The sequence below is a fragment of the Erythrolamprus reginae genome, unplaced genomic scaffold, assembly GCF_031021105.1.
Source record: "Erythrolamprus reginae isolate rEryReg1 unplaced genomic scaffold, rEryReg1.hap1 H_63, whole genome shotgun sequence".
NCBI lineage: Eukaryota > Metazoa > Chordata > Lepidosauria > Squamata > Dipsadidae > Erythrolamprus > Erythrolamprus reginae.
The window spans coordinates 2,677-145,896 of NW_027248521.1; the positions used below are offsets into that span (position 1 = coordinate 2,677).

General features: G+C 44.3%; 1 protein-coding gene and 1 long non-coding RNA gene across 4 annotated transcripts; both read right to left on the reverse strand.

Annotated features, from left to right (window-relative positions):
• Window positions 1-39,083: 39,083 nt before the first annotated feature.
• On the reverse strand, window positions 39,084-41,783 carry LOC139155804 (uncharacterized). Its single transcript, XR_011557119.1, has 2 exons — window positions 41,693-41,783; window positions 39,084-39,286 (listed from the first exon to the last, which is right to left on the reverse strand). It is a non-coding gene; the product is annotated as an uncharacterized lncRNA (long non-coding RNA).
• A 3,674-nt stretch (window positions 41,784-45,457) lies between these two features.
• LOC139155805 (cyclic nucleotide-binding domain-containing protein 2-like) lies at window positions 45,458-119,171 on the reverse strand. 3 transcript variants are annotated; one of them, XM_070731087.1, is made up of 15 exons: window positions 118,939-119,171; window positions 115,476-115,581; window positions 104,560-104,637; window positions 98,713-98,801; window positions 95,437-95,599; window positions 94,455-94,538; window positions 87,456-87,520; window positions 71,931-72,008; window positions 70,653-70,713; window positions 69,848-69,902; window positions 68,675-68,724; window positions 65,022-65,081; window positions 63,293-63,340; window positions 62,086-62,298; window positions 45,458-46,229 (listed from the first exon to the last, which is right to left on the reverse strand). In XM_070731087.1, the coding sequence occupies exons 1-14, from the start codon at window positions 119,073-119,075 to the stop codon at window positions 62,095-62,097; spliced, it is 1,278 nt and encodes a 425-aa protein (XP_070587188.1). In that variant the 5' UTR covers window positions 119,076-119,171; the 3' UTR covers window positions 45,458-46,229; window positions 62,086-62,094. The 3 variants fall into 3 exon arrangements, with proteins under 3 accessions (XP_070587188.1, XP_070587190.1, XP_070587189.1); XM_070731089.1 differs by having other exon boundaries at window positions 45,458-46,123; window positions 118,939-119,147; XM_070731088.1 differs by having other exon boundaries at window positions 45,458-46,472; window positions 118,939-119,147.
• Between the last annotated feature and the right edge of the window lie 24,049 nt (window positions 119,172-143,220).

The window sequence follows — 143,220 nt, forward strand, 5'->3', positions numbered from 1 at the left end:
AGCATATTGCCTCCGCAATCCGGGTCCCCATTTTATCCACCTTAGAAAGATGGAAGGCTGAGTCAACCTGGAAGGTGAGATTTGAACCACAGACCTACAGATACATTTAGAAGGCATAATTTTAATAAATTAAAAAGAGAGAAATGGGATCCCTTAAGAAGGAGGACCAGGTCTGATGGTCACTTTTATCATTTTCTTTCCCCTCTTCTCCCCAAACAGGTGAAAAACTCTATTATTGCAACTGGGAAGGATGCGGATGGAAGTTTTCTTGCTTTGAGGAAATGACCTGCCATTATGAAAATCATACCAGCCATTTTCTACTTCTACGTGATTATCGACAACATACCAACCATTGTCGATTTCAGTGCCACCTGTGCGACCAGTCCTTCTCCCGCTCTGGTCACCTGGCATCACACATGAAGCAACACCAGTAGGCTCTGACACCTGTGGCTTGATGCCTGTCGATCAGAGTGGGGGCCGGCGGCGGGGAATCTACTAGCTGGTACTACTAGGTCTGTCCAGAAAAAAATACTTGGACTGAACCCTGACCCAAGGAACCAGCTGGCTATGGTGCTTCCTCGAGAGCCAATAACCTGTGTTGGACTTTACCCATGGGGCTTATTTATGGAGAAGAGCTGCAGAAAGACCACCAGAGCACTTGGAAGAACTGCAACAATTCCTTGACCGACCCTCATCCTCCAATAACAAAAAAACAAAATTCCTTGACCGACCCTCACTCTACAATATTGAAGTCAAAACCAAGACTGTCATACTTCAGTCTTATAATCAAAACCGACTCACTTGAATTGTGCCGAGAATGATTTATAGAGTGGAGAAAAGACTATTTATGACTGTGAAAATGACTTCCAAAAAAAAAAAAACCAGACAAAAGTGTGGGCAGGACGTTCTTTGAGAACATGCCAAAACTATGCTGTACACTCAAAGTGTGCCTTAAACTCTACTAGAAATACTGGAGTTGGACTATAAACAGGAGATAAAATATGTTTTTGCCCCCTCTCCCTATTCTTTTGTTTTAAATAAATATTTTCTGAAAACTGTTTTTTAAAAAAAGACTTTTCTAAAATAAAGCATTTGCATTTATGTGTCTTTCACCCTTATTTAAAAGCCATTTGCTGAGAGTCCATTGAGGAGGTGAACCAGATTTGCCTTAGACCTGCTTTGTGGTCCTACCAATGTCTCAGCTGCACCCAAGGACGGAGCTGAGTAGCAAAACTCTCAAGTCTATAATTTGAGTCTCATGTTTAGTTTACTTGATAGCTATTTTGGTAGCTCCCTCAAAACTCTTCCAGATGTAGATACAACTGCTAGCATTAAAACCATTGTACAATGCTTCAAGTTCTAGTATTAGAAGAAAGTGCAATATTTATGGACTTTTCTCAGAATTCTCTAAGCCTTCAATTTGCCCTCCTTTTCTACAGATTTTTTCCTAAAATAAAACCATTCATTGCAACAGCTGATCTCTGGTCATATCTCATCAAAAGTGGAATCTGTTATTTTGATCACTGGCTAAGAAGCTGATGGAGTACAGGAAAATCTCAGGAAGAAAGGAAAATCAGATCTCATACTCCAGGGGTAGGCAAAGGTGGCTCTTCTATGACTTGCGGGCTTCAACTCCCAGAATTCCTGGGCCAATCATGCTACCTCAGGAATTCTGGGGGTTGAAGTCCACATGTCACAGAAGAGCCAACTTTGCCTACCCCTGTCATAGTCCAACGTTAAGTATTCATAAAGTATGTCCTGGAGATGGCACTCAGGGTGTGAACACCTAAGATTTCTTTGGCCTAAAGCTGAAAGAAATTGAATACTACATCAGAGAGACCATTAGACATGGAGGAGGGGGAAATGTGATAAAACAAGGTCCAAAATACAGAAAAATAAATGATCCTAGGTCGAGGCAGGTGTAGGATCTCCTGATTGGGATGATCTGCAAGGTCCCTTCCAACTCTGTTAATCTGTTAAATATTTTAAATAGGAAAGCAATGGGGAGGAAGAGAGGAAAAGAGAAGTGAGATGGTTTGGGGATGGTTTGCATCCATCATACAGAGGTACCCAAGTGCTTGGTGAGGAGTTCAGAACTTTTTTGGACAGGTATTTAAACTAGGTAAAGGGAACAGAGATGTAACCGATGTGGATGATTTGTGTTCCTGGACAACGAGGATAAATCTGTTTCTTGAAATTTATGAAAAGGGAGCTGTAAATGAAATAGATGTAGTTGTTGAGGATAAGGGACAAACAAATAATGATAATAACGTTCTTCGGGTAATGTGCACAAATGCTTGAAGTGTCAACAAGAAGCTCTGTGAGTTAAGAGTCAATCCTGGGCCTAGAAAGTTTAGAACTAAGACGCCTTAAACAAGATCTAAGTATTGCCCACAAGATCATATGCTGCAATGTCCTGCCTGTCGGCGACTACTTCAGCTTCAACCACAACAACACAAGAGCACACAACAGATTTAAACTTAATATTAACTGCTCCAAACTTGACTGTAAAAAATATGACTTCAGTAACCGTGTTGTCGAAGCGTGGAACTCATTACCGGACTCCATAGTGTCATCCCCAAACCCCCAACACTTTACCCTTAGATTATCTATGGTTGACCTCTCCAGATTCCTAAGAGGTCAGTAAGGGGCGAGTACAAGTGCATTAGAGTGCCTTCCGTCCCCTGTCCTATTGCTCTCCTATATCTCCTATACCTTTCTTCTATTCCTATATCTCTTCTTCTATTCTTTCATTGATGTGTTCTATTACTTTATCTTCTTTTCTATTATTTCTTAGATATATTTTACTATGAGTATCTTCTCTATAAACTTCATCATGTATTTTACTATGTGTACATAGATATATACCCACTAAAACCCTCATTGTGTATTGGACAAAATAAATAAATAAATAAACAAACAAACAAACAAACAAATAAATAAATAAATAAAGAAAGAAAGAAAGAAAGAAAGAGAGAAAGAGAGAAAATTTGGATCTGGTTGCAATAATGGAGACATGGTTTAAGGACTTCAATGAATGGGAAATATCCATACCAGGATATGCATTGTATGGGAAGGGTAGAGTAGAGAGAAGGGAAGGTGGAGTAGCCATTTATGTTAAGGAAAGTCTAAAAGCAACACTCATTCAAAATACATGTTAAAGAGCTGGAGACTCTGCGTTTAGATTTGGGGTGATCTACAGGCCTCCTCCAGGGCAATATGAGGATTATGACAACAAGATGGTGGACGGAATTACCCAAATGGCAGTAAAGGGAGATATTGTGATTAGGGGTGATTTCAATACGCCTGATATTAACTGGAATATCCCTAGTGCTCTTACATGCAAAAGTAAGAATATAGTAGAGGCCTTTACAGGAGCAGCTCTGGCACAGCTGGTTAAGACACCAGCTAGAGGGGAGAATATTCTAGATTTAGTTTTTACGAATGGGAACTGGGTTTCAGAGGTTAAGGTGGGAGAAAATGTCAGTTGCAGTGATCACCTATGTTTGCGATTAAATGAGCAATTCTGTACTACAACCAAAGTATTGGATTTAAAAAAAAACAAATTTTAATAAAATGGGGGAATATTTAAATAATGAATTAAAGGGCAGAGATAAAACAACAGAAGCAAGTGCCCAATGGACTAATAAAAAGGCCATCTTAAAAGCCACTGGACTGTATTTAAGGCAAATAACTAAAGGTAAAAGGAAGATCTACTGAGCACTGGCACTGGTCATTGTCTTCCGCTGGCTTCCCGCAACACGATAGTAATACCAACTTCCCCCGCGAACATTCCCCTTGAGAGCTACGTGCCTTGTAACCTTATTTCTGGATAACCCTCGTAATATGACATAATCCCAATGGACTCCAGAGATTTCTCTTCATATTTCATATACACACACACAAAAATATTTCTAACTCTTATTTCTACCATAAATTAATAATTGCACATCTTACGCCAATGTGCACCCCCCTTAGATCTTTTAAAGATATTTTTACCAACATCTCCCAAACTGATATAATAGCACCAGTGAATAACAATCCATTTGCAATATAGAAAAGAAACTAAACTATGTTTTTTAAAAAAACATAGTTTGTTGTAAGGACTATCTTTCTGGATAGTCTATCCCCATGAGAACTATGTGCCCTTTAACCTTACTTTCCGGATAACCCTCGTAGAAGTATCGTAAAACACATCCACTCATACATGCATATCTTTCTGGGTTTGGTTCCAAGTGGGGAAAAAAGACATTGGAAGCATGGGGCCATTTGGAAGGATGGTTAAATAGAGGACAGCAGGGCAACATGGTCTGAAATTCAGTGAGGGAGCAGGTAGATCACTTGCCTCAAGTATGTTGAAGGAGAGAAAAAAAGGCAGAGATGCTGAGAGTTCTTTGTTTTATGTCCACTCTTGGGCCCTGCCCCTGGGGCCTGCTGCTCCTGTGCAGGAAAAGCAGTGATTGCCCATGTAGGGGTAACTCTGTAGGCTGAGCCTTGCTGGGTGATGATGTAATGAAAGGGCTTTGGGCAATTCCTAATATATGGCTAACTGAAGGAGGTAGATCTTTGTTATGTAGAATAGACTGGTCCAGCCTATTAACAAAGGTGTGGGGGATGAGTCAGCTGCACCATTCCTTAATGGCACATTGACAAAGGTGGGAGCTACTAAGAGTGAATCTTTTATCTGTTTAAACAGTGGTTCTCAAGCTTTCTAATGCCGCAACCCCTTAATACAGTTCCTCGTGTTGTGGTGATCCCCAACCATAAGTCTAGCACCAATTAACCGTACTGAAAAAAGCGGGTCCAGCAGTCACGTGGGTTGCTCGCTGTCCAATCCGCATAGGACAGAGCCTGTCTTTAAAAAGATTGCTGGATCCGCCCCTTCCTCAGAATTCGCTTGGTCCTCCTACCGGCAGGCCGCGTAGTGGCTCAGCTCCTCTCCAAACAAACAGCTTCCCTTTTAATTCTTCCCCCTAAAATCAACAGAAAAGATAAGTAATTAGTTCCTTCTTATCGGTAATCAAAGCAGTTTGGCTTCCAGCCAGCCCTCCTGGGCTCAACTCCGAGAGGAGAAGCCATGACGAGGCTTTTAGTTAATTGCGTAATTGCTTTGCCTCATCGCTGCAGCCGGCTGAGATTATCTATTGCTAAATCTGCTCTGCTGGGAGGTTTTTATTACTAATTGACTTGTGTTTGCTTCTGCTACCTCCTGAGGAGTGGGACATTTTACAAGGGTGCGTTTTTTGTCCCCTGGACTTAGTCTGATTCTTTATTGAATTTTCTTGGCGTGAAGGCCCTCAGCGTCCAGTAACACCGGCACCAGCGCCCACCCAGGCACAGGCCGTTTGGCACTTTACAGTCCACTGCATGGCCCAGAGTAGGCTGTGACAGTCTCATGATTTTACTCTTGTGCTAGGCTCCTCAACCAGAGGTACCCAGGATTGATCCAGATTGTCTTTGAGTGGCAGACGCTCCTGGGCCTAGGAGCTTGGCCCCCCTTCCTCTTGAGAATCAATTGGTTTAGACTATTGCTTCTCCCAAATTTTGGCTCTAGACCTTGTCCCTGTAATTTGTTCAATCCGTGGCTTCTTCTATTCCCAAGAGAGGCACTTTTTCCAGAAATACTCAGGACCTTAGGCCTACTGGTGATGAAATTGAAATCATTCCTCAGGCCTCGTCGTCCTCAGTTGCACCTCCCCCAATGGCCAGGCCCACCAAAGCTGATAAAAGAAGGGATAAAGCACTCTAAAAATTCATGAACAATCAGTTAAACGCTTAAGAGTGCAGGCCCAAGTACATGTTAGCTCACCTGAACCCCCAGATCCCCTTGATCTGTCTCCCTCAGGTGTATCTGTCTTGTCTCTGCATGAGCCAAACCTAAATAGACCCCAACCTAATTTATGGGGCTTAGGTCCAGAGGTACCAGTCCATTTGAATCAGGGTCCCTTAGAGCCTGAACCTTCCAGGGCCCACAGCATTCCCTCTGATTTACCTGCTTCTATTCCTAACCTTCCTGAGCTGCAATCTATGTTTTATGTGTTATCTCAAGCCATTGATACCAAATTCAAGGCCATCAATGTGCATCCCCATCCTCGTAGTCATTCTCTGAGGAGAATGAGGATGATGAAGATCTTGAAGACAGGGATGACCCCTTCCAAGGCCTGTCTGAGGATGAAGAATCACAAATCAAGACTCCCCCATCCTCTACTATTTTTCCCTTTCACTCTCTACTGCTCAAAGCCAGGGCAGCCACAGGCCAGGACAAACCTGCACCGACCTCTGCAGCTCCACAAGAGGAAAATCTCCTCTTCTTCCTGGAGGAGCAGGAAGATACAGAGGTCATCCCCATGCCTAAACTATTCAGGGAATGCTTCTGTGGTTACAACAACTTCAACAGCATATTCCTCCCGATAGGGGCCAGCAGGACCTCAACAAGGTCTTCGCAGTGGCCCAGTATGTAACGGGCGCCACCCTGCAATCCTCTAGATTTGTGGCAAAATCGGTGGCTGCCTCTGGCACCGCCCTTGGCAAGCGGGAGTGAGGCAGAAGTGGCAGCTCTCGTTGGGTCCTCTAAATTGTAAGCTATTATTTGGTGATTTACTTGATCCTCTACTTACAGAAACCACTGATAAGAAGAAAATCATGGGTACTACTACCAAGAAGGCTACTAAAATGCTTCAGACCTTTTGGCAGTCAAATTGCCAACAAAATCAGGGGTTCGCGTTTCAAAGGAACTCAGGTCAGTATAATTCCAGCTTTTGTCCTCAATCAGACAGGATTCCCAGGGGCAGAGAGTCTCGATATCAAAGAGGCTCCTCCTCCTCGAGGGCCTCAAAAAGGTCCAGGTGCTAATGACCACTCAATCCCCAATGGTTCGCATCCAGCTGGCGCCATACCTGTAAGGACCCCTGGGTTATTTCCACAGTTGAATGGGGGATTCAATTGTAGTTTACCTCCATTCCCCCAAAACATTTCATCTCTTGCCCTTCTCCTAGATCCCTTTCCTCCTGTTTCTGCATGGAGGAGGCGGCCAACATCTGCTTACTATCAGGGCTATCCAGCCAGTTCCATCCTCTAAGAGAGGACTTGGCTTCTACTCCATCCTCTTCATGGTCCCTAAGACCTCCGGAGAATGGAGAGCCATTTTGGATCTTAAAAGATTAAAACAGTACATTAAATACATAAAATTGAAGATGCATTCCTTATCTTCAATCCTGGCATCCATTCACCCGGGGGACTCCATATCTTCCTTGGACTTTACGGAGGCTTATTTCCATATTCCCAAGAGGTTCAAACCACACATCCTCAACCGACATATCCTGATCCTAACAGACAATATGGCTACGAAGAGCCACATCTGCAGACAAGGAGGCACCCGGTCTAAGGACCTGATGCAGGAAGCACTGAAACTGGGTCTTTGGGCAGAGAGACATCTGCAGTCTGTCGGCCAACCACATATTGGGAATCCTCAATGTGCAGGCCGACTGGCTCTCCCACTCAACTCTGGACCCAGGAGAGCGGAGTCTCCATCCGGACCTATTCCAGCAGATCTGCCTCCAATTCGGTCACCCGTCGCTAGACCTGTTCACGACCGCGACCAACGCTCAGGTCCCTCGGTTCTATTCCAGATTCCCATCCCCGGGAGCAGAAGTAACCAACGCACTCAGAACCCCTTGGCCTCCAGGTCTCTTATATGCCTTCCCACCAATTCCAATCCTGCCAGACGTGATCCACAAGATCCTCCTCGAGCAGGCTCAGGTGATATTGATACCCCCTCACTGGCCTCTCCGATCCTGGTTCACAGACTTCCAGCGGCTATCCGTCCAGGCCCCCTGGTGACTCCCCGCTTTGGAGGATATGTTGCAGCAGGGGGCCTCTCACCATCCAGACCCGGAGTGGTTCCACCTCACAGCTTGGCTGTTACCTGGCGTGACCTAGACCTCCGAGGTTATTACCCAGACGCCGTGGAAGTGATCCTAAAGTCTAGAAGAATATCTACCAATATGATCTACGACCATACCTGGTCTAAATTTCACCAGTGGTGTTCTTATGGAAGGCCTCTCCCCCTTGTGTATTCCCATGCAGATAATCGTTTCCTTCCTCATGAAAGGCTTTCACCTAGGTCTCTCAGCCAACACTATCCAGCGACACCTAGCAGCCTTATCCATAGTCCTGGCAGTTTCCCTGAAAGACAAGAACGGTTAAGAGGCATCTCGAACCTCATGCCCTCCACTGTTCACAGATATCCATCCTGGGATCTACCTCGAGTTCTACACTCTCTTACCCAAGCTCCATACGAACCGCTAAATTCTGCTTCCTTCAGACACCTGTCCTACAAGGTGGTGGCAATCACCTCCGTCAGGCACATTTCTGAGCTGGCGTTGCTCTCTATTCGCCAGGACTTATGCCAATTTCATCTGGACAAAGTAGTCCTTCAGTTGGACCCTACCTTTCTACCAAAGTTCAGCTCCATGTTTCACAGATCGCAGGATATTATATTTCTTCTTTCTGCTCTAACCAAAACCACTATCTCTCCGTCAGATGGCACACTTTAGACATTACTAGAGCTCTCTGAATTTATCTCTACCGTACTAGGACCTTTCGTAGGTCAGAAGCCCTATTCGTAGCTTTCCACCCCAGGTCTGTGGGGTCCAAGATCTCATCCACCGTATTAGGCCGTTGGATTCGAGGGACAATCTCCAAAGCTTATGAGTCAGCATCCCTCAATGTCCCACAAGGCATCACGGCACATTCTACAAGAAGTGCAGTCACATCAGCAGCCTGGGCAACTCAAGCGACCTTGGAGGAAGTTTGCAAGGCGGCTACATGGGCCTCTCCCGATTCTTTCATAAGGCACTATAAAATTGACTCTTACGCTTCAGTGGATGCTGCCTTCGGCAGGAGAGTCCTCCAATCCGTTATCACTCATGATAGCCAACTAATCCCTCCCTAGGGACACATCTATTGGATATGTCCCATGTGACTGTTGCACCTGCTCCTACAGTGCGGAGAATGGGCGTTGATTGCTTACCTGAACGCCTCTTCTCGTACGCTGACCGGGTACAGCAGTCACTTCCCTTCCTATGTCTTTCTGACTATGCTTGTACCTTTATTCCTTCGTTTATTATCTATGAGAGTAGAGCAGTATTCGAGGCACCACTTTTCGAGCCTAAGTCTATGGATTCGTGAATTCTGGGGAAGGGGCGGATCCAGCAATCTTTTTAAAGACAGGCTTGGTCTTATGCAGATTGCACAGTGAGCAACCCATGTGATTGCTGTACCCGTTCAGTGTATCAGAAGAGGCGTTCAGGTGAGCAATCAATGCCTATTCTCAATATCCTTGAATACTGTCAACATTATCACCACCCTCAGTTGCCTCGAGAAGGGCGGCTTAGAAATCTAATACAGTGATCCCTCGATTATCGCGAGGGTTCCGTTCCAGGATCCCTCGCGATAATCGATTTTTCGCGATGTAGGGTTCCGGAAGTAAAAACACCATCTGCGCATGCGCGCCATTTTTTTTTTTTTTTTGGCCCGCATACGTAGATGGTGGAGTTTGTGTTCCCCGCCGCCCACGCAAAGGGGAAACCTGATTCGGCTCCTCGCTGCTGCTACGCTACCCAGCAGATCAGCTGCTGGGCGGCCGAAGGAATCTTCCCTGGGTCTTCCCCCTCTTGCTGGCGGGCGGGCGAGCGAGCGGCGGGCATCAGCGAGGAGCCGGGGTTTCCCCTTTGCGTGGGCGGCCGGGAAGACCCAGGTTGGGGGTTGGGGGGGGGGTGCTAGACACCCCCTAGCCAAATGGCTTTTTTCCTGTTTAGCACGGCCGCGCCTCCTCGCCCCGCGCCTGCCGCCGGCCCGATCCTGCGTCTCTTGCTTCTGGGCTGGCAACGTCTCCGGCTGCTTAGCTTCTCCTGTCCAGCCCGAAGCCGAAAGAAAAACGTGGAACAAAGGGCAGAACTTGGTGAACAAAGGGCAGAACTTTCGGCTGGATGGGAGGAGCTAGGCGCCTGTCGGAGAGCTTCCTTGGCATGAAAGCTCTCGAATCCAACAAGGACGAAAACCAGGAAGCTCTCCGAGCTTGGGAAGCCGCGCACAATCAGTCGGCTGCGGGCGGGAGGAAAGCGAATGCCACGGGGCTGGGCTCGGCTCCCCCCCTTACCAGCTCAGCAGGCAGCCGCCGCGGAAGGCTCCATTCTGTTCCCTGCCGGCCCGATTGAGGGGGCAGCCGGAGGAAAGCGAATGCCTCTCTTTGCTCGAGCTGCCTGGCTGGCAGCGCAAGATGTAACCGGGCCCACGGGGCCGGGCTCCGTGGCTGCCAGGGAGCAGAACGGAGCTGGGCTGGTAAGAGGGGGAGCCGAGCCCAGCCCCGTGGCATTCGCTTTCCTCCCGCCCGCAGCCGACTGACCATGGGCTTCTTCCCGAGCCCGGAGAGCTTCCTGGGCATGAAAGCTCTCGAATCCAACAAGGACAAAAGCCAGGAAGCTCTCCCTGGCGGAGACCTTTGTATTTTTGGCTGGGGGGGGGAAACAGGAGGCGCAGGATCGGGCCGGCGACGGGCGCACTGCGAGGTAGCAGGTTAGCATCCTGGGCGGCTGGGCGGCGGGCGAGGAGGCGTGGCCGAGCGGACCTGGCTCCGGCTCCGGCTAAACCTCCAGCGAGGATGGGGCGGGCAGTGGGCGCGGCGGCAGCGGTAGCGGCGAGGGTGCATCCGATTCGGGGCTGGCGGCCCCCGACGCAGTGGGGAACATCGGCGCGGGAGGCAGGAGAGGACCGGGCGACTGGAGCAGCAGTGCGGCTTCTTTTTGCCTGGGAGGGAAAGTGAAATGCCGCTCGTAGCAGCTGCTAGAGCCGCCGGCATTTCACTTTCACTTCCACCCCCTAGCCAAACGGCTTTTTTCGTGTTTAGCGCTCGAACGCCGTGCTAAACAGGAAAAAAGCCATTTGGCTAGGGTGTGGATTCTTGCTTCTTAACCGGGAGCAGTTGCCCCCTCTCCCAAAGCGATGTTCCAAAGCGGTCTCCGGGAAGCAACCAAGGGAAAGGCAGTCGCCTGCTTTTCCTTCAGCTCTAAAGAAGCGGCAACTGCCCTGCCTCCCCCCAGCCGGTTAACTTGAAGTGCTCAGTTAACCGGCTGGGGGGAGGCAGGGCAGTTGCCACTTCTTTAGAGCTGAAGGAAAAGCAGGCGACTGCCTTTCCCTTGGTCGCTTCCCGGAGACCACTTTGGAACATTGCTTTGGTTGCTCCTGCCTCTCCTGCAGCGGAGAGAAGCGGCAAATAGCCCAGCCCTTCCCCCAGCGGCTTCACCGAGCGCTTCGGGAAGGTGCCGCCTGTCTTCGCTGTAAGAAAGGCAGGCGCATCCAAAGCATGCGGGGAAGCCGCTGGGGGAAGGGCTGGGCTATTTGCCGCTTCTCTCCGCTGCAGGAGAGGCAGGAGCAACCAAAGCAATGTTCCAAAGTGGTCTCCGGGAAGCGGGAAGAGGAAACGAGGCGCAAGGCAGCGCGTCTGCAGGAACGGGTGGTGGGGCGCCGTTGTTGTCTTCACGGCGCAAAGCCACACAGTCCCGGATCGCTTGCTTCCCCGGCCAGCTGGAAGCAAGCGATCCGGGACTGTGTGGCTTTGCGCCGTGAAGACAACAACGGCGCCCCACCACCCGTTCCTGCAGACGCGCTGCCTTGCGCCTCGTTTCCTCTTCCCGCTTCCCGGAGACCACTTTGGAACATTGCTTTGGTTGCTCCTGCCTCTCCTGCAGCGGAGAGAAGCGGCAAATGGCCAGCCCTTCCCCCAGCCGCTTCCCCACATGCTTTGGATGCGCCTGCCTTTCTTACAGCGAAGACAGGCGGCACCTTCCCGAAGCGCTCGGTGAAGCCGCTGGGGGAAGGGCTGGGCTATTTGCCGCTTCTCTCCGCTGCAGGAGAGGCAGGAGCAACCAAAGCAATGTTCCAAAGTGGTCTCCGGGAAGCGACCAAGGGAAAGGCAGTCGCCTGCTTTTCCTTCAGCTCTAAAGAAGTGGCAACTGCCCTGCCTCCCCCCAGCCGGTTAACTGAGCACTTCAAGTTAACCGGCTGGGGGGAGGCAGGGCAGTTGCCGCTTCTTTAGAGCTGAAGGAAAAGCAGGCGACTGCCTTTCCCTTGGTTGCTTCCCGGAGACCGCTTTGGAACATCGCTTTGGGAGAGGGGGCAACTGCTCCCGGTTAAGAAGCAAGAATCCACACCCTAGCCAAATGGCTTTTTTCCTGTTTAGCACGGCGTTCGAGCGCTAAACACGAAAAAAGCCGTTTGGCTAGGGGGTGGAAGTGAAAGTGAAATGCCGGCGGCTCTAGCAGCTGCTACGAGCGGCATTTCACTTTCCCTCCCAGGCAAAAAGAAGCCGCACTGCTGCTCCAGTCGCCCGGTCCTCTCCTGCCTCCCGCGCCGATGTTCCCCACTGCGTCGGGGGCCGCCAGCCCCGAATCGGATGCACCCTCGCCGCTACCGCTGCCGCCGCGCCCACTGCCCGCCCCATCCTCGCTGGAGGTTTAGCCGGAGCCGGAGCCAGGTCCGCTCGGCCACGCCTCCTCGCCCGCCGCCCAGCCGCCCAGGATGCTAACCTGCTACCTCGCAGTGCGCCCGCCGCCGGCCCGATCCTGCGCCGAGGCGGGCGAACGAGGGGAGTGGTGGGCGAACGAGGGGAGCGGCGGGCGAACGAGGCGAGCGGCGGGCGGGCATCAGCGGGATCCGAGGCGGCTGGGAAGACCCAGGGAAGGTTCCTTCGGCCGCCTAGCAGCTGATCTGCTTGGCAGCGCAGCACCAGCGAGGAGCCGAAGATCTTCGGCTCCTCGCTGCTGCTGCGCTGCCGAGCAGATCAGCTGCTAGGCGGCCACTCGAGAGCAAGAGGGGGAGAGAAAGAGAGAGAAGGAAAGAGAGATGAGAGAGGGAGGAAGAGAGTGTGAGAGAGGAAGAAGCAACATAGAGAAAGAGAGAGAGAAAGAAAGATAGAAAGGAAGGAAGAGAGTGACCTCATCGGGTGGGAAAAATCGCGATATAGCGTTCGCGAAGATCGAGATGGTCACAATTGCTGAAAAATCGCGATATAGCGTTTCGCGAAGATCGAGATCGCGAAACTCGAGGGATCACTGTAAATAAATAAATAAATAAATAAATAAATAATTTTATATATGTTACCCACATTTTTCCCCATTTCTCCAATTCTATATTGTATCTAAAATGTTTTTCCCATTTGATCATTGTTTCTTTAACAACCTCCTCTGCAATTTTGTATCTCAGTAGAAATTTATATACAGTGGCACCTCGTCTTACGAACACCTCCTCATACGAACTTCTCGAGATACGAACCGGGCGTTCAGGATTTTTTTGCCTCATCTCACGAACCATTTTCTTCTTGCGAAACCTCGCTTCTCTCCCAGCTACTGCTGCTGCGAGCAGCGGCCAAAACAAGCGCTTTTAAGTTTGGACACTCTGATGATGACAAGGGAACTGGAACCAGGCTTTGCCATGCAGGGTCTACACCCCCCATCCCTTCTGCTACGATCATGGCCAAGGCATTGGAGAAGAGAGAGAACAGGCAGTGAAGGTAGCAGCAACTGCGGGGCATTTTAGAAGAAAGTTGGGCCTGTAATTACCAGCTTCTTCTCTACTGCCCTTGTTCTGGATAGGCACAACACTGGCCACTCTTCAATCCTGAGGAACATCTCCTGTTAACAGGGATTGGATAAATAAATCAGTCAGGGGGTAGCAATCATATACAGTGATCCCTCGAGTTTCGCGATCTCACCTATTGCGAAACGCTATATCGCGAGTTTTGAACCCGGAAGTAAACTCCACCATCTGCGCATGCGTGCCCTTCCACGCATGCGTAGATGGTGGAGTTTCCCCGCCGGGCAGAGGCTTCCCTGGGTCTTCCCCCTCTTGCCCCATTAAGGCACGAGCAACGGCGTGGGCCGCTTCTCAGCTGGGAAGCGGCCCCAGCAACAGCGTGGGCGGGTGGGCGGCACGCGCGCACGCGGGGAAACCCCAGGGCCGCTTCTCAGCTGGGAAGCAGCCCCAGCAACAGCGTGGGCGGGCGGGAGGCACGCGCGCGGGGAAACCCCAGGGCCGCTTCTCAGCTGGGAAGCGGCCCCAGCAACAGCGTGGGCGGGCGGGCGGCACGCGCGCGGGGAAACCCCAGGGCCGCTTCTCAGCTGGGAAGCGGCCCCAGCAAGAGCGTGGGCGGGTGGGAGGCACGCGCGCGCGCGGAGAAACCCCACGGCCGCTTCTCAGCTGGGAAGCGGCCCCAGCAACAGCGTGGGCGGGTGGGAGGCACGCGCGCGCGCGGGGAAACCCCAGGGCCGCTTCTCAGCTGGGAAGCGGCCCCAGCAAAAGCGTGGGCGGGCGGGAGGCACGCGCGCGCGGGGAAACCCCAGGGCCGCTTCTCAGCTGGGAAGCGGCCCCAGCAACAGCGTGGGCGGGCGGGCGGCACGTGCGCGCGCGGGGAAACTCCAGGGCCGCTTCTCAGCTGGGAAGCGGCCCCAGCAACAGCGTGGGCGGGCGGGCAGCACGCGCGCGCACGGGGAAACCCCAGGGCTGCTTCCCAGCTGGGAAGCGGCCCCAGCAACGGCGTGGGCGGGCGAAGGGTGGGCGGCGCGCGCGCAGACAAGCAGCAGCAGTGAGGCGGCAGGGAAACCCAATCTTCGGCTCCTCGCTACTGCGGTGGAAATAAAAACACCATCTGCGCATGCGCAGATGGTGTTTTTACTTCCGCACCGCTACTTCGCGAAAAATCGATCATCGCGAGGGGTCCTGGAACGGAACCCTCGCGATGATCGAGGGATCACTGTATCTGAGTTCTTTAAAAACTCTGGGGTGGATGCCATCTGGACCCATTGCCTTATTTATCTTTAATCGTTCACGTTCTTCTAAGACATTGGCTTCTAAGATCACTGGAGCTGAATCCGTACTGCTGGAAGCAATGCTATATCCATCTATAGTATTATATTGTAAGGTGTCTTTTGAGAAAACTGAACAGAAGTAGCTATTCAAATGGTCAGCGATCTCCTTATTCCCATCAATGCATGTATTATTCCCGGTACCAAGCTTCGTGACGTTGCAGTTTTTCTTCTTCCTATCACTAATATATATCTCAAGGTTTTATCCCCCTTCTTTACAGATTTGGCAATTTCTTCCTCTTTTGAGGCTTTAGCAGCATATATTATCTGTTTCGCCTTCCGTCTCATTTTATACACCTCTCTATCAGCTATATTTCCAGACTCTTTACACCTCCTATAGGCAGCCTTTTTTTCATTGACTGTAGCCCTTACATCATTGCTAAACCATAGCGGTTTGTTCTTCCTTTTACCTTTAATTATTTGCCTTACATACAGTCCAGTAGCTTTTAAGATGGCCTTTTTTAATACAGTCCACTGGGTGCTCGCTCATGCCATTTTATTCCTCCTCTTTAATTCATTGTTTAAATATTCCCCTATTGCATTAAAATTAGTTTTTCTGAAATCCAATACTTTGGTTGCAGTATAGGATTGTTCACCATCAGTTTTTACATCAAAACACAAACATAGATGGTCCTTCTACGTTTAGTTATTTGCCTTATATACAATCCAGTGGCTTTTATGATGGCCTTTTTAATACAGTCCATTGGGCACTTGCTCCTGCCGTTTGATCCCTGCCCTTTAATTCATTATTTAAATATTCCCCCATTCTATTGAAATTTTTTTTGAAATTCAATACTTTGGTTGTAGAATAATGAGATATGACCAGAGATCAGCTGTTGCAATGAATAGTTTTATTTTAGGAAAAAATCTGTAGAAAAGGAGGGCAAATTGAAGTGAGTCGGTTTTGATGAAAAGATTGAAGTATGACAGCCTTGGTTTTGACTTCAAGTAATATTGTAGAGAGAGGGTGGGTCAAGGAGTTTTATTTTTTTGTTATTGCAGGGTGAGGGTCGGTCAAGGAATTGTTGCAGTTCTTCCAACTCCTCTGATGGTCTTTCTGCAGCTCTTCTCCATAAATAAGCCCCATGGGGAAAGTTCAAGTCAGGTTCTTGGCTCTCGAGGAAGCACCATAACCAGCTGGTTCCTCGGGTCAGTGTTCAGTCCAGGCATTCTTTTCTGGAGAGACCTAGTAGTACCAGCTACTAGATTCCCCATCCCCGACTTCCGCTCTGATCACCTGGCATCAAGCCACAGGCTATTGGTGATGTTTCATATGTGATGCCAGGTGATCAGAGCGGGAGAAGGACTGGTCGCACAGGTGGCAGTGTAATTGAAAATGGCCGGTGTGTTTTTCGTAATGTGCTCTCACTTCCTCAGGGGAGGAAAACTTTATTCCGCACCCTTGATAGTTGCAATAAAACATCTTCTCATCTGTTTGGGGAGAAGAGGGGAAAGAAAATGATATGAGTGACCACAAGACCTGGTCCTCCTTCTTAAGGGATCTCACATTTTAATTTGCTAAAACGAGGCCTTACCCTTGAGATGAGAGCTCTTCTTCAATGACCTGTGCGTTGCCGTCTCTTTCGGTGTTTCCACTGGGGAGGCAGGTGGGGTGATGGGGATCCTGGAGGAAGAGGCCTGACAGGGGAGGATCTGGTTAAAGAGTTTGTTAGGAGAGGGTCCGTGGGGGTACTGAGGCTGTGGAAAGAGCATCAGTGGGGTCAGGGTCCTCTCCCCCCCCCCAAAAAGAATTCACATCACAAAAATTCACCTCACAAAGGAGTGAGGGAGTGAGGGAGAGAGAGCAGAGGGCACCTTCCCATGAAACCCCCCCTCCCTCCCTCCTCTCGAGTTAAGCGGGGTCCCTCAGGTTTGAGTGGAGGACCCGCCCCCGAAGGCGAGGGGAATACAAAGCTTCCACGCCGCCCTTTTTCCCCGTCTCCTGAAGCAAGCGGCAGTTCCTCTGAGCACGTGCAGAGCGCGTGCCATTCCAGCCACCCACCCCACTCCCTACGGTCTGTGGGGCCCACTCACCTGGGAAGATGGGCGGCTGTCCACTTTCTGGAATGAACCGAGGGATGCCAAACAGGGGGCTAGGTCTTCCTCGGGGTCGCCCAATCCATACATACTTCCTGGGCGCGCTGTAGAAGGCCTGGCCTGCGGTGGAGACCATTTGTTGGGGCGAACCAATGGTTCTAGCTGCGCAGGCCTCAGGTTTTTAAGTCTCCAAAAAGACTCCCTGCCCGGTTTACCCGGGGGTGGCCTGGGTGGTAAGCCCCGGGAGTTTTCCATGTAGACAATAACAATGCAAGGAAACGTAAGTTTCTTTTGGTGCTCGCGATACCTCTCCTACTCGCCTCTAGGTATCAGATGGCCCAAACCCAGATCAGATGGGGCAGGACATTTATACACTCACCCCATTATCCCCCTCATCCCCCTGGCTCATTTTGATCTTGAGGGGACAAAAGGTGATGCCACAGGCGCGATTGTCTCCTCTTGGGTTACACGGGAGCCCAGCTAGTCCTGGGGAGGTTAAATCCTGGACCAAAAATGGTAGTAAAAGCTGCTTATTGGACATGGAGTTAATCAGGATTTGCAGACTGCTAAGATCTAATAAAGTCAACTCCAGGTTACTACAATATTAGTCGCAAGGTGAAAATGTCATAGAAGAAGTAACTTTATAAGCCAAATTATTATTTTCTCCCAAGCCCACAAAAGAGTCTCTTGAAGATTAAGCTTCAGGAGTTTATTACCTTTCTGATGTATATGTCCAAAAGCAATATATCCGTTGAGACTTCACACAATATTAAAATAAGCGCTTCCATTTAATACATGTGTATAACATATTGTTTCTTCCAATTTGTTTTGAAAAGGGTAGTTTTATTTTTAATGTACTGGAATATTTTGTTGTTGTTTGCTATATTTTAGTAGACATCATTGTAAAATATTGTTAACCATATTAGTTCTGTTGTTTTAATCAGTTTGAATATCTCGAGCAGCTTCTTAAATATGTTTATATTTTTATTTTTTATCATCGAGGGCTAATTAAAGAAAATGAATCCATTCACATCTAGATAGGGAAATTCAAAGACAATCACCAGAAATTGGGAAAATGTGATCCAGGAAGATACTGTCATCTCACACTAAGAGGACAACATGAAGCAACATTTTTAACAACGAGTCCTGTCGGGTGACATTTTTCCCTTCTAACTGAGGCCTTGGCAGACTCCCAACGCTTTTATCAAAATGATGGAAGCAATGTCATAGCACAAAACCTGCCTTTTTCCTACTTATATGTAAAGTCATGATGCTCATGCAAGGGCAGAACCTATCACATCAAGTCTCCCAAAGCCCTTTACAGATTTGCTGTATATGTAGCTTTCAGGATGGGCGCAGTCACTGAGGCGATTCCCATATAGAACAATATAATCTTTAATACTTGAAGGAATTAATTAATTCCTGCTACGTTCTGTGCCCAAACTCTCAACTCTGTTGAAGATCTATCTATGTCGCCAGGCATGGGGGGAATAACTATCTCTTCCCCACCACCACCAGTATATTCCTGGATCACATTTTCCCAATTTCTGGTGATTGTCTTTGAATTTCCCTATCTAGATGCGAATGGATTCATTTTCTTTAATTAGCCCTCGATGATAAAAAATAAAACTATAAACATATATTTAACTAAACAGCAAGAAGCTGCTCGAGATATTCAAACTGATTAAAACAACAGAACTAATATCAGTTCAGATCCCAAAGAAAGGTCTCCATCGCCTTCCCTATTTCCTACTGGCAGGAATCCAGAGGCATATTGAAGAGAGTTTGGGAACAGAACGTAGCAGGAATCCAGGGGCATGTTGAAGAGAGTTTGGGCACAGAACGCAGCAGGAATCCAGGGGCATGTTGAAGAGAGTTTGGGCACAGAACGTAGCAGGAATCCAGGGGCATGTTGAAGAGAGTTTGGGCACAGAACGTAGCAGGAATCCAGGAGCATGTTGAAGAGAGTTTGGGCACAGAACGTAGCAGGAATCCAGGGGCATGTTGAAGAGAGTTTGGGCACAGAACGTAGCAGGAATCCAGGGGCATGTTGAAGAGAGTTTGGGTACAGAACGTAGCAGGAATCCAGGGGCATGTTGAAGAGAGTTTGGGCACAGAACGTAGCAGGAATCCAGGGGCATGTTGAAGAAAGTTTGGGCACAGAACGTAGCAGGAATCCAGGGGCATGTTGAAGAGAGTTTGGGCACAGAACGTAGCAGGAATCCAGGGGCATATTCAAGAGAGCTTGGGCACAGAACGTAGCAGGAATCCAGGGGCATGTTGAAGAGAGTTTGGGCACAGAATGTAGCAGGAATCCAGGGGCATGTTGAAGAGAGTTTGGGCACAGAACGTAGCAGGAATCCAGGGGCATGTTGAAGAGAGTTTGGGCACAGAACGTAGCAGGAATCCAGGGGCATATTCAAGAGAGTTTGGGCACAGAACGTAGCAGGAATCCAGGGGCATGTTGAAGAGAGTTTGGGCACAGAACATAGCAGGAATCCAGGGGCATGTTGAAGAGAGTTTGGGCACAGAACGTAGCAGGAATCCAGGGGCATGTTGAAGAGAGTTTGGGCACAGAACGTAGCAGGAATCCAGGGGCATGTTGAAGAGAGTTTGGGCACAGAACGTAGCAGGAATCCAGGGGCATGTTGAAGAGAGTTTGGGCACAGCATGTAGCAGGAATCCAGGGGCATGTTGAAGAGAGTTTGGGCACAGAACGTAGCAGGAATCCAGGGGCATGTTGAAGAGAGTTTGGGCACAGAACGTAGCAGGAATCCAGGGGCATATTCAAGAGAGTTTGGGCACAGAACGTAGCAGGAATCCAGGGGCATGTTGAAGAGAGTTTGGGCACAGAACGTAGTAGGAATCCCTTCAGCGGCGTTTTTTGGGAGGCTCAAAGACATCACCTTTTGTCCCCCCAAGGTCAAAATGAGCCGGGGGGATAAGGGGGATAATGGTGTAAGTGTATAAGTGTCCCGCCCCACCCGGGTTTTGGCCATCCGATACCTAGAGGCGAGTGGGAGCGGTATTGCTTTACATGAGCTCAGAGAAACTTTGTGTTTCATTGAATCTACATGGAAATTTCCCGCCGATTAACACCTCAGCCCCACCCACCCCCCATAAACCCGGCGGGGAGGTTTTGCGGCGATTGAAAAACCCAAGGCCCGCACAGCTTGATCCTTTGATTTGTCCCCATAAGAGCTTGTGATTAGTTATGGGGGGTTTGCCTGCCACCTATATAAGCGAGATGTCAACAAGAATTGCCTCAGTTCATGTTATATGTATCAAAGTTACTGTTGTATTAACTTATTAAAGATTATATTGTTCTATATGGGAATCGCCTCAGTGACTGCGCCCATCCTGAAAGCTACATATACAGCAAATCTGTAAAGGGCTTTGGGAGACTTGATGTGATAGGTTCTGCCCTTGCATGAGCATCATGACTTTACATATAAGTAGGAAAAAGGCAGGTTTTGTGCTATGACATTGCTTCCATCATTTTGATAAAAGCGTTGGGAGTCTGCCAAGGCCTCAGTTAGAAGGGAAAAATGTCACCCGACAGGACTCGTTGTTAAAAATGTTGCTTCATGTTGTCCTCTTAGTGTGAGATGACAGTATCTTCCTGGATCACATTTTCCCAATTTCTGGTGATTGTCTTTGAATTTCCCTATCTAGATGTGAATGGATTCATTTTCTTTAATTAGCCCTCGATGATAAAAAATAAAAATATAAACATATTTAAGAAGCTGCTCGAGATATTCAAACTGATTAAAACAACAGAACTAATATGGTTAACAATATTTTACAATGATGTCTACTAAAATATAGGAAAACAACAACAAAATATTCCAGTACATTAAAAATAAAACTACCCTTTTCAAAACAAATTGGAAGAAACAATATGTTATACACATGTATTAAATGGAAGCGCTTATTTTAATATTGTGTGAAGTCTCAACGGATATATTGCTTTTGGACATATACATCAGAAAGGTAATAAACTCCTGAAGCTTAATCTTCAAGAGACTCTTTTGTGGGCTTGGGAGAAAATAATAATTTGGCTTATAAAGTTACTTCTTCTATGACATTTTCACCTTGCGACTAATATTGTAGTAACCTGGAGTTGACTTTATTAGATCTTAGCAGTCTGCAAATCCTGATTAACTCCATGTCCAATAAGCAGCTTTTACTACCATTTTTGGTCCAGGATTTAACCTCCCCAGGACTAGCTGGGCTCCCGTGTAACCCAAGAGGAGACAATCGCGCCTGTGGCATCACCTTTTGTCCCCTCAAGATCAAAATGAGCCAGGGGGATGAGGGGGATAATGGGGTGAGTGTATAAATGTCCTGCCCCATCTGATCTGGGTTTGGGCCATCTGATACCTAGAGGCGAGTAGGAGAGGTATCGCGAGCACCAAAAGAAACTTACGTTTCCTTGCATTGTTATTGTCTACATGGAAAACTCCCGGGGCTTACCACCCAGGCCACCCCCGGGTAAACCGGGCAGGGAGTCTTTTTGGAGACTTAAAAACCTGAGGCCTGCGCAGCTAGAACCATTGGTTCGCCCCAACAAATGGTCTCCACCGCAGGCCAGGCCTTCTACGGCGCGCCTAGGAAGTATGTATGGATTGGGCGACCCCGAGGAAGACCTAGCCCCCTGTTTGGCATCCCTCGGTTCATTCCAGAAAGTGGACAGCCGCCCATCTTCCCAGGTGAGTGGGCCCCACAGACCGTAGGGAGTGGGGTGGGTGGCTGGAATGGCACGCGCTCTGCACGTGCTCAGAGGAACTGCCGCTTGCTTCAGGAGACGGGGAAAAAGGGCGGCGTGGAAGCTTTGTATTCCCCTCGCCTTCGGGGGCGGGTCCTCCACTCAAACCTGAGGGACCCCGCTTAACTCGAGAGGAGGGAGGGAGGGGGGGTTTCATGGGAAGGTGCCCTCTGCTCTCTCTCCCTCACTCCCTCACTCCTTTGTGAGGTGAATTTTTGTGATGTGAATTCTTTTTGGGGGGGGGGAGAGGACCCTGACCCCACTGATGCTCTTTCCGCAGCCTCAGTACCCCCACGGACCCTCTCCTAACAAACTCTTTAACCAGATCCTCCCCTGTCAGGCCTCTTCCTCCAGGATCCCCATCACCCCACCTGCCTCCCCAGTGGAAACACCGAAAGAGACGGCAACGCACAGGTCATTGAAGAAGAGCTCTCATCTCAAGGGTAAGGCCTCGTTTTAGCAAATTAAAATGTGAGATCCCTTAAGAAGGAGGACCAGGTCTTGTGGTCACTCATATCATTTTCTTTCCCCTCTTCTCCCCAAACAGATGAGAAGATGTTTTATTGCAACTATCAAGGGTGCGGAATAAAGTTTTCCTCCCCTGAGGAAGTGAGAGCACATTACGAAAAACACACCGGCCATTTTCAATTACACTGCCACCTGTGCGACCAGTCCTTCTCCCGCTCTGATCACCTGGCATCACATATGAAACATCACCAATAGCCTGTGGCTTGATGCCTGGTGATCAGAGCGGAAGTCGGGGATGGGGAATCTAGTAGCTGGTACTACTAGGTCTCTCCAGAAAAGAATGCCTGGACTGAACACTGACCCGAGGAACCAGCTGGTTATGGTGCTTCCTCGAGAGCCAAGAACCTGACTTGAACTTTCCCCATGGGGCTTATTTATGGAGAAGAGCTGCAGAAAGACCACCAGAGGAGTTGGAAGAACTGCAACAATTCCTTGACCGACCCTCACCCTGCAATAACAAAAAAATAAAACTCCTTGACCCACCCTCTCTCTACAATATTACTTGAAGTCAAAACCAAGGCTGTCATACTTCAATCTTTTCATCAAAACCGACTCACTTGAATTGTTCCCTCAAAACTCTTCCAGGTGTACATACAACTGGTAGCAGTAAAAAATACACTGCTTCAAGTTCTAGTATTAGAAGAAAGTGCAATATTTATGGACTTTTCTCAAATTTTTCTAAGCCTTCAATTTGCCCTCCTTTTCTACAGATTTTTTCCTAAAATAAAACTATTCATTGCAACAGCTGATCTCTGGTCATATCTCATTATTCTACAACCAAAGTATTGAATTTAAAAAAAACAAATTTCAATAGAACGGGGGAATATTTAAATAATGAATTAAAGGGCAGGGATAAAATGGCAGGAGCGAGCACCCAGTGGACTGTATTAAAAAAGGCCATCTTAAAAGCTACTGGACTGTATGTAAGGCAAATAATTAAAGGTAAAAGGAAGAACAAACCGCTATGGTTTAGCAATGATGTAAGGGCTACAGTCAATGAAAAAAAGGCTGCCTATAGGAGGTGTAAAGAGTCTGGAAATATAGCTGATAGAGAGGTGTATAAAATGAGACAGAAAGCGAAACAGATAATATATGCTGCTAAAGCCTCAAAAGAGGAAGAAATTGCCAAATCTGTAAAGAAGGGGGATAAAACCTTCAGATATATATTAGTGATAGGAGGAAGAAAAACTGCAACGTCACGAAGCTTGGTACCGGGAATAATACATGCATTGATGGGAATAAGGAGATCGCTGACCATTTGAATAGCTACTTCTGTTCAGTTTTCTCAAAAGACACCTTACAATATAATACTATAGATGGATATAGCATTGCTTCCAGCAGTATGGATTCAGCTCCAGTGATCTTAGAAGCCAATGTCTTAGAAGAACGTGAACGATTAAAGATAAATAAGGCAATGGGTCCAGATGGCATCCACCCCAGAGTTTTTAAAGAACTCAGATTTTATTTATTTATTTATTATTTAGATATGTATGCCGCCCCTCTCCGCAGACTCGGGGCGGCTCACAGCACAACACAACAATTCATAACAAATCCAAATATAATTTAAAATATTTAAAAAGAACCCCATTTTGCTAACAAACACACACTCAAACATACCAAACATAAATTGTACATGCCCGGGGGAGGTGTTTCAGTTCCCCCATGCCTGACGACAAAGGTGGGTTTTAAGGAGTTTACGGAAGGCAGGGAGAGTAGGGGCAGTTCTAATCTCTGGGGGGAGTTGGTTCCTGAGGGTCGGGGCCGCCACAGAGAAGGCTCTTCCCCTGGGGCCCGCCAACCAACATTGTTTAGTTGACGGGACCTGGAGAAGGCCCACTCTGTGGGACCTAATCGGTCGCTGGGATTCGTGAGGCAGAAGGCGGTCTCGGAGATATTCTGGTCCAGTGCCATGAAGGGCTTTAAAGGTCATAACCAACACTTTGAATTGTGACCGGAAATAGATCGGCAGCCAATGCAGACTGCGGAGCGATGGTGAAACATGGGCATACCTAGGTAAGCCCATGACCGCTGTCGCAGCTGCATTCTGCATGATCTGAAGTTTCCGAACACTTTTCAAAGGTAGCCCCATGTAGAGAGCATTACAGTAGTCGAACCTCGAGGTGATGAGGGCATGAGTGACTGTGAGCAATGAGTCCCGGTCCAGATAGTGCCGCAACTGGTGCACCAGGCGAACCTGGGCAAACGCCCCCCTCGCCACAGCTGAAAGATGGTTCTCTAATGTGAGCTGTGGATCGAGGAGGACGCCCAAGTTGCGGACCCTCTCCGAGGGGGTCAATGATTCCCCCCCCCAGGGTAATGGACGGACAGATGGGATTGTCCTTGGGAGGCAAAACCCACAGCCACTCCGTCTTATCCAGGTTGAGTTTGAGTCTGTTGACACCCATCCAGGCCCCAACAGCCTCCAGACACTGGCACATCACTTCCACTGCTTCGTTGACTGGACATGGGGTGGAGATGTAAAGCTGGGTATCATCAGCGTACTGATGATACCTCACCCCATGCCCTTGGATGATCTCACCCAGCGGTTTCATGTAGATATTAAATAGCAGGGGGGAGAGGACCGACCCCTGAGGCACCCCACAAGGGAGAGACCTCGGAGTCGACCTATGACCCCCCACTAACACCGACTGCGACCGACCGGAGAGGTAGGAGGAGAACCACTGGAGAACAGTGCCTCCCACCAGTGTTCCCTCTAATTTTTTGGGGGGGTGGGCGGAAAAGTATAGTGTCTGAGCGGCAGTCCCTTTGGGACTGGGCGGCACAGAAATAATAAATAAATAAACAAACAAACAAATAAAAAACCCACCCTGTTTTGCCTCAGAGAATTTCAAAATAAAATACTGTACTATGTGTCTATAACAGTGAGCTCATAATAGGGCAACTCTATCAATATCAAAATGCCACTTAAATAGTTGAGCTAGTTTCAAACTAGATTTTGATTTTCTTTCTCTCTTCCTTACTCCCATTCTTTTTCTTTCTCTTTTCCTTCCTCTCTTTTTTCTATCTGTTTCTCTCTCTTCCTCTCCTCCTCTCTCTCTCCTTCCCTCTCGCTCTTTCCCTCTCAGCTTCTGGGCAGGTTTGGAAAACTCTGAGTTGATGATAATTTTTAAGTGAGCGATTGCTCACTGTTCAGCTTAGAGGGAACTATGCCTCCCACCCCCAACCCCTCCAGCCGGTGCAGAAGGATACCATGGCCGATGGTATCGAAAGCTGCTGAGAGGTCAAGAAGCACCAGGACAGAGGATAAACCCCTGTCCCGGGCCCGCCAGAGATCATCCATCAACGCGACCAAAGCAGTTTCCGTGCTGTAACCGGGCCTGAAACCCGACTGCTGGGGACCTAGATAATCGGCTTCTTCCAAGGACCGTTGGAGCTGGAGTGCCACCACCTTCTCAACAACCTTCCCCATAAAGGGAAGGTTGGAGACTGGACGATAGTTGTTAAGTACGGCTGGGTCCAGGGAAGTCTTCTTGAGGAGGGGGCGCATGAGCGCCTCTTTATAGTGTTGGAAAAACTCCCCTCCCCAAGGAAGCGTTGGTAATCTCCTGGACCCAGCTCCGTGTCACCTCCCTGCTGGCCAAGACCAGCCAGGAGGGACACGGATCCAGTAAACAGGTGGCGGAACTCACAGCTCCAATGGCCTTGTCCACTTCATCAGGTGTCACCAGATCAAATTCTTCCCAGACAGGTGGACAAGTACGTGCCCCAGTCACCTCGACTGACTCGTTGTCAGTCAACTCTGTTTTCCAATTGGAGTCGAGGTCGGCCTGGATCTGGGCGATTTTATCAGCGAAAAACGTGTTAAAATCCTCGGCACTGCTCTGCAAGGGCTCCCCAACTCCCCTCTGATTGAGAAGGGAGCGGGTCACCCTAAACAGAGCGGCCGGGCGGGATTCCGCTGATGCAATCAAGGCGGCATGGTATGCGCATCTTGCAGCCTTGAGCACCACTTTGTAAGTCTTAATAAAAGCTCTTACAAGTGTTCGGTCAGATTCAGACCTACTCTTCCTCCATCGCTTCTCTAGACGTCTCTTCTGGCGTTTCAACTCCCGGAGCTCCTCGTTGAACCATGGAGCTCTACGGGGTCTAGCGCCACGGAGAGGTCGCAAAGGCGCAATCCGGTCAAGAGCCTCCGCTGCAGCCTTGTTCCAGGCCTCCGCAAGAGACTCCGCCGTACTGTGGACGAGTGCCTCTGGAATAACCCCAAGCGCCGTCTGAAAGCCCTCTGGGTCCATCAGGCGTCTGGGGCGGAATATCTTAATTGGTTCCGCCTCCCTGCGGGGAAGGATTGGAGCCAGGAAGTCAAGCCGTAGTAGGAAATGGTCTGACCATGACAAGGGCAATGCTTCTAAGCCCCTTAGTCTCAGACCATTACTCAGTTGCTCGGAAAGGAATACCATGTCAGGTGCGTGCCCTCCCTCGTGAGTCGGACCCTGTACTACTTGAGTCAGGTCCATGGCTGTCATGGTGGCCATAAACTCCTGTGCCAACCCAGAGGTTTCGCCGAGCGACGGCAGGTTGAAGTCCCCCAGGACAATAAGTCTGGGGAACTCCACCGCCAGCCCGGCTACCTCCTCGAGCAGCACAGGCAGGGCTTTTGACACGCAGCTGGGAGGCAGGTACGTGAGAAACAAGCCCACCTGAACCCCTAAGTCCAACTTCACAAGGAGGGACTCGCAACCCGCAATCTCCCGAGCAACGAGCCTACGCAGGTAAAGGCTCTCCCTGGCTATAATAGCCACTCCTCCCCCCCTTCCCTGGGGTCGAGGTTGATGCCATATCTGAAACCCAGCTGGGCAGATTTCCGAGAAAGGAACTCCTCCCTCCGGGCCCAGCCAGGTATCAGTTACACATGCCAGGTCGGCCTCCTCATCCAGGATTAAATCCCGGATGAGGAGAGCTTTATTTACCACCGACCTGGCATTGAGCAGCAGCAACCTGAGCCCAGGACCAGAGTTACACTCAGCACCAGTGCCCTGGGTTGAGCTCACGGAGCCGGAACAAGGAATAGTTATTAGACAGCGATCCCTCGTTCCCCTGGAACGGCTAACTCCGTGGCTCCCGCCATATCTACCTCTCTCCAGCAACACCGGGATATTCCGACCCTCTGCCACCCCAAAGATCGGTGCCCCTTCCCCTCCCGCCTCTCCGGTGTCAGGTGGTCCAAATATATCATTCATACTATTCCCATTCATCCCATCCCTGGCATAACCCCACCCACTCCAGCCATCCCACTCATACCAATCACTCATCCCATACACATTATTGCACCCACCCCAGTTATGCATCAATTAAACCCCTCCAATTGATTAAAAGAGATTGATTAAGTTAATAAGTTAATATAAAAATATAAAAATATATTAGAAAATTAGAAATATTAATATTAAAACACCATTAAAACTGAATAAAAATAAAGATATATGATTGCTACCTCCCTGACTGATTTATTTAACCAATCCCTGTTAACAGGAGATGTTCCTGAGGATTGAAGAGTGGCCAGTGTTGTGCCTATCCACAACAAGGGCAGTAGAGAAGAAGCTGGTAACTACAGGCCAATTAGCTTGACATCAGTTGTAGTTAAAACGATGGAGACTCTACTCAAAAAGAGGATAAATCAGCACTTAAAAAACAATAACTTATTGGACCCAAATCATAATGGCTTTATTGAAGGCAAATCATGTCAGACTAATCTCATTGATTTCTTTGACTATGTCACAAAGGTGTTGGATGAAGGTGGTGCCGTGGATATTGCCTATCTGGACTTCAGCAAAGCTTTTGATACAGTTCCAGGTTTGGAAGGGAAGATTTGCCTATTTGCTGGTGACTCTAAAGCAGGGGTCAGGAACCTTTTTGGCTAAGAGAGCCGTAAACGCCACATATTTTGAAATATAATTCCGCGAGAGCCGTACAATATGTTTAAAGGGCCATTGACAGATCAATCGCTCCAATGTTCACTTTGTACAGCAAGGAATGCTCCTCCCTGCTGTATAAAGCCACAACTGGACTGAAACAATGGTAATTAGCAGTAAAAAAATTAAATAAATAACTTACATTGTGAGCTTGCGATGCATGACATCAGTCCAGCAGTCTGGCTTCTTCTTTTTCCTGCGCATGACTGGAAGCTGGCATTCTTCCCACCTGATGTTGAGAGAATGCCAGCTTTGAGGCATTCGCAGAAGAAAGAAGCTGGAATGTTGGACATGTCACACAACGCATTGTAAGTTATGTCACTGGCACTCTGCATAACCCATGCGGGGGCTTTGGCTTCCCCTCTGCAGAACAGAAGCTGGGGACCTCTCCCTCCACATACACTGGATCCCTATGGCCCATCCGAGGGCTGGCAAAATAGGTGTGCCCCCCCCCACCTGCTTTTCTATCTCTCTCTCTCTCTTTCTCTCTTTCTCTCCCTCTCTTTTTGTCTCTCTTTCTCTCTCTACTTTTCTTTCTTTTTCTCTTTTTCTCTCCCTTTCTCTCTCTTTTTCTCTTTTTATCTCCCTTTCTCTCTCTTTCTCTTTATATCTTTCTCTCTTTTTTCTCTCTCCCAACCTCTCTCTTTCTCTTTCTATCTCTTTCTCTCCCTCCCTCTCTCTTTCACTTTCTCTACCTTTCTCTCCCTCTCTCCCCTTCTCTCTTTCTTTCTCTTTCTCTTTCTCTCCCTCCCCCTCTCTCTTTCTCTTCCTCTTTTTATCTCTCTTTCTCTCTTTTTTCTCTTTTATCTCCCTTTCTCTCTTTCTCTCTCTCTTTCTCTCCCCCTCTCTTTGTCTCTTTCTATCTCTTTCTCTCCCTCCCTCTATCTTTCTCTTTTTATCTCTCTCTTTCTCTTTCTCTCTCTCTCTTTCTCCCCCTTCTCTCTGAAGTGGGGAGGGCCGGGTTGGCACCAAGGGAGCTCGAGACGGGGTGCAAAAGCAAACTACTCTGCTGGCCCAGGCCCACATCGGAAGGAAGGAAGGAAGGAATGGTAAAAGGGGCGATCAAGAGAGGAATGGGTGAATGAATGGACGGAGGGTGGGAAGGAAGGAAGGAAAGAGGGAAGGGACAGGAACAGAGGAAGAGTGCAAAGAAAGCAAGGAAAGGTGTGAAAGGGGAGAGTAAGAGAAGAAGGAGTGAAAGAAGGGAATGAGGGAGGAAACAAGGGAGGAAGGAGAAGGAAAGCAAGAAATGGAGGGAGGGAAGGAAGGAAAGAAAGAAAGAAAGAAAGAAAGAAAGGGGGAAGGGACAGGAACAGAGGAAGGAAGCAAGGAAACTTATGAAAGGGGAGAGTAAGAGAGCAAGGACTGAAGGAAGGGAGGGAGGGAAGGAGGTAGGAAGGAGAAAGAAAAGAAGAATAGAGGAAGGGAAGGTAAAAGAGAGAAAGAAAAAGAGCAAGAAAGAAAGCAAGAAAGAGAGAAAGAATGAAAGAGAAATAAAAATAGAGAGGGGGAATGAAAGAAATGGAAGGAGGGAAGGAAGGAAGGAGAGAAAGCAAGAGAAAGAAAGAAAGCAAGAGAAAGAAAAAAGAATGAAAGAGCAAGAGAGCAAGAGAGAAAGAAAGAAAGAAAGAAAGAAAGGCAACTTCAAAGAAAGGCTCACTGAGCATCTCTCACTCTCTCTCTCTTTCTATCCCTCTTTCTTTCTCTCCTCTCTCTCTCCCTCTCTTTCTACCCTCCTTTCTCTTCCTTCCTTCTCTCCCTCCCTCCCCTCCCTCCCTCCTTTCTTCTTCTCCATTTCTCTTTCCCTCCCTCTCTTTCCCTTTTCTTTCTTTTGGTCCACTTCTCTCTCTCTCCGCTTCTCCACTTGCCTCCCCCTCGCGCCTCGCCCTTCCCACCCGGCCACCCGCGCGCGCTTACCAGCAGCAGGAATTCAAGTAAGCCCAAAAGAAGCCATTGGCTCTGGGCGGTGTTCATGGCCCCCCCCGAACCCCCAGCCCAGCTGGAGCTCCCTCTCGCTGCCGCCATCTCCCTGCGACTGCCTGCGGCCGCTGCAGCCCCCCCCTCCCACCGGGCCACAAAGGACATTTGCCGCCGACGCCAGTGAAGCTTCAGCTGGGCGGGGCGCTGCCGGTACTTCCCTCCTGGGGCTCCCGCTCGCAGCTGTCCCCCGGCTTCTGCTCGATGCCGCGGTTTTCGGCGCTGTCCTGCTGTGCCCCAAAGACGGAAGGCGGGAAAAAGGCGAGAAGAATGGAGCTCTCCTTCTTCCTGCCTTCCGTCTTTGGGGCCCAGCAGGACAGCGCCGAAAACCGTGGCATCGAGCAGGAGCCAGGGGACAGCTGCGAGCGGGAGCTCAGTGCAAGGAGCCGCTGACTGCGGGCCCCAATTTGCCCGGGGCCCGGTAGCGCGCTCCCTGTAGTACCCGTCTATCGGCGGCCCTGTGTCTGCGAGCCAGATACGGCCATCAAAAGAGCCATATCTGGCTCGCAAGCCATAGGTTCCCGACCCCTGCTCTAAAGTGTGCAATATGGTTGATATTCCTGGAGGCGTCTGTAATATGGTAAATGATTTAGCTTTACTAGATAAATGGTCAAAGGAATGGAAACTGCAATTTAATGTTTCCAAATATAAAATAATGCACTTGGGGAAAAGGCAGTTCTATGTTAGCAAAAACTTCAGAAGAGAAGGATTTAGGGGTAGTGATTTCTGACAATCTCAAAATGGGTGAGCAGTGTGGTCGGGTCGTAGGAAAAGCAAGTAGGATGCTTGGCTGCATAGCTAGAGGTATAACAAGCAGGAAGAGAGAGATTGTGATCCCGCTATATAGAGCGCTGGTCAGACCACATTTGGAAAACTGTGTTCAGTTCTGGAGACTGCACCTACAAAAAGATATTGACAAAATCGATCGACTTCCTCAGAAACCCGCGATGAAGTGAAGCCGCAGTAGGTGAAGCCGCAGTATAGCGAGGGACTACTGTAGTGTAAGGGCAGATTAGATGGACCATGAGTTCTTTTTCTACCCTCACAGTCTTCTATGTTTCTAAACCGCTATGGTTAAAAATGATGTAAGGTCAATGAAAAAAAGTCTGCCTATAGGAGGTATAAAGAGTCTGGAAGTAGAGCTGACAGACTCTGACAATGTATTAAATGAGACAGAAGGAGGCGAAACAGATAATATATGCTGCTAAAGCCTCAAAAGAGGAAGAAATTGCCAAATCTGTGAAGAAGGGAGATAAAACCTTTTTCAGATATATTAGTGATAGGAAGAAGAAAAACTGCAGCATGACAAAGCTTAGTAGTGGAAATAATACATACATTGATGGGAATTGATGTGAATACTTCATCTCTAACCTCCACCACAACACTAGTCGATGATCTACTGACCACTGGCACTGCTCGTTCTCTTCTGCTGGCTTCCCGCAACACGATAGTAATACCAACTTCCCCCGCAAACATTCCCTGCGAGAGCTATATACCTTGTAACCTTACTTTCTGGATAACCCTCGTAATATGACATAATCCCAATGGATTCCAGAGATTTCTCTTTATATTTCATATACACAGAAAAAAAATATTTCTAACTCTTATTTCTACCATAAATTAATAATTGCACATCTTACGCCAATGTGCACCCCTTAGATCTTTTAAAGATATTTTTACCAAGATCTCAAAAACTGATATAATAACACCAGTGAATAACAACCCATTTACAATATAGAAAAGAAACTAAAATATGTTTTTTAATAAAAACATAGTTTGTTGTAAGGACTATCTTTCTGGATAGTCTATCCCCATGAGAACTATGTGCCTTGTAACCTTACTTTCCAGATAACCCTCGTAGAAGTATCGTAAAACACATCCACTCATACATGCATATCTTTCTGGATTTGGTTCCAAGTGGCAATAAAAGACACTGGAAGCATGGGTCCGTTTGGAAGGATGGTTAAATAGAGGACAGCAGGGCAACATGGTCTGAAGTCCGGGGAAGGACAAGATAGATCACCTGCTTCAAGTATGTTGAAGGAGAGAAAGAAGGGAAGAGATGCTGAGAGTTCTTTGTTTTATGCCCATTCTTGGGCCCTGCTGCTCCTGGGCAAGAAAAGCAGTGATTGACTGTCAGACTCCCATGTGGTAGTCTGGTAGGGGTAACTCTGTAGGCTGAGCCTTGCTGGGTGATGATGTAATGAAAGGGCTTTGGGCAATTCCTAATATATGGCTAACTGAAGGAGGTAGATCTTTGTTATGTAGAATAGACTGGTCCAGCCTATTAACAAAGGTGTGGGGAATGAGTGAGCTGCACCATTCCTTAATGGCACATTGACAAAGGTGGGAGCTACTAAGAGTGAGTCTTTTTTTCTGTTTAAACAGTGGTTCTCAAGCATTCTTTTTAAACTTTTTAAAATATTTAAATTTATTTGGATTTGTTACGATTTGTTGTGTCTTGTTGTGAGCCGCCCCGAGTCCGCGGAGAGGGGTGGCATACAAATCTAAATAACTAATAAATAAATAAATTCTAATGCCGCAACCCCTTAATACAGTTCCTCATGTTGTGGTGATCCCCAACCACAAGTCTAGCACCAATTCTCCGTACTGAAAGAGCGGGTCCAGCAATCATGTGGGTTGCTCGCTGTCCAATCCGCATAGGACCGAGCCTGTCTTTAAAAAGATTGCTGGATCCGCCCCTTCCCCAGAATTCGCTTGGTCCTCCTACCGGCAGGCCGCGTGGTGGCTCAGCTCCTCTCCAAACAAACAGCTTCCCTTTTTCTTCTTCCCCCTAAAATCAACAGAAAAGATAAGTAATTAGTTCGTTCTTATCGGTAATCAAAGCAGTTTGGCTTCCAGCCAGCCCTCCTGGGCTCGACTCCGAGAGGAGAAGCCATGACGAGGCTTTTAGTTAATTGCGCAATTGCTTTGCCTCATCGCTGCAGCCGGCTGAGTTTATCTATTGCTAAATCTGCCCGGCTGGGAGGTTTTTATTACTAATTGACTTGTGTTTGCTTCTGCTTTTTTTGTCCCCTAGACTTAGTCTGACTCTTTATTGAGTTTTCTTGGCGTGAAGGCCCTCAGCGTCCAGTAACACCGGCACCAGCAGCCCACTCACACACAGGCCGTTTGGCACCTTACAGTCCACCGTGCGACCCAGAGTAGGCTGTGACAGTCTCATGATTTTACTCTTGTGCTAGGCTCCTCAACCAGAGGTACCCAGGATTGATCCAGATTGTCTTTGAGTGGCAGACGCTCTTTGGCCTAGGAGCTTGGGTCCCCTTCCTCTTGAGAATCAATTGGTTTAGACTATTGCTTCTCCCAAATTTTGGTTCTAGACCAACGGTCCCCAAACTACGGCCCGTGGGCCTGATGCGGCCTGCTGAGGCCATTTGCCCGGCCCGCGGCAGCATACGAGATTTTACCATCTATATACTAAGTTCCCGAATCTCCCCTCCACTCTGCTGCTGAGCGTCTGGCGGCGGCAAGGAAGAGGAAAGCCAGGGGGCGGGGAGGAAAGCACCCTATGGCAGAGCAGCAACAGTTCCTTTCCCTAAAGGCAAGAAAGAATTTGGCCAATTGCTTCCCTCCCCGCCCCCTGGCTTTCTGCCTCCTCCTCCTCCTCCCGATGCTCAGCTGCAGACCGTCTTGGTCCCTCCAGTGCCGCTTTTTTGCTCCCCCCCCCCCCGGTGAGGTTTGCGCACATTTGGGCACTTTTGGCATGGGGGGGGGTCTGCAGCGGAGAGGGAGAGAGAGAGAGAGAAAGAGGGAGAGATAGAAAGGGGTGAGAGAGAGAGAAATAAAGCAAGAAAGAGAGGGAGAGAGAGAGCGGGAGAGTGCTGTTTTTTTGCTTCTTCGCTGCCCCGCGGGAAGCCTGGAAGCCCTGCAAGAGCGTCTGGAGGGGACAGTAAACAAGCCATCAGCCCCCCCCCCCCCCCCCGCGCACTAACTTGTTAACGGCCACGCCGTCCCAGATCGCAGGGAGGGGAACTTTCCCCCGGCTAGGCAACGGTGAGGCCCTCCCGATGCTTGCCCGCCGTCCAGGCCCCGCGCTTGGATGAGCCAAACCTAAATAGACCCCAACCTAATTTATGGGGCTTAGGTCCAGAGGTACCAGTCCATTTGAATCAGGGTCCCTTAGAGCCTGAACCTTCCAGGGCCCACAGGGTTCCCTCTGATTTACCTGCTTCTATTCCTAACCTTCCTGAGCTGCAATCTATGTTTTATGTCTTATCTCAAGCTATTGATACCAAATTCAAGGCCATCAATGTGCATCCCCATCCTCGTAGTCACTCTTGTTTCAGACCCATGACTTCCTTCTCAACCTACAGTGTCCCACAAGAACCAGACTCTGAATCCTCCAAGGAGAATGAGGATGATGACGGTCCTGAAGACAGGGATGACCCCTTCCAAGGCCTGTCTGAGGATGAAGAATCACAAATCAAGACTCCCCCATCCTCTACTATTTTTCCCTTTCAGTCTCTACTGCTCAAAGCCAGGGCAGCCACAGGCCAGGACAAACCTGCACCGACCTCTGCAGCTCAACAAGAGGAAAATCTCCTCTTCTTCCTGGAGGAGCAGGAAGATACTGAGGTCATCCCCATGCCTAAACTATTCAGGGAATGCTTCTGTGGTTACAACAACTTCAATAGCATATTCCTCCCGATGACTTGAGGGGCCAGTAGGACCTCAACAAGGTCTTCGCAGTGGCCCAGTATGTAGCGGACGCCACCCTGCAATCCTCTAGATTTGCGGCAAAATCGGTGGCTGCCTCTGGCACTGCCCTTGGCAAGCGGGAGTGAGGCAGAAGTGGCAGCTCTCGTTGGGTCCTCTAAATCGTAAGCTATTATTTGGTGATTTACTTGATCCTCTACTTACAGAAACCACTGATAAGAAGAAAATCATGGGTACTACTACCAAGAAGGCTACTAAAATGCTTCAGCCCTTTTGGCAGTCAAATTGCCAACAAAATCAGGGGTTCGCATTTCAAAGGAACTCAGGTCAGTATAATTCCAGCTTTTGTCCCCAATCAGACAGGATTCCCAGGGGCAGAGAGTCTCGATATCAAAAAGGCTCCTCCTCCTCGAGGGCCTCAAAAAGGTCCAGGTGCTAATGACCACTCAATCCCCATTGGGGGGCGCTTGACCTGGTTCGCTTCCAGCTGGCGCCATACCTGTAAGGACCCCTGGGTTATTTCCACAGTTGAATGGGGAATTGAATTGGAGTTTATCTCCATTCCCCCCAAACATTTCATCTCTTGCTCTTCTCCTAGATCCCTTTCCTCCCGTTTCCGCATGGAGGAAGCGATCCAACATCTGCTTACTATCAGAGCTGACCAGCCGGTTCTATCCTCTCAGAGAGGACATGGCTTCTACTCCATCCTCTTCATGGTCCGTAAGACCCCCGGAAGATGGAGAGCCATTTTGGATCATAAAAGATTGAACCACTACATTAAATAGATAAAATTCAAGATGCATTCCTTATCTTCTATCCTGGCATCCATTCACCCAGGGGACTTCATGTCTTCCTTGGACTTTACGGAGGCTTATTTCCATATACCCATTTTAAAGGGCCACAGACAATTCCTCTGCTTTGCCTTTCAGGGAAAACACTATCAGTTCAGGGCCATGTCTTTCGGCCTGTCCTCGGCCCCTCGAGTCTTTATTAAGCTCTTGGGCTCCTTAGCGGCTCATATCCGGGCTACCCCCATTCATATTTTGTGTTATTTAGATGACATTTTAGTTCACGGTGCCTACAAGGAAGGCACTCATACAGATCTTCAGTTATCCATGTCTATCCTACAGGAGCACGGTTTCTCCATCAATATCAAAAAAAGTCAGCTTCATCCTTCCAGTTCCCTTCAGCACCTGAGGCCAGTCATAGATTCCCACCTATCTCAGGTTTTCCTTTCTACTGAAAGGAAGATCAGAATCAAAGAGCTTATCTCTCAAATTAGGCACCAAAGAAAGGTCTCAATCGCCTCCCTGTCTTCCCTACTGGGAAAGATGGTGTCCTGTATTGGCATCATTCCCTGGGCACGTCTTCATGCCAGGGAACTCCTCCGCCCTGGACAAAGGATCCCTATTCAGGATTCCAGACCAGTTTACAATCACCACGGATGCCAGTCTGGTGGGCTGGGGAGCTCACGCTCCGGGCCTGATAGCCCAAGGCACGTGGTCAACGGAGGAGTCAACCAAGCCAATCAATTGGCTGGAACTGAAAGCAGTGTTGCTAGCCCTCAAGAGGTTCAAACCACACATCCTCAACCGACATGTCCTGATCCTAATGGACAATATGGCTATAAAGAGCCACATGTGCAGCAAGGAGGCACCCGGTCCAAGGGCCTGATGCAGGAAGCACTGAAACTGGGTCTTTGGGCAGAGAGACATCTGCACTCTCTGTCGGCCAACCACATATCGGGAATCCTCAATATGCAGGCCGACTGGCTCTCCCACTCAACTCTGGACCCAGGAGAGTGGAGTCTCCATGTGGGCCTATTCCAGCAGATCTGCCTTAAATTCCATCACCCGTCACTAGACCTGTTCGCGACTGCGACCAACGCTCAGGTCCCTCTGTTCTATTCCAGATTCCTGTCCCCGGGAGCAGAAGCAACCAATGCACTCAGAACTTCTTGGCCTCCAGGTCTCCTATACGCCTTCCCACTAATTCCAATCCTGCTAGACCTAATCCACAAGATTCTCCTCCAGCAGGCTCAGGTGATAGTGATAGCCTCTCTGGCCTCGCTGGCCCTGGTTCGCAGACCTTCAGTGGCTATCCATCCAGGCCCCCGGTGACTCCCCGTTTCGGGGAGCAGGAGGTCTCTCACCATCCAGACCTGGAGTGGTTCCACCTCACCGCCTGGCTGTTATCAGGCTTGACCTAGACCTTCCAGATTATGACCCAGATGCCGTGGAAGTGATCCTAAAATATAGAAGAATATCTACCAACAGGATCTACAACCATACCTGGTCTAAATTCCACCATTGTTGTACACAGGAAGGCCTCTCTCTCTTCTGTATCCCCATTCACAGGATCGTGTCCTTCCTCATGAAAGGCTTTCATCTAGGTCTCTCAGCCAACACTATCCGGCGGCACCTAGCAGCCTTATCCTCAATCCTGGCAGGACCCCGAAGACAACCGCTATGTAGTTTCCCTGAAATACAAGAGCTGTTAAGAGGCATCTCAAATCTCAGGCCTACCACTGTCCACAGATATCCATCCTGGGACTTACTTCGAGTACTGCACTCTCTTACTCAAGCACCATACAAAACGCTAAGTTCCGATTCCTTCAGACACCTGTCCTACAAGGTAGCATTCCTGGCGGCAATCACCTCCACCAAACGCATCTCTGAGTTATCGGCTCTTTCCATTTGCCAGGACTTATGCCAGTTTCATCCGGACAAAGTAGTCCATTGATTCGACCCCACCTTTCTACCAAAGGTCAGTTCCTTGTTCCACAGATCCCAGGACATTGTATTGCCTTCCTTCTGCTACAAACAAAACCACCATCTCTCCGTCAAATGGCACACTTTGGATCTCACTAGAGCTCTGCGGATTTATATCCAATGAGCCTGGACGTTTCGTAGGTCAGAAGCCTTATTCGTAGCCTTCCAGCCCAGATCTCTGGGGGCCAAGGTCTCGTCCACTGTATTAGGCCGTTGGATCCAAGGGACAATCTCCAAAGCTTATAAGTCAGCATCCCTCAATGTTCCACAAGGTATCATGGCACATTCTACAAGAAGTGCAGCTACAACAGCAGCTTGCAACTCAAGCACCCTTGGAAAATGTCTGCAAGGTGGCCAAATGGGCCTCTCCCAACTCCTTCATAAGAACTGTAAAATTGACTCTTACGCTTCAGCGGATGCTGCCTTTGGCAGAAAAGTCCTCCAGTCCGTTATCTCTCATGATAGCCTCCCTAGGGACACATCTATTGGGTATGTCCCACGTGATTGCTGGACCCGCTCTTTCAGTACGGAGAATAGGCGTTGATTGCTTACCTGAACACCTCTTCTCCTACGCTGAGCGGGAACAGCAGTCACTTCCCTCCCTATGTACTTCTGACTATGGTTGTGCCTTTTTTTCCTTATTTTCTTATCTGTGAGAGTAGAGCACTATTTGAGCCACCACTTTTTGAGCCTAAGTTTATGGATTCGCAAATTCTGGGGAAGGGGCGGATCCAGCAATCTTTTTAAAGACAGGCTCGGTCCTATGTGGATTGGACAGTGAGCAACCCACGTGACTGCTGTACCGGTTCAGCATACAAGAAGTGGCGTTCAGGTAAGCAATCAACACCTATTCTACAAACAGAGCTTTAAGGTCAGAGGGACAACCCCACTGTAAACGCCTGATTGGTCGAATTGTAAAACTATGTTCCAAGATGCCAGAATAGAAGCTTTAATTCCTAACACTATGGGACCCCAAAAAGGGGTCCCAACCCTCAGGTTGAGAACCACTGGCCTAAAAGCATGTTTCCAGGGATATTCTATATAATATCCTTCCTTTTTAATATTTCCTAGGATATTTCATTTTTCCAGGAGGGTGTTAACTTCCCACAAGTTATATTTTCACAAACAATTATTTTCTTATCAGGAGAAACGGTTGGCTTGTAACATGTATACACATATATATATATATCAGAGCCGGGGTGGGGCAGCAGGTAGAGTGCTGTACTGCAGGCCACTGAAGCTGACTGTAGAGCTGTAGGTCAGTGGTTCAAATCTCATCACCAAGTCAAGGTTGACTCAGCGTTTCATCCTTCGGAGGTGGGTAAAACGAGGACCCGGATTGTGGGGGCAATATGCTGGCTCTGTTAAAATGTGCTATTGCTAACATGTTGTAAGCCGCCCTGAGTCTAAGGAGGAGGGCGGCATAAAAATAGAATAAATAAATAAAATAAATAAATAAATATTTACCAGCCATTGCTACTTTTGATGCCATTTAAGGCGCTTTTTAATAAGTTTCCTCTTGTAACTGTTCCATGTTTGCTGTAAATTGTAACTCTTCTGGATCATACTCTCTGTGGGGTAACTGCTGAACAACGGTAATGCTGTCTGCCAGGATTTAGCAGTTGCTTTTTCCAGAAATAGCCGTTTTGGAATAAATATGCACTCTGCGCCTTCACTGATCTGTGGAAAGAGGAAAATAGTAATAACAATCTCTTTTGCTAAGTAAAATAAATAATCCATATTTTAAGGCTACACTCTATTGTGTTATGTATAAAATAATTCTGAGATTACCAAAAAAAGATGTCAAGATATTTAAAGTGTTAATTGGTAGACATAGATCCTTGCCAAATAATGTGAACATGTATGAAAGTACTTTACCAGTTATTCTAAATATTTATTGCTTTTCATTTCTGGGGGGTTTTTTTGCAATAAATTGTAGCAATGACTAGAAATTGAAACACAAGTTATTCCACAGAAGTTTTATCCAGAATGCAGATAAGTATGCCTCTGTTGAAGCTCTCATTTTGTATTTCTTGTTTGAATTTACTATTCAAAATTAAGTGGATAAGTAGCACTTTAATATTAAAGCCCCAGAATTGTATCATACCCTACATAATTTCTTGCTTATTAATTTTATAAAGTCACTAGACTCTGGAGAAACAGATGTATGTAGGATTTTTAAATGGCATCTTAATGTTATTTAAATAAAGTCAAATAAAGAAACAAGAAAAAAAGATACCTACTCATAACAACTACTGTATATTGTTCTGATAGTCAATTAAGCTACCATGAAAAGAATTTAATTCAAAAAATAATTATATTGTTATGCCCCAACAAGAAATATTCAGGCATAAGGAGACCAAATAAGTACTTCTAGAATTATCTATGTTTTCAAGACCAGAAGTAAACTTACGATTGGCCCATTGGCCTTTTTTTGCCATCCCAAGTGTACAGGAAGCTTTCATGAACTCTGGGAGAGCGAAAAACAGCCCAATGGGCCTAGCAGAAGTCCGGAGGCTTCAGTGAGGCCTGGGCGCATATGTGTGGCTCAGCATGGAGGGGGTGTTGTGCGCAAGCAAGGGGTGGACATTGCATAATTTTTGTAAGCCGCCCTGAGTCCTACGGGATTGGGCAGCATAGAAGTCAAATAAATTCAATTAAATTCAATTATGGGTGTAGGCCAAAAAAGGTTCGACATCACTGTTCCAGTCCAAACACCAGCTCAGGCAGGAAACCTTATTCTAATCCAGACAAATGGTTGTCCAATCTCTTCTTTAAAATCCCCACAACTTCTGGAGGCAAGTCATCCCACTGACTAATTGTTCTAATTGTCAGGAAATTTCTCCTTATTTCTAGGTTGCTTTTCTCCTTGATTAGTTTCCACCCATTGCTTCTTGTCCTGCCTTCAAGTGCTTTGGAGAATAGATTGACTCTCTCTTCTTTGTGGCAGCCCCTTAAGTATTGGAACATCTATCATGTCACATCTAGTCCTTCTTTTCACTAGATGAGACATCACCCAATTCCAGCAACCATTCTTCATATGTTTTAGCCTCCAGTCCACCCTTAATCATTGTTGATCTTCTCTGTGTTCTTTTTAGAGTCTAAAGATCATTTTTTTGTATCATGTCCATCACAATTCGATGCAGTATTCCAAATGTGGTCTTACCAAGGCATGATAAAGTGGTACTAACTCTTCATGCGATCTTTAGTTATTTGCTTATTTTTGTCAACCAATTATTAGCTACCACATGAGTATAAACATGAATTGAATACATGAAATGTATCTGAAGAAAAATAAATGGGGGGATTGCGCGCATGCGCAAGGGCAGCATGAAGGAAAGGGGTGTGGGTATGTGTGCGTGCGTGCTAGCGCACACACAAACACATATACAGTACATATGAACCAAAAAAGGTTCACCATCACTGCCCTAGACCAACTGAGGTAGATAATCACCCATAGGCAACCTCACATTTATTTATTTATTTGTTTATTTTTATTTGTTTGTTTTTTCACATACGTATTGGTGGTATACCGAGATATAATAATATTATATACCTGATTCTAGTAAAAGAGAAACATTAGGACAGGGGATAGAAGGCACTCTGGTGCACTTATGCACACCCTTTATTCACCTCTTAGGAATCAGGAGAGGTCAAGAGTGAATAGTCTAAGGGTAAAGTTTTTGGGGTTAGGTGATGATATTAGAGAGTCTGGTAGTAAGTTCCATGCATCAACTACTCAGTTACTAACATCGTATTTCTTGCAGTGGAGTTTAGAGCGGTTTATTTTAAGCTGCAATTATATAGCTTATATAGCTGCAATGGCACAAAAATCTTTGCCTAATTTAATTTATTAACTGGAGGTGGCCTTGCCATTCAACTCATTGGTCAGATGTTTCCCAATTTTTTCCAAAAATTTTACAATTTTAGGGACTATTACAGTGCTAGATATTTTTGTCATTTATTGGGTGAGGGGAATTAATATACTGTACATTAATAGGGCAACTGTTGAAGACACTAGCCAAATATAGTAGTAGAGGACTGAAATGAGGGGGGAAACATTTCATCTTTTTTATGATGTTTTACCTGTAGAAATAGAATTTATATTGCTTTTTAAAACTCTGGATATTCTCAGTCACGGTTGTCCCAAGGTGCTTTTTCTTTTTCTTTGAAGACATTTTGCTTCTCATCCAAGAATCTTCTCCAGTTCTGAAGGAATGTTCAGTTTTTTGATATGCTCTCATTTTTCACAAAGATATTGAATAATGAAGGCTAATCTTAACATTATTTTTAAAATAAAACTTTTTTCTAAAATAATGATTTACCAAACTGAGCTGAAGAACACACGGCTTGTCCATTAAATTGGCCAGCCCCTGTAATGATAAACAATTTAAGAAAATGAATGAGTTAATGCTAATAATAGTTTCCATTTTTTAAGAAGTTTCTTTATTTTATACAATCCTGATGCAGATCGCAATGAAATTGAGTTTGACACACACACACACACACACACACACACACACACACACACACGATCTAAAGAAACATTTAACCAGAAAGTAAAACTTACTGCTCCTAGTTTCCATAATGGTGACCATATTTTCTGGTTACTATGGGTGAAGTCGAAGTTTACAGTTATTTCTATCAATCTTTCTTTAAGCTTGTTGTTAATATTGTGTTTCTTCTCCCAGATTAGGGTCACTATTATTTTCTTTGGCATCCTATTCATGTTAAGTCAATCATAAATATATACTGTATTGCATTGTGGTGTAAATTGAGACTTGATGGTTGGCTTAAAGTTATTGATTTCTTCAAGCCAAACTCATTTTATTAAAAACAGCCTTGGAAAACTTCTATATTTACGAATATTATAAACTACATAGATGTTAACATAGAGTTATTGCTCTGAAGATCTTTGTGTTAAAAAGTTGACAGAGCCTCTACCAGGTCCCTATTTTGGATCAAAACTTTTTAAAACAAAGGAATTTTGTTTTCAAAATTCAGGCCAAATTTAGTTTGCTTTAAGAAAAAGAATGAAATTGAACCATATAAAATAAATGCAGAGGAGTGAGAAATCATGGACAAGAGGAGATTCTACTGTTCCCCTGAAGAGTCTTCACTGATGAACAAACATACAAATACAACAAAAGTTCATCTTATTGTTTTAGCTGGCTACCAAGACTGGAAATAAATCTGACTTCAAAAATAACTGAGGCGGTTTGTAGGAATGTATTAGTATATGTAGAAAGGATGAGGCATTGCTTTATGTAGTTCCCGCCTATTAATTATTGCCTCCTGCGTTCTGATCAAATTTGGGAAATGGGTATTTATTAAATCAACATATAACTTTGTCTAAGTCTGTTGAATCTGCTGTGGAAGCTGCCCCTAGGAATTTATTATTTGTGTGTTTGTTTAATTACTATATAGTCCATTCAGAAAGTTCTAATCAGGGAATATCATGTATTCCAACCGACCAATTCCTGATTTTTAGGCTTTCCTGCTACCTCCCTCCCCCCTTTCCTTCCTCCAAGCATGTCTCTATGGATCAAAGGAGGGAGAGAAGGGAGAGAATATTTAGAAAAGAAAATACCAATTGCTTGACCCACTTGGTATCTCAAAGCTATACTCCCTACGTTATGTGAAGAAATCCTATATCCTAGTTCTATTGAAGATTTATTTCTGCTGCGGCTTCTGTTTAAAATGAATTTCCAGGGACTCTGTCCCCCCTCCCCCCTCACTTACCTCTGCAGGAGCTCACCCCAAAACAAGCCAGCAGCGCGAGCAGCAACCGCCAAGGCGTCCCAGGACCGGCTTTCCTCCCACTGAGGTGACGGGCTTTGCCGCTGCTGTGGCCGTTCGCGGGCCAAGGGAGCTGCTCCGGCCGGGTCCGGCAAGCGCTGGGCCCCCTCCTGGCGCCTCTCGTCTCCTCGACCCGCCGCTCTGCCGCTCGTTCGCGATGGTTTGGAAGCGGCGGGGGGGGGGGGGACGGGACTTAGAACGCTCCCACTTTTTAAATCTCCCGGAGCTGAGGAAGGCGCCGATGGGCAGCTCCGCCTCCCGCCCGCCGCCCCGCCCTCCAACCGCTGTGGGAGCCACGCGCGTGTGGAAAAAATAAGGCGTGGGAGGCTATTATGTACGTCAGGTAATAAAATTCTTTTGAATTATTTCCTCATAGAATTCTTCTATTGGCCAAGTGTGATTGGACACACAAGGAATTTGTCATTGGTGTAGAGGCTCTCAGTGTGCACAAAAGAAAAAGATACATTTGTCAAGAATCATGTGGTACAACACTTAATCATTGTCACAGAGTCAAATAGGCAATGAAGAAACAATCAATGTTCATAAAAATATTAGGATACAAGCAACAAGTTACATACAGTCCTAAGGGGGAGGAAAAGGATGATAGGAATGATGAGAAGAAACTAGAACTGCAGACTTAGTAAAAAGTTTGACAGTGTTGAGGGAATTGTTTAGCAGAATAATGGTGTTGGGTGGGGGAAAGCAACTGTTCTTGTGTCTAGTTGTCTTGGTGTGCAGTGCTCTGTAGCCACGTTTTGAGGGCAGGAGTTGAAACAATTTGTGTCCAGGATGTGAGGGGTCAGTAAATATTTTCACTGCCCTCTTTTTGAATAATAATAATAATAATAATAATTATTATTATTATTATTATTATTTAATTCCCTGCAGGCCTGGAATTAAGACTGATTGTTGCAAGTATGGTTTTATAATGCATGTGATTTTAGTGATTTTTAATTGGTTTTTTACTTATATTGTATTTATTACGTGTTGTACCACATGATTCTTGACAAATGTATATTTTATTTTATGTACGTTGAGAGCATATGCACCAAGACAAATTCCTTGTGTGTCCAATCACACTTGGCCAATAAAATTCTATTCTATTCTATTCTATTACCTGTTCTTAGGCGCTCAGAGTCCGTTTGGAATGAGTGGCATATAAATGCAATAGATAGATGGATGGATGGGTAGATGGATGGATAGATGAGAGATAGATAGGGAGGGAGGGAGGGAGGGAGGAGGAGGCTAAATATGAGATGAAAAATCCCACAGCATCTCATCTTATGCTGGGAAGAAAAAATATAGAATAATAACAGTGTAAATTCAACATAATCTCATTGATGATATTTAATATTTGTGGTTAGAAGAGGCCTCCTTTGTCTACAGGTAGTCCCTGATTTATGAGAACAATTGAATCCAAAATTTATTTGGCCTGCAGTGCTGGAGAATTCCTTGTTAGGATAGGATAGGACGGAATAACTGAGTTGGAAGGGACCTTGGAGGTCTTCTAGTCCAACCCCCTGCTTATGCAGGGGGACACCCTACACTATTTCAGACAAATGGTTGTCCAACATCTTCTTTAAAACTTCCAATGTTGGAGAAGTCACAAGTTCTGGAGACAAACTGTTCCACGAATTAATTGTTCTGTCAGGAAATTTCTCCTTCGTTCTAAGTTGTTTCTTTCCTTGTTTAGCTTCCACCCATTGCTTCTTGTTCTCCCCTCAGGTGCTTTGGATAACAGCCTGACTCCCTCTTCTTTGTGGCAACCCCTGAGATATTGGAACACTGCTGTCATGTCTCCTCTAGTCCTTTTCATTAAACTAGCTATGCCCAGTTCTTGCAACCATTCTTCATAGAGAAGGGTCTTATCCTTCTCCTCTTTTTTTGCTCGACAGGCAGAAGAAGCAGAGGCCAAATATATGAGGCTTTGAAAAGGAAAATGGGCTCTCTCCCCTCCCCAATATAATGATTGCTCCCCCTCCCCCAGTCCTTGACTTACAAAAGTTCAGTGAGGGACCATTCAAAGTTTAAAAGGTGCTGAAGAAAGTGGGGTTTTTTTAGATTTTATTTTTTATTTTTCTCCACCATAAGTCAAATAACATTGGTCAACACACACAAAAATGATCATCAAAGGTAATATGTCTGTTTTATGGAGATAGAATAGAATAGAATAGAATTCTTTATTGGTCAAGTGTGATTGAACACACAAGGAATTTGTCTTTGGTGCATATGCTTTCAGTGTACATAAAAAAAAATACACATTTATCAAGACTTATGAAATACAATAATGAATGATTGTCATAGGGGTCAAATAAGCAATAAGGAAACAATATTAATAAAAATCTTAAAGATACAAACAGTCATACAGTCATAAGTTGGAGGAAATGGGTGATAGGAATGACAAAAAACTAGTAGTAATAGTAGTGCAGGCTTAGTAAATACAGTAGTTTGACAGTGTTGAGGGAATTATTTGTTTAGCAGAGCGATGGCGTTAAGGAAAAAACTGTCCTTGTGTCTAGTTAGCTTGGTGTGCAGTGTTCTGTAGTGACATTTTGAGAATAGGACTTGAAATAGTTTATGTCCAGGTTGTGAGAGGTCAGTAAATATTTTCCCTGCCCTCTTTTTGACTCGTGCAGTATATAGGTCCTCAATGGAAGGCAGGTTGGCAGCCATTGTTTTTTCTGCAGTTCTGATTATCCTCTGAAGTCTGTGTCGGTCCTGTTGGGTTGCAGAATCACACCAGACAGTTAAAGAGATGCAGATGACAGACTCAGTGATTCCTCTGTAGAACTGTATCAGCAGTTCCTTGGACAGTTTGAGGTTCCTGAGTTGGCACAGAAAGAACATTCTTTGTTTGTGTTTTTCTGATGACGTGCTGATTCCAAAATTATGCTTAGTTTTGCTCTATTGCATAGAAATGTCTGATATAGACGCATTTTTGTTATTAACGTTATTTCTACATTTTCCATGTATATGTATATACTGCCTTCTCTAATGTTGCCAGTATATTTCAAATAGAAATATATATATTCCTATTCTTTGTAATAATGATGCTGCTCCGTGGAAACTATAAATTTTTGAAATCAAAACAAAAAATGATTCAGAAAAGTACAAGATCAACTGCGATGATTACAAACAATATTTTTGGGTAGACCTGTATAATTACATCCATATAAACCAAACATATTAATTAAAAAAATACCAAAAATATCTTGCTTTGACTTCAATCCAAATACAGTGGTACCTCTACCTACAAACGCCTCTACTTAAGAACTTTTCTAGATAAGAACCAGATGTTCAAGATTTTTTTGCCTCTTCTTAAGACCCATTTTCTACTTAAGAACTCGAGCCCGGAAAAATTTCCCAGGAAATTTAAGAGCAGCACGAAGGCCCGGCCAGTTCCTGCCATTCCCCCGGGTTTCTCTTTCTGGCGCAGTGCATGGGAGGCAGCCTTGCGCTGGGTGTATGAGAAGTGCATGCTCCTCCTTGCCACATCAGTCCCTCTTTCTTTTTTATTAAGCCTTAAAGTTTTGGATTTTTTTGATTCACCTCACCTTCCTTTGGCAGTGACTGTCCTCCTCCTCTTCCTCCTCCTCCTCTTCCTGCTCCCACCCAAATCCCGAGCTTTTATTTCTTTCCTAATGGGTTTGCACACATTATTTGCTTTTACATTGATTCCTATAGGAAAAATTGCTTACGAACTTTTCTAGATAAGAACTGGGTGTTCAAGATTTTTTTGCCTCTTCTCAATAAATATTTTCTACTTACAAACCCAAGCCTCCTGGGAGGAAACAGGGCCAGAAAAGGCAGGGAGAAGCCTCCATGGGGTCTCTCTAGGAATCTCCTGGGAGAAAACAGGGCTGGAAAAGGCAGGGAGAAGCCTACGTGGGGCCTCTCTAGGAATCTCCTGGGATGAAACAGGGCCTCCACCCTCCCTGTGCTTTCCCTAATCGCACACATTATTTGCTTTTACATTAATTCCTATGGGAAAAATGCTTCTACTTACAAACTTTTCTACTTAAGAACCTGGTCACGGAACAAATTAAGTTCTTAAGTAGACATACCACTGTACTATCAATATCTGCCTGTCTGAACTTCCATTTTCTATTCACCCAACCTTCCTTTCGTTTTTTCTTCTCCTTACCCTTCTACTTTCTTTGACTTTCTCTCCACCTTCCTTCTTCAATCTCTCCAGCCTCGATCTCCTACCTTTCTACTTCTTCTTCTCCTTTCTTTACTTCAAAGAAAGTGATTGTTGACCCTTTTTCACACCTAGGACCCTTGCAGCATCCTCATGGGTTACATGATCAAAATTTGCTAAGTGAGGTAATTATTAAGTGATTGCACCCAATTTTATGACCCCCCCCTGGGCAAAGTTAAGTGAATCATGTGATTATTAAGCAGATCCATTTATTTTGCCTGTCAGAAGCTGTCTAGGAAGATTACAAATGGTGACCACATGAACCCGAGAATCTGCAACCATCATAAATATCTGCCAATGAGAGGTGAGTTCCTCCTGGTTTGGATTGGATGGCCTAAACTGGTAGTGACCGACTGGTGACATCACTGAACTGGATCGGCTGGAGCTGGTCTGTGCACACCGCCATCTTTGAATTTTTTGCAAATTTCATTCCTGTTTGGGAGGTTTCCCCTGTTCTGCTGCTTGGAAAAGGGCCTTCCCGTGTTAATATAACCTTTATTCCTTTGCCTAAAGCACAGCTGATCAGCTCCTCAGTCAGGGATGGGCAGCAGGCAGGACGGGGTGGAACACAGTTCCACTAGCGGAAATGAAGATGCGTGCACAGCTCCAGCTGATCAGTGGCCACCTGAATTACTGGTCTCGGCTCTCCTTGTTCCCCCTGCTGCTGCATCTGCATTCCTTGCTTTTTTCCTCTTTCCTCCTTCCTGGCCCCAGACGAGCTTCCCTCTCTCCTGCCCGGCTCCCCTCCAGCCTCATGCGGCCACCTCCCACCTGAAGGTCAGGCAGAAGACGTGGGTGGAAGCGGCGCTGGCAGCATTTATGCTTGTGGCAGTACCGGTTCGCCTAGCTTCCCAGCCTGAAGGGGGGTGTGTGACCTAGGAAGAAGAGCGCAGGAAACACGAAGCAAATTGTTACCCCAGCGAGTGACACTGGTAAGGTTGTAAATCGAGGACTCAACAGTTCACTTGTACAATGATGATCGTTCAAGCCACTCCCACCTAGTCACATGGCTGGCAAGCCACTCCTACCCAGTCACATGACCATTAAGCCACACCCAGAAAATAGGCCACACCCACAGTGTGGCAGTAAAAATGTTGACTGCCCACTAGTGTCCTCAGCTGTGTTTCCGGCTGATTCCAGTTACTGACTATGGTCGGGTGGCATAAGGGTGGCGCAAAATGTTGCAATGCGAACCGGTGGGGAAGGTAAATAGAATCCACCCCTGCTGCCAGTTGCCAAGTGTCCAAAGTTTGATCAATTGACTGTATGAATGCTTTAATGGTTATTAAGTGAAAGGAACCAATCGTATGTCACTTTTTCAAGTTGTATCTTTGGATGGTCACTAAAAAAATGGTTATAAGTTGAGGACTCATTGCATTCAGCGTTTTCCACAAATCTATCAATTTGTGACATTTGCACTAATGTTCCAATATAAATATATTCCCACCAGCAGTGGGTTGCTCCCCGTTCGACAAAGTGGTAGCGGTGGTGAGAGGCTCTACCCACCTACCCGGGATGGCAAGCACACACACAACAGGATTTAAAACCCACTACTGATTCCTGTGCTGAATAGTCTTTCAGTAGTCTTTGATTCTGTCTGTCTGTCTGTTTTTCTGTCGAGTCAGCTAGTATACCCAAATACGGGAGGGTGCATACTGCTTCCTTTTGCCTTTCAGCCCTACTCCAGGGGCCAAGCAAGCAGCCCAGGTTTGAATCGTAGAAGGGTATGACTAGCTGATGAGAGCTAAATAGCTCAAAATAGATCTATAGTAGTCTCCCTTTATTTCTTTTTCAGTTCTTTGTAAGTTTGATGTGTGTGTGTGTGTCTGTGTCTGAGTGTGTCGTTCTTGGCAGATTCGTGTTTTCCCCGCATGTAAGATTCTTACCAATCTTACACAGGAAAAGACCCGAATATACCAAGACCTACATAGCTATAACCATGAAAATCTACGAAAACATAAACAGTATATAAACAGTGGTACCTCTACTTAAGAACGCCTCTACTTAAGAACTTTTCGAGATAAGAACCTGCTCAAGATTTTTTTTGCCTCTTTTCAAGAACCATTTTCCATTTACAAACCTGAGCCTCTGAAACTGTAACCAGAAAAGGTGGGGTCTCTTTAGGAATCTCCTGGGAGGAAATAGGGCTGGAAAAGGCGGGGAGAAGCCTCTGTGGGGCCTGTCTAGGAATCTCCTGGGAGGAAACAGGGCCTCCACCCTCCCTGTGGTTTCTCCAATCACATGCATTATTTGCTTTTTCGTTGATTTTTTTTGCCTCTTCTTAAGAACCATTTTCTACTTAAGAACCGGAACCCAGAAAATTTCCCAGGAGATTTGAGAGCGGCACGAACGCCTGGCTAGTTTCCTGCCATTCCCCCTGGATTTCTCTCTCTAGCACCATGTATAGGAGGCAGCCTCGCACCGGGTGTATGGGAGGTGTATGCTCCTCCTCGCCACCTCAGAATCCCTCTTTTTTTTTATGCCTTAAAGTTTTGGATTTTTTTGATTCCTCTCACCCAGTGATGGGCTACCAAGATGTTTATGTTTACTACCACATTGCGGGCGTGCCTTATGCATTTTATTTCAACATCTTTCACTGCAAATTGGGTGCTCTGGAGTGAAGTTCCATTTTCGCTACCCCACTGTGTTCCCTTCCCCCGTCCAGGCAGTAGCCCACCCCGATTATCTACTATATAAAGTGTATGTACACAAACAAATACACTCCACTTCTAAAATTATACACATTCAACTTCATTTACTGTAATAGGAAAAACATACCCAGAGCCCAGAAGGAAAAAAAAGGAAAAAAACCTGGTCGATTTACTAACCGCGGACCACTTCTCTCCTCTCCTCTCCCAGCAATGCTCCTGCGGCTTGGGCATGCCTCATCCGAAGTGGACGCCTATAAGGCTCTGCCTGACCTGGGCTAGTCCCGGAATTGTATGAACATCAAGTGTAAGACCCCACCGACCCCCTTTCCGCAGCCTCAGTACCCCCATGGACCCTCTCCTAACGGACTCTTTGACCAGAGCCTCCCCTGTCAGGCCTCCGCCTCCAGGATCCTCATCACCCCACCTGCCTCCCCAATGAAAATGTGAGAAACCAAATCGAGAGGACAGCGCTCTTCATCCCACAAACGGACCACGACACAAACCCCGTCCGGGTTTTGGCCATCTGACACCGAGAGGCGAGTAGGAGAGGTATCGCGGTATCGCTTCAGACGAGCACCAAAAGAAACTTTTACGTTTCCTTGTATCTTCTACATGGAAAACTCCTGTGGCTTAACACCTAGGCCACCCTCAGGTAAACCGGGCGGGGAGTCTTTCCGGAGACTAAAAAACCTGAGGCCTGCGCAGCTAGAGCCTTTGGTTCGCCCCACCATGGGCAACATGGAAAACTCCCGTGGCTTAACACCTAGGCCACCCTCAGGTAAACCAGGCGGGGAGTCTTTCCGGAGACTAAAAAACCTGAGGCCTGCGCAGCTTGAGCCTTTGGTTCGCCCCACCATGGCGGGCAGGGATTTACCAGGGCCCGAAGACCAGGGCCATCCCAACTCTGGCGCTTCTCCCCCGAGCGACACTGCCCCGCGTCGGAGACATATCTCATCTGGTCACGCTGTTGGTCTGCGCGCTAGCTTGGCGCGATTTAAATGGTCTCCACCGCCGGCCAGGCCTTCTACGGCGCGCCCAGGAAGCCTCTTTGGATTGGGCGACCCCGAGGCAGACATAGCCCCGTTTGGCATCCCTCGCCTCTTTCCAGAAGGTGGACAGCCGCCCATCTTCCCAGGTGAGTTGGCCCCACAGACCGTAGGGAGGGGGGTGGGTGGCTGGAACGGCACGCGCTCTGCACGTGCTCAGAGGCACTGCCGCTTGCTTCAGGAGACGGGGGGAAAAGGGGCAGCGTGGAAGCTTTGTATTCCCCTCGCCTTTGGGGTGGGGTCCTACACTCAAACCTGAGGGACCCCGCTTAACTTGAGAGGAGGGAGGGAGGGGGGTTTCATGGGAAGGCGCCCTCTGTTCTCCCTCACTCCTTTGTGAGGTGAATTTTTGTGATGTGAATTCTTTTTTTGGGGGGGGGGAGAAGAGGACCGTGACCCTTCCCGGGTCAGGCCAGTGTCTCAGGTCAATCCACTAACTGCGGGCCACTTCTCCTCTCCTCGCAATGGTCCTGTGGCTTAGAAGGCTATTATTACTTCATGGGCATTGCCTCGCCCGAAGTGGATGCCTATGAGGCTCTGCCTGACCTGGGCCAGTCCCAGAACTGTATGAACATCAAGTGGGAGACCCCACCGATGCTCTTTCCGCAGCCTCAGTACCCCCACGGACCCTCTCCTAACAGCTCTTTAACCAGATCCTCCCCTGTCAGGCCTCTCCCTCCAGGATCCCCATCACCCCACCTGCCTCCCCAATGGAAATCTGGGAATCCGAATCCAGAGGACAGCGCACTTCAACACACAAACAGACGGCGACACACAGGTGCAATTACAATGGCTGCAGGAAAACATATGAAGAGCTCCCATCTCAAGGCGCACCTTAAAACACACAAGGGTAAGGCCTCGTTTTATTGCGTCATAGGAGGGAAGGTTTCAGAGGAGTCTGCTAAACACACTCCATCATCCCATCCGCCCCCTGAGGTTTGCACACAATTCTGGAGAGGTGAACTCAGAAGGAGGGATAGTTATGCTGGTACAGCTGAGAGTTCAAAAGGGGTATTTCACCTGCCCTGTGGGAGTACATGGCAGGAGTGAGCACATCAGATGGACAGGTGTGAGGTATACAGCAGTCAAAAAGCCACAGTGATTTTTGACCTGTACAGAAACAATGCTTTGGCTGCCTTTCCTACTTAGGATTAAAGAGCAAGGTATATTTAGTTTTTCAATTTATTTATTCAAGTTTTTAATGCCTCCCTTCTCCTTAGACTCAGGGCGGCTTACAACATGTTAGCAATAGCACTTTTTATCAGAGCCAGCATATTGCCTCCACAATCCGGGTCCTCATTTTACCCACCTTAGAAAGATGGAAGGCCGAAGGTGAGATTTCAACCACTGACCTACAGATCTAGCAGTCAGCTTCAGTGGCCTGCAGTACTGCACTCTACTCGTGCTACCTTGGCTCACTTACAGATACATTTAGAAGGCATAATTTTAATAAATTAAAATGAGAGATCCCTTAAGAAGGAGGACCAGGTCTTGTGGTCACTCATATCATTTTCTTTCCCCTCTTCTCCCCAAACAGATGAAAAGCAACTGGGAAGGGTGTGGATGGAAGTTTGCTGGTTGTGAGGAAATCACCCGCCATTACCAAACACACACCGGCCATTTTCTACTTCAGTGCCACCTGTGCCACCAGTCCTTCTCCTGCTCTGATCGCCTAGCATCACACATGAGGGAACACCAATAGCCTCTGACACCTGTGGCTTGATGCCTGGTGATCAGAGTGGAAGTCGTGGACGGGGGGAATCTAGTAGCTGGTACTACTAGGTCTGTCCAGAAAAGAATACTTGGACTGAACACTGACCTGAGGAACTGGCTGGTTATGGTGCTTCCTCGAGAGCCAAGAACCTGACTTGAACTTTCCCCATGGGGCTTATTTATGGAGAAGAGCTGCAGAAAGACCACCAGAGGAGTTAGAAGAACTGCAACATTTCCTTGACCAACCCTCACCATGTAAAAGCAAAAAAACAAAACTCCTTGACCCACCCTCTCTCTACAATATTACTTGAAGTCAAAACCGACTCACTTGAATTGTTCCCTCAAAACTCTTCCAGGTGTACATACAACTGGTAGCAGTAAAAAATACACTGCTTCAAGTTCTACTATTAGAAGAAAGTGCAATATTTATGGACTTTTCTCAAAATTTTCTAAGCCTTCCATTTGCCCTTCTTTTCTAAAGATTTTTTCCTAAAATAAAACCATTCATTGCAACAATTGATCTCTGGTCATATCTCATTATGTTACAACCAAAGTATTGGATTTCAAAAAAACAAATTTCAATAGAATGGGGGAATATTTAAATAATAAATTAAAGGGCAGGGATCAAACGGCAGGAGCAAGTGCCCAATGGACTGTATTAAAAAGGCCATCTTAAAAGCCACTGGACTGTATATAAGGCAAATAACTAAACGTAAAAGAACCATCTATGTTTGTGTTTTGATGTAAAAACTGATTGTGAACAATCCTATACTGCAACCAAAGTATTGGATTTCAGAAAAACTAATTTTAATGCAATGGGGGAATATTTAGATAATGAATTAAAGAGGAGGGATAAAATGGCAGGAGCGAGCACCCAGTGGACTGTATTAAAAAAGGCCATCTTAAAAGCTACTGGACTGTATGTAAGGCAAATAATTAAAGGTAAAAGGAAGAACAAACCGCTATGGTTTAGCAATGATGTAAGGGCTACAGTCAATGAAAAAAAGGCTGCCTATAGGAGGCATAAAGAGTCTGCAAATATAGCTGATAGAGAGGTGTATAAAATGAGACAGAAGGCGAAACAGATAATATATGCTGCTAAAGCCTCAAAAGAGGAAGAAATTGCCAAATCTGTAAAGAAGGGGGATAAAACCTTCAGATGTATATTAGTGATAGGAAGAAGAAAAACTGCAGCATCACGAAGCTTAGTACCGGGAATAATACATGCATTGATGGGAATAAGGAGGTCGCTGACCATTTGAATAGCTACTTCTGTTCAGTTTTCTCAAAAGACACTTTACAATATAATACTATAGATGGATATAGCATTGCTTCCAGCTGTAAAGATTCAGCTCCAGTGATCTTAGAAGCCAATGTCTTAGAAGAACGTGAACGATTAAAGATAAATAAGGCAATGGGTCCAGATGGCATCCACCCCAGAGTTTTTAAAGAACTCAGATATATGATTGCTACCTCCCTGACTGATTTATTTAACCAATCCCTGTTAACAGGAGATGTTCCTGAGGATTGAAGAGTGGCCAGTGTTGTGCCTATCCACAACAAGGGCAGTAGAGAAGAAGCTGGTAACTACAGGCCAATTAGCTTGACATCAGTTGTAGTTAAAACGATGGAGACTCTACTCAAAAAGAGGATAAATCAGCACTTAAAAAACAATAACTTATTGGACCCAAATCAGCATGGCTTTATTGAAGGCAAATCATGTCAGACTAATCTCATTGATTTCTTTGACTATGTCACAAAGGTGTTGGATGAAGGTGGTGCCGTGGATATTGCCTATCTGGACTTCAGCAAAGCTTTTGATACAGTTCCAGGTTTGGAAGGGAAGTTTTGCCTATTTGCTGATGACTCTAAAGTGTGCAATAGGGTTGATATTCCTGGAGGTATCTGTAATATGGTAAATTATTTAGCTTTACTAGATAAATGGTCAAAGGAATGGAAACTGCAATTTAATGTTTCCAAATGTAAAATAATGCACTTGGGGCGTCTTTCCGGAGATTAAGAAACCTGAGGCCCGCGCAGCTAGAGCCTTTGGTTCGCCTCACCCTGGGCAACAAGACCCCACTGATGGCGGGCAGAGATTCACCAGGGCCCGAAAACCAGGGCCGTCCCAACTCTGGCGCTCCTCCTTTTCTAGGAGAGCTGAATTTACGCCTCCTCGAAGAGGCAGGCATCATCGCTTTACATCCCCCGAGTGACACTGCCCCGCCTCGGAGACATATCTCATCTGGTCGCGCTGTTGGTCTGCGCGCTAGCTCGGTACGATTTAAATGCTCTCCACCGCCGGCCAGGCCTTCTACGGTGCGGCCGGGAAATCTATTTGGATTGGGCGACCCCGAGGTAGACATAGCCCCCTGTTTGGCATCCCTCGCCTCTTTCCAGAAGGTGGACAGCCGCCCATCATCCCAGGTGAGTTGGCCCCACAGACCGTAGAGAGCGTGGTGGGTGGCTGGAACGGCACGCGCTCTGCACGTGCTCAGAGGCACTGCCGCTTGCTTCAGGAGACGGGGAGAAAAGAGGCGGCATGGAAGCTTTGCATTCCCCTCACCTTCGGGGGGGGGGGGTGTCCTACACTCAAACCTGAGGGACCCCGCTTAATTCGAGAGGAGGGAGGGGGGTTTCATGGGAAGGCGCCCTCTGTTCTCCCTCACTCCTTTGTGAGGTGAATTTTTGTGATGTGAATTCTTTTTTGGGGGGGGAGAGGAGGACCGTGACCCCTTCCCGGGTCAGGCCAGTGTCTCAGGTCAATCCACTAACCGCGGGCCACTTCTCCTCGCAATGGTCCTGTGGCTTAGAAGGCTATTACTTCATGAGCATTTTCTCGCCCAAAGTGGATGCCTATGAGGCTCTGCCTGACCTGGGCCAGTCCCGGAATTGCATGAACATCAAGTGTGGGACCCCACCAACCCCCTTTCCGCAGCCTCAGTACCCCCATGGACCCTCTCCTAACGGACTCTTTGACCAGATCCTCCCCTGTCAGGCCTCCGCCTCCAGGATCCTCATCACCCCATCTGCCTCCCCAACGGAAATGTGGGAAACCAAATAGAGAGGACAGCGCTCTTCATCCCACAAACGGACTGCGACATATAGGTGCACTTATGATGGCTGCGGGAAAACGTACAGGAAGAGCTCTCATCTCAAGGCGCACCTTCAAACACACAAGGGTAAGGCATCGCTTTATTGCGTCATAGGAGGTAGTTTCAGAGGAGTCTGCTAAACACACTCCATCACCCCATCCGCCCTCTGAGGTTTGCACACAATTTTGGAGAGGTGAACACAGAAGGAGAGATAGTTATGCTGGTACAGCTGAGTTCAAAAGGGGTATTTCACCTGCCCTGTGGGAGTACATGGCAGGAGTGAGGACATCACAGGTGTGAGGTATACAGCTGTCAAAAAGCCACAGGAATTTTTGACCTTTACAGAAATAATTTATTTATTTATTTATTTTATTACTTGGATTTGTATGCCGCCCCTCTCCGAAGACTCGGGGCGGCTCACAGCATGTAAAACAAATCATAGTAATCAGACAGATTTAAGATATTTAAATATTTAAAAAACCCAGATACTAACAGACACACACACAGACACACCATGCATAAATTAAACATGCCCAGGGGGAGATGTTTCAGTTCCCCCATGCCTGACGGCAGAGGTGGGTTTTAAGGAGTTTACGGAAGGCAGGAAGAGTAGGGGCAGTTCTAATCTCCGGGGGGAGTTGGTTCCAGAGGGCCGGTGCCGCCACAGAGAAGGCTCTTCCCCTGGGGCCCGCCAACCGACATTGTTTAGTTGACGGGACCCGGAGAAGGCCCACTCTGTGGGACCTAATCGGTCGCTGGGATTCGTGCGGCAGGAGGCGGTCTCGGAGATATTCTGGTCCAATGCCATGAAGGGCTTTAAAGGTCATAACCAACACTTTGAATTGTGACCGGAAACTGATCGGCAGCCAATGCAGACTGCGGAGTGATGGTGAAACATGGGCATACCTAGGTAAGCCCATGACTGCTCTCGCAGCTGCATTTTGCACGATCTGAAGTTTCCGAACACTTTTCAAAGGTAGCCCCATGTAGAGAGCATTACAGTAGTCGAACCTCGAGGTGATGAGGGCATGAGTGACTGTGAGTAGTGAGTCCCGGTCCAAATAGGGCCGCAACTGGTGCACCAGGCGAACCTGGGCAAACGCCCCCCTCGCCACAGCTGAGAGATGTTGTTCTAAAGTGAGCTGTGGATCGAGGAGGACGCCCAAGTTGAGGACCCTCTCTGAGGGGGTCAATAACTCCCCCCCCAGGGTAATGGACGGACAGATGGGATTGTCCTTGGGAGGCAAAACCCACAGCCACTCCGTCTTATCCGGGTTGAGCTTGAGTCTGTTGACACCCATCCAGGCCCCAACAGCGTCCAGGCACCGGCACATCACTTCCACCGCTTCGTTGACTGGGCATGGGGTGGAGATGTAAAGCTGGGTATCATCCGCATATTGATGATACCTCACCCCATGTCCTTGGATGATCTCGCCCAGCGGTTTCAAGTAGATATTAAATAGCAGGGGGGAGAGGACCGACCCCTGAGGCACCCCACAAGGGAGAAACCTAGGAGTCGACCTCTGACCCCCCACCAACACCGACTGCGACCGACCAGAGAGGTAGGAGGAGAACCACTGAAGGACAGTGCCTCCCACCCCCAACCCCTCCAGCCGGCGCAGAAGGATACCATGGTCGATGGTATCGAAAGCCGCTGAGAGGTCAAGGAGCACCAGGACAGAGGATAAACCCCTGTCCCGGGCCCGCCAGAGATCATCCATCAACGCGACCAAAGCGGTTTCCGTGCTGTAACCGGGCCTGAAACCCGACTGCTGGGGACCTAGATAATCGGCTTCTTCCAAGGACCGCTGGAGCTGGAGTGCCACCACCTTCTCAACAACCTTCCCCATAAAGGGAAGGTTGGAGACTGGACGATAGTTGTTAAGCACAGCTGGGTCCAGGGAGGGCTTCTTGAGGAGGGGGCGCACAAGCGCTTCTTTATAGAGTGATGGAAAAACTCCCCTCCCCAAGGAAGCGTTGGTAATCTCCTGGGCCCAGCTCCGTGTCACCTCCCTGCTGGCCGAAACCAACCAGGAGGGACACGGATCCAGTAAACAGGTGGCGGAACTCACAGCTCCAATGGCCTTGTCCACTTCATCAGGTGTCACCAGATCAAACTCTCCCCAGACAGGTGGACAAGTACGTGCCCCAGTCACCTCGACTGACTCGTTGTCAGTCGACTCTGTTTTACAATTGGAGTCGAGGTCGGCTCGAATCCGAGCGACTTTATCAGCGAAAAACGTGTTAAAGTCCTCGGCACTACTCTGCAAGGGCTCCCCAACTCCCCCCTGATTAAGAAGGGAGCGGGTCACCCTAAACAGAGCGGCCGGGCGGGATTCCGCTGATGCAATCAAGGCGGCATGGTACGCGCATCTTGCCGCCTTGAGCGCCACTTTGTAAGTCTTAATAAAAGCTCTTACAAGTGTTCGGTCGGATTCAGACCTACTCTTCCTCCATCGCTTCTCTAGACGTCTCTTTTGGCGCTTCAACTCCCGGAGCTCCTCGTTGAACCATGGGGCTCTACGGGGTCTAACGCCTCGGAGAGGTCGCAAAGGCGCAATCCGGTCTAGAGCCTCCGCAGCAGCCGTATTCCAGGCCTCCGCGAGAGACTCTGCCGAACTGTGGACGAGTGCCTCTGGAATAACCCCAAGCGCCGTCTGAAAGCCCTCTGGGTCCATCAGGCGTCTGGGGCGGAACATCTTCATTGGTTCCGCCTCCCTGCGGGGGGAGGATTGGAGCCAGGAAGTCAAGCCATAGTAGAAAATGGTCTGACCATGACAAAGGCAATGCTTCTAAGCCCCTTAGTCTCAGACCATTACTCAATTGCTCGGAAAGGAATACCATGTCAGGTGCGTGCCCTCTCTCGTGAGTCGGACCCTGTACTACTTGAGTCAGGTCCACGGCTGTCATGGTGGCCATGAACTCCTGTGCCAACCCAGAGGTTTCGCCGAGCGACGGCAGATTGAAGTCCCCCAGGACTATAAGTCCGGGGAACTCCACCGCCAGCCCGGCTACCTCCTCGAGTAGCACAGGCAGGGCTTTAGACACGCAGCTGGGAGGCAGGTACGTGAGAAATAAGCCCACCTGAACCCCTAAGTCCAATTTCATCAAGAGAGACTCGCAACCCGCAATTTCCGGAGCAATGAGTCTACGCAGGCAAAGGCTCTCCCTGGCTACAATAGCCACTCCTCCCCCCCTTCCCTGGGGTCGAGGTTGCTGCCATATCTGAAACCCGGCTGGGCAAATTTCGGAGAGAGGGACACCTCCCTCCGGGCCCAGCCAGGTTTCAGTAATACATGCCAGGTCGGCCTCCTCATCCAGGATCAAATCCCGGATGAGGAGAGCTTTATTTACCACCGACCTGGCATTAAGCAGCAGCAACCTGAGTCCAGGGCCAGAGTTACACCCATCATCAAATGCTTTGGTTGCCTTTCCTACTTAGGATTAAAGAGCAAGGTAGATTTATTTATTCAATTTTTTAATGCCTCCCTTCTCCTTAGACTCAGGGCGGCTTACAAAATGTTAGCAATAGCACTTTTTATCAGAGCCAGCATATTGCCTCCACAATCCGGGTCCTCATTTTACCCACCTTAGAAGGATGGAAGGCGGAGTCAACCTGGAAGGTTAGATTTGAACTGCTCACCTACAGATCTAGCAGTCAGCTTTAGTGGCCTGCAGTACTGCACTCTAATCTTTCTGCCACCTTGGCTCATTTACAAATACATTTAGAAGGCATAATTTTAATAAATTAAAAAGAGAGAGATGAGATCCCTTAAGAAGGAGGACCAGGTCTGGTGGTCACTCTTATCATTTTCTTTCCCCTCTTTTCCCCAAACAGGTGAAAAACTCTTATTATTGCAACTGGGAAGGATGCGGATGGAAGTTTTCTTGCTGTGAGGAAATGACCTGCCATTATCGAAAACATACTGGCCATTGTCGATTTCAGTGCCACCTGTGCAACCAGTCCTCCTCCCGCTCTGATCACCTGGCATCACACATGAAGCAACACCAGTAGCTTCTAACACCTGTCGCTTGATGCCTGTCGATCAGAGTGGGGGTCCGGAGGGGGGATCTAATAGGTGGTTCTACTAGGTTTGTCCAGAAAAAAATACTTGGACTGAACACTGACCCCGGGAACCAGCTGGTTCTGTTGCTTCCTCAAGAGCCAAGAACCTGACTTGGACTTTACCCATGGGGCTTATTTATGGAGAAGAACTGCAGAAAGACCACCATAGCACTTGGAAGAACTGCAACAATTCCTTGACCGATCCTCACCCTCCAATAACAAAAAACCAAAATTCTTTGACCGACCCTCACTCTACAATATTATTTGAAGTCAAAACCAAGACTGTCATATTTCGGTCTTATCATCAAAACCAACTCACTTGAATTGTGCCGAGAATGATTTATAGGGTGGAGAAAAGAATATTTATGACTGTGAAAAATGGACTTCCAAAAAACACCCAAAAACCAGACAAAAGTGTGAACAGGACTTTCTTTCTGAGAACATGCCAAAACTATGCTGTACACTCAAAATGTGCCTTAAACTCTACTAGAACTACTACTGGATTACAGATTCTGTAAATAAACTTGTCTTTGGACCGGAATTGTAAATAGTTCTATACTGAAGTTGGACTATAAACAGGAGATAAAATAGGTTTTTGCCCCCTCTACCTATTCTTTTGTTTTAAATAAATATTTTCTGAAAACTGTTTTTTTTAAAAAGACTTTTCTAAAATAAAGCATTTGCATTGATGTGTCTTTCACCCTTATTTAAAAGCCATTTGCTGAGAGTCCATTGAGGAGGTGAACCAGATTTGCCTTAGAGCTGCTTTGTGGTCCTACCAATGTCTCAGCTGCACCGTAGAACAGAGCTCGGTAGCAAAACTCTCAAGGCTATAATTTGAGTCTCATGTTTAGTTTATTTGATAGCTATTTTGGTAGCTCCCTCAAAACTCTTCCAGATGTAGATACAACTGCTAGCAGTAAAACCATTGTACAATGCTTCAAGTTCTAGTATTAGAAGAAAGTGCAATATTTATGGACTTTTCTCAGAATTCTCTAAGCCTTCAATTTGCCCTCCTTTTCTACAGATTTTTTCCTAAAATAAAACCAATTATTGCAACAGCTGATCTCTGGTCATATCTCATCAAAAGTGGAATCTGTTATTTTGATCACTAGCTAAGAAGCTGATGGAGTACAGGAAAAGCTCAGGAAGAAAGGAAAATCAGATCTCATACTCCAGGGGTAGGCAAAGGTGGCTCTTCTATGACTTGCGGGTTTCAACTCCCAGAATTCCTGGGCCAATCATGCTATCTCAGGAATTCTGGGAGTTGAAGTCCACATGTCATAGAAGAGCCAACTTTGCCTACCCCTGTCATAGTCCAATGTTAAGTATTCATAAAGTATGTCCTAGAGATGGCACTCAGGGTGTGAACACCTAAGATTTCTTTGGCCTAAAGCTGAAAGAAATTGAATACTACATCAGAGAGACCATTAGACATGGAGGAGGGGGAAATGAGATAAAACAAGGTCCAAAATACAGAAAAATAAATGATCCTAGGTCGAGGCAGGTGTAGGATCTCCTGATTCGGATGATCTGCAAGGTCCCTTCCAACTCTGTTAATCTGTTAAATATTTTAAATAGGAAAGCAGTGGGGAGGAAGAGAGGAAAAGAGAAGTGAGATGGTTTGGGGATGGTTTGCATCCATCATACAGAGGTACCCAAGTGCTTGGTGAGGAGTTCAGAACTTTTTTGGACAGATATTTAAACTAGGTAAAGGGAACAGAGATGTAACCGATGTGGATGATTTCTGTTCCTGGACAACGAGGATAAATCTGTTTCTTGAAATTTATGAAAAGGGAGCTGTAAATGAAATAGATGTAGTTGTTGAGGATAAGGGACAAACAAATAATGATAATTTTCTTATCAGGAGAAATGGTTGGCTTGCAACATATATACATATATATTTACCAGCCATCACTACTTTTGATGCCATTTAAGGTGCTTTTTAATAAGTTTCCTCTTGTATCTGTTCCATATATCCTGTAAGTTGTAACTCTCCTGGATCATACTCTCTGTGGGGTAACTGCTGAACAACTGTAATGCTGTCTGCCTGGATTTAGCAGTTGCTTTTTCCAGAAATAGCCGTTTTGGAATAAATATGCACTCTGCGCCTTCACTGATCTGTGGAAAGAGGAAAATAGTAATAACAATCTCTTTTGCTAAGTAAGATAAATAATCCATATTTTAAGGCTACACTCTATTGTGTTATGTATAAAATAAATCTGAGATTACCAAAAAAAGATGTCAAGATAGTTAAAGTATTAATTGGTACACATAGATGCTTGCCAAAAGAAGAATACTTATTTAAATTTAGCCTACAATGAAAGAGGTTTTTTTAACTATTAAGATGAAGAGTAATCTTATCCAAATATGAGAATTTTTATTAAGATAATGGTTTGTCTAAAGAACACTATATTCTAATTTCCAAATAAAATGAAGAGACTATCAGAGGAAATGTTATTGTCCAATAAATGACTTAGCAGACATGCACTCGCAATTAAAATTAAAATTTATTTAGGGCTGATATTAATTAGGGAATAACACAAATATACATATGTGAACCAATGTTGTTTCATAGCAACAGTTCCAATTTACGGTAATTGATTTGTACATTATGTGTTTCTGAAGACACATTTTAGATGGCAAATAAGAAAAGAAGAAAAACTAGCACTGCTCTGTGATCTCATAATCTATTATTAATATAATTAATTTTTGTCATTTACTGGGTGATGGGAATTAATATACATTAATAGGGCAACTGTTGAAGACACTAGCCAAATATAGTAGTAGAAGAGAGGACTGAAATGAAGGGGGGAAATATTTCAACTTTTTTAATGATGTTTTACCTATAGAAATAAATTTACATTGCTTTTTAAAACTCTGGAGATTCTCAGTCATGGTTGTCCCAAAGGTGCTTTTTCAAAAGGCAATTAGATTTTCTTTTTCTTTGAAGCCATTTTGCTTCTCATCCAAGAATCTTCTTCAGTTCTGGAGGCACGTTCAGTTTATTTATATGCTCTCATTTTTCTCAAAGAACATTGAATAATGAAGGCTAATCTTAACATTGCTTTTAAAGTAAGATAAAACAATTTTTTTCCCCAAAATAATGATTTACCAAACTGAGCTGAAGACCACACGACTTGTCCATTAAATTGGCCAGGCCCTGTAATGACAAACAATTTAAGAAAATGAATGCATTAGTGCTAATAATATTGTTTCCATTTTTTAAGAATAGTTTCTTTATTTTACACAATCCTCAATGAAAGCTGGCTACCAAGACTGGAAATAAATCTGACTTCAAAAATAACTGAGGGGGTTTGTAGGAATGTATTAGTATATGTAGAAAGGATGAGGCATTGCTTTATCTAATTCCCGTCTATTAATTATTGCCTCCTGCGTTCTGGTCAAATTTGGGAAATGGGTATTTATTAAATCAATATGTAATTTTGTCTAAGTCTGTTGAATCTGCTGTGGAAGCTGCCCCTAAGAATTTATTATTTGTGTGTTTGTTTAATTACTATATAGTCCATTCAGAAAGTTCTAATCAGGGAATATCATATATTCCAACCGACCAATTCCTAAAAGTCAGTTTTAGAATAGTAGAGTACAGACTATAGATTCTATACTATTCTAAACTATACCACTAGGAATTGGTTCTCAAGCTGCGGGTCAGGACCCTTTGTGGGTTGAACAACCATTTCAAAGGGGCCACCTAAGAGCATGAGAAAAGACAAATAGAATTAAAACTTCTATTCTGGTGCCTTGGAACATATTTTTACAATCCAACCAATCCAGCATTTACAGTGGGTGTGTGCCTCTAACCTTCCTGCCAATCAGCTTAAAGTTCTGTTGGTGCTAGACTTATGGTTGGGGGTCACCACAACAGGAGGAACTGTATTAAGGGGTCGTGGCATTAGAAAGGTTGAGAACCACTATAGAATAACAGAGTTGGAAGGGTCCTTAGAGATCTTCTAGTCCAACCCCTTGCTTAGGCAGGAAACCCTACACTACTTCAGACAGATGGTTATCCAACATCTTCTTAAAAACTTCCAGCATTGAAGCATTCACAACATCTGGTGGCAAGCTGTTCCACGGATTAATTGTTCTAACTTTCAGGAAGTTTCTCCTTTAGCATAGTTAAATAGGCTGGTTACCTTCAACTTAACTATTGAAGACTGCATTAAAAAATTGTTTCCTTGCCTTTTGAAATGCCAAAGGAAAAGCAGCCAAATAAATATCTAACCTGCTCCATGAGGTCAGATCATCCAAAAGAAATCTTGAAGACAGCAGAAGCCCGGTTCGGATTTTTATTTTCTATACAAGTAGTCCTCAACTTACAACAGTTCGCATTAAAAATGTGACTTATGACCATTAGTCACACATGACCATTGTAGCATGCATATGCTCATGTTATTTACATTCAGCAACTAACAATGTTAGTTGGCAACTAACTTGGCAACTAACTCACATTTGTGACTGTTGCAGTGTCCTGGAGTCACGTGATCTCTTTTTGTGACCTTCTGACAAGCAAAGTCAATGGGGAAGTCAGATTCACTTAACAACCATGTTACTAATTTTACAGCTCTACTGATTCACTTAACAAATCTGGCAAAACAGTTGTAAAATGGGGCAAAGCTCACTTAACGAATTTCTCACTTAACAACACAAATTTTGGGCTCATTTGTTGTCCTAAGTTGAGGACTACCTGTAACAACTTTTGGACTGGATGTTAATTTCTAACTACATGCATGTTACATAATTAGATTTTCTTTACATCTGCACTATTTTAAAAAACATATCCCTATGTTTCTAGTTCAACCAGCTTGTACATTTCTAATACTCACAAAAATATCACCTTGCTGAAGAGTTCTTATCTTTAGCAGCCGGAAAACTAAGGAAGCTACCTGCATTGGGGAAAAAAAGGGTATTAAATGGAACATTTTTCCCTATTATAGTTTGCAGCCTTATTTTCTATACTTATAGCTCTTTATTTTAGGTATACAGTGGTACCTCGAGATACGAGTTTAATTCGTTCCGGACCTGGGCTCTTAAGTCGAGCAGCTCTTATCTCGAACGACTTTTCCCCATAGGAATTAATGTAAATAATTTTAATTGGTTCCAGCCCTCAAAAAACTCATAAAGTTAGTCTAAATTATGCAAAAAGACATGTTTTTAATGAAGAAATGTACATGTACATATAAATGAATAATGAAGTTTCTTTCACTTAACTTGTAAACTTTCTTAAACTTTTAAATTTACATATGTTCAACTTCTCTGCCACCCAATCCTGTAGGACAGAGGTCCCCAACCCTTTTTGCACCAGGGACTGGCTTTAAGCGATCAAGAGAGGAATGGGTGAATGAATGGACGGAGGGTGGGAAGGAAGGAAAGAGGGAAGGGACAGGAACAGAGCAAGGAAGCAAGGAAACTTATGAAAGGGGAGAGTAAGAGAGGAATGAGTGAAGGGAGGGAGGGAGGGAAGAAGGTGGGAAGGAGAAAGAAAAGAAGAAATAGAGGAAGGGAAGGTAAAAGAGAGAAAGAAAAAGAGCAAGAAAGAAAGAAAGAAAGAAAGAAAGAAAGAAAGAAAGAAAGAAAGAAAGAAAGAAAGAAAGGGGTGAGGGACAGGAAAAGAGGAAGGAAGCAAGGAAACTTATGAAAGGGGAGAGTAAGAGAGGAATGAGTGAAGGGAGGGAGGGAGGGAAGAAGGTGGGAAGGAGAAAGAAAAGAAGAAATAGAGGAAGGGAAGGTAAAAGAGAGAAAGAAAAAGAGCAAGAAAGAAAGAAAGAAAGGGGTGAGGGACAGGAAAAGAGGAAGGAAGCAAGGAAACTTATGAAAGGGGAGAGTAAGAGAGGAATGAGTGAAGGGAGGGAGGGAGGGAAGAAGGTGGGAAGGAGAAAGAAAAGAAGAAATAGAGGAAGGGAAGGTAAAAGAGAGAAAGAAAAAGAGCAAGAAAGAAAGAAAGAAAGAAAGAAAGAAAGAAAGAAAGAAAGAAAGAAAGAAAGGGGTGAGGGACAGGAAACGAGGAAGGAAGCAAAGAAACTTATGAAAGGGGAGAGTAAGAGAGGAATGAGTGAAGGGAGGGAGGGAGGGAAGAAGGTGGGAAGGAGAAAGAAAAGAAGAAATAGAGGAAGGGAAGGTAAAAGAGAGAAAGAAAAAGAGCAAGAAAGAAAGAAAGAAAGAAAGGGGTGAGGGACAGGAAACGAGGAAGGAAGCAAGGAAACTTATGAAAGGGGAGAGTAAGAGAGGAATGAGTGAAGGGAGGGAGGGAGGGTAGAAGGTGGGAAGGAGAAAGAAAAGAAGAAATAGAGGAAGGGAAGGTAAAAGAGAGAAAGAAAAAGAGCAAGAAAGAAAGAAAGAAAGAAAGAAAGAAAGAAAGAAAGAAAGGCAACTTCAAAGAAAGGCTCACTGAGCATCTCTCTCTCTCTCTCTCTTTCTATCCCTCTCTTTCTCTCTCTCCCCCCTCTCTCTTTCTCTTTCTCTCCCCCTCCTGGACTCCCGGATCGCTCGCGTGTGGCACGAACATTCTTTGGGGGTTTAGCTGGGGAGGAGAAGTAGCACCTTCCAAACCCCCAAAGCATGTTCGCTGCCACACGATTTAGCTAGGAAAGGAGCGAAGGAACGTGGAGGATTGGGGAGCTGAAAACGCCCCGTTTCAGCTTTCCAATCCTTCACGTTACTTCGCCCGTTTAACCTGGGGGACTTGCCAGCACCCACCCACCACCCCAGAACCGCGGCGGCGGAGGAAGGCGAATGCGGCTTGGAAGCTGGGAGGGGGCGGAAGAGCTAAGTGGCCAAAGAAGTTTCGCCCCCCTCCCAGCTTCCAAGCCGCATTCGCCTTCCTCCGCCGCCGTGGTTCCGAGTTGTGGGGTGGGGGGGGGGGCTGGCAAGTCCCCCAGGTCGGCTGCAGTCTTTTAAAACAGCCCCGCCACTTCTCAGCTGACTCCTGAAGCGCGGAAGTTCGCTTTTGGCTTCAGGAGTCAGCGGAGAAGCGGCGGGGCTGTTTTAAAAGACTGCAGCCGACCTGGGGGCTTGCCAGCACCCACGAAACCGCTGCTTATGCCGGGCGGCTCGCCTGGAATGCCAGCAATGCCGTCCGGCCGATTGCCGAGCGGGGGCGGGAGGAGGCAGCGCCGCACCGGACCCTTCAGGCCGCTCCACCCGGGTCGAGCCCCATCCCGGGCAGAGCGGCCTGAGGGGTCCGGGGGGGCGCTGCCTCCTCCCGCGCCCCGCCCCCGCTCGGCAATCGGCCCGGTGGCATTGCTGGCATTCCAGGCGAGCTGCCCGGCATAAACAGTGGTTTCGTGCCTCGGGCCGGGCAGACAAGAGGTCTGGCGCTCCCACGCGGAAGGGAAAAGGCGGCGGCTTAAGCCCTTCCCTGTGCTTTGGAAGCCGCCGAATGCCGTCAGAGGGGCGCGTCAGCGGCGGGAGCCGGACCCGGCCGCCGCCCCCCCCTAGCAGAAGCCAAGCCCCCCCCAGCCGAGCCTGGTGGCAAGCTCGCCCCCAACCCCCGAGATCGAGCGCACGAAGAGGCATCTCTCGCCTTCTGCCGCTGGCCGCCCGCTCTCTTTCGCCCAGCGCTGCTTTGGAAGGTGCGACGGGAAGAAGGAAAGCGGCACGGCGGGCGGCCAGCGGCAGAAGGCGAGAGGTGCCTCTTCGATGTGCGCGGACCCCCCCACCCCCAGCAGAAGCCAAGGACCCCCAGAGTGGGGCAGCAGGGGAGGCGACCGCCTCTCCACTCACCAACTGCTGGGATACGAGCCGAGAAGAGCCGGGCTGGTTTACTTTCCTTCCTTTCTGGAGTGAGCCACTCGAACAAAGCGTCATGCCCCCCTGACGCTTTTGGCGGCAAAAGAGCCCAGCGTCGCTTCGGAAGCCGCCGAAAGCGTCAGGGGGGCGTGACGCTTTATTTGGCTCTGCATCAGCTCGGGAAGGAAGCAAACCAAGCCAACCCGGCTCTTCTCGGCTCGTATCCCGGATTTGAGCTCGGGAGTCGAGCAAAAATTTCTCTCCTCTCCCAGCTCGTATCTCGAGTAGCTCGTAAGTAGAGCTGCTCGTATGTCGAGGTTCCACTGTATGCACATGCAAGGATTTTCAATCACTATAACCATATATAAAAGTGAATTGATAAATCTCTAGTGATTTTGCTTTTAGTAGCAGGAGACCATTGTCTTACTGTAACTTCCCAGCTTTCCTAACATTATCATTAAATACTGTCTGTTGTGTTTTTACTTTTTCCACTACAAGATAACAAACTATGATTGCCGAACATCCTAGTAACATTAAGGGGCGTACATAAGCGCACTAGAGTGCCTTCCGTCCCCTGTCCTATAGTCTCTCCTATATCTCGTATTTCTTCTCTACTATATTCTCTCTAACCTTCATTGTGTATTATTGTATATTGGACAAAATAAATAAATAAATAAATAAATAAATAAATAAATAAATAAATAAATAAATAAATAAAATATACACATCCATCCATAACGTATTGTCCTACCTGTGTTCCTTGTTTCTCAGGCTTGGATTTAGGTGTCATTTCCCTTGTAGCTTTATTGGATGACCAAAAAGATGGAGATCACAATTAAACAATTATGAACAGCTTCTAAGAACAGGCGTAGTAGTCTTTTGAAAATGTGTACGTTGAAATTAACTACTTTTTATATTTAAATATTTAAAAATTATTATTTATCTAAAATTGTGTACACACCCATTCGCATGGACATGTATATAGTCTTTTAAAGTATACATCTAAAAACATACAATTTTTGAATTAAATTTTAATGCTTGTAATTCTTTTTATCTTTTTTCTATTTCTTTTTTTCTTTCTTTCTTTCTTTCTTTCTTTCTTCTATAAACACTAAAAGATTTTAATATGACGCCTCCAAGAGTCAGTTCACAACACCTGTAGATTTTGGCTAAATATGATTTAATAAGAAAAAAGAAGAAAAGAAACACAGGAAACACAGTTGATCCATTCAAGGTGCATTGTTGTGCCAAATTGAAAGCGCTGTAAAATCTGCTTCATGTTGGCTAACAAAAATACTGATTACTAAGCTATAAATTGTAACTATGGTCGCAAGTCTGTGTAAATGCATTTGAAATTATTCGTTATCTTTGTAGTTTATCAACATAGTTTCAAATTATAGGGCAAAATACATTTCAAAAGTTCAATGCTAGGAAATAACAATAGCAAATTGCATGTACAAAGCAATGTTTGACCTAGAAAATCGTTCCAAAGATTATAAAGATAAAAATGTTCCCCTCGCGCATATGTGCTAGTCATTCCTGACTCTAGGGGGCAGTGCTCATCTCCGTTTCAAAGCCAAAGAGCCAGCGTTGTCCAAAGACGTCTCCGTGATCATGTGGCTGGCATGACTAAAAGCTGAAGGCGCATGGAATGTTGTTACCTTCCTACCAAAGTAATCCCTATTTTTCTACTTGCATTTCTTATGTGCTTTTGAACTGCTAGGTTGGCAGAAACTGGGATAAGTAATGAGAGGTCACCCCGTTATGCAGTGCTAGGGATTTGAAATGCTGAACTGCCGACCTTTCAATCGACTAGCTAAGTGTCTTAGCCACTGAGCCAGCGCATGAATTTGATTGTGCATAATTCAACATATCATCTGTTTCAAGAATGTCATTCAGGAAGTGATTAAATTAAAATAGTTACCATTTTGTGTATTAATTATCCTTGGGTCCAGCCTTGCTGCCTCTGTGCAATGGCCCTATAAACTCATAGAAAAGGTTTATTATTTATTTTGTTTCTTTATCTTTAACCTTTATTCTTTTTTATTAGCTAAAATACAAATTTAATAGTTAAGATATCTCATTAACTGAGGACCCGGATTGTGGGGGCAATATGCTGACTCTGTTAAGGGCAGCATAAAAATCAATCAATCAAACAAATAAACAAATAAATAAATAAATTCCAGCGGAAATACGGTGAGCATGTGTTTTAAATATACTGGACCAAAAAACAGAATTTGAATAGTTTGATTACCCTAGTTATGTTCCATAATGTGAGAAAAACTGATTTTGAATTCAAATATTATATGTATCCAGTTTCACTTTTCTACCAAACAAAATCACCACAACATTCCACTGGTTTTCTAGTTAACTTTCTAAACTTGTTAATTTTAATATTTATGGTTTTATTCTAAGCTGCCCAGAGTTACTTTAGATAGTAAGGTGAGCAGAATATAAATTTAATAAATAAAATAAGAAATCATTCAGCCTCTTCCAATTAGCTGAACTATAACGCCAATCTTCTGATCCAACCTGCATCCTATACAAGTTGGGTTAAAATTTCTCATTGTAATAAAAATTTCTATCAAGCATATTTAAGATATATGGATTTCAACTCCCCAGCCAAGCAGCTTAAAGTATCCAAGGTCAATAAATTGCTCTAGTCAATTTTAGGAAATAAAGTAATCCATTAATAACACTGTTCTTGTTTTCTTTTTTAAGATATTTACTGATTTTACAATAACAATGAAGCAAGAATTCAGGCTGTCCATTATAATAGTTGTTCCTGCTCTATAAATACAGAGGAAAAAGAGAGTATCAGAGCTTTTTTGGTAAGTAGGCATTTACTCAAAATGCTCATTAACTCATGCCGTGATCTGAAAGTTATTTGAAATACTGTATGCTAAAAACAATGTTGAATTTCAATTGCTGTTTCATTTAGAATACTGATGTTTTTATTTTAATGCTTACTGCCTTTTCCTTAGAAATTTTAATGGTAAACCATGATGAAGTCTTCTCATAGAATACAGTGGTACCTCTACTTACAAACTTAATTTCGTGACCAGGTTCTTAAGTAGAAAAGTTGTAAGAAGAAGAAGCAATTTTTCCCATAGGAATCAGTGTAAAAGCAAATAATGTGTGCGATTGGGGAAACCACAGGAAGAGTGGAGGCCCTGTTTCCTCCCGGGAGATTCCTAGAGAGGCCCCATTGAGTCATCTCCCCACCTTTTCCGGCCCTGTTTACTCCCAGGAGATTCCTAGAGAGGCCCCACGCAGGCTTCTCCCTGCCTTGTAAGTAGAGGTGTTTGTAGGTAGAGGTACCACTGTACATGATATTCATTCCTCCAGTAAATTACAACAATATTTTGCTTAAGATTGGTAGGTATTTTGATCATTTTAGAGGTTTGCCATTAGTACTGGCTGTAACAGCTATTCTATCCAAAGTCTACATAATACGTAATTGGTTAGTTTCTTCAAAATCTCCTGAATAGTATAGATTTATTAAAAATCTGAACTTTATCAGATTTTTGGGGGGAAATTTTTTTTTTTAACTCTTAATGAAATTGAAGTAACAATGGCAGTCTTTCCCCTTCATAACCTATTGCACGCACTTAATCTTCCATATAGAGAGAGCAGCATGGTGGCCTAATCAGTGGTGGGTTGCTACCGGTTCACATAAACCAGTGGTGAAAATTTGGCCACAGTTGCCAAACCGGTAGTGAAGGCCGGCTTTCTACGTCCCCGAACCTGTTCCCCGGACGTCACTGCATGAAAGCATCTGGCAAATAACCCTTTGTGCATGTGCAAAGGCTTCTGTGCATGCGCAGAGGGAATGGAGATTTTGCAGTATCTGTCGCCTGCCGCGCACACCAAGCCATTCCCGCTAAGCCACGCCACGCCCACAAAATCGCTAGTAAGCATTTTTGAATCCCACCACTGTTGAACCTGTAGAAAATCTGCCATTTATTACTAATGGTTCTAGCAAGATATATGTTATTAATAACAACCTGTATAATTTCTGCAGAGAACAATGAATGAGAAAATCTATTTTTTCTGATGGCCAAGTAGAGAACAGTGGGAGTTTCCTGCAGAAAAACAAGGCAAATATATATTAGAATTGCTAATGAAATATTTGTAAAACAAATCTACATTTGGCAGCAGGAAGCTTTGATGACTCTCTAGTTCAGAGGTCCCCAACCGCCGGTCCGCGGACCGGGACCGGGCCGTTGGGGTTTTCCAGCCGGTCCGCGGCGGCGCTGCCCTCCCGGCAGAGGACATTATGCAGGACAGGGTGGGGCGTCGGGCAGGGCGGGGAGAATCAGGAGGCTCGTTTGGCGGCTGGGGGCTGCCTGGCTTTGTGATTTTGGCTGGGGGGGAGTTAGGAAGGTCCTACTTCTCACCCCCCCAGCCAAAAACTCAAAGCCTATCTGCTGGATACGGGCGATGAGCGGGACGAGCGGTGCCGAAGCCGGTGGCTGTGGCAGCTGCTGCAAGAGGCTTCCGCGCCGCTCTGTCCCACTCATCGCCCGTATCCAGCAGATAGGCTTTGAGTTTTTGGCTGGGGGGGGACTTAGGAAGGTCCTACTTCTCCCCCCCCCCCAGCCAAAAACTCAAAGCCTATCTGCTGGATACGGGCGATGAGTGGGACAGAGCGGCACGGAAGCCTCTTGCAGCAGCTGCCACAGCCACCGGCTTCGGCGCCGCTCGTCCCGCTCATCGCCCGTATCCAGCAGATAGGCTTTGTGATTTTGGCTGGGGGGGAGTTAGGAAGGTCCTACTTCTCCGCCCCCCAACCAAAAACTCAAAGCCTATCTGCTGGATATGGTTGATGAGCGGGATGAGCGGTGCCGAAGCCAGTGGCTGTGGCAGCTGCTGCAAGAGGCTTCCGCGCCGCTCTGTCCCACTCATCGCCCGTATCCAGCAGATAGGCTTTGAGTTTTTGGCTGGGGGGGGGGACTTAGGAAGGTCCTACTTCTCCCTCCCCAGCCAAAAACTCAAAGCCTATCTGCTGGATACGGGCGATGAGCGGGACGAGCGGCGCCGAAGCCGGTGGCTGTGGCAGCTGCTGCAAGAGGCTTCCGCACCGCTCTGTCCCACTCATCGCCCGTATCCAGCAGATAGGCTTTGAGTTTTTGGCTTAGGGGGGGAGAAGTAGGACCTTCCTAACTCCCCCCCCCAGCCAAAATCACAAAGCCAGGCAGCCCCCAGCCGCCAAAGGAGCCTCCTGATTCTCCCCGCCCTGTGGACAAGTGTGGAGGGCTGCGTCACTAAGCTCCACCCCTCCATAACCCCACCCCCATATGACCAAAGCCCCCCCCCCCCACCGGGCCATGGAAAACTGATCTAGCTTAAAGCCGGTCCCTGGTGCAAAAAAGGTTGGGGACCTCTGCTCTAGTTAGTCAAATCTTAGTTCTTGGTGAGATCACTGATTCATCTGAGAGTGTTTTGCTTCAGGATACTTTTTTTATCTAATCTGAAATTTTTAATTGGGCTGAGGGCTACATTAGCTTTAATCATCCTAGACTGCCCCACTGCATTTTAGCTATTATCAATGGATTACGCAACTCAATTTAATTAATTTTAAATAAAAAGATACTGCTATACATTGACACCTGCTGGTTAAGAATGTACATTGATATGGTGATAAATGCAGAATTATAGGAAGATGAAGAGTAAGTATCAGAAATTATTGTATTAAATGCTTTGCTATCACATTTTTCCAAGATGTATTTGTTAATATTTGAGTCTGCGGAGAGGGGCGGCATACAAATCTAATAAATAATAATAATAATAAAAAATTAGTATTAATAATACTGCTGGGCGCAGTACCAAAGGATCTCAGCGGACATTTGAAAACCATTGGAATTGACAAAATCTCCATCTGTCAATTGCAAAAGGCCGCTTCACTGGGATCGGCAAACATAATTCGCCGCTACATCATGCAGTCCTAGGTGCTTGGGAAGCGCCCGACTGGTGATGAAATACGAAATCAAGCATAGTGATCTCATTTGCTGTGTTGTACTGACATAATAATAATAATAATAATAATAATAATAATAATAATAATAATAATAATAAATATATAAGTGTCTCTACACACTAAGCCTTCATAAAATTAAAAATCAAGACAGCTATACTGTATAACGGGTGAAACTCAATTTTATAAAGGGCGGCATCAAGGTTGTGTTTGATCTTGGGGGCTGGGGAGGGAGTGGCAAGGATGGGCATGGCCAGCTCAACCTAACTTGTGTTGGGGGCGCATCTGGTGGCCTGAGTGCTCTGCCATCAAAAACAGGCTCCTGAGCTCCATTTGTGGCTGCGACAGCTTCCTGCAAGCCTCTGCCAGCAAAAATGAAGCTTGCGACGGCCGGCTACAACCCTCTCGAGCTTTGTTTTCAGCCGCAATGGCTTCCTGCAACCTTCTGCCAATGATAATGGCATCCTGGAACCCTCTGGTATTGAAAATGGAGCCCAGGGGAGGTGTCACAGAAATATTTCACAAGAAGAGACCTCCACTCCTCTACTCACAACAGAATAGCTTATTCCAGCAGACTTGAAATTCTGGGCTTAGATGGCTTAGAGCTACGTCATCTTCGATCTGATCTAAATACAGTATAGTTCATAAAATCATCTACCACAATGTCCTACTTGTCAATGAACACTTCAGCTTCAACCGCAACAATACACAAGCACACAATAGATTCAAACTCAATGTAAACCGCTTGAAACCTGACTGCAGAAAATACGATTTCAGCAACAGAGTGCTCAATGCCTGGAATACACTACCCGAATCTGTGATTTCTTCCCCAAACCCCAAAAACTTTAACCTTAGGTTGTCTACAGTTGACTTCACCCCATTCCTAAGAGGTCTGTAAGGGGTGTGCATAAGCGCACCATTGTCCTAATTTACCTGTTCCTACTTTGCTAATGTTTATGTTCATACCAATACCTGTTATCTTGTACATGTTTTGTTAAATAAATAATAAAATAAAATAAATAAGAATAAATAAATTCATAGCATTCACAAACAGAAAAGTAAATTGACGTAGAGACCTGATCAGCTCCTTGAATAATTGACAGGCTGGGAACTGCCAGTCACAAGACTAAAGTCTAACAGTCTCTGGGACACGAAACACAATGAACAAATCTTCCAAAACAAATCCAAACAGCCACACTGCGTACAGGTAGTGAAAATGGAGCTGGGTCACCGGAGTGCATTTGGCTTCTGCACACGTGCAGGAAGAGAAATCTCACAAGATGACAAACATGAGTGTGAGATTTCGGCAGTTTTTTTGCTTCTGCGCATGTGCAGAAGCAAAAAATCCTCAAAAATCTCGTGTGGCTGCACAGCCTCTCACACGATTTCGCTTCCTGTGCATGCGCAGAAGCCAAATCTCACTTGGATGTGCCTGCCCACCCGTCAATCATCCAGAGCTGCGCGCGCATTGCACCAAAAGCAGGGGTAAGTAGAAACCCCTGCCCAGAGCGCAGGCAGAAGCAAAAATCCACAGCGAAACACTGGCACATCTGCATCTCTGCGTGCAATTCTGCTATTTGCACAGCTGCAGTAGCAGAATTGTGCTCGAGTTTGCTAGCACTCAGAGCCACGGGGGCAAGCACATATCACCGTTCCACCATAGCAGCCCACCGCTGCCACCTGACTGTTCTGAAAACATCTTGCTTGAACCCGATTCATCATGGAGAGGTGGTCAGTAATTGGGAGGCAGTTTAGAAGTTGCCTTTTGCAGCTTCTGAGAAGCAAAGTCAATAGGCAAATCCAATTCACTTAACAACTCTGTCTCAGTGGTGCAGTGGTTAGAGTGCAGTACTGCAAGCTATTTCTGCTGATCACCGGCTGCCAGCAGTTTGGCAGATCCAATCTCAGCAGGTTCAAGGTTGACTCAGCCTTCCATCCTTCCAAGGTTGGTAAAATGAGGACCCAGATTGTTGGGGGCAATATGTTTACTCTCTGTAAACCACTTAGAGAGAACTGTAAAGCACTGTGAAGCGGTATATACACACATTTTTCCTCCCAAAAAGAGGCTGATAATTTGGGTGTCTCTTATATTCTGAATGTAGCTTTTTCTTTTTAGCCCTAACCAGATGCTAACAATCTTCCCAGCTCTTGCAGGCTCTTTCATTGTTACTCTCTGCCAAGAAGAATGTTTTCCAAGCCCTAAATCTTTGCAGGTTTTTTTTTATTTCTGTACTTGCTCTGGCTGTTTCTTTCCAGGTGCTAATGATGTTCCCAGCTCTTACTGGCTTGCAAGCTCTTTCATTGTTACTCTCTCAAAATAAAGCTTTTTTAAGCCCTAACCAGGGGAGAAAATAATGTGCTGGAGCTGACCAGACTAAGGATACTAGCCAGATGAATACCCGGTAAGCAGATTCTTTTCCATATTTTCCTCCCCCAAAATTAAGATGCGTCTTATACTCCAGTGCATCTTAGACTCCGAAAAATACGGTAAGTCTAAATGCTATTGCTATTAACAACTGCAGTAATTCTCTTAACAATTGTGGCAAGAAAGGCTATTAAATGATGTAAGACGCACTTAACAACTGTCTCACTTAGCAACAGGAATTTTGGGCTCCCTTGTAGTCATATGTTGTGGATTATTTAGATCCTTTGCCTCTAGTCTTTCCTCTTCTAGCAGAAATATTTTTTATAATCTGGTATCTAGTGCCCTCTAGTGGACAGCTATCTAATGAAGAGAACAGTTAGACCTCGGAAAGTTAAAAAAAACCATTACATTCCTGAAGGGTTTCTGTCTTTAGGAAGCTGTAAGGCTTTCAGTAGTATAACATGAAACAAAATAATTTTCTGGTAGTTTTCCATGTAGATAGTAATCAGGCCAGACTGTGCTTAGGTTTTTGCAATTAATGATCTACTAAACTTCAAATACAGATTTATGTTGTCAGAAAACACAGTAGAAACATAGAAACATCGAAACATAGAAGACTGACGGCAGAAAAAGACTTCATGCTCCATCTAGTCTGCCCTTATACTATTTCCTGCATTTTATCTACAATAGATATATGTTTATCCCAGGCATGTTTAAATTCAGTTACTGTGGATTTACCAACCATGTCTGTTGGAAGTTTCTTCCAAGGATCTACTACTCTTTCAGTAAAATAATATTTTCTCACGTTGCTATTGATCTTTCCCCCAACTAACTTCAGATTGTGTCCCCTTGTTCTTGTGTTCACTTTCCTATTAAAAACACTTCCCTCCTGAACCTTATTTAACCCTTTAACATATTTAAATGTATCAATCATGTCCCCCCTTTTCCTTCTGTCCTCCAGACTATGCAGATTGAGTTCATGAAGTCTTTCCTGATAGGTTTTATGCTTAAGACCTTCCACCATTCTTGTAGCCCGTCTTTGGACCCTAAAGCCCCAGATTCAGTTTCTTTAGCATAGGGATGTCAAACTCAAGGCCCAGTGCCCGTATCCAGCTCACGGTGTACCTAGATCTAGCCCGTGGTTCCTCTGCAAATAGAGGGCTCCCAAGCTCCTTTTTCACTGATAGAGGATTTCAGGAAGCCATCACAGCGGAAAATGGAGCTCGGGAGCCTGTTTTCGTTGGCAGAGAACTTGGGATGCTACTGGCGCCCACGAGTGACATTGAGCAAGCCACGCCCACCCTGGCCACACCCACCCAGCTCCCCAAGGTCAAACACAACTCTGATGTAGCCCTCAATGAAATTAGGTTTGACACCCTTGCTCTAACAGTAATGGCAAACCTATGGCACAGGTGACACGTGGAGCCATACCTGCTGGCATATGAGCCGTTGCCCTAGCTCAGCTCCAACGTGCATCTGTGTGCCAGCCAGCTGATTTTTGGCTCACACAGAGGCTCTGGGAGGGCGTTTTTGGCTTCTAGAGAGTCTCCAGGAGGACAGGGGAGTGCGAGGGTGAAACACAAGCCTACTGGGCCCACCAGAAGTTGATATTTCTGACCTCGAGGGTCTCCTGGGGAAGGGGGAAGCTGTTCTTGTGCACCCCAGGCATTGAATTATGGGCGTGGGCACTCACACATGCACAATAGTGCATGCACGTGCTCTTTCGGCACCCAAGGAAAAAAACTTGGCTATCACTGCTCTAGCATCTTCAGAAATTCCCAGCCTAAAAAGATAAAATCAGACTAAAATTTTGGGAGAGTTGCTGCCAATTAGTATCGATAATACAGTTCAATAATTTGGACCAATGGTCTGAACTGTTTCACTCCAATGGAAGAATTGTGGCCAATATTGTGGAAGGTGCAGATTATGGGATGTAATCTGCGGACAATAAAAGACACATTAGTCTGTTGTATTTAGTAACAATGATCAAATAAGGACAAGTAATGGAAATAACACCCCACTAGCTGTCATCTTTCTGGCTTTCTGTTGGGCCCCACCTATCTCTGATGAAAATCACAGCTTGGCCATCTTTTTATTTCACTGGTATACCAGCCTAAATAAAGCAGGAAGGTTTCAATAGATATTGCCCTTATTAATATGTGGAACTATATGAAGGACTTTGGATACAGACTTATGAAGTACAGTGGTACCTCTAGCTACGAACCTGTATACTTACGAACTTTTCTAAATACGAACCGGATGTTCAAGATTTTTTTGCCTCTTCTCACGAACCATTTCCTACCTACGAACCCAAGCCTCCGAAACTGTAACCAGAAAAGGCAGGGAGAAGCCTCCGTGGGCTTCTCTAGGAATCTCCTGGGAGGAAACAGGCCCGGAAAAGGCGGGGAGAAGCCTCCATGGGCTTCTCTAGGAATCTCCTGGGAGGAAACAGGGCCTCCACCCTACCTGTGGTTTCCCCAATTGCACGCATTATTTGCTTTTACATTGATTCCTATGGGAAAAATTGCTTCTTCTTACGAACTTTTGTACTTAAGAACCCAGTCACAGACAAAGGCAGGGGTCGACAAAGTTGTTCAGAATCTAGGAGCCAGCCAAAAAATTTAGGAGCCAGAATTTTTTTTAAGCAAACTTGGTTTTTAATTTAACAAAAAAAACATTACAAACGTTATAAACAACATTTTACTTTTAAAGATAATAAATATTATATTTTGATATTTTAGATTTTAGGCAACATTCTAGTGTTTTTCACTTTGCGTTTTGTGGCCATGAACATGCCTTGTGATTTTAGAGCTGAAGTACCAGTGGTCCACAGCCTTGGCAGGATCAAACGCCTTCACAGATGGCCCATTCATGGTGATCATAAACAAGTCACTTAAACTTTCTTCTTGCATCCTTGATCTGAATTTATTTTTGACCATGTTCATCAAACTAAATCCTCTTTCACAACATGAGGTTGAGACAGGGAGCACCGCTACAATCGACAACAGGTTTCCCAGAACTGGAAATCTCTCGGTGTTGGAGAGTGCCAAATCCAGAAGCTCACACAGTTTCTTTCCTTTTCCAAGGACCTTAAACTCATACCACTCATTGAGGAGTGAGTGAATGCATTGGTCATCACTTTCAGGTGGATAGCTGTTTACGAAAATGATGAGCCAATGCAGTAATCTCAACCACACCGTAGTCTTGCAATGTTGTTCCTGCTGGCCAGGCAAAGGTGTCAAACACTGCGGTGGATCTTTCAATATTTATATCACTTAGAAATCGCACTGTCAAGTATTTAACTGCATGATTAATTAAATTAGCTTTTTCCTGCTGAATTGATGCAGCTACAGTGTTGCTCAGTCCATGTAGCTGTACATTTTGAAACAGTCCTTGAAGAGATGTTCCTGAGACAAATCTGGCCTCATGTTGTTTTGGTGCATCTCTAAGTGAATTGATTGTTGAAATTGTGCTTTTCACATGCAACTCAATTGTGCTTAAAAAAAGCTCTTCCCTTTGAAATATAAGTGACAAGTTTTTAAGAATTTCCAGATAGTCCAGTAGAAAATGGAGCATGTGAACAAATTTAAAATCTGTGAGCTTTCTCAGTAAACCATGGGCAGCTGCAGAGGCACTGTCTTTTTCCGCAGCCACACTTTCTAGGTGGATTGTCACGCATTTCCAGTCTTTGACAAGTGCAGACAGAGCACCGACTTTGCTTGCTACCCATCTGACATTATGCAAGTATTGGAATTTCAGAATTGTAAGCTGCAGGTTTTCTGCTACTTGCTTCAGCTGTCGCATTCTCTTAGGTGAGTATTGATAAAATTGGTAGAGTTTCTTTAAAATAGAGTCAAGGTCATCAATTAATTTAGCTTGTTTTACTGAACTTAATACACTTAAGTTCAATCGGTGTGCAACACAGTGAATGCCAATTAAATGACTGATGTTTTGGCGTATTTTCTGCACCAAGCCATTTTCGGTCCCAATCATGCTGGCAGCACCATCTGTACCAATGGCAATCAAGTGACTTGAAGAAAGCCAGCCTACAAGACCAAGTGTTCTAAGTTCTTCTGTGAGCGCTTCTAAATATCCATCTGCAGTAGCCATTTCAAGAGGAGAAACAGAAAGAAATACTTCTTTGACCCTGTTGTCCTTGATGTACCTGACATACAGAATCAGTTGTTCAACCCCTGCTTTGTCAGTTGAGCCATCTAGCATCAAGCTGACATATTTTGCCTCTTTGAGCTCACTGATTAGGTTTTTCCTGATTATTTCTGCAATATGGGAAATTAATTCTTTGCATCTTTTATCGTTTGCATATTCCTGTCGCACAGCACTCCCTAATTTCTCCGTCAACTCTAGCAACCCTTCAAAATCTGTGAAAGGTCTGTTGTTTTTGGCAATATAATAGGCCACATTAAATAGAATGGTCATATGTTTAAACATGTCTTCATCCATTTTCCTTATACAAGCAGCCAATGGAGTAGCTTCTGGAGCCAACGCTGCATGTGTAGCCTCCACACAATTTAGATGCTGGAGAGACTTTGCGTGCTTTTTGAAGGTTTCAAGTTTAAAGGGTCCTGAAAATCCTTTTACGATCCTAGATGCTTGGTCAGCAATGCCAGGGAAGGAAGCACAAATCTCGCATATAGCTATACCAGTTGTATGGTCAAATTTAAGCCATGCGAGTTCTTTACACCACTCTTGCCTAAATCTCCTGGGTCCAGCAGTTTGACAACGGCTTGTTGATGGGGACTCCTCTGCTGGTGGGTCTTCTCTTGTTTCTTCAGTTACCTGTTGCCCGGCACTTTCTACCTGTTGCACTGCGCTTTCAAGAGAGGTCTTTGTAAAGAACTGTGTCATTTTCAGTTGCTTTTCATTTTCTGGTATTCTCTCTGTTGCTCTGCGCTTCATTTTTTTCCTGAACCCAGAAAAGAAAAAAAAATGTGCACTTTGCTCTGCTATGCCAATTATAACTTACACATGAACTCTTTACCCTTCTTTGTCCGAGTGGACGAGGCAGTACTCCGGCTTCGTTCTCCTGGCGGCACCCGACTTTGTTCTTCCAGCAGCACTCCGCAGTCCGCCATATAGTACTGGTAATGGGATACACTGTGAATATACTGCCATATAGTAACCATATAATTACAGCATATACTGTGTATATACTGCTATACCCTACTTACAAAAAGATTTAGCAATGTAGGAAACTCCATTCAGTGGTGGTCCAGCAGGATAGGGTCTCTCAGCACTTCTAGAGAAGATTAAAAATCAATCTGCCTTATTATCCATGTATTTTATTTTCTAACCATAAGAAGTTTCAAATCCTTTTTTGTAGGAACAACACTTTTCTAAATCAATGAAACAACATACTCACCTACTCAGCGGTGAGCTGCGATGTCCAGCGACGTCTTGCAAGATTCCCTGCACGTCCTGGTTCAGCTCCGGGAGGTGAATGAATGAACTGCCTGCGATGCGCGCTCACAGAAGCCGCGCATGCGCAGTAGGGTGCAGAGGCTGCGGTCGCAATCTTTCCGGCGCTTATCTGCTCTGGAAAGATGACGTCAGTGCAGGGGGCAGGGAACAGCTGCGGTCATGCGCGCTAGGCGCGCATGACCGTTCCACACAGTGCTTAAAGGGAACCTGTCACCTGCAAAAATCATGTTAAAGTGGGTGCAGTAGCGTGTTAGTGATGCGCTATGCATCACTAACACGCTAGTCCTAGGAAAATCCGTGCAGTAGATCCCCCCAAAACAGTACTGCGGCCTCATTGAACGCGGCCGGGGAGGGGGGATGGTGGGGCACACACTGTATGTACATATAGACCCCCTCACACACGGCGTCTCCCCGGGGAGCACGGCCTTTGTATGTACTTACACAAGTAGCGGGAGATGAGAACGGGCCCCCGGCCACAGCGATCCTTCCCCCGTAACCCAACTCTCCCTGTCCAGTCCCGGAGCATAAGGGGGGCGGAGCAAAGTGGGGAAGGCGGCCTGAGCGATACTGTCCCTGCTTCCTCCGATTGGATGACTCCGTGCAGGAGGTGGGATTGGATTGAGAGTAATATTTTTTCTTCTCAACTCCTCAAGCACCAGGCAACATTTTCTAGGCGCCAGACAACATTTTCTAGGCGCCACTGGCGACCAGGCGCCTGGGTTTGTCGATCCCAGGACAAAGGAAAATTCTCTGATTGAACACTCAAAAAAGAAGTGGGAAAACTTTTGTTTCCCAAATGTTATATGCATATCCCAGCGACCAGTTAGGTCCCACAGAGTGGATATTCTCCGGGTCCCGTCAACTAAAGAATGTCGCTTGGCGGGACCCAAGGGAAGAGCCTTCTCTGTGGCGGCCCCGGCCCTCTGGAACCAGCTCCCCCCAGAGATTAGAATTGCCCCCACCTCCTTGCCTTTCGTAAGCTGCTTAAAACCCACCTCTGCCGTCAGGCATGGGGGAATTGAGACCCTCTTCCCCCTAGGCCTTTACAATTCTATGCATAGTATGTATGTATGTATGTTTGGTTTTTTATATTAATGGCTTTTTAATTGTTCATAACATCAGACTACTATTGTACACTGCTTTATTGTTGCTGTTAGCCGCCCCGAGTCTCCGGAGAGGGGCGGCATACAAATCAAATCAAATCAAATCAAATCAAATCAAATCAAATCAAATAAATAAATAAATAAATAAATAAATATGTTTTGTTTATAATTTACTGTTATGTCATATTTATTGTATTGTGTTATTTTCCCTCTTTTCTGTTTATTTGTTGTTTGCTTTATTATCTATGTAAAAAAAATTTTTTTTTTAAAAAGAACCCAGTCACAGAACAAATTAAATTCGTAAGTAGAGGTATCACTGTATGTATCTTTAGTAAACATTTAAATAACATTGATCTCATTATGCATTTGTCGATATCCACTGTTGGATGTAAGGACATCTGAGGTACTTTACAGCTAAATGCATATATTAATTATGGACTTTAAGTCTTGAAGCAAAAATAATCTAGATACGTATGAAATATTAAACAGAGCTGAAGAGTATAGCCTGATCTACAAAAGGGCTTAAGTTTGACATGGTTGCAAAAACCCAAGGCAGAATGACTGATCACTGCTAGGTGAAGCCAAAGATCTGTTTTCCTTTTTAAAAATCACTTAACACCTATTATGTTTAGAACAGACATACAGAATCAAATTTTATCCCTTTTAATTTTTTCTCCCTCTTAATATAGCCCTTTTCTCCTGCCGAAATAATTTTAATAAAAGTGGCAGTAAACAATCTCTATAACTCATAAGCAAACTAACAAGAGATACTGTATGCAGTACAGCAAGTGCCACGTTTAGTGACCCTTTGCATTTGAATTGTGATGAAAAAGTAACTTAGTGACCTTGCAGGTCTACAAAACAAAGGAAAACTGAAGTAAGATCATAAGCACAATTGCGATTACACTTAGTGGCAGAACCAAACTGAACCAAACTGAATAGGATAGGAAGAGACCTTAGAAGTCATCTAATCTTGCTCAAGAAGGAGAATAAAGTGCTCACTTTGTTTAACCTACAGAATCGCTGGTCTCAACTGCAGTTCCTAAATTAGGACTTTATATTGGTTTGGTAGTATTTTCTATCCATCTTTCTTTCTGCACCAACTCAAGAAGGTCAAATCTGCTAATACCGTTCTACAGAGGAATCATTGAGCCTGCACCCCTATAACTGCCTGGTTTGGTTCTGCAGCCCAACAAGACCAACACAGATTTCAGGGGATAATCAGAACTGCAGAAAAAACAATTGCTGCCAACCTGCCTTCCATCGAGGACCTGTATAGTGCACGAGTCAAAAAGAGGGCTGTGACAATATTTACTGACCTGGACATAAACTATTTCAACTGCTACCCTCAAAACGTTGCTATAAAGCACTGCACACCAAGACAACTAGACACAAGAACAGTTTTTTCCTAAATGCCATCACTCTGCTAAACAAATAATGCTCTCAACATTGGCAAACTATTTATTAAGTCTGCACTACTATTATTACTAGTTTTTTCTCATCATTCCTATCACCCATCTCCTCCCACTTATGACTGTTGGACTGTAACTTGTTGCTTGTATCCTAAGATTTTTATTAATATTGATTGTTTCCTGATTGCTTATTTAACCCCTGTGACAAACATTAAGTGTTGTACCTCATGATTCTTGACAAATGTATGGGGTGGACATAAAAATGGAAACACCTTGAAAAATCATCAAAATACTTTTTAATATGGCGTTGATCCACCTTTTGCGGCAAATACAGCCTCAATTCTCCAAGGTATTGATTCATACAAATTGTGAATTGTTTCCAAAGGAATTTTACCCCATTCTTCAGTTAAAGCACCCTCCAGTTCTTTTAGAGACGGTGGTGGTGGAAATCGACTTCTTACTTGAATCTCTAAAATCGACCATAAATGCTCAATAATGTTGAGGTCTTGTGATTGTGGTGGCCAGATGAGATGCTGAACTTCATTAGAATGTTCCTCGTGCCATTCTTTAACACTTCTTGCTCTATGGATTGGTGCATTATCATCTTGAAAGATGGCATCCCCCTCTGGAAACAGTTCTTGAACCATAGGATGAATTTGGTCGGCCAAAAGTCCTAAATAGTGATGGCTGATAATTCTTCCATGAAGGGAAATCATTGGCCCAGTGGATTTCCAAGAAATAGCACCCCAGAACATCGCTGAACCCCCGCCATGTTTGACAGTTGGGAGAAGGCAGTCTGGATGAAATGATTCTTTTGGCTGTCTCCAAACATACATCTGGAGGTCGGAAAAATGGTAAACGATGATTCGTCAGAGAAAATCACATTTTGCCACTGCTCGAGGGACCATTTCTGGTGGTTTCTACACCACTCTAAACACTTTGAAACATTTGTCTTTGAGAGCAGAGGTTTTCTAATTGCAGCTCTTCCGTGGAATCCAGATTTGTGACGCTCCCTTTGAACAGTTTTTATGGAAACTGGGTTCTGTACGTGTCTATTGAGCTCTGCAATGATTTTAGGAGCTGTGGTCTTGCGATCCGCTCTAACAATTCGCTTTAGAGTCTGACGGTCTCTCTCAGACAACTTTGACATTCGACCAGACCTGTGCTTGGATGAGGACGTTTTCCCTTCACTTTCAAAAGCAGTCATTACTTTTGAGACATTACCTCTTGAAACGCCAAACATTCGGGCACTTTCTGTTACACTAGTGCCTGCCATTTGAGCACCAACAAGTTGGCCTCTTTGAAAGTCTGAGAGGTTTGCCATTTCTAGAAGGTTATAACCAATTTCCTTAAACTTCTGTTTAAAAAAAGGTAGTTTAAAAAAACATATCAAATAACAGAATTTAAAAAAACATTAAAATATGTCAAGTTTTGATTGATTTGAACATGTTCAAACATGATGCCAAAAAGTCAAGTGTTTCCAATTTTTTGTCCACCCGCTGTATATTTTCTTTTATGTACACTGAGAGCATCTGCACCAAAGGAAAATTCCTTGTCTGTCCAATCGCACTTGGCCAATAAAGAATTCTATTCTATCTGCACTCCCCTATCCAGTTGCCAAATTTTTACCACCTGGTATTATTTGATCTTATTATTCAACCAGCATTTCTTAGAGAGCGGGTCTCAATTTCCAGAATGAACATAAGGGAAGGATTGTGAATAATAATAATAATAATAATAATAATAATAATAATAATAATTATTATTATTATTATTATTATTATTATTATTATTATTATTATTATTACTACAACTACTATTATTATTATAATTTAGATTTTTATGCCGCCCCATGAATGCCATGAAGGGCTTTATAGGTCATAACCAACACTTTGAATTGTGACCAGAAACTGATCGGCAACCAACGCAGACTGCAGAGTGTTGGTGGGCATATCTGGGAAAGCCCATGATTGCTCTCGTAGCTGCATTCTGCACAATCTGAAGTTTCCGAACACTCTTCAAAGGTAGCCCCATGTACAGAGCATTACAGTAGTCGAACCTCAAGGTGATGATGGCATGAGTGTCTGTGAGCTGTGAATACTTTCAACTGAGTCTTTTTCCTTAAAGTGAATTCATACAGAAAGCACACTAAATGCAATTCGTGTAAATATCTATGAATCCTAATGATCTTGAGATCTTGAGAATACACGCACCCTTTTTGTCAATTTGTTGCAGCACATACAACAAGCACACACAAGTAAATGAACTCAGCAGGATCCAATTAACTTCTCTTTATAAATATTATAACCCATTAAGTAAATATACAATACTGTAAAGCAGAATCCACAAGTACAGAATCAATATTTACAGAAGTAATATTCACAGAAGCAATATAATACGGAGACTAGAGAATCACAGAAGCATATATTTACTAAGTCTGCACTACTGTTTCTACTAGTTTTTTCTCATCTTTCCTACCACCCATTTCCTCCCACTTATGACTGTATGACTGTAACTTGCTGCTTGTATCCTTAAGATTTTTATTAATATTAATATTGTACCTCATTATTCTTGACAAATGTATCTTTTTTTTGTGTACACTGAGAGAATACACACCAAAGACAAATTCCTTTTGTGTCCAATCACGCTTGGCCAATAAGAATTATCTTCTGTTCTATTTCTAAACAATTTTTTCTTTTAAGAAAAAGGCCAATTATTATGGGGGAGGGAAATAGATTTCTATCCAGTCATTGGCGTGATGTTTACTCCACAGAAGTGAAAATTAAAGGTGATTATTGTTATTTCCCCTCAGTACCCAAAATAACCATCAATCTGCCAGTGTTTTGCAAGGTGATTTATGGCAAGAAAGACATTTTCAAGGTTTTTTAAATTTCATTTTGCTCAGTGTGTCTTCCAAATACAACTAATATCAGAAATTGTACTAAAGTAAGCAAGCTTATGTTTCCCATTATTATGGTTCAGGTTTTTTTACTGTCTTTCCTTTATTTTCAATGATTTTTTTTAATTTTATAGCATTTGAAGTGCTGTGGCTGATATATTACTGAAATTAAGATTTGTGCCTATCAAATGCACATATTTCGTACACAAGACTCACAGATACTATAATCTAGTCTGAATGCTTAATCTCAACAATTTGGAAAATAATAAAGTTACTTTTAGAAATCTGGGGCTGCTCGTCTCTTATCTAAAACATGCACTTAAAAAAAAGCAGTTACCTTAAAAACCGGCAAGTTGCATGGTATTGTTCATACCTTATACTGGCAAGAGCACTTTCAAAAACCTGTTAAATGAAGAAGAAACAACAAATCTGTTTACAATCAGCTATATTGTGCTTCACAATAGTCTCCCTCGCTATAGCATAGATCAGTGATGGGGAATCTTTTTTTTCCTCAGGTGCCGAAAGTGTGTGCACATACTATTGCGTGTGCATGTGTGTTCACACACATAATTCAATGCCCCCACATGCATGCACGACCTGCCCACGCTGCCCCACGCATGCATGCACAACCTGCCCACTCCCCCCTTTCCCAACTCCCGGTGCATCCTGGAGCCTGAGAAGGGCAAAAATGGCCTCCCTCACCTCCCGAAGGCCAGAAACGCCCTCCCAGAGCATCCATGTGACCCGAAAATCAGCTGGCTAGCGCACTCATGCGCACTGGAGCTGAGCTAGGGCAATGGCTTGTGTGCTGGTAGATACACCTCTGCATGCCACCTGCGGCAAGAAAGTTTGAGGAAAGATTAATCCTCAATAACAGAGTTGATTTAATCAACATTTGGAGAAGCAGGAAGATACCTTTTGATAAGGAGATTGGGATATAGGGAGACAACAGGAAGAATTGGCAGCACAGGATTGTACTGGGAGAAATGTTTAGATTGAACAAAAGAATTGAAGCACTAAAAAGGCGAAGAGATGATGGGTAGAAAAACTGCCCTTTAAATATTAAAGTATATAAACTAAATATTATGGTAGCTTGATTATAAGCTAAGGTTGCAGAAATAAAGCTAAGTAAGTTAAGGAGGTAGATAGGGGAAATATTAGAACATATTTTTTAATAGAATGAATAAAAATAATAGAAAGATTATAGGTTTATAGATGTCAGGCATTTCTCTTTTATGGTCAAATAATATAATGAGGATTACATACATTTGATTAATGTGATATAAATTATTAACATTAGTGCGAATTATGAATGATACCTAGTTAAACTTCTTCATATATAATAGATAAAAGTTTAAATTGAGCAAGAAAGATATAGATGAAGATAGATGCATTTTTTGTTCATGTAGGTTTGAACAATATGAGAATTACTTAAATTTGATAAATCTGATAGAGATTATTAATACTGTTATTGTGAATTGGATTAATAAGTATGATACCCATAATCAACTCTGTTCACACCCAATATGGATGTATATTTTAATAGTAATAAATATATATATATATTAAAAATAACAGAGTTGACTGGTTTCACAGTTGAATTTAAAGGTGTACATTAATGTTTATATGGACATATCTGAAAACAAGGGAAGAGGTTATAATGCCATGGAAGAGTAGTCAGCCTAGAATTTAAAGGAGGACATTATCTCAAAAACTGCTTAATATGTCTGTTTCAAAGATGTAAAACATAAACAAAAATTAGGATTTTAAACTTACTCATCAGAAATTAACCACAAGACACCAAACTAAACAAGATTATACTTATTGCAATAATTGTAACCATTATTCTTAAAACTTCTCTGTATTCATTTCACAATCTTTAGGGAAATCTGTACACCCCTTTTGGCCAATTTATTTCTGTTACTCTCCGCAATCTCTTAGTATTATTATTATTATTATTATTATTATTATTAATTAGATTTGTATGCCGCCCCTCTCCGAAGACTTGGGGCGGCTCACAGCAGCGATAAAAACAATATAACAGTGGAACAAATCTAATATTAAAAACATATAAAACCCTATCATTATTTAAAAAAACAAACAGCAACATTCATACCAAACATAAAACAAAATATAAAAAAAGCCTGGGGGAAAGGTGTCTCAACTCCCCCATGCCTGGCGGTATAAGTGAGTCCTAAGTAGTTTACGAAAGTATTGGTGAAAAGGTCAAGCAAACTGCCAAACTACAATTAACACTCTGAATTTGGAAACCACTGTAGAAAGAATATTTCCACCTCTATCAATTTCTGCCACAATGCCAGGTGATAAAGTCTTGAACAGGGAGAATCTGCTCCATCCTTTAAAGTGCATGTCACAACTTTTATCATGGAAAAAAACATAAATATTTAAAGTTAATGTCTGATGCTGGCAGGATTATCAGCCTGATGACTCATCCCCTTGTATCTTCATTTATTACATATTCAGCAACCAAAGCTAGAACGTATTAAAAATGTAAGAGAAATTCTAAACTATTTCATTCTGTAGGTATTTATTTCAACACAGGCCGTGTCCTAAAAGTGTGATTTCTTTTTTTTTTTTTGTTCACCTGCTTAAAGGGATTGTTTCCTCTGAGAATTAAACATTTAAAATTCAATGATACCTTGTCTTACAAACTTAATTGGTTCCGGGACGAGGCTCTTAAGGTGAAAGGTTTGTAAGACGAAACAATGTTTCCCATAGGAATCAATGGAAAAGCGATTAATGCGTGCAATCCCAAAATTCAAAATCTTAAACCCCGGGTTTGTATCTCGAAAAGTTTGTATGACGAGGCGTTTGTAAGACGAGGTATCACTGTACATTAAATTTACATGATTTCCTCACATTCCAGAATGTGAAACAAAAATAAAAAACTTTTTTTTCTGAAGCGCCAATTTTATAGCACACAGTGTTTGACATTTAAAAAGGGAGCTGTTTCTGTTTTTCTGTTTATAAAAACTTTTGGGTTTTCCTTTTATCGTGTGGTGTGTGTCTTCCTGGACTAATTACCCTGTAATTACGGGTGGTTGAGACACGCCGGCAGAACACTATCTATCATCTATTATTTTTGCAAATAACTCAAACACATCTTCCCTTCAACAACAACCCTATGAGGTAGGATGGGCATAGAGAGAACGATGCAGAGTTGGCTTTCAAGGCTAAAGCAGGACTAGAACTCCTAGCCTGTTGTCTTAATCAGTAGACAAAAGTGGCTCTCATAGAGAACTCATCAGCATCTTCTTCCTTTAAAGACCCCATAATCCCTTGCAGGATGAAGTCTGGGCAAATGAATGGAAAGAACTGAGTGTTTTAAGGGCCGGATGCCCTTCCTGTCACCAATGCACAGTTTGGTATATTTCTGACAAAGTAACTATCGATAAACTATTTGTAGCCTCAAGGTTGAAAGGAGGGCTCCTTGGTGCTCTCTGAGTTGGTTGTTTCCTTGTAGACATTTCATTGCCAAGCTAGGTAACATCATCGGTTCAGGTTAGGAATGGGATTTCTTCTCCTTCTGGGGAAATTGATCGAGAGGGACCACACATGTTCCCCGGGGTCACATACACCTCCCCTGGCATTGCCCCACCTGCACCCCATTATTTGAGAATCATAGAATCATAGAGTTGGAAGGGACCCCCAGGGTCATCTGGTCCAACCCCCTGCTCAATGCAGGATTCACTAAACCACCCCAGAAAGATGACTGTCTTAACCAAATGCACGAAGATCAAAACACTCAGCATCACGGATCTGATAAATTCTGTCTAACCACTTACTTTCAATTTTATGGACAAATTTATTAACAAACATATAACTGCCTGAAACATATGGCCATCGCCTGATTATCAGTCAGGAAAGCATATCAGCAAAAATGACTACGAAGATTCTTGCAAAGTTTATCTCAGCTTCTATGCTGTTATTCTCACAAGAAAATTCTTCTGCAAATGCTGAGATCGAATGATAAATATTTGTGTTGTTTTAAGGATTAAAGAACTAAAGAGCAATGTTATTTCGCCATTCCCATTTGCACTTCTGTACAACCTTCTCTAATGAGAGTCATTACAGAAATATATGAACAATATGGCAAGCTAATGGATTATAAATGTACCCACATGCAAAATAGGAACCATCAACTTTCACTTCTAGTATATTAAAATGCCTTTTGGATCTAGACCAGAATAGAATTAAAGACTAGAGGAACAAAATACGACTCTTATTTTCTCAGAATGAGGTTTTTCACTGTCTTATTGCAACATAACACACATAAAATTATATTACAGTATTACACAGATCCATAATTTAGCCCTTGGAGATAACTAGAAGAATATTTTTATTGCCATGTTAAGAAATCTTTAATATACCAACAGCTCAATATAACTTCGGCAAAAGTGTTGTTTAATTAAATTGAATTTGCACGTGTCAAATTCTTCCCTAATGTGTCAACAACCAGCCCACAACTGCTGAATAAAAGCACATTAGCTATATAAAAGCTTTGTGGATTAGTGTAACAGAATACAGTATCAACATCTGGTATGCTGGTTATGCAATGAAATAAATTATCAATTTCATTGTTATTTTAAAATCTGTTCTTCAAAAATAAATTAATAAAGTGGTTGCTAAATTATTCCAGTTCAGGTCTTCGTGTTGATAGGAATGACCAAAAGTGAAGTCTATATTGATTATGCTAAGCAAAACAGTACAGATGAAAAAAAAATCCAGGAGATTTCCTATCATATGCTTTACTCTTTTACTATGATTGTAAAATAAGATACAGTAGTACCTCTAGATACGAGTTTAATTTGTTCCAGAAGGGAGCTTGTATGTCGAACAACTCGTATCTGGAACAAATGGCTTTAGACTTTGTTTTTCCCCTCCGAGATAACTAGAAGCAAGGATTCTTGCGCCATCTAGTGGACGCTCGGCTCGTATCCTGAATTTGAGCTCGGGTCTGGAACAGAAATTTCTCTCCCCTCGTGGCTCGTAACTTGGAATACTTGCATGTGGAGCAGCTCGTATCTAGAGGTACCACTGTATTATAAAATCTACACAGTTAATGAATTAGAAATATATTTTGATTACAGCAGTTAATGTTAAACTTCCAACTGAGAGGAAAAACTTGAAGTTAATTGCTGAAGATTATAGTGTAAAATACCACAAAGATCTTTTCTATCTTACACCTAAAATCTTACATGAGCCTATTCTTTAGTTTTGCTGCTCAAGGAGAATTATGATTGATAATTGATTTAGCTGTAACAGGCATGGCTGTTATTGTCATGAATATTCATACCAGTGATGTAGTGAAGGACCACTCATCTTCAATGCTAGCAGTGCACCCTCCATGGCCGTTGCAGACACACATTCATCTGTCGGGTGCACACACATCTGTCGGGTGTACACGCAGGCACAGCAAGCAAAATCTTGTGTGAGGATGCACACGCAAGCGAGATTTCGGTGGTTTTTACTGATATATTTGCTTCCGCGCATGCAAAAAAATCAGTGAGAATCGCTGAAATCTCGCTTCCGCGAGCATCCTCACACAAGATTTTGCTTGCTATGAATGTGGAGAAGCCAAATCTCACGTGGGTGCATGTGTTAGGAATGCACAGCTGTGCGTGCAGCTCCCATTTTTCCAATTGGAGCTGCGCACCAGGCCGCGTAACCAGCAGCCCATTATTGCAATGATGTGTTGCTGCCGGTCCGAACTGGTTTACCCAAACCAGTGGCGGAAATTTGCCCCCACGCAACGAACTGGCAGCGATGGCTAGCTGCCCATGCTCCCGAACTGATCCTCCACTCCTTCAAAGCAGCTGGCAAAAAACCCTCTGCACATGCACAAAGGCTTCTGCACATGCACCAAAGGTCGTTTCCCCGATGCGATACAAAACACGCACTTTTGACGCAATGCGAACTGGTAGGGAAGTTAAGTGGAACCCACTGATTCACACGAGAGAAAAACGTTGATCTGATGTACTGTTACGGGGAAAGTCTATTAGTGCAATAGTACCTTCCACATGTAAATTTTAATTTATGCCATACCACCTTGAATTTAACACCTAGGAATCAGGAGAGGCCCACTGGATGGACACTTTGAACACAAAGAACCTAAAGGCTAAACTAGATGGGCAAGTCTGAAAGAGGAACCAGCAACGATGCAGATGTTTTGGCTCATACATTACTCCTTTTGCAGTGAAAGCATAAATGAGGACAGCATTTTCAATAATTAATTAATGTAATTAATCTCACACATTCTGCCTTTTTGCTTTGGGCACTTATGCAAGGATTATCTGTAAAGTAAGGTTACAAGGCATGTAGCTCTCGTAGGAAATGTTCGCGGGGGAAGTTGGTATTACTATCGTATAAATGGAAGCCAGCAGAAAAGAACAAGCAGTGCCAGTGGTCAGTAGATCATCGACTGGCGTTGTGGTGAAGGTTAGAGATGAGCGTCCTCATTCCGTTTCCCTCCAAGTGCGAAGTACGCGCTGTAATACGCTACCTGAATGCTAAGGGCACAAATGCTTCTGTGATGGGTACCCAAGATGTTTACTGAAGCACAAAAAATTGACAGAGTCAGTGCCACCCGAGAATTTCTTGACCATTTTGAGGTTGAAGGTGAGGCTTTTCTCAGCTGTAAAGTGACAGGAGATGAAACTTTGGCTTATCACCATACTCCAGAAGCAAATGTCAATCAATGCAGTGGCACCATACCCATTCTCCTCCAGCCAAAAAATTCAAACCTCAGCAATCGGCGAGCAAATTCTTGGGCAGCCATTGCGCACAAATCTTGGGCAGCCATCGCAGCAGCGTTCATGCCCTTTTTCTTTAAAAAATAAAAATAAAAATCCTACAATGAGCATTATCACAAACAGATGTCTTACTCATCATTATTCACCTCTGAATTTTCTTTCCTTTCCATATAATCTGCCCTCCAGTTAAACTAGGGTTAGGGAACGTTGGCTCTTCTATGACTTGTGGACTTCAACTCCCAGAATTCCTGACCCAATCATGCTAGCTCGGGAATTCTGGAATTGAAGTCCACATGTCATAGAAGAGCCAATGTTCCCTACTCCTGAGTTAAACTATTACATGAAAAGGGCCTGCAAAAATTTGTGATTTAACTCATGCATGATACGAAACAACTTTTTGTTGTTGCTCTTGCAAGAAACCAACTTTTCAGAAATAGAAAAACAAACTTTAGATAGTGATATTGTGTACATCAGTGTCACAGCTAGAATGAAGCTCTCCAACCAAATGTTACCACTGCCAAATCCAAAATATTTGGTGAGGAAAAGAAGTCTATATCCCGTACCTTTTTGTCAATCACAAGAAGTTCGGCGTCAGATTTACAAATAACCGAAGCAGGACGTCTCATGTTCGTCAACAGACAGGTTTCCTTGAAAAACAAGAGTAGTTTTAACCTGCCTTTTTGTCAATTTACTAAGAAAAATATACAAAAGCATATTAGTCAGTTACATCAAAATTATTCTTAGCATTTTGCATCCAATGTCTCCTCTTTGGAGAAGGGACCTGAGATTGGTGAGGCTAATCAGCTGCACAGTTCTATATAAATGAATGTTTTAGATGACGAACCTTTTCCCTGGATGCCAAAAGCGTGTGCGCATGCACTATCACACATGTGCAAATGCCCACACACCCATAATTCAATGCCTGGGGAGGGCGCAAATGGCCACCCTAACCCCTGCAGAGGCCCTCTGGAGACCCGAAACGGCCCATTTCCAAACTTCTGGTGGGCCCAGTACACCCATTTTTCAAACAACCCCCTGGCCCTCCTGGAAGCCTAAAATGCCCTCCCAGAGCCTCTGCACGAGCCGAATATCAACTAGCCAGCGCACACATGCACACTGGAGCTGCGCTAGGGCAAATGGCTCATGTGCCGGCAGACATGGCTCCACGTACCACCTGTGGCACACATGCCATAGGTTTGCCATCACTGATTTAGATCTTTTCCCAGTGAAGGGAAACTTGGCAACTTTTGATACTATTGGCCATGGAATCTTATTGGCCTGCCTAAGTGGGTTGGGAATTCATTTTGCCAGCCGTTCCCAATGGGTGCCTTCTTTCGTTCATGAAAATGATTTACACTGCCATAGAAATGGGATTATTTATTGGAAACATTAAAAAACCCTAGTAATCAATTGCCCTGCACATACTTTCTTAATGTAAGTTTAAAATTATTCTTGACACATTTCTCTTTCATCTTTTTTAACTCTGTACGCTAAGAATTGGCATCTGTGCAAATTATTTTATTTTATAAACAGGACAATGGTTACCCCTATGAAATCTTCTCCTTCCAGTTCATACAGTACTTCGGAGGCTAAAATCCCATTTTTACATTTTTCATCAGTTATAATAAATTTCAGCTTGCCAGACAATAGTAAGTAACATTCAGTTGCCTCGTGTCCTTGTTTCATAATGACTGTTCCAGTTATGAACCTATAAGAATAAATATTTTAGAAGTCATTTCTACAATACTTAGAATGTAATCAACATCTGATTTTTAAGAAAGGATATTCTTGTATGGAGTATATGATAATATTTTAGGTATATGTAAATATGAATCATTTTTAAATATTTTAAATATTCAGTACTTTTGTACCTTCTTTATATGATCATAGAAGAATCATACAATCCTGTTCTAAATGTTATGTAGCTTCCTTAGGTTTACTCAATAGAAATTGAGTATTGTACCTTACAAATATGTCCTGACCTGCGATACAAGCAATGGAATAAAATATTATGGTTCTTATCATCAAAGTGTGGTTGGGCGGTAGGAACAGCAAGTAGGATGCTTGGCTGCATAGCTAGAGGTAAAACAAGCAGGAAGAGGGAGATTGTGATCCCGCTACATAGAGCTCTGTTTAGACCACATTTGGAATACTGTCTTCAGTTCTGGAGACCTCACCTACAAAAAGATATTGACAAAATTGAATGGGTCCAAAGACGGGTTACAAGAATGGTGGAAGGTCTTAAGCATAAAACATATCAGGAAAGACTCAATGAACTCAATCTGTATAGTCTGGAGGACAGAAGGAAAAGGAATATGTTAAAGGGTTAAATAAGGTTCAGGCGGGAAGTGTTTTTAATAGGAAAGTGAACACAAGAACAAGGGGACACAATCTGAAGTTAGTTGGGGGAAAGATCAAAAGCAACATGAGAAAATATTATTTTACTGAAAGAGTAATAGATCCTTGGAACAAACTTCCAGCAGGCGTGGTTGGTAAATCCACAGTAACTGAATTTAAACATGCCTGGGATAAACATATATCAATTGTCAGATAAAATACAGGAAATAGTATAAGAGCAGACTAGATGGACCATGAGATCTTTTTCTGCCGTCAGTCTTCTATGTTTCTAAGAACTAAAGTACTTAATTCTACTGCTTCATGAATTTCAGTATATGTTTAGAAGCAGACGTTTTTAAGTATGCGTGCAATCTGGAAGAACTTCCTGATTGCTTAATTGTATACCCTATGACAATCATGCAGTGCTGTACCTCATGATTCTTGACAAATGTATCTTTTCTTTTATGTACACTGACAGCATTTGAATCAAAGACAAGCTCCTTGTGTGTCCAATCACACTTGGCCAATAAATAATTCTTATTTTCTGCAGATGATTTACTAATTTGCATGTAGAACCTTATCAGATTCATTTAGTCTGCTTGATTTTTAGAGGACAATAAGTACGCTTGTAAAAAGCCATAAAGAATGCATAGATATGTTAAAGGCATCCCTTTTTGGCATCCCTCTGTAAAGATACAATGCAAGGAATCCTAGCAAAATAATTGCTCCGATATTATTTATTTATTTTTATTTATTTATTTTGTCCAATACACAATGAGGGTTTTAGTGGGTATGTATCTATATACACATAGTAAAATACATGATGAAGGTTATAGAGGAGATACTCATAGTAAAATATATCTAAGAAATAATAGAAAAGAAGATATAGTAATAGAACATATCAATGAAAGAATAGAAGAAGAGATATAGGAATAGAAGAAAGGTATAGGAGATATAGGAGAGCAATAGGACAGGCGACGTCCTATTTGTATTAAGGCATTATTACAGTAATATTTAGAAGGGCTTTTCCTTTATTAAGTGGAAAATCATATTTTTTTGCAATTTTAAAAATGGCACAATCTTGATATGAAATATTCATGAACTTCATTGCTTTGCCGCGAAGATCTGTGGTGGCACAATAGTTAGAATAGAGTATTGCAGGCTAGTTCTGCTGACTTCCAACTGCCACCAGGTCGGGAGTTTGATTCTGACCAGCTCAAGGTTAACTTAGCTTTCCATCCTTCCGAGTTTGGTAAAATGAGGATCCAGATTGTTGGGGTCAATAGGCCGACTCTGCCTTAAGAGAGGGCTGTAAAGCACTGTGAAGTGGTATATAAGTCTAAGTGTTATTGCTATTGTCCCATATCTGATTTCAGCAAGGTTACTTCCATCTGTTCAAATATATTTCAGCACAGCTTCTTTCAGGAAGTGCCAACACTGCTTCCAAATTATATTTTCTACTTCTAATCTGAAAAAGTATCAATTTATCATATTAATCAAGAGGATCCATCTTTGGAAAAAACGTATTTCCTTACACTTAGAAAAGCAATGTCCTGCCATAAAGCTAAAATATTTCTGAACATTTTTTTTTAAAATCCACTTAAAAATAGTAAAGGCCAAATTTTAAAAAGTGCTTGAATTCATTTATTTTTTAAAGGGTATATGAAGTATCCATTGACTAGGCCAACAGATACAACTGTGGATTATGCAAACAAAATTTGATACCATAGCTTAGTGATGGCTAACCTTTACTGGACCGAGTGTCCAACCATACGCGTGGCCCCAATGTATGCGCTCCACCTCATGCATGTGTGCATGCCTCCACATGCACTTTGCCCCGTGCATGTGTGCCCCCCCCACATACATGCCCCTCCGTGCGCCCCCCACATGTGCGGCAAATATTTGACAACCAGCTGACCGGCAAGAGGCATGCACACATGCGCACCAGAGCTGAACAGGGGCGACAACTTGTGTGCCCCCAGAGAGGGCGCTGCATGCCACCTCCGGCACGCGTGCCATAGGTTCGTCATCGCAGCCATAGCTAAAGAGTCTCCTCTAATTTTTGTCCTCAGCTTGAAAATGTTCACTCTACTAAATGAAGATTTGTTGGAAACTTTATAGACAAGCTGCAAAGTGCCAGCTAGGAAAAAACAATACACACCTTTAATGAGCTTTATACATTATCTTTCAAAGTAAAGCCATCTATCTATACATTTGTATTTTTCTTAGTCACCAAAGGTCTAGAAGCTCTCCATTAGAAGGCGGCTGTTGAATCGTGGAATACCAAAGTAATATTATGCAGCTTGCATCCGTCAATATTTTATTTTAATGGGGCAGGTCATTCCTAAAGAATGATAAATATTTAATCAGGGGGAAAATTCAGCTTTCTTGAAAAACGTTCACCTTCTGACCTAGCATTCTGAAGAGAGTTCATGGAGTGGATCTCATTCGCTTCCAATAGTATCACCCAGGCTCCTTACTTACTTTTGATAGATGAAAGCTTGGCAGAGCTTCTGTTGTACATTGCTGGGGAAGCTGTAAAAGGTTCTGTTTGTCTCCAAACACAATTGAATCTGCAGAGGCAGGGGGAGAAGGTAGTTTATAGCAATCCGGGTATCGAAGGCAAGGCACTATCAATGTATCACTATTTATTTGTTTGTTTGTTTGTTTGTTTGTTTGTTCATTCATTTATTTTATTTTGTCCCAAGCACAATGAGGTTACAGGGGATATACACATAGTACATCAATCAATGGATAATATAAAACATAGGAAGAGTATTAGAAGAGATAGAGATACTGTAGAGTGATAGAAGAAAAAGATAGAGAATTATAGAAGAGACATTAGGACAGGGGACAGGAGGCACGCTTGGGCACTTATGTACGCCCCTTACTGATCTCTTAGGAATCTGGAGAGGTCAACCGTGGATAATCTAAGGGTAAAATGTTGGGGGTTAGGAGATGACACTACGGAGTCCGGTAATGAGTTCCATACTTCGACAACTCAATTGCTAAAATCCTATTTTTTAGTCAAATTTGGAGCAGTTAATATTGAACCTGTATCTGTTGTGAGCTCTCGTATTGATGTCATTGAAGCTGAAGCAGTCGTTGGCAGGTAGGACGTTGCAGCATATGATCTTGTGAGCAATACTAAGATCACGTTTAAGGTGTCGGAGTTCAAGGCTTTCAAGGTTCAGGATTGAAAGTCTAGTTTCGTAGGGTATTCTGTTATGGGTGGAGGAGTGAAAGGCTCTTCTGGTGAAGTATCTGGACATTTTCAAGAGTGTTGATGTCCGATATGCGGTATGGGTTCCAAGCAGATGAGCTGTATTCAAGGATGGGTCTGGCGAAAGTTTTGTAAGTTCTGGTGAGTAGTGTGAGATTGCACATCACAATGCATAGAGGTCAGATTCAAAAATTTTAGGAAGGAGTTCTCTGCCCAGTTGCTGGGTGGGTGTGGCCTATTTGGCCTCCTACACCATGGCAGGGGACAGGGGGCGTTTCTGCCCTCCCTGGACTCAGGGGCTGCTTCAAAGGTCGCCACCAGTAGTGAAATCCAATTTTTTAATAAACTACCAATTCTGTGGGCGTGGCTTGGTGGGCTTGATATGGCTTGGTGGGCGTGGTTTTGTGGTTGTCTCAGAAGAAGGATATTGCAAAATCTCCATTCCCTCCAAACTCTAGTGTTTGCTGGTTCCCCGAATTACTCAAAATGTCCATTATCGGTTCTCCAGAACCTGTTAGAACCTGCTGGATTTCACCCCTGGTCGTAACTATGAAAACAGTTGTAAATAACTTTTTTTCAGTGCCATTGTAACTTTGAATGTTCATTAAATGAACTGTTGTACATTGAGGACTACTTTTAAAAAAGCCTGTTCTTTGTGCTTTATTACTCTGTCTGCTAAAGAATTCTGCAGTTTGGATGCATGTCAATCAATATTGGGTTCCTACCTGGAGGGGGGAGGGCGGCATTCCAGTAGCAAAAATAGAGCTGTGCTGGCAGCTCTGGGTGACTGCACATGCACAGAAGCAAACCTTTGCGCCCGAGCGAAGTTTTACTTCTGCGCATGTGCAGAAAGCACAATCTTGCGAGAGAACACGCGGGAGCATGAGATTTTGGCAATTTTTGGCATTTTTTTGCTTCCATGCACGTGCAAAAGCAAAAAAACCCCACCAAAATCTCACAAGTGTACATGTCCCCTCGCGAGATGTTGCTCCCTGAGCATGCGCAGAAGCAAAATCTCGTGAAGGCACACACGCACGACCACTGGAAATGCGGAGCGGTGCACAGAGCACACAGGTAGCAGCGGGAGCCGGCAACCCTTAACTAATGACAATAATTGTATCTGCATATGTCTAAAAATTTGGGTGCATCTTATACTCTGAATGTAGCTCTTTTTTTGGAAGCTTTTTTCAGTCCTAACAAGGCATTAATGATCTCAGCAATTACTGGATTGCAGGCTTTGGTTTTCATTGCTACTCTCTCCAAAGGAGAGTTTTTAAAGCCCTAACCAGGGGATAAAATGATGTGCTGAAGCTGACCAGACTAAGGACGCTACCAGATGAATACCTGGTAAGCAGATTTTCCCCCCTCTATTTTTCTCCCCCAAAACTAAGATGCGTCTTATACTCCAAAAAATACAGTACTTTGTCTACTTTTAATTTGTCGTCTCTTTTCTCTTGTCTAAGCGGACGCCTGTTTTAATGGAGTAGCAAGCACTCTGTGACATATCCCAAATGACACATTCAATTCAAGGAACAATGTTTAATAGAATCATTGTTCTAGGATAACAAGATAATATATCCCAACTGTGTTCTGTTCATGAAACTGGCTCTGCATTGCCTCAATGTAACTTGAGTTCGCTTCCTAAGATATATTGCTCAAAATCTGGTGAGATTTAGTCATTCTCACTTGAAATGCAAGATTTCAAACAAATTTCAATAAAAGCTATGGAGATTCTCAGTGATCCAGGTCACGATTGTCCCAAAGGTGCTTTTTCCAAGAGGCAACTGGACTTCCTTGGGTTTTTTTTTTTTTGAAGATGTTTCACTTCTCATCCAAGAAGCTTCTTCAGCATCTTCAAAAAAACCCCAGAAAATCCAGTTGCTTTTTGAAAAAAATTCAATTAAACCTTTTATTTTTATTCAATTTTGTGGTCTGTCTTGCATGCTAAGACTCTGATTTACATGGTAATCTTCAAAGTTTGTAAAAAAGAATCTAGCAATCTACTAGCAATCAACCTATTCTCCAAAGCACCGGAGAATAGAACAAGAAGCAATGGGTGAAAACTAAATAAGGAGAGAAATAACTTAGAACTAAGGAGAAATTTCCTGACAGTTAGAAAAATTAACCAGTGGAACAGCTTGTCTCCAGAAGTTGTTAATGTTTTTAAAAAGATGTTGGATAATCATTTGTCTTAAGTAGGATAGGGTTTCCTGCCTAAGCAGGGGGTTGAACTAGAAGACCTCCAAGGTCCCTTCCAACTCTGTTGTTGTTGTTGTTGTTATTGTTGTTGTTATGGAATTGGAGGGACATGATCGAAACATTTAAATATATTAAAGGGTTAAATAAGGTCCAGGAGGAAAGTGTTTTTAATAGGAAAGTGAACACAAGAACAAGGGGACACAATCTGAAGTTAGTTGGGGGAAAGATCAAAAGCAACATGAGAAAATTTTATTTTACTGAAAGAGTAGTAGATCCTTGGAACAAACTTCCAGCAGACGTGGTAGATAAATCCACAGTAACTGAATTTAAACATGCCTGGGATAAACATATATCCATCCTAAGATAAAATACAGAAAATAGTATAAGGGCAGACTAGATGGACCATGAGGTCTTTTTCTGCTGTCAGACTTCTATGTTTCTATGTTTCTTTTCAAGAATATAAAATAAACACAAAAGCTATAGTTTGTTTCTTGAAGGTTTTAATTTTACTTCTGTAAAAAGATGGGTTGTACAATACAGCACTGAAGTTGAAAAAAGATATTCTTTTTCTAGTGAAAAGTTTAATTCAGCAGAATAAATTATAATTATTAATAAAAACAAAACAAAACAAGAATTGAACTAGGATAATTCAAAGTCTCCAAAAAGCAGAAATCAGACATAATCTCCACTATCAGTCACAATCCAGATGTGTTTTGATCGGAATTTCCAGAATTCCTTGTGTCTAATAAAATATTCTAGTTTGATGGAAGGCAGGGAATTAGAATTTTTGCAACAACTTAGGGAAAGTTTATCATAATGCAACTGAAGCAGTATCTTTAAACAAATTAAAGCCTTAACTCATCTCTTATGGAAACAATTTTTTTCCTGAGTTTCTAACATGTACAGAATCTCAAGACATGTGTGAATAAAGAAAATAGATATGAAAAAAAATATAGATTTTATTTTCAGGAGCTTTTTTAGAAAGAGACTTCTAATTTGACAGTTGCGGTTTTTATTGTAAAGGAACTCCCAGTCAGGGAATCATTTCTTTAAAATGATTTCCTTGGACAAATTACCAATGGAAAAATTCAAATAATTACATTAGCAAGGCCGATTATTAACTGATGGATAGTTTTACTTTACTAATATTGTCATGGCTTCAAGAAATAATGATTTATAAATCACATATTTATTGAGTCAAACAAATCTCTGGCATAGGTTTTGATATAAACAGACCATAGCTTGTCGGTTAATGCCCAATATGTAAAGTTACATTTCATAATTTAATGTTAAAAGATAAAATGCTTGTCAATATTTATCAGCTTTACAGAAAAGCTTTTATATTGAAAAACTTAAATAAAAAATCTATGAGATCTAAAAGCCTGCCTATTATACAGAGAGTTAACAAAATGTGTCTTTATATAGTAGCACATGAAAGTAATTACATAGCCTATTAAAACTACAAAAGCTAGGTTCGTTGGATAGTATCCCAAATGCCAGAGGATTTCCTAAATTTCACCTCCTTCCAAAATCAGAGATCGGATTCTCTAAAATCAAATATCCCCTTATTTCTCTGTCAAATGGAAAACAATAAGCATTTCTCTTGTTGTATAGAATGTGCCCTGCAGGTTGCAGCCAACGCAGCATATATAGAGTGGTGGGATCCTGCTGGGGCCATGAATACATTTAATACTATCTTGATCCGGCCACTAAAGGATTAATGTTTTTAATGGGTTTTCAGATTATTTTATACTGCTTTTATACGCCGTAGGCTGCCCAGAGTCCGGAAGGAGTCGAGTGGCCTATAAGTATAAATGCATTTAAGTAGAGGTTGGTGTGTGGTTTTTTCCGGTAAATGGTGGTGTCCTAGGGAGCCATTGGATTTTTTGTAGATCAGGATGTCCAGAAAGGCAGGTTAGTTGTTGGCTTCCATTTCCATGGTGAATTGTATTTTGGGATGTAGGCTGTTGAGATGTGTGAGGAAGTTGTCCAGTTTTTCTTTCCCTTGTGGCCAAATTATGAAGGTGCAATCTACGTATCTAAGACAGAGTCTGGGTTTGTGTTCAGATTTATCCAAGACATTGGTTTCAAAATATTCCATGTATAGGTGTGTGATAACAGGTGAGAGGGGTGATCCCATGGGGGCTCCTTCTATCTGTTTGTATCTTTGCCCATTGTGGATGAAGTATGTGTTCGTTGGTCAGTGGTTGATCAGATCTAAGATGTGCTTCGAGGGGGGGGGGGTTGTATTTGTTTTCGATAGCTGTCAAGGCTTCTTTAATAGGCACTTGGGTGAACAGGGATATGACATGGAAGCTCACGAGAAGGTCGCTGGATAGTAGGGTTTGTTTCATTATAGTTTCTATGAAGTGGAATGAGTTTTGTACATACACACACACTCACACATTTATTATTTATTTATTTATTGGATTTATCCATAGAAATAGAGTAAAGAATTTAAAAAGCCTCTGACATCCATTACCATAATGCTGTACCATTATTTATAAAGGTTTGTAACAACAGACTCTCATTGTTAGAGAAATCACTTCAGAATTATCATTACCAAGAATCAAATTATTTACACGCAGTTTATTATGAAGACACAATATTTCTTGGCTATAAATAAAACCCTCTTTTTCTTTTGGAAGGAAGCATCAATTTGCCACAATTGAAAGATAAAAAAATTAGCATAGGTATTGTTGGGGGTGCATGATGTTTCATTTAATAAATGAATTTAATATGATTCAACATTTACATACAATAATGGCTACTACCTTTTTAACAAATGTTAAAATTAAGTTGAGTGACTTAATTCAAATATTGGTATAAGCAATAATTGTCTACACATTTTTTTCATATTATTGTGTTCAAAATTATCAATCAAACAAGTGTTCATAGTTATCACTTACCTGCAGAATGTCCCTCGGTGTTCTTTCATTTGGACATATACGTAACAGATGTATAAGTCTTTCAAAATCTTTATTTTGCTACATAAAGAAAATGTAAACATTATTCAGGGCATTTACAGTAACTAAACAGTTCCCCTAGTGACCTGAGAGTATGAACAACACAAAAATATGCATTGCAGTCACAGCTAGTTCTAGGTCTGTTTATCTTGGTTTGACTATATTCAAGGAATAAATAATGGCATACTATAGGACAGTGTTTCTCCATTATTTTCTGTTACACCCTCCCAGGAAGAAGTAAACATTTCACACACACCCCACAACTCTCCGCCAGGACGATTGTTTGCAATATTCAGCATGTTTCAGCTGAAAAAACTCAAGCGGCTTATCAGTGTAATTGGTATGTACAGTGATCCCTCGAGTTTCGCGATCTCGATCTTTGCGAAACGCTATATTGCGATTTTTTCACCCGATGACGTCACTCCCTTCCTTTCTCATCTTTCTTTCTCTCTCTCTTTCTCTATCTTGCTTCTTCCTCTCTCACACTCTCTTTCTCCCTCTCTCATCTCTTTCTTTCCTTCTCTCTCTTTCTCTATCTCTCCCCCTCTTGCTCTCGAGCGGCGGGCGGCACCCAGGGAAGGTTCCTTCGGCCGCCCAGCAGCTGATCTGCTCGGCAGCGCAGTAGCAGCGAGGAGCCGAAGATGGGGTTTCCCCTTTGCGTGGGCAACAGGGAAACCCCATCTTCGGCTCCTCGCTGCTACTGCGCTGCCAAGCAGATCAGCTGCTGGGCGGCCGAAGGAACCTTCCCTGGGTCTTCAACTCCCAGAGCGGCGGACAAGCGGCGGCCGGACAAGCGGACAAGTGGCGGACAAGCAGAAAAGCGGCAGACAAGAAAAGTGGCGGCCAGACAAGCGGACAAGCGGCGGACAAGCGGCGGACAAGAAAAGCGGCGGCCGGACAAGCGGACAAGCGGCGGACAAGCAGCGGACAAGCGGCGGGCGGAAAAGCGGCGCGCGGACAAGCGGACAAGCGGCGGACAAGCGGCGGACAAGCAGACAGGCAGGCGGCTCCTCAGCTGCTGGGTCTTCCCAGGTGCGGAAGTAAAAACACCATCTGCGCATGCGCGGCCATGGAAAAAGGGGCGCGCATGCGCAGATGGTGTTTTTACTTCCGCACCGCTACATCCCGAAAAATCGATTATCGCGAGGGGTCTTGGAACGGAACCCTCGCGATAATAGAGGGATCACTGTAATGTGTTTAAGTGACGCCTTAATTTATTTGGCTTCATGCTGTCTGCTACTAACATTTTTAGACAAAGTAAACATACTGGTCTTTCCTCATCTCCTACCGTAGTCACAGTGAAGCCAATCGATACATACGCTTCATCATATTTCTTCATCTTGGCTTTTGGGCTTTCTCATTATCTCCAACTCTCTCCTCCTTTCTTTTCATCCCTGTTCAATATTATTCCAGGGTGTCTCTTAAGGGTTTGTTATATGCACTTCATATCTCCTACTCTGTGCTGGGTGCTATTGCTCAGTGCAAAAAAATCCACTACTCCCTTTGGTAAAAAAAAGCACATTCCCCGGGAGTCACACGCCTTCCCAGGCATTGATTTGCCCCCCCCCCCGGGGGAGGGCGCCCCCCCACTATTTGAAAAACACTGCTACGGTTATAGAATCACAGGACTGGAGGGATCCTTAGAAATCTTGTAGTCCAGCCACCTGCCCAAGACTGGGGACCAGGGGTGAAATTCAGCAGGTTCTGGAGAACTGGTAGCAGAAATTTTGAGTACGGTAGTTCGGAGAACTGGCAAATACCACCTCTGGCTGGCCGCAGAGTGGGGAGGGAATGGAGATTTTGCAATATCCTTCCCCCAGGAGTGGGGTGAGAATAAAGATTTTGCAGTATCCTTTGCTTGCCATATCCACCAAGCCACACCCACAGAGCCAGTAGGGAAAAATTTTGAATGTCCAGCTGCTGGAGATTTTGAATGTCCGGCTTACATCCCAGATGTCATGAAAATCTCCAGTGATGGAGCACCCATGACTCTAAAGGGCAAGCTTTTCCATTGATTCATCATTCTTGCTATCAGGAAATTCTGGCTTATTTCCAGGTTGAATCTCCTTCTGACAAGTTTCCACCCATTGCTTCTTGTTCTGCTCTCAGTGCTGTGGAAAATAAATCAACACTCTCTTTCCTGTGACAGCCCTTCAATACTGGAAGACAGCTAATGTCACCCACTAATCCTTCTCTTTGTTAGGTTTGTTAGTTCCCTTTGCTGTTCATCCTATGGTTTAGCCCCCAGACTCATTATCATCTTTGTTACTCTTCCCTACATCCTTCTATCTAGAGCCTCAGTATGTTTTTTGTATCATAATAAACAGATCTGGACACAGTACTTGACCTATACGGATTCCTAAGCGGTCAGCAAGGGGCAAGTATAAGTGCACTAGAGTGCCTTCGGTCCCCTGTCCTATTGCTCACCTATATCTCCTATATCTTTCTTCTATTCCTATATCTCTTCTTCTATTCTTTCATTGATATGTTCTATTACTATATCTTCTTTTCTATTCTTTCTTAGATATATTTTACTATGAGTATCTCCTCTATAACCTTCATCATGTATTTTACTATGTGTGTGTGCGTGTGTGTGTGTGTGTGTGTGTGTGTATATATATATATATATATATATATATATATATATATATATATATATATACACCCACTCCCTCATTGTGTATTGGACAAAATAAATAAATAAATAAAAATAAATATTTCAAGGGTGTGTGTTGGGGTATTTTTTATATATATATACAGGGTGTAGGTATACAATAATTTCAACAGGTTTATTTTATTTTTTAAAGTAAAACATATATCATTTAAATATCCATAGAGTAAAACTTAAGTCTATAGCCCAGTGGAAGTGATTTTCAAAGTAGATGAAAAACATTGTTACAATAAAACAACAAATGGTTTGCCTATGTTTTAATGGTTAAAAATCTACAGTATATGAACAAGACTTCAAAAAAATGCTACCAATCGCATTCTCATAGCAAATCTGATTTTGCTTATGACTTTAAGCATACAGTATATGATTATGTATTACTATGATGAATGATTATAGTATTTAATTTATATCCTTTAAGTAAGTTTCTCCACCCTTATTTTTGTACTGTAGTTTTTATATAAATACATATTTTAATTAATATGTGATATTGAGATGTTTGCAAAGTAGTGTATAATAAAAAAGATCAAGATAGCCATCACATTTATCGATCACATATTTGAACCACCATCTGGTTCAAGTCCTTCGCCCAGTCCTTTGGGATTGGGCGACATAGAAGTCAGATAGATAGATAGATAGATAGATAGATAGATAGATAGATAGATAGATAGATAGATAGATAGATAGATATTTCTCACAAAGGGGCTCTAGGTAGTTATGCCATTGTATATCAGCAGGCTTTCAAATGCTACACAACTATTTTTTCCCCTATGTATAAGATTGAACTTAAAGGTAGGCGTATTGCTTTTGCTGACATTATAATTTTGATAATAATATCAGCATTATACTGAACAAGTTCATTTAAATTGAACATGCCAAATTTCATTTAACAACATGTATATTTTTTCAACTTCCACTACTTTTTCCATTTTTTTCCATTTCTGACTCTCTCAAGAGCCATTCCCAGGAGTCAGAAAATGCCTTGGAACTGTGTATTGTTACTTTATGGGGAGCTATACTTAGAGATCTCTTTTACAGGAAAGTGCTCTCCAGTATCTGGAAATGGGCCACAATTAGTTTATTAGAAGCACATCCAATTTCAAGCTTCACTCTGACCACCGTGTTGCCAAAGAAAGATGGGGTGTGCTTAATGTTTTCCTCTAATGTACTTATCAGCTTCTGGATTAGAATCAAAATAATCGTTGAATTATTAGATTGAAGAATGAGATATAAATTTAACTATCTAGGAAAAGCAACATTTATTTATTTTTTGTTTAGATTTCATAACCACCTACTTTCGTTAGATACATCAGTACATTATTTTTAATATATTAAAAATATATATTAATATTGTTTTATCTTATTTCTTGATAGTGATTAATATAATGCTTTTTTGGAATGACACGCTTCACTTTTCCAGAAACATGACTGTTTGATTGTTTGTTTATTAAATGTGCATTTCCCCATCTCAAATGCATGACCAGGGTCCTAACAATTGTAAACCAAATAAAAACAGTAACAGTAAGTAAGTAAATAACAGTAAGTAAGTAAAGGACCGTTGAAACTTACCTGAACGGTCTTCTCGATGCACTGCAAGGAGAGTCCAGGATGGGTAATTCTTCAGTCTGATTGGTCGGGACTGAGTTTAATTTAAATAATAGGCAGGCACCGCCCCCCTTAGCCCTCCAGTCTAAAAGAAACGAAGGAGCAGTAAAGCTAACAAATTTTATTCAACATTCAAGGTAACTAGAAAGAAATCCCAAATAAAAACACACCCCTGTCAGGAAGAGTCCCTGGTCCCGACTCTGGGCGGGTCTGGACTCTCCTTGCAGTGCATCGAGAAGACCGTTCAGGTAAGTTTCAACGGTCCTTCTCCAATGCACTTGCAAGGAGAGTCCAGGATGGGATATACCCAAGATATTAACCCAGGGAGGGAGAAGGTCGGACCGGGGGCTCTGAGAAAGAACACACCCGCTGCAATACCCTCCTCCCAAAGGCTGCTTCCGCGGAAGCAAAGGAGTCAATTCGATAGTGTCTGATAAATGAGGACGGCGCCGCCCAAGTGGCCGCCCTACAAATGTCCTCTAGTGAAGCCTGGGTCCTCCAGGCTGCTGAAGTAGCCGTACTGCATGTGGAATGTCCCATGAGTCCCTGAGGCACCGGGGATCCCTTAGTTCGGTAAGCCTCCTTGATGCAGTCAACCAACCAACGGCTTATCGTCCTAGAAGAGACTTTAGTGCCCAACGTTCTGGTTGCAAAGGACACGAATAAAGCCTCCGAAATCCTGAATCCTTGCGTCCTGCGGATGTAAATTTTCAGAGCTCGCCTCACGTCGAGCTTATGCCACTTAAGCTCCGAAGGGTGAGTCCCATGGGCACAGAAGTCTGGTAGTACTACCTCCTGTGCCCTGTGGAAGGTAGAGTTGATCTTTGGCAGAAAGGCTGGGTCAAGTCGTAAGACCACTCTGTCAGTGTGAAAACTACAGAGGTCCTCCCTGATTGAGAACGCTGCAATCTCAGAAACCCTCCTGGCAGATGTGATTGCTACCAAAAAGGCAGTCTTGAGGGTTAACATTCTGAGAGGTATATGGCGAAATGGTTCAAATGGAGGTCCAGTTAAGGCGTGTAGCACTAAGGATAAATCCCAAGAAGGGAACCGATGGATCGGAGGTGGCCTGATGTTGGCGGCCCCTTTCAAGAAGTCCCTGATCCAGGGATGTCTGGTGAGGGGGCGGGAACTCTCCCCTCCAATGATGGTGGATAGAGCGGCCACATGACGGCGTAAGGTGTTTGGCGCGAGACCTTTTTCTAGGCCTGCCTGAAGAAAACTTAAGACCAAAGTAGGGGAGGCCTGTTGTGGATCTACCTCCCGCTCCTCACAGAACCTGGAGAAAGAAGCCCAGGTAGCCTGGTAGATTCTTCTTGTCGAAGGTCTGCGAGCAGCTTGAATTGTATCAATAACTGCCTCTGGCAAAAGTTGTTGTCTTAGATGTTGCCGCTCAATCTCCACACGGTCAAGTGCCACCACTGAGGCTCTGGATGGGGAATCGAGCCTTGGGAGAGGGAAATCCGTTGATCCGGAATCTTCCAGGGGGGTGACACTGACAGTTGCATCAAATCCGCAAACCAAAGGCGGCGCGGCCAGTAGGGAGCCAGCAACAGTACCTCCGCTCGTTGCTCCAGAATCTTCCGCATTACCCTGGGAATGATGGAGATCGGTGGAAATGCGTACAGAAGTCCTGACGGCCACTGCATCCGAAGAGCGTCCGTCCCCTCTGCCCCCGGGGTCGGGAAGCGGGAGAAGAAACGTGGGAGCTGGGAGTTGCTTCGGGTGGCAAACAGGTCCAAGATTGGCCTCCCAAACTTCCGAATGATGTCCTGAAAAATTGCGGGATCCAGCTGCCACTCCCCTGGATCCAATGTCTCCCGGCTCAGCCAGTCCGCGTACACATTCTCTACCCCTGAGATGTGTTCCGCTGACAGGGAAGCCAGATTTGCCTCTGCCCACCTGAGGAGGGACTCCGACTCCTTCATCAGCCGTCGAGACCGTGTCCCCCCCTGTCTGTTGATGTGAGACCGGGTGGAGACGTTGTCGGTCCGAACCAGGACATGTTGACCCCTTACCAGGTCGGCGAAACTGAGGAGAGCCAGGGAAACTGCCTTCAACTCCAGGAAGTTGATGTTGACCTCCCTCAGGTCTGATGGGTCCCAAAGGCCCTGGGCTAAATTTGAGGAAAGATGGGCTCCCCATCCCGTCAAGCTGGCGTCTGTTGTGACCGTCAGAAGAGGCCTGTCTAGAAAGAGGGAACCCCTTGTTAGAGCTGGGGATATCCACCACCGTAAGGACCGTCGAACTCCCGAGTCGAGGTGCACCTGTAGGTGGGAATGACTGATCTTCCTTCTCTGGAATGGCAAGAGGAACCACTGGAGGTGACGTAGGTGGTACCTGGCCCATGGAATGATGTCGATACAGGACACCAGTGTACCGAGAAGCTTGGACAGGAAGGAGAGTCTGGGGTGTTGCTGTAACGCCAAGCCCCGGACGAGCTCTCTGATGGTGGACTGCCTCTCTTGGGAGAGGAAGACAAGGCCCCTCCTGGAGTCTATACTGGTCCCCAGGTGGGCCAGCCGCGTCGTGGGAGTCAAGTGGCTTTTTTCGAAGTTGATCGAAAAGCCATGGTCCTGAAGTGTCCGGATCGTGAGATTTAAGTCCTGAAGCGCAAGGTCTCTTGTCCTGGACAGAATCACGACGTCGTCCAGATAGGCCATCAGGCGCACCGATTGCTGCCTGAGGCCTGCCGTGAGAACGTCGAGCAGCTTCGTGAAGGATCTTGGGGCCGATGAAAGCCCGAAAGGCATGGCCCTGTATTGAAAATGGGCCCCATCAAGGCTGAAGCGGAGATATTGTCGGTGAGGCGGAAAAATGGGGACATGGAGGTAGGCCTCCTGTAGGTCTATGGACGTCATGTAGTCCCCCTGCCTGATGGTTGCCAGAATGGAACGCAGAGAATGCATTCTGAACCTCCTGTACTTCACATAGAGGTTTAGTCTCCGTAGGTTCAGAATGAGGCGTGCCCCTCCTGAAGATTTTGGTACCAAGAAAATTGCTGAGTAGAACCCCATACCCCGCTGAGGTAGAGGGACCTCCTCGATGGCACCTATCTCCAGCAGGTGAGATACCTCCTGGTACAGGAGCCTCTTCCTGGACATCTCCAATGGAGCACGACAAGGCAGGTAGCGACGAGGTGGAGGGCAAAGAAATTCGATCTGTAGACCTTGTGAAACCGTGGAAGTCGCCCATGGATCTGATGAGGTGCTGGCCCAGACGTCGGCGAAATGGATAAGCCTGCCGCCCAGAGGGGTATCCATAAGGAAGTCACTTGGCTTTTCTGAACCCCCTGCCGGAACCTCTAAAGGGGCGGCGGCCCTGGTAGGATCTGGAGCGATCAAATTGTGGGTTCCTGTCCGTACGAAAGGAACCCTGACCAAAGGATCCTTGAAAAGAGGACCTTGACCCCTGGTTGTTGCTCGAGGCAGAATCATTCCGAAAGGACTGCCGCCGTTGGTAGGGGGTGAAACGTCTTCCTTGCTTCTTAGTGGAGTTGGGCATAACCTTTTTCTTATCCCTATCCTCCACCAACACATCGTCCAAGATCTCTCCGAAGAGCTTCTTGCCCTTAAACGACGCAGAAGCAAGGGCCCATTTTGATTTCACGTCGGCCTGCCAATTCCGCAACCAGATGAGTCTGCGGGAGGCGACCGACGCGGCCATTGCTCTGGATGCAAACTTGGCGGCATTGACTGTTGCGTCTGCCGAAAACTCAGTGGCCGCCAACAGTTTGTTTAGGTCTTGGCGCAGTCTTGCGTCTTGCGGATCGACTCTGGACTGGATGTCTTTTATCCAGAGGAGCGTAGCCCGATTAAAGAAAGAGGCCGCAGAGGCTGCCCTTACGGCCCAAGCTGACATCTGGTGAGCTCTGCGAACCACATTGTCCGCCCTTTTGTCCTCCGCCCTTAATCCCTCCTGAGACTCCGAAGGGACAAGGGCATTCGAGACAAGGCTGGTCACCGGCTTGTCTACTATTGGCAGCTCCAGGAGGTCCTCCATGGGTTGGTCAAAGGTGTAAAAGCGTCTGTCCAGGTTAGACGGGCCCTGACCCGTCGCTGGGTTCTCCCATGGCCGTTGTACAGTCTCCAGAAAGAGATGGGATGACGGAACATTAACGGTCTCTGGTTTTGGAAATACGAAGAGACCCCCCGTAGGCTGATCCAGAGCCGAAGGAGCTCCCTGGCCTCCCTCACCAGCCTGGTCAATAGTCATCCTGGCTTTGTTCAGGAGAACCCGGAAGAGTGAGGCCTTGAACAGACCGGGTAACGCGGGTTGTTCAGGTGGCTGTTCATCGCCGGATAACTCGTCCTCGGCCTCGCTGAAGTCCTCTCTGGAAAAGTCATCCTCTTCCCCTGACTCCAGGATGGATTGAGAAGCTGGGGCCACCCAGGGGCCTCTGAATCTCGAAGGAGCAGGGCCGGCCGGTACCTGCTGCTGCTGAGTCACACTAGCCTGACCCTGTGTGTAGGCGCTGACAATTAGGTCCTGCAGGGCCTGGGGCATAGTTTGCCAGGCATCCTGCGCCGTGCGCAATCCGGCAGCCGTGGGGGTGAATGTGGCTGCTGTATTCTGACCACATTGTGAAAGCAGAGGCTGTGGAGCTGTGGTGGTGGAAGGCCACGCTGCTTGTCTTCCAAATGCAAAGACATCAGGTCTGGAAGAAGTTGAGGGTTGGAAGTGCCTCTCCGGTGACCAATCCCTCTCTGAGGCCGAGCCTACAACCCCTGGTGCAAATAAGGGGGAGACTGGCTGAGGGATGGAAATGGAAGGCTGAACAGGCACAGGCGGGCCTCCAGACCTCTGAGAGGATTCTAGCTGCTTCTCCAGCACTTTAATCCTCTTCTCAGCCTCCCTGAGTGCAGCCCCTTGTGAAGACTTCTGTTTCTGGGGCCTCTCCTTAGGGGTGGGGGGCCTGGTGGCACTGGCTTCCTCCCCAGCCTGGATGGATTGATCAGCCATAACAATAAATGTCACTCACAAAGGTAGAGTCAGCAAGGAATTGACTGCTCCTGCACACGCTAGCAAAAACAGCAATCAAAGGCTGCTAAAGAGCGAATCCACAACCGACTCGTTTGCTCGTAACCGCTAGCAGTAATGGCACCCAAGACAGTAACTGTTCGTTGGTGCACTGCGCCTGCGTGTCTCCCGGCAGAGGGGACACTTGGCGCGAACAGCCTTGTTGAGGGAGACGCTCCTGTGCGTCAGCGTCATGAAAACATGGCGGCCGGGCCGTTGCCCTAGCAACCGAAGACGCACTCAAGCTATGACTGCCTGCTCGTACGATTGCTCAACATGGCCGCCGGCTGTTACCAAGGAAACGGGCGGGAAGCCTCCTTGGCTCCCCCGCCCTTTCTCCAAGTGCCGGTAATAAACGGCCTCCTCCAAGGTTTTTTCCTCGCCGCCAGTCCCTGCCATAAACAAGGCATTCCAAGGACTTCCGCGCCTCCGAGGGGGGGGGGCGGACGCGCTCCCCTTCATTGAGGACTTCTCTCCTGGTCCTCGGGTCTATTCGCCACGGGCGGGACGGACCCTCCCGAGGCGTCAACCCCTTCCTCTCCTCCGGGGTCTACCTCGGAGGTAGTCTCCCCGGGCGCTCTCTCCAATAAAACTGCCAGCCCACCCAGCTTGTGGGGTTTGGGAAGGAGGAGCTGCAGACCCCTGGATAAAACCCACTGGAGGTTTGAATCCAGGGCTGCCTTGAGGAAAAATGAAAACTTCCCCCATCTGCACCTGCAAAGAAAAAAGAGAAAGAGAAATAAAATAATTAATACATATAAACTAGTACATAAAAATCCCAATAAATATAAATTTATTGAAGAGAAACAAACTCAGAGTCCCTATACTGCGACTGAGTTTTTAGACTGGGGGGCTAAGGGGGGCGATGCCTGCCTATTATTTAAATTAAACTCAGTCCCGACCAATCAGACTGAAGAATTACCCATCCTGGACTCTCCTTGCAAGTGCATTGGAGAATAACAACTGGGCAACACCACATAACAGACACCCACAGCCCAGCTGAGAAATGGGCCAGAGGAATATTAGATAAGTTCACCACCTTGAGGTATTTATAAAAATAAGTATGGGTAAAAGCAATCAAAAATATATTAAAAATATGAATGTTCCACATAGGAAATTTTTCTTCTTTTGCCCTAATTTATGTACTTGGCATTAAGGTGAACTGGAATATATTTCAACCTTCCTAGGAAAATCATATTTGTACTGATATATCTTCAGATAAGGAAAGTGAATCTATATCGCGCAGTCTATTAAAATGTCAATTTTATTAAAAATGATGATTAAAATTTATAACTCCAATTATTGCAAAGTTTCCATCATAATGAGAAAATCAATGTTTTCCTTTTAAGGGATCATTTTTTAAACGTCCCAGGGTGGGGGCTAAATTTTTATCTGTAGCTTTAGCCCGTAAGAATCAATTCTCTCACAGCTTTGATTGTCTTTGCTTTTATATAAATCACAAACGATTGTTTAAATTTGCTGAATGGATTTTATTAGGTTCTTTGTTTGATCTTCGACCAGAAATTAATAAATAATAATAATAGACAACATTAAAAATGGTACTCACAAATTTTTCTTTAGAATAATCCCTAATATTGAACGAAAGATCACCTCTGATATTCATCTGCATCTCAAATATTGCCCATTGCATAAATGGACTTTGTTCAATGTATCTGTAGAAGAACAAAAGGAATGTTAGATAGAGAACTACAGAACATATAAATTTTTTATTATATATATTTTCAATAAATTATCGTTGCAAAAACATATCAGAACATATTTTAATAATCCAACCTTCCAAAATCGTTCAAAAATACCAGATGAACACAATCTATGTAAAAAGTTGGTTTCCTCTCAGTTGTGACCCAACTTCTGTTAACTTTGTGGCAGGAGTGGGTTCCAACTTACCTTGTGGCCTTTTGCTCCCTCTGGCACTGTGTGGGCATGCCTCATGGGCACATGAATGCATTGTGCGCACACGCATAAATTAAAAATTAAAAAATAGTAATTAATAAAACAAAGCCATATAAAAGATGCCAGAATTTGGCTTCTGTGCATCTAGGAAGGAATTTTTTTAAAAAATTAAAATTGGAAAAAATTCAAAAAAATGGTGGCACTGACCAATCTGGTTCAGTGATGTCATTGTGATGTCATCAGAGGGCGAACCGGTCTGAACCGGGAGGAACTCACACCTGCTTTGTGGATACATGCATTTTCCTTGCCCACAATATGAAAGTGGTTCGGCGTTGCTTTCTTCCTTAATATTTTTCCTCCAATTACCATTGTTTAACCCTTGAATCTATTACAGGTAGTCCTTGACTTACAACCTCAACTGAGCTCAAAATTTCTATTGTCCCGAGTCTACGGAGAGGGGCGGCATACAAATCTAATAAATAATAATAAATAATAATAATTGTTAAGTGAGATAGTTGTTAAATGAATTTTGACTCATTTTATGGCCTTCCTGGCCAAAGTTGTTAAGTGAATAACGGCAGTTGATAAGTAAGTAACCTAGTTGTTAAATGAATTTGGCTTTCCATTAACTTAGCTCTGCAAGATGGGAATAACATCAGTTCTGGATACAGCAATGATCATAAATACGAACCAGTTCCTTAAAGTTTCTAAAAAGACAATTCTAGGCTGCATCAACAAAGAGATAGAATCAAGATCACGTGAAGAGTTAATACTACTTTATAAGTCCTTGATAAGGCCACACTTGGAATACTACATCTAGTTTTGGTTGCCACGATGTAAAAAGGATGTTGAGGCTCTAGAAAGAGTGTAGCGAAGAGCAACAAAGATGATTAGGGGACTGGAGGCTAAAACATATAAAGAATGGTTGCTGGAGCTGGGTCTGTCTAGTTCACTGATGGGCAACCTTTTGAGCTTGGTGTGTCAAAATTCGCCAAAGAACTGAGCATAACTCGGGTGGTGTGTCACCTTGAGAAAAAAAACATAATTTTGTGATATTTATAGTTTAAATAAAAAATATGTATAATTATTTAACTTACCTGCTTAGTGACTTCTTTGTTAATCTGTCAGTTGGTTTTAACTGCGACCTAAATTTCACAGCGACCTAAATTTGGGGCTCAATTGTAATTGCAATTCGAGGACTACCTAATGACATTCATAATCACAATAGTTTCTGACACTGGATTACACTAGGATGGGAAATACGAGGTGAAACGGGATGAACCAAAAACTCAAATATACTGCTCAAAAAATTAAAGGGAACACTTAAACAACACAATATAACTCCAAGTAAATTAAACTTCTGTGAAATCAAACTGCCCACTTAGGAAGCAACACTGATTGACAATCAATTTCACATGTTGTCAGCACATTCAACTTTGTACAGAACAAAGTATTCAATGAGAATATGTCATTCATTCAGATTTAGGATATATTTTTTGAGTGTTCCCTTTATTTTTTTTTACCAGTGAATTTTTCGCAAAGCGTGTGTGCACACTTGTGTGCATGCTTGTTTCTCTCTCTCTCTCGGCGTGTGTGCATTCTTCATATATGAAACGTTGGCGATCTGATCAGGGTGTGTTTCCTCCCTCCCTCTGCCTGTGTCGGAAAAAAATATACTGGAAGCTCCTTGAAACCAAACCCAGCGGAGCCTTATTTTACAAACAAAACGGCTCGTTCCGTCCAGCCCAGTGAGTTTGCCTAGCTCTCCCCCCTACTGCTACCTCTTCAGCACTGTGCTCACCACAGAAGCGCCTGCCTATGGCCGGGACCATCTTGCAAACACGCTTCTTCCTCTCCACGAAATAGGCGCATCACCCCGGCTGAGGAAGAGACGCCACCTCAGCGGCATGCACCGCCATCTTATCTATAGGTGTCACTGTCGTGGCTCCTCCCCCTTTCTCCTCCTCCTCCTCCTCTCCCATTCACCCCTACCCCGCCCCGCCTCCCACTGGATGGCTCCTTCCCCGCCCTTCCGGCTCTTGCTCTTTCCTGGCTCTCCCCCGCCCCCCTGCTCTCCGCCCCCCGCGGGAGCAGGGTGCCAAACTCAAAGCGCAAGATGGCGCGGAGAGCCTCTTCAGCCAGTTGGTGCCCGTGCAAGTGAAATGCCAGGGCTGCGAGGAGAGGTGAGGTACCGGCGTGGCTTTTCTTCCTTCAGCCGTGTGTCACTGAAAGTGGCTATGCGTGTCAGTGCTGACACGCGTGTCATAGGTTCGCCATCGCTGGTCTAGTTTAATGAAAAGAAGGACTAGGGGTGACATGATAACAGTGTTGCAATATTTCATGGCTTGCCACAAAGAAGAGGGAGTCAAGGTATTCTCCAAAGCATTTGGAAGATGGACAAGAAGCAATGGATGGAAATTAATCAAGGAGAAATTTCCTGAAAGTTAAGAACAATTAATCTAGACTTGCCTCCAGAAGTTTTTAAGAACAGATTGGACAACCATTTGTCTGAAATGGTAGGGTTTTCTGCCTAAGCAGGGGGCTGGACTAGAAGACCTCCAAGGTCCCTTCCAACTATATTCCATTCCATTCCATTCCAATTATTTCCTATTCTATTCTAATCCATTCCATTCTATTTATTTCATAATCTAACCTGTTCATTCTACTTATTTCATAATCTATTCTATTCCATTCCATTCCATTTATTTCATATTCTACTCTGTTCTATTTCATTCTAATTATTTCATATTCTATTCTACTCTATTCATTCTAATTATTTCATATTCTATTCTACTCTACTCCGTTCCATTCCAATTATTTCAAATCCATTCCATTCTGCACAAAGCCATTTGGGTGACCTTGGGCCAGTCTTTCCCAACCCTGCATGGTCTAATCCCAAATGGGGTGACCGGACTCCTTCCCGACCTTTCCCCACCGGTGATCGCTACAACTGCCCTCCTACAAGGGGAGTGGGGCGCGCGGGGGAATCAAAGGGTCCCTTTATTTCTAGGCTCCAACCCTTGAAAGAAGCCCCGGCTGGAATTCCCTCGAGCTTCCCGGGGCTTCCTTCCCAATTTTTCCCTCACAAAACGGCGCCGCGGCGTCCTCCTTTTTACCTTTTCCCGCGCAAAACCAGGCCGCAGAGATGCGCGACGGCGAGGGCGGCTCGGCGGAAGCGGCGCCGGACCGGCGAGGCCGTTTGAGCCTCGTCCTGCCAGAGGGAAGGGGAGCCGGAGGAGGCCGAGGCGTCCATAGCCGACTTCGCCCTGCCAACCCCTGGCTGGTAACTTCACGCCCGGACCTAGGGGGAAAAAAGTCGCTGCCTTTTTTTCTCTTCTCGGCGGGAACCGCAAACAAGCGCTCAAAGACGGGCATTCAAGCGGAGCTTGGCGGCTTTTACTCCCCATGGAAACTTGGGGGGTGGCTGGGTGGCGGTGCTACCTCTGTTGGGTTTCTGACTGCCGGTGACCCTGGCCGGGATAAGGGTGTGTGCGTGAGTGTGTGTGTGAGGGGGCTGAGCTGGAGGTCGACGTGGAGGCAACTCTTCAATTGAAGGGTCCCAGGTGGGCTGGAGATTGGAGTTTATTTATTTATTTTATTTTATTTATTTTGTCAAACAATTATAGAGTGGTAATTTGTACAAATAAAACATTAGATAAGTAATGATAAAAAGTAACACAAGAAGACAATAGGACAGGGACGGTAGGCACAGTGGTGCACTTATGCACCCCCTTACAGACCTCTTAGAAAAAGGGAGAGGTCAATTGTAGATAGTCTAAGGCTAAAGGTTTTGAGATTAGGAGTATTAGGTGGTGGTGACGCCAGCACAGGATTCTTCTCCAGCTATCAATCATTTTTTAAATTTATTTTTTTCCTCCACAGTTTCCATATGTCTGTTTGTCTGTCTGTCTGTCTGTCTGTCTGTCTGTCTGTCTGTCTGTCTGTCTGTCTGTCTGTCTCTGTCTGTCTCTAGCTATCTATCTAGCTATCATCATTATCTGTCTATCTATCTATCTATTGTTCTGTTCACGGGCTTTGTGATAAATTCCAATCCCGGAAAAACCACTTCTTAGAAATAAAACTCACTCTTTATTCACTCAAGCAGTGAATGCTTAGTTCAATGATGATGAAACCTTTTTCCCTCGGGTTCCGAAAGCGTGTGCGCACACACTATTGCAGTTGTGTGAGTGCCCACACCTATAATTCAATGCCTGAGGAGGGTGAAAATTGCCTCCCTTGCCCCTCTGGAGGCCAGGAACAGCCTGTTTCCCAACTTCTGGTGGGCCCAGTAGGCCAGTTTTTCACCCTCCCCAGTCTCCAGAGGCTTCACTGGAGCCTGGGATGGGCAAAAATTATTATTATTATTATTATTATTATTATTATTATTATTATTATTATTATTATTTATTGGATTTGTATGCCGCCCCTCTCCGCAGACTCGGAGCGGCTAACAACAGTGGTAAAACAACATGAACAATCCAATTATCAAAAACAACTAAAAAACCCTTATTATAAAAAACCAAACATACACACAAACATACCATGCATAACTTGGGCGTCCTCCTCGATCCACAGCTCACTTTAGAGAAACATCTTTCAGCTGTGGCGAGGGGGGCGTTTGCCCAGGTTCGCCTGGTGCACCAGTTGCGGCCCTATTTGGACCGGGACTCACTGCTCACAGTCACTCATGCCCTCATCACCTCGAGGCTCGACTACTGTAATGCTCTCTACATGGGGCTACCTTTGAAAAGTGTTCGGAAACTTCAGATCGTGCAGAACGCAGCTGCGAGAGCTATCATGGGCTTTCCTAAATTTGCCCATGTCACACCAACACTCCGCATTCTGCATTGGTTGCCGATCAGTTTCCGGTCACAATTCAAAGTGTTGGTTATGACCTATAAAGCCCTTCATGGCACTGGACCAGAATATCTCCGGGACTGTCTTCTGCCGCACAAATCCCAGCGACCAGTTAGGTCCCACAGAGTTGGCCTTCTCCGGGTCCCGTCAACTAAACAATGTCGGTTGGCGGGACCCAGGGGAAGAGCCTTCTCTGTGGCGGCCCCGACCCTTTGGAACCAACTCCCCCCAGATATCAGAGTTGCCCCCACCCTCCTAGCCTTTCGTAAGCTCCTTAAAACCCACCTCTGTCGTCAGGCATGGGGGAATTGATATGTTCTTTCCCCCTAGGCTTATAAAATTTATGTATGGTACGTTAGTGTGTATGATTGGTTTTTTAATTTGTGGTGTTTTTTAAATTAATTTAAATATTGGATTTGTCTTATATTGTATTGCTACTGTTGTGAGCCGCCCCGAGTCGGCGGAGAGGGGCGGCATACAAATCTGATTAAACTAAACTAAACTAAACTTGTAATAGCCTAGGGGGAAAAGATAACTTAACCCCCCCATGCCTGGCGACAGGGGAGTTGATTCCAGAGGGCCGGGGCTGCCACAGAGAAGGCTCTTCCCCTGGGGCCCGCAAAACGACATTGTTTGGTCGACGGGACCCAGAAAAGGCCAACTCTGTGGGACCTAACAAACTCAACAATTATTATTATTATTATTATTAAACTGTTGTAATCCAATTTTCTGGGGTCACATAACAAGCTGAATTCAAAACTTAACTATACAATCTATGCACAGTTCTTGCAACAAAATTGTGGTTGGTCAGTTTTAGATTGTACACGTGTGAACAAGGAATTATGGATTCAAAGATAATCAAATCTACGTCACCTCTGATCTGATTTAACTGTAGTTCATAAAATCAAATACCAAAATGTCCTTCCTGTTAGTGACTACACCTTCAACCGCAACAACACACAAGCATGTAATAGATACAAACTAAATGTAAACTGTTCCAAGCTAGACTGCAGAAAATATGACTTCAGCAATAGAGTGATCAACGTCTGGAATTCACTACCTGACTCTGTGGTTTCTTCCCCAACCCCCCAAATCTTAACCTTAGATTATCTACAGTTGACCTCTACTCTTTTCTAAGAGGTTTGTAAGGGACATGCATAAGTGCACCATTGTGCCTACCATCCCTGTCCTACTGTCGTTTTCTTTTATCTGTTATCTAATACATGCCTGAGTAAATGAATAACCAGAGAATCTTATAGTACTGTGAAAGTGCTATTCCTATTTAAGCCAATCATCTCCTGCCACAATACAGTAGTCCCTCACCTATCGCTGGTGTTACGTTCCAGACCTGGCCGCGATAGGTGAAATCCGCGATGTGGAATTTATCGACTGATAGTCCTTATTTAAGTATTTATATTGTAATTGTTTGGTATGTTTTCATTCTTTTAAGTGTTTATAAACCCTTCCCACACAGTATTTATTTTAGATGCAGTATTTAAATACAGTATTTACAATTTTAGATTATTTTTTTTTTAAAAACCTGCCGATCGACTTCCTCAGAAACCCGCGATGAAGTGAAGCCGCAGTAAGTGAAGCGCGGTATAGCGAGGGACTACTGTATTTTAATAAGCTAATGAAACTGCATTTAACTTAACTACGGTGCACTTATTCTGTATTAATTATTTGGAATTCCAACCATGGCTGTAAAGTTTTGAATTCTTACCAGGGAATAGAATCTACTGAACTGATTGAGAGTTATTCCCAGACAGACATAGATAAAACTGCAGTTACACTACCTTTAAAATTCTTGTACACCGAACGGCAAATGTAACAGAATTACTTACGGTTAGTATTTTACTGACTTACATTTCCTATGGCACAAATGAAATGCAAAGTTGATTTAAATATCAATTGTAAAAAGAGGCTTTAATGGCATTATGCTACTAATTGTTTTTGAAAGCTGAAGTGAATATAAGGGCGGAAAAATATCAGTTAGCGAGCACCAAAATGAATTAATTATATTGATAATGCATAGTTAATTATGTTTAATGATTTATTAAATATCAACAAGATACCGAGATTCTTTTTCCAGCATTGGGTAGCTGAGTAGCTTGCTAGTCTTAACACTTTCTGGTCTTTTTTTCCTCTTTTCACCCTCCTAAACAAGGGGTTGAATTGTTTTATATAAGAACAGTTTAGCAATAAATAAAGTAGAAAACTAGGGCCACGTAGAATAAAGACATCATATCTTTGTAGAGGAATTAACACCTCATTCTAGGTAACATTGAAGGAGATGAATTATCAGAATTGGAAAGTATTTATAATACAGTACTGACATTACTATGATAAAATACTAGCAAGGAAAGGGTTACTTTCCATAGTTCTCTAACCTGGATAATAGGGATTTTTTCCCCCTGTGTGCCTAAGAGTAGAGACTTAGATATAATATCAACCCATTTTTTCCCCCTGAACCAACTGGAGGGTTTGGAATTGGCTGGCTTTTCTTTTCCTCCGAAATGATGCACGTACACTTGTGGGAAAAGTTAAGTGTTCAGGATAAGTGGCAGTTCTGCAGATGAGGGCGTTGTGAGTATATGTAACTCCTGCTCCTGTCTCCCGCCAATAGTCTTAACTCTAAATGGAAAATCCTCTCAATCGATACCTCCAGGCAGCTATGGGATAAAGGAAAGCAAAATGTTGTTAGCGAGAATGGGGCTTTTCTGTTACTTTGGTTAACAATGCTTTTGCCCCAGGAGAGCCAGCGGGCTGCTAAATCCCATAGGAGCGGATACTTATTTTCATCAACAGACTATGGCAGAGCAGAGGAACTTTGGATGTACCGGCTACTGAATGGAGCTACTGCTACAGCTCTTTCTCTAGCCAGCAAGCTGGACAACTGGAACCTGGCGGTTTGATGGTTTGGTTTTGACTTTCTAACCTCTGGAGGAATCCACATCGGAGAAGAAGCGAAAGGGAGTGGAAACAAAGCATCCCTAACTTAGACACAAACCAAGGCAATGTCATCGCTGTTGAAAGAGGATCTCAACAAGAAGCTATTCAGATCTATAGGGCAAAAGTTGTATGGCTTCATTGAAATTGAGTGTTCAGGCCAAGATCGGTTTTATCTCTGTGCTTCAGGTAAATGGGGTTGGGACATAAGGAAAATTAACTATCTCTAGTTGTTTTCTATCCATTCATTATACTGTAAGAGTATTTTCCTGATTCAAAATTGATTCTAGCCCTTAACTAACTTGGTGTTCTAAGAAAAAAATACTATTCTATTAGCCTCAGTTTCTTTATCTGCTGGAGAGGAAATATATTGATATGTGTGTGATTGCATAATGGTGCAAATGAGATGCTTTAAATATACTTGATATTTTGAACATATTAAAGTAGTTAAGCAGGGGTCCCCAAACTTTTTACACAGGGGGCCAGTTTACTGTCCCTCAGACTGTTGGAGGGCCGGACTATAAAAAAAACCCTATGAACAAATCCCTATGCACACTGCACATATCTTATTTAAAGTAAAAAACAAAATGGGAACAAAAACAATATTTAAAATAAGAAGTAATTAAGTAATAAAGTAATTTATACATTTTTATTAACAAGTAAATTTAAACTTAAATCAAGAAACTCCCTCCATTTCTCCTTCCTTCCTTCCCTCCTTCCTCTCTACTTCTCTCTTCCCTCTCTTTTCTTCCTTCTCTCTCGTTTCATTTCCCTCTCCCTCATTTTCTCATTCTCTTTTTCTCTCTCTCTCACTCTTTCCATCTATCCCCCTTTCTGTCTTCCTCTCTATCTCTCCCTCTTTCTCTCTGTCCCTCTCTCTCTCTCTCTTCTCTTTCTCTGTCTCTTTCACTCACTCTTTCTCTCTCCCTCTTTGTATCTCTCCCTCTTCCGCCCTCTTTCTCTTGCTTTCTTTCTCATTCTATTTCTATCTCTCCCTCTCTCCCTCCCTCTCCCTTTCTTTCTCTCTCACTCTATTTCTATCTCTCCCTCTCTATCTCTCCCTCTTTCTTTCTCACTATATTTCTATCCTTTCTCTCTCCCTCTCTCTCTTGCTTTCTCTTTCTCATACACCACGCTGGCAACAGAGCGAGAAAGAGAGAGCGGAGGGCAGCTTGCCAGTCCACGGCCCCCTGAATGAGCAGTTCTGCATGGCCCCAGGACTGGACTTCGCCGTCGCCTCCGCCCCCGTCTGGCTCTCCAGCTAACCCCCTGAATTCACCCGAACGGAGGAGGCGGCGGTTTCAAAGGACCAACATACGGTCCTTCATGGTGCTGCGTTGCTAAAACCTCCAAACTCCGCTGCTGTCCTTGGGCATTGTTACTTCTAAGCTGCGCTGAGAGAGAGAGAGAGAGCGGAGAGTACCGGACTTCACCGTCACCTCCGCCCCCGCCCGGCTCTCTAGCTAAGAGGCAGCAATCACGTCCACCCCTTCGCCCTCCACGGTGCCCAGCCCCACACCGCCTCCGCCTCCGGGTAGCGCGCCCTAGCTCTTCCTGCAGGAACGGGTGGTGGGGTGGAAGTGGTTGGACTTATCTACACGGGCGCCTGCTGATTGGGAAGAGGGGGGAAAAAATCTGCGCCTCCAAAGAGGGGAGGGGGGGAGAAAGAAAAAAAGAGTTCCAACTTAACGGAAGGCGGAGGGGAGAACCGAGCGTGCTGCAGCAAGTTTGCTCGGCTTTCTGGGGCTTTTTTTCCTCCCCTTCCACCACCCCTGTCTGAATGTCGTTTGCCGCTTAGGAGTGACCCTCTCTCAGGCTTGTGGATGTGGCGTGGATGAGGGGAAAAGCCCGGCTGCCCTGAAAAGCACATTTGGAAAGTCTCTGTGGAGAGCCAAAATCCCAAAGAAGCTTCTTTTTTCTTCAGTAGTCGGTAAGGAGGCGAAGAAGAGGTTGAACTGGTTTTGCTAATTCGCGCTTACGGCTTTCCCCCTCATCCACGCTGCATCCACAACAAGCCCGAGAGAGGGTCACTCCTAAGCGGCAAACGACATTCAGACGGGTGGTGGAAGGGGAGGAAAAAAAGCCCCAGAAAGCCGAGCAAACTTGCTGCAGCACGCTCGGTTCTCCCCTCCGCCTTCCGCCAAGTGGGAACTCTTTTTTTCTTTCTTCCCCCCCCCCTCCCCTCTTTGGAGGCGCAGATTTTTTTCCCCCCTCTTCCCAATCAGCAGGCGCCCGTGTAGATAAGTCCAACCACTTCCACCCCACCACCCGTTCCTGCAGGAAGAGCTCGGGTGCGCTACCCGGAGGAGGAGGTGGCGGTGGCCTGGGGCCGGGCGCTGGGCGCCATGGAGGGCAAAGGGGTGGACTCTTTGCTGGAGAGCCGGACGGGGGCAGAGGCGACGGCGAAGTCCGGTGCTGGGGCCATGCGGGGCCGCTCATCCAGGGGGCCGTGGACCGGCAAGCCGCCCTCCACGCTCTCTCTCTCTCTCTCTCAGCGCAGCTGAGGTAACAGTGCCCGGGAACAACAGCGGAGCTCGGAGGCTGCAGCAACGCAGCGCCGAGAAGGACCAGGTCCCTTGAAGCCGCCGCTGCCTCCATTCGGGCAAATTCAGGGGGGTTCCTGAATCTCCCGTCCATTCACCGCGGAGGATGAGGTGAGGAGGAGACAGTGCAGAGGCAAGGGGCGGGGAGGAAAGTGGGCCTGCAAGGGGCCAATTGCAGGCCCGCTTTCCTCCCCACCCCTTGCCTCTGCACCGTCTCCTCCTCACCTCATCCTCCGCGGTGAATGGACGGGAGATTCGAGAGCTTATTATATCTACCGATAAAATCTCGTGTGCTCCCTGCGGGCCGGATAAATCGCCTCAGCGGGCCGCATCCGGCCCGCGGGCCGTAGTTTGGGGACCGCTGGTAGTTAAGTATTATAACCTGACAGGATCTACATCTGATAGCTGTATTTATAAGGATTTTCAATAAATGTCATAGCAGTTTTTTTTAAAAGACAGTAAACCTAAATGCATATACTTAGAATTAAGATCTATTAAAATCAATACAGTTTCCTTCCAAGCAGCTGGCTGGTATCAGGCTCTTAATATTAAAGATTAAAAGGCTAATCAACTGCATAGGCATGGATTTTAAATGCTGTATTAATAATCTAAATTCATAGTACAATCACTTATATAGTATTAGACAGTACCCTTCCCCCCCAAATTAGATGTGATTAATTTTTTCAATAAATGCTTTAGATGTCTAGTCGGTAAATTCTTATTGCTAAGGTTATGGATTAAGTACACTATGCTTGAGAAAATGAACTTCCTCAGGTGCTATTTGAAAGTAATTCACATTTCAGTAATTTTAGATCAATATAGGATTGAAATGTCTATTTTGTTAACTTCTTACTTGAAAAGGACCACATTGATTATTTTTGAATTAGAAGAAATTTTATTTTTCCATAGAAAGCAGACAAACCAAATCTTTCTAAAGAGAAACAGTGAAAATATAGTTAGATGTTAATAAAACACATTTCATTTGTGGCTTTTAAAATGGTTAATTTGAGCATTGTTACTTCTATAATGTAATAACCCTTTTTTCTTATTTTTGCTTCTAACATAAATAAGACTGTAAGTTCTTATTTCAGCATTAATATTTTCAATTGCAATATCTCATGCAAGTCACTTTTTATTTTGCCAATCTAATATCACTCATTGACCCATTTTTATAATTAAGCAATGTATTACTGATGAGCAGTACTTCCATCTATGTAAAATATCTCATACTATCTTAGAAAATATATCTTAGCCAAGAAACCTCTGTATTTTTGCTTAGTGTACTCCATTGTTTCGACTTAATGATTTTTCTTTTTCATGATATATTATCACTATTTTAAAATAAGAGCTTTGTAAGTCCTAAACTGGGTATTAAGAAAATCTGGGCTTGCCATTTTGATTTCACTGAATAACATATTAAGTAAGGATTAATTAATAAGAGGAGGCACTGACTGTAACTTTTTATGTTGCTAAATATTTCTTAATGCAGAATATGCAGAGAATGTAGATTGATTGATATTAGACTACATTAGATTAGATTAGATTAGATTAGATTTGTATGCCGCCCCTCTCCACAGACTCAGGGCAGCTCACAGCAATAATAAAACAATGTATAACAAATCTAATATTAAAAGTAACTAAAAGCCCCTTATTTAAAAAGCAAAACATACACACAAACATACCATGCATAAACTATATAGGCCTGGGGGAGATGACTCAATTCCCCCATGCCTGACGGCAGAGGTGGGTTTTAAGGCATTTACAAAAGGCATGGAGGGTGGGAGCAATCCTAATCTCCGAGGGAGCTGGTTCCAGAGAGTCGGGGCCACCACAGAGAAGGCCAACTCTATGGGACCTAACTGGTCACTGGGATACAGAAGGATGATTTCTCCCCCTTAAACTATTGAAGGAGCTCCTATAATAATATCACTAAAAGCAGTAATAGAGGATTGGTGCAGAATTTGGGCTTGGAGTGTTAAAAGAGGATAAGATAATATATAACTTCACATTACATATAATGAAGCAAAGGACAGAATGCCGTGCTGTCTGTAGTTAAAAACCTGATAGGAAATTGTTATTAATTCTGAGGAAAGTCATGCGTAAAAAAATAAGAAAGTTCTTCCAAAATAACACACAAAAACTAGTATGCACCTGTGGGTGAATGATTTCTTAAAATGTAATATTGCTTCGTTTTCTTTGGGAGACACACACGTTGTCAAGCTACCCATTGGAAAAAGGACCTTCATCCTTTGGATGCCCCCTTTTTTGTGTGCACCCAAGCAGATTTGCTGTTTGAAACAAAGTCTGAACAAATATTAGGGGGAAATCATTCCAAAACTAAGAATCTGTTTTGCTCTCTGAAATCTATTCTTGGGTTCACTCCCTGTGCTTCTCATCTCATTTCCTTTCGCTTTAGAAGGAGCTCAATTCCGATCGATCTGGTCACCTGGTTTCTAGCCTTATCCGTTACCAGTGGTTCTCAACCTGGGGGTCAGGAGTCAGGACCCCTTTGGGAGTCGAATGACCGTTTCACATGGGTCGCCTAAGACTATGGGAAAAGACAAATTTCCCATGGTGTTAGCAACTAAAGCTTCTATTCTGGCGCCCTGTAACATATTTTTACAATTCAACCAATCAGGCGTTTACAGTAGGGGTGTCCCTATGACCTTCCTGCCAATCAGCTTAAAGCTCTGTTGGGAGAATTGGCGCTAGACTTATGGTTGGGGGTCACCACAACATGAGGAACTGTATTAAACTGTATTAGAAAGGTTGAAAACCACTGTTAGTCACTACATTATACTGGTTCACGTATCAAAAGGATTTATGTTTATATATATATATATATATATATATATATATATATATATATATATATATATATATATAAAGTATTTCATGCTAAAGTCATTAAAATTGCCCTCGGCATGTTCTGCCCTTTGCTTTAACATAATAATGCTAAATGGCAGCTATAGCTTTATTTACTTGAAAGTAGATAAATATGCACGAAAAATAAATACACCCTTAAGTCAAACTTGACTTTTTATTTCTTCATCCAAGCAGATTTTGGGGGGGGGGGGGGATATTCCAGCAAAAGGATTATCATTGCCTTGGACTGGAATGGATGTTGTTGTTGGTTTTGTTTTTGATTCCTCAATCCTGGGATGGTGAATCTATGGCACGCATGTCACAGGTGGCACGCAGAGCCATACTTGAGGGAACACGAGGCATTGCCCTATGACAGCTCCAGTGCGCATGGGCGCACTAGTCAGCTGATTTTTGGCATTGGGGAAGGCCGTTTTCACCCTCTCTAAGCTTCAGGAGGATTTCCTGAACCCTCCAGAGTGTGAAAAATGGCCCAATGGGCAAAACCCCCCACACACCCATTTTTGGCATGCAAGAAGAAAAGGGTTTGGGGCCGCCACAGAGAAGGCTCTTCCCCTGGGTCCCACCAGACGACATTGTTTAATCGATGGGACTCTATGGGACCTAACTGGTCGCTGGGATGCAGAAGGATGATTTCTCCCCCTTAAACTATTGAAGGAGCTCCTATAATAATATCACTAAAAGTACTATACCCAAAGCAGTAATAGAGGATTGGTGCAGAATTTGGGCTTGGAATGTTAAAAGAGGATAAGATAATATATAACTTCACATTACATATAATGAAGCAAAGGACAGAATTAGATAAATTGATTCTTTTTCAAAGAATGGGAAAAATTGTGGGAGGGTGGAATTGTGCCATGCTGTCTGCATTTTCTTTCAACATCTTTCAGTGCAAATTGGGTCCTCTGGGGTGGAGCTCCATTTTTGCTACTCACTGTGTCCCCCCCCCCATCCAGGCAGCAGCCCACCCCTGGTTATCACCTATAAAGCACTACATGGCTTAGGCCAGATTATTTACGGAACCGTCTTCTGCCTCACACTTCCCAGAGACCAATTAGAGCCCACAGGGTAGGCCTTCTCCAGGTCCCGTCGGCCAAACAGTGCCGCTTGGCGGGGCTGCGTGGAACGGCCTTTTCTGTGGTGGCTCTGGCTCTCTGAAACCAGCTGCTTCAGGGGATTCCAACCACCCCCACACTCCTGGCTTTCCAGAAAGCCCTAAAAACCTGGCTCTGCCGGCATACGCAGAAGCCAAATCTCGTGCAGGGGTGCGTCAGGGGGCACGCAGCTGCGCACGCATCTCAACATTTCTTACCGGAGCTGCACACCGGCGCGCATTGGCTTCTGCTCACTATTACACATGACCCCACACTCCCCTCTTTCCTGACTTCAGGTAGGCCCGTTTTTCAGTCTCCTCAGGCCTCCCCCCCAAAGCCCTCCCAGAGCCTCCGCGCAAGCCAAAAGTCAGCTATCCGGCACGGATATGCGCGCTGGAGCTGAGCTAGGGCAACGGCTCACATCCCTGCAGATATGGCTCCATGTGCCACCTGTGGAACATGTGCCATAGGTTTTCCATCATGGCTATATACTTATTATCATACTGTATATCATATCATATTATCTCTGTTTCTTTCCGACAGCTTAGGGGAAGATATATTACATATCCCATTTGAACATACCATAAAGATTTGTATGTGTGTGTGTGTGCTTCCACACGATTTACACAGAGTTTCAGAAACACTGCACATTCAGATTGTACATTTGTAGGTTATACACTGCTCAAAAAAATAAAGGGAACGCTTAAACAACACAATATAACTCCAAGTAAATCAAACTTCTGTGAAATCAAACTTTAGGAAGCAACACTGATTGACAATCCATTTCACATGCTTTTGTGCACATTCAACTTTGTACAGAACAAAATATTCAATGCGAATAAAATATTCAATGCGAATATTTAATTCATTCAGATCTTAGATGTGTTCTTTGAGTGGTCCCTTTATTTTATTTTTTTGAGCAGTATATTAAGATTGTTTGATATGCAAGGATCTCATGCTGCTTCAAGTGTAACTGACTGGATGTCTTACATCCCCTGTTCTGTAAAGTAAAGTGCAAAATATATGTAAAAATCGGTAAGAAATAAATCACAATTGTTTGTCAGAAACTGTAAACTAAATTAATTCAAACAAAATTCAAGATACTGTGAGGAACACTTTATAACATACTGTACCTAAGATCATTAGCAAAGTACAGTAGGTACAGGTAAATTAGGCAATAGGACAGTAGGATAGGGATGGTAGGCAGTCGGTTCTTTTAAATTCTTTATTTGGCTCAGCAGGAGAAAGCTCTTTTTAGAAAGTTACTTCAGCTCAGAACGTGACTGACTGTAACAGTGTCAGAGCGCTCCTTATATACTTTTACTTTCCCGCCTAAACTCAACTGTCATTGTTTCAACCAATCAAAATGCTCAATCCACATTATTTACATTGCTTCAATGCATATTTAACACCGCCCCTCTCTGAAGACTCGGGGCGGCTCAAAACAATAATCAAAGACAATATAACATTGCAACAAATCTAATATTAAAAGAGAAAGATATATAAAACCTCAACAATTAAAAACCATGCAACACCTACATACCAAAACATAAAATATAATGTTGTGAGATCGACTGTAGATAGCCTCCTTTTAAGAAAATGAACCTGTGAGAGAATTTTTTGTGCTTTTAATTATTTTCAAATTTGAGGTGATCAAGAGAAATTTTGTTCCTTTATTCTTATACAGCGTTATTTATCTATCTACAGAAGGCAGTCATTAATCTTTATTAAATCTTGACTGGTTCAAGTAAGCTTTGTTGAATAAACTATAGTGGCCTGGTTCAAGTCATTATTTAATATAATACATGCAACTACGGTAGATAGTAAAAAAATAATGTAGCATGTACATTGTTACTTGATTCTGTACAAAGTTGAATATGCACAACAGCATGTGAAATTCATTGTCAATCAGTGTTACTCCCTTAATGGACAGTTTGATTTCACTGGAGTTTGATTTACTTGGAGTTATATTGTGTTGTTTAAGTGTTCCCCTTTTTTTTTTGAGCAGTTACATGAACAACAACAAAAGAAATTCACCCAAATTGAAATTAAGAATAACAAATACACACCTTTATGTTCAGATATCTTTTCTATGAACTGTTCTCTTGAATTTCTTCCCCATCCTAGGACATTTGAGAGATTGTAATAAATATTCAAAGACCTCTCAAAATATTATTCATGTTTTTTGTTATAATTCCAATGAATTGGAACAAGTAGCAGAATTTTAGGGATACCTAGCAAGACCTCCTCCTGGCAGTTCATCCTTAAAAATGAACTCCACACTAAATCATAATAAAATTTGGAACTTCTTGATGTAAATTTTCAAGTTACAAAAGTGACTGCAGTTTGAGGTGGATGTGCAAATCCAGAAAAGTTTACTTAGTAAACTTTTCAAAATCATTAAATTCGATTCCAACTTAAATTATTATTATTATTATTATTATTATTATTATTATTATTAATTAGATTTGTATGCCGCCCCTTTCCGTAGCTGAAATTAGCTGAATTTATAATCTTTAGTGAAATCAGACCCTTAATTACTGTATATTTTGTGGTTGAAACAATAATCTGAAAAATACAAGGAAAAAAATACTGGGAAAACATTGCCATCTGGGTCTAGGAAAGTTCTGTAAATGAAGCAAGGCATTTACGTATAAAAATCATATTGGCGCTTAATTAAGTCATGTGCTAGCTCGGTCTATTGATTTTAACAGGAACTAAGTAGAGCTAATGTATTCTGGATCGAATCCAAGGCTATTATTTGTAGGAGCACCAACAGTTTTTAAATGTCGTAAAGTCACTTTTAAAATTACTTGGATGAAGGTTTATTGGCAAATAATACGGAGACTAGAGATGGTTTGCCATTACCTCCTTCTGCAAGGCTCTTGGACTTTCAGATCCTAGTGTACCCCAGAGGCTGAGTTGACTTAAGGGCAAGACCAGGTGTAAAAAACTAAAGCAAAGCTTATACTCCCCAGTAAGGCTTTTGCTTCTTTTTCCAATGTCCATTTTCTTCCAAATATTCAAATGAAAACACTTCGGAGTCTGAGGCATGTATCAGTTCTCCGTATAAATAAAATATAAGTACAGTACTGTAATTGGAAAGTTTAGAACTTGTGATTTGTCCTTTCCCTACATCAGCGGCAGTTTAGTTTAGTTTTATTAGATTTGTATGCCGCCCCTCTCCGAAGACTCGGAGCGGCTCACAACAACAGCAATACAATATACAAAGTGCAAATCCAATATAAGTTAAAAACAATTTAAAACCCATAAATATTAAAAAATGATCATTACTGCAGAATCTTACCATTTTCATATATTACAGTCAGAAAAAAGGTGGTGCTGGGGGAACAAGATAGTTATTCCCCCTATGCCTGGCGACATAGATAGGTCTTCAACATCTTGCGGAAGGTGGGAAGAATAGGGGCAATTCGAATCTCTGGGGGGAGGTGATTCCAGAGGGTCCCGCCAAATGGCATTGTTTAGTCGACGGGACCCAGAGAAGGCCAACTCTGTGGGACCTAATTGGCCGCTGGGATTCGTGTGGCAGAAGGCGGTCCCGGAGGTATTCTGGTCTGATGCCATGTAGCGCTTTATAGGTCATTACCAGCACTTTGAATTGTGACTGAAAACTGATCGGCAACCAATGCAGGCCGCGGAGTGTTGGCGAAACGTGGGCAGCTCTTGGAAGCCCCACGATAGTTCTCGCGGCTGCATTTTGCACGATCTTAAGTTTCCGAACACTTTTCAAAGGAAGCCCCAGTAGTAGTGGGTTGCTACTGGTATGGTAGGCAGCGACATATTGGTAGCGGCTGACAGATCGCGCAATTTGTGCACTGCTACTATAATGCCAGTCCTATAGGTGCCGCCATCTTTTTTCTCCATTTTTTAATATTTTTGCTTGGTGTGCATACGCAGGCAAATCATAGGTCTCTGTCGCCCTTGCTGCCGCTACTTTTGCTCTCAGCTTCTAGTCTTCTTCGGGGGGGTGGGGTTAAAGTCAATCTTGAAGAGCTGGAAGATGTTTTGTTAGATCGCCGACAAACTCATTGTTGGGAGACATGTAGCCCTGAATAAACGGGACATCTTGGGCAAAGTTCTTTGACTTTTAAAACGCATCTGTGCAGTGTCTTCATCCCTTTACACTACTTGGACACGCCAGGAGCACGAAACCGGAGTGAGAAAGTGCGCATGGAAGCAAGAGCGTGTGAAGTGGCGCATGGGCGAGCACCATGGCTTACCTTCTTGCTTCTCACAGTTGCCCTTGGCCAGTGCGGTTCTTTACTTGGGCAGCCCCAAAGGCTGCAGCAACGCCTGCAGCAGCAACAAGCAACGCTGCAACATTTGGCGGTGCAGAAATTGTTCTGTAAAAAAGAACAAAAAAACCCCAACAACACTCCAAAACAAAATCTAGACTTTCAGCAACAGTTTGGAGCTTGTTAAGGAGGACCACTGCTCCTCCGCCCCAGCCATGAGTTTTCCAGTCCGGGCTACTTTATTTTGTCAGCCCATGGTGTGGGGGCTACTTTATTTTGTCAGCCCATGGTGTGCAAATACCTATACACATAGGTATTTGCCCTGTCTCTGCAGCACTGGTCATGTGACTGAGTGGGTGTGGCCAACCCAATGTCACTCACAGCAAAGTGCCACCCCACCTTGCTGAGAGTGACGTTGAGTTGGCCATGCCCACTCAGTCACATGACCATACCAAACCACGCCCACAGAACCGGTAGTTAAAAAAATGGAATCCCACCACTGTTTTTTAGTGGATATTATTCTACTTTTGACTAATCTGCATAATCCCTGCAGACGTAATATTAATACTAAACATATTTTTGAAGAATTTCAGTAATGCGATGATTTTATATTTCTTATTAACTCTTTTTAATATTTTATTAAATATTCTTGCTGTATTTATTGTTGTGTTTAAATTTTTTAACTTATAATTTTTTTGTATCACGTTTTATAGTTTGCACTAGCTATTTAAAAATAATTTGTATACATTTATTATTATTATTATTATTATTATTATTATCATTATTATTATTATTATTAATTAGATTTGTATGCTGCTCCTCTCCAAAGACTTTATTTCATTGAGAGAGATGTTATATTCAAACCTTCTATATTCCAATAGATTTCCAACCTAAAAGACACAAAAGTACAGTATTATCACTATTATGATAATAGTATCATAAATTCTTTAGCAGTAGGTAGTTTAACAGCAATACATTGGATGCAATGAGGTTTACTTATACTTAAAATAAGAAAAACAAATTGTACAAATATTGATCCATCAGTAAATTATTAAAACCATTAAAGAATTTGTGGAAATTAAAGAATATTTGGAAATACTGCATATCAAACTTATTTTGAAGTAAATATGCTTCACATCTAATTCTAAATTGACATTTCAAGTTTAAATATGGACAGTTTGTATATTTTATTTAATTACGTACATTTTGATATCATAGATATGCCTTAATTAATTAGGTCTGAATTAGTTTAAATGGCATGAATTCTACGAGGGTCGCCCAGAAAGTAATGCACCACATTTTTTCCTCTCAGCCTAAAGTAATGGTACGAATGTGAAACTTTAGATATACATTATTTGAATTGTGAGGAGTGCGTGTGTAAATTTTGTCTTTCTTCAGACAAATAGCGTATCTATAGCAGTGTTTTGAAATGGCGTCTAAGTGATGTACGTTACAAGCAGCGTGTTGTCATTAAATTTCTCACTGCAGAGAAAGAAACTGTTGGGAACATTCACAAATGTTTGTCAATATTGAGCCCTGACCTAGCTCCCTCAGACTTCCACCTGTCTGGGCCATTAAAGGATGCCATTCATGGAAGACATTTTAAGGATGACGAAGAGGTGATTCGCACAGTGCGGAAATGGCTTCCTGACCAGAACAAGGAGTGGTACCGACAGGGCATACACGCACTTGTGTCTCGCTGGAGGAAGGCCATAGAACGGGGCAAAGATTACGTGGAAAAATAGGGAGCATCATTCTTTCTTGTGTGTAAGTTTCATTGTGTTCAATAAATAATTGTTGAAGGAAAAAAATGTGGTGCGTTACTTTCTGGGCAACCCTCGTAAAAGCAACAGCAATTGCTGAATGTTAGAAATGCTGGGCCTAACTCACCAAATCTTACCAGAAGGCATTTTTCTTTTCTTAACATAGATTTTATTTTCTCATTCCGTATGAAAACATATTGTCAAATGTTCACCCTGCAGTGTCAAAAGGTGAAGAAGTACAGATATCCGTGGTAAAACACTACAGAACTGGTCTTGATGAGAACTATGAAATATCTGAAAAATGGCTTCTAGATGATTTGGAGATGATAGATGGAAAAGAGGCAGATTCTGTAAGTGCTGCATTTTATTATAAAGCATATACTGTGTTGCTGATAATATAATACGGTAGCTAGAATGTAAATGTCTGTGGAGGTTCTCAGTCATCCAGGTCACAGTTGTCTCAAAGGTGATTTTTCAAGAGGCAGTCGGACTGTTGTTTTCCTAGAGGAAAACGTTTGGCTTCTCATCCCAGAAGCTTCATCCGTTTGGGCAGGATGATGCGAGTGAGGGGAGGATTAGTTCAGGTGGGGGTTGCCACTCCTACCTCTACGGGTGCATTGTGCGCACAATGCCATGTCCCCAGCATGCGAAATTTTGCCTCCACGCATGCACAGGAAGCAAAATATTGCGAAGGGAGGGCACGTGCGAGAAAGATTTCAATGATTTTTGGGGGGGTTCCGTGCATGCGCAGAAGCAAAAAGTCGCCAAAACCTCTCTCGTGCATCCCCTCACTGTTCTGCCAGGCTCTCTGGTAGGAGCCTCCCGAAAATTCAAGGGTACAAATTTCAGACACACACATGTTTGAAAATTCAAAACAATGTCCTTTATCACAAAATTCAAAATAAACTAAGCACTCTTTTTGTATTGCAAAGAGCACTCGTCCCAAAACAACCGGGTAGTCTGTACAATTTCCCTTAAGCAGTCATTAAGTACTTAGCTAGCAGCTGTGAAGAAACTTCACACCCCTTCTTCCAACGAAGTGAGACACACACACACGTTGCTCTGCTTTGGTTTCAAAGGCGTGAAAAATCAACAAACAAAGTCCAGAAAACAGCAACACAGGATTCCTGAAGAACTGCGATCAGATATTCTTCCACAACGGCCAAACCCACACGCTGGTATTTATACCAGCAGCCCTAATTACTGGAGCCCCATCCAAGCACAGGTGGCCTCTCTTATCTCCTGTAATATGTCCTTACTTGGTCTCTTCTACGCATAATTCTGCGCTTGCGTGGGTCCAAGACGTCTTCATCCGAATCAATGGAAGATAAGGGAGATTGACTGCCTGGGCTGTGTGCCAAGCCCTCCTCTGCTGAGTCACTCCCACCTTCTTCTTCGTCCGAGGAAACTAAACTCTGAACTGACTCTGTCGGCAATAACACAGGCCTGTGTCATGTTGATGTTTCCCCTGCATCCACCTCCACATTCCCTGGAGCAGGAGCTGGGGCAGAGCCAACCACAACACTCACTAGATTTCTGTGCATGCGCAGAAGCAAAATCGCACTCGGACATGTGCACACACCAGAGACGTGGAGCTGCGCGCTCAGATCCATTTTCGCCACCGGTACAATGGTATCGACCGTACCGGCAGGAACCCACCACTGGATGAGTTCTGAACGGATTGGGGGGAGATTGGAAGGATCATATTTCTCTGCAGTTGTCTGGTTGTTAGTACTCTCCCCGCAAGCTCTTTAGATCACTTGAGGGTTTAATCTGTCGCCTCAGGATTATCTACATTAGAGTTCAAATGGGGGAGGAAAGTTCTTGGAACATCTTGTAGACATGAGGTGGTGTCTTCTCCCTCCTTCTCTGTTGAGAGAGGGCTGCTCGATGTTAACATAAATGGCCTCTTTTACCCCTCTTTAAAACCAATGGTCCAAAAGAGGCCATATAGGTTAAGATTGAGCAGTCCAGTGTCAACAGAGGGGGAGAGAGAAGATACCAACTATCTCCTGCATACAAGGAAGTTAGGAAGACCTGGGGCGTGACATGAAGAACTGGTATGAGTCCCTTTATTGGCACCAACATTGCCCCCAACGTCCCATTTGCTCTCTGGACTGGAGAAAACCTATCTCACAAACCTGCAGCAGCTTCTAGTTGCAGATACTCCAGTCTAAACGCTGTAAGCAGAATGACTGCAATCAATCACTCCAGCAAGATAATGAGTCCCGAAGGTGAAGAATTTACGGCAATAATTCTAGCAAGACAAGATAAGCACACAGAAGCATGACAATAATTCAAACGATCAGGAGGAATGCCAGGAATGCAGGCCACAACGCTCAACGCTATATGAATTCAGCGTTTGTTCCGGAGAAATGCCCTTCCCAACTGCCTCTCCTTTAAACTCCATCCCCAGGTGTGCCTTGTGAAGGGAATGGGGGCCCTTTCCTTCCTCATAAGCCATGCAACCCATATTGCCTTCTTCTGCATTCTTCCCTGCGCAGCCTAGGATGAGGAGGGGTTGAGCCCTGGTCTTCATCTGAACTCCCTCTCCCTTGTTATACCTCTGCCCTGCTCTGCCCAGCGTGACTTTGCCCTTCCCAAGTTTCCTCCACAGCCAATGAAACCATTTACCCGCTCTTTGTCAGCTGTTCATCTTTCATCTCAGATTCAGGCTCCAACAGGGGCACAACAGAGGTCCTTTCAGCAGTTCCAAGAAGACTTTGCCCCCATTTGAAGTCAGGATACTAGGAAGTACCAGGTTATACAGTCCAGGCAAAGCAATTGAATCACTAACAATAAATAAAGCAATTGAAAATTATTTTTATTTATTTATTTATTTGTTCATTCGTTTATTGATTTATTGGATTTGTATGCTGCCTCTCTCCGAGGACTCGGGGCGGCTCACAACATGTCAAAAACAACATACCATATACATATCTTAGAATCCAATTAATATACTAAAAAAGTTTTAAAAACTCTAATAAGATTTATTTATTTATTGGATTTGTATGCCACCCCTCTTCGTAGACTCGGGGCGGCTAACAACAATAATAAAAAACAACATGTAAATCCAATACTAAACAATTAAAAACCCTTATTATAAAACCAAGCATCCATACATACAAACAAACATACAATGCATGAATTGTAAAGGCCCGGGGGGAAAGAATATCTCAGTTCCCCCATGCCTGACGGCAGAGGTGGGTTTTAAGGAGCTTACGAAAGGCGAGGAGGGTGGGGGCAATTCTAATCTCCGGGGGGAGTTGGTTCCAGAGGGCCGGAGCCGCCACAGAGAAGACTTTTCCCCTGGGCCCCGCCAAACGACATTGTTTTGTTGACGGGACCTGGAGAAGGCCCACTCTGTGGGACCTAACCGGTCGCTGGGATTCGTGCGGCAGAAGGCGGTCTCGTAGATACCCTGGTCTGGTGCCATGAAGGGCTTTATAGGTAATGACCAACACTTTGAATTGTGACCGGAAACTGATTGGCAATCAATGCAGACTGCGGAGTGTTGGTGTTACATGGGCATTTTTGGGAAAGCCCATGATTGCTCTCGCAGCTGCATTCTGCACGATCTGGAGTTTCCGAACACTTTTCAAAGGTAGCCCCATGTAGAGAGCATTACAGTAGTCGAGCCTCGAGGTGATGAGGGCATGAGTGACTGTGAGCAGTGACTCCCGGTCCAAATATATAAGATATAAAATCATTCATTACCATTCACACAGCAAAACATACATACTTGTCGACCAGGGGGCTAAGGTCTAATGGCCCCAATCCTGGTGGCATAAATAGGTCTTTAAGCCTTTATAGAAGGCGAGGAGGGTGGGGGCATTGTGAATCTCCAGAGGGAGCTCATTCCAGAGGGCCAGGGCTCCCACAGAGAAGGCTCTTCCCCTAGGTCCCGCCAAACGACATTGTCTAATTGACGGGATCTGCAGATGGTCGAATCTGTGGGACTCATGCGGCAGAAGGTGGTCCCGGAGATAATCTGATCCAATACCATGTAGGACTTTATAGGGCTTTATGTTGCAAAAGGAAGAAGGGAAAATGAATGTGAATAGGCATGAATGTGCCTATTTTGACACTATAAATTCAGCATCCCTATAGTAGCAAGCTTTTACTCATGCTGTCTTTGCCACATCCTTGGTTGATTGTTAATTGTTGCTCTATTTGAAGCTATCCTGGGAAAACTCCCAAAACATCGTAGTTAGACTGCATGCCTTACTAAAAGATCTCATTAACCGGCAGTTGGTTTCCAACCACAATTGATCTGATATTCTAATCATCTCTCTTGCCACTTCGGTCAAACTTTTCCTTATTTTACATGCAGATAAGAGCTCTTTTTGTCTCTACGCTGCTTTAAGAAGTACAAACACCACAATTTCTCCCCCCCAGGTCTTAAAAGGGCAGTAGTTTTCTATAGCAGTGGTCACCAACTGGTCTGTGGACCCCTGTTGTTCCTCAAGAAAATTTTGGTGGTCTGCAAAAAATTTATTTGCATTTTTTAATACAGTATTGCACTAAATCAAGGATCCTCAAACTACGCCCCCTAAGTTGGATATGTGCAATTAACATTTGTGTTGCTGCAGATTTTGCGTGGATCAGAAGGGGGCAGAAATTCCAACTTGGGGTCTGCTTTGGTCTCCTGGTGTGGGGCTTTAGGCGAAGGCTGGAGGGAAGTGCAGTTGGTGGTGAAGAGCTGGAGGACCTTGTTCCAATGGGACTGCATCATGGCCTGGAACTGGCTGACCATCTCAGTCTACTGAACCTCCAGAGTCCAGTACCTGGCCTTGCACTCCCGCAGGTCTTTCTTCTGCTTGGAAAGCCTATGTTTGTAGTCCTCAGTGAGGTCCTTCTGCCACTTACCTTTCTGTTCTGTCTGGGTCCCCCCAGACGCCAACACCAACCAAAAGAGTAGCCAGACACACTGGTAAAAAGCAAAGGCAGTTTATATAATTCAAAGCAAACACAGGTAACAAAAACTGTTCTTACAGGCAGGAACACTATGAAGCTTCACAGAGGTTTCACGAAGGCCAGGCAATAAAACAGGATTCTTGCTGGCAAAAAACAACGCTGGAGATAATAAAACCCACGCCTCCCCCAAGTCTTCCAGACTTCTAGGCCACAAGCCAAGATCAGAGACGCCGAGAATCGAAGCAAGGTCACAGGACTCCTACTTGATAACTCTCCACAAGACTGTAAGGGCGGGCCTGCCTTTTCAACCCTTCTGAGGAAAACCACACCCAAACCCAGCTGTTGCCAATTCAGGGATGGAAATACCTTTCTAATTGGCCCCGTCTTTGAGCTGCACGTCGCTGCCTCATGTCTATTATAGCCTGTGCGTCTTCATCCAAATGAATCCAGGCTACTAGCTGGGGAGAGCCCCCCCCCCCGAGGTCTCAGGCTGCTCTCCCTCCTCCTCTTCCTGATGTTCCTCTCCCCCGTCTGCCTGGTCCTCCCCCTCCTGTTCACTGTCCTCCTCCTCTGGGCATGGATCCGGCAGAGATCCAGCCGGGTCCCTGAGGAGCCTCAGGCGGAATCACAACACTCAGGTATTTTTTGAAATGGTAATAGATAGAGAATAGATATGTACAGTATTTCTATCTCTTTCACTCTCTTAAATGACTTATATTCAGCACCAAATCATTTCATCTTATTCAATCAGTTAATATTTCAATTATTTATAAATAAGGAATTTTTATGGTTCTTTATTTATAAGGAATCAAGAACATACGGAACATCAGACAAGAAATACACTATAGATTAACATTTCCTAGAGCAGTGATGGCGAATCTATGGCATAGGTGCCACAGGTGGCCCATGGAGCCATATCTGCTGGCACGCAAGGTGTTGCCCTAGCTCAGCTCCAACATGCATGTGTGTGGTGTTCAGGCTTGCACAGAGGCTCTGGGAGGGCGTTTTTGGCTTCCAGAGAGCCTCTTGGGGGATGGGAGAGGGCATTTTTACTCTCCCCTGGCTCCAGGGAAGCTTTTGGAGCTTGGGAAGGACAAAACCAGTTTGCGGCCCTATTTGGACCTGGAGTCACTGCTCACAGTCACTCATGCCCTCATCACCTCGAGGTTCGACTATTGTAACGCTCTCTACATGGGGCTACCTTTGAAGAGTGTTCGGAAACTTCAGATTGTGCAGAATGCAGCTGCGAGAGCAATCATGGGCTTTCCCAAATATGCCCATGTTACACCAACACTCCGCAGTCTGCATTGGTTGCCGATCAGTTTCCGGTCACAATTCAAAGTGTTGGTTATGACCTATAAAGCCCTTCATGGCATCGGACCAGAATATCTCCGAGACCGCCTTCTGCTGCACGAATCCCAGCGACCGGTTAGGTCCCAAAGAGTGGGCCTTCTCCGGGTCCCATCAACTAAACAATGTCGGTTGGCGGGCCCCAGGGGAAAGAGCTTTCTCTGTGGTGGCCTGACTCTCTGGAACCAACTCCCCCCAGAGATTAGAACTGCCCCTACCCTCCTTGCCTTTCGTAAACTCCTCAAAACCCACCTTTGTCGTCAGGCATGCGGGAATTGAGATATCTCCCCCGGGCCTATATAATTTATGTATGGTATGTTTGTAGGTACGTCTGCTTAAAATAGTTTCTTAACTATTTTAAAATTTTAAATTATTAGATTTGTTATAAATTATTTTATTGTGTTGTGAGCTGCCCCGAGTCTACGGAAAGGGGCGGCATACAAATCTGATAAATAAATAAAATAAATAAATAAAACATGAGCCTACTGGACCCATCAGAAGTTGGGAAACAGGCCATTTTCGGCCTCCAGAGGGCCTCCGGTGGCAGGGGAAGCTGTTTTTTGCCCTTCCCAGGCATTGAATTGAGTGCGGACACTCGTGCATGCGCAATAGCATGCTCTTTCGGCACCCGAGGAAAAAAAGGTTTGCCATCACTGTCTTAGAGTATCGATGATGGCCTTGGAAAATATATTAAAATGCCATGATGGGTCTACACCTACAAAGATTTGAATTGCACAAGCCATGGTATTTCCTTCCTTCCTATTGATGTGAGAGTTGGAGTTGGAC

Excerpts from the sequence above, each read along its gene's own strand:
- LOC139155805 (XM_070731087.1), bottom strand. The coding sequence starts at position 119,075 with ATGGACGCCTCGGCCTCCTCCGGCTCCCCTTCCCTCTGGCAGGACGAG. Across the intron at positions 115,582-118,938 it reads CTGGTTTTGCGCGGGAAAAG|ATACATTGAACAAAGTCCAT; the intron begins GTAAAAAGGAGG and ends GTTCTTCTACAG. Across the intron at positions 65,082-68,674 it reads CTGAGAAACAAGGAACACAG|GTAGCTTCCTTAGTTTTCCG; the intron begins GTAGGACAATAC and ends TCCCCAATGCAG.